The sequence below is a fragment of the Buteo buteo genome, chromosome 4 (genome assembly GCF_964188355.1).
Source record: "Buteo buteo chromosome 4, bButBut1.hap1.1, whole genome shotgun sequence".
Taxonomy (NCBI): domain Eukaryota; kingdom Metazoa; phylum Chordata; class Aves; order Accipitriformes; family Accipitridae; genus Buteo; species Buteo buteo.
Window position 1 is genome coordinate 64,082,803 of NC_134174.1, and position 144,179 is coordinate 64,226,981.

At 38.5% G+C, this 144,179-nt stretch overlaps 1 protein-coding gene across 7 annotated transcripts; it reads left to right on the forward strand.

Annotated features, from left to right (window-relative positions):
• Positions 1-28,644: 28,644 nt before the first annotated feature.
• Positions 28,645-78,814, forward strand: WDR11 (WD repeat domain 11). 7 transcript variants are annotated; one of them, XM_075026519.1, is made up of 29 exons: positions 28,653-29,009; positions 30,033-30,144; positions 37,485-37,638; positions 41,260-41,433; positions 42,589-42,775; positions 44,698-44,863; positions 45,570-45,684; positions 46,645-46,840; positions 48,751-48,854; positions 50,069-50,245; positions 52,103-52,187; positions 57,427-57,533; positions 59,719-59,794; positions 61,274-61,382; positions 61,709-61,833; positions 62,193-62,340; positions 63,177-63,283; positions 63,731-63,845; positions 65,604-65,775; positions 67,367-67,475; positions 68,232-68,294; positions 69,528-69,593; positions 70,330-70,501; positions 70,770-70,865; positions 72,312-72,477; positions 73,410-73,507; positions 74,519-74,664; positions 75,516-75,595; positions 76,612-78,814. In XM_075026519.1, the coding sequence occupies exons 1-29, from the start codon at positions 28,924-28,926 to the stop codon at positions 76,767-76,769; spliced, it is 3,669 nt and encodes a 1,222-aa protein (XP_074882620.1). In that variant the 5' UTR covers positions 28,653-28,923; the 3' UTR covers positions 76,770-78,814. The 7 variants fall into 7 exon arrangements, 6 of the variants coding, with proteins under 6 accessions (XP_074882625.1, XP_074882620.1, XP_074882621.1 ...); XM_075026520.1 differs by having other exon boundaries at positions 48,754-48,854; positions 50,066-50,245; XM_075026521.1 differs by having other exon boundaries at positions 48,754-48,854.
• Positions 78,815-144,179: the final 65,365 nt, after the last annotated feature.

Consider the following 144,179-nt stretch of genomic DNA (forward strand, 5'->3'; position numbering starts at 1 on the left):
ATAATAACAATAATAGGGATTAAAGGAAACAGTAGTAAAGGTCGTGTGTCTCTGAAATTACAAGGTAATACATCAGCCGGCAGAGCAAGACAATGTTTTAAGGTTGAAAGAATACATTGTTTTAAACAAATTGCCCTGGAGGAAATGACAAAAATATATCATTTATGAATAACTGGTGGTATTTATTATAAATGTTGTATGTAAGAGAGCTCTAACAAGTTAAAATGTTATAACAATCACAGTGTTTGGATCCGGCTCGAGACTGATGGAGTAAGGATGCTTGTAGCCAGCGTTCTGTTGTGGGGGTCCTGATTTCTGGATGCAAATGCTTATTTATATTTTTTTTCCTGTTTACTATATAAGGATTTCTCAGCTCTTAGGTATATTTACAAGCTGATCTAAAGCGCTCTAGAGTCAAGGGAAGTGTTCAGTAGGCATCAGATGAGAGTTGCCTGAGATGGGTCCTCAGGTGGTATGTTTTGGGGGTGAAAGTCTAATACTTTTGGGTGTTTGATTCTTAGTGGGGCTTACTCTGCAAGCCAGATTTGGGAAATCAGCCTCATGTAAAACACCAACTGCCTAACTCTCAACTGAGACTTAAAAGTCCAACGCTGTGTGCTTACATTGCTTGAGGAGGGCAGCCACAAGGGTAGATCTGCTGTCCCTACAGCCAGCAAGTCTGACTCAAGACACGGCCGATGGCTGTTCTCACGTACGGTATGGGCTCCCAAGTGCTCAAACATCGGGAATTTAATAGGCTTTTAGATACTGGGCACAACTCTACCTACTGCTACTTTGCCGGTGTTGTCAAAGCCGTGTAAAAAAATCAGCTCTGCAGTCGGGAAGCAGATGAACTGCAGAGCACCCTGTGCTTTATGAGCCCTTTAAGCCCACTCATGAGTATAGTGTCACTGACGTCCACAACCCAGCACACGTGAAAGCACTTTTGTGAAAAGGTATAGCTGCAAGGACAAGGTCAATTGTCTCAGGCATCATGCTAATAGATGTTATATTAGACTGAGGAGGGGTAGAAACATATGTGTTTTCTCTCTGGGGGAGAAGAAATATGTTGGTCAGTGTTTACCTCTGCAGTGAATATATATTCAATATTTCTGTGTAAGCAGAATTCCACCAAAGATATTATTGGCATGAGCTATGTTAATCAGAAAATGCATTGAATGTTGACCTGCCTGACAAATTATAACGATTTCTAATATGGCTGGAAGCAAGAAATTTCATTAAGTATTAACAGTTAATGATTTGAATAATTGGCCTGAGAAAGGAAAAAAGATCAGTGTTGATACACAGAGAATTGAGCTGCTGTTAGCTCTGTAAAAATGACAGCAAACAAAGCAAGTCTTTGAGAAAAAGTCTGACCTAGGAGGGCTGTGGGGAAGGTTCTTAGGAAACAGAAAATGTCCCTGTCTGCTTGTAACATGAAAATATTTTGGAACATTCTGTACCTTTTACTTTTAAATTTCAAATTTTGTCCAAACAGACAGGTCTGGGAGTAATGTCAGGAAATCCCAACACTGTCATGGATGTGCCTTTCCTTTTCTTTAACTAGCTGTGGCTGTAATTCATATCAGGGAAGTTGTAAAATTTGAACTAAAACTACGTGAAAAAATAAATGAGTAGAAGTGAAGGTGGTATAATCCTCCCAGGTTACCACAGACTGCCAGTAGTTAGTATGACTCCTACCATAAAAATAGTTCTGCCCCAGTATCATGGCTTTATCCCTGTGGGTTTTGTCCTACTGTAAAATTAAAGTTCTGCAGATCCATCCAGCTCACACATAGGTTTGTCCATTGCATGACCTGCGCTCACTTGATCTTCATTCTCCTGCAGAATTTCCCAAAGATGTCTCGTGCCGCAGCGTGGTCCTTGTGCCAAAAAGGCCACCGTGCTGCAGGCTACCCTTGGCCTCCAGGCTCTAAAGAGAAACTGGGGCTGAGCATGGAAGTATCTAGTCCAGAGCAAGGTGCTGTGCCAGGGAATAGCTTCGGGGTCAGTGAGCTTCCAGAGAGACTTCTGCTTGTTCATGGAGCATCACATCTGGTTATGAACTAGGAAATGCCACTGGTGAGAAAGCCCAGATCGCCAGCTGGGATTGTACCTACCACTTCATCAAAACCTACCACAGACCACCTCTTACCTCCACCAAGTTCAATGTTACATGGATAAAGTAAAGCAGACCTTTTGTGGGCTTGAGCTGTGCTGGCTAACCAATGCTTAATTTCCAACCCTTCATTATTACACACATGCACAGACACCGATAAAATAAATCAGCAGCACTCTGGAGCTCTCACCACAGAGAACCCAGGAGTGGAAGCAGAATTACTTGCTCATTTTATGTAGTCCTTCTACATGACAGCTGAGGTGTATCAGAGAAAAAATGGGATGGGTTTCATTAGTAGTAGCTGTTTTGTACTTAACTTATGGCTAGCAAATTCTTCCTTCCCAAACTCACAGTCCAGTGCCTTTTATTAGTGATACCTCTGTGTAGTTACTTGTTAATACAAGAGATATTCTGGAGAACTGAGATCCGTAACAATCTCTGAGTAATTTCCTGCGTGAATGGCTTTGTGTAATTTATTATAGTCTCATGGATATTGCTAAGAACTGGTCAGGATGTTCACAAGTTTTACTTCTCCATATTAAACACTTGCATACTGAGCAGTAGAGCATTGATTTTGCTATAACATCTCATTTTAGTATGTTCATCATATTACAAAATGTAATACTATGCTTATCAGTATCCCTTAACCTATATTTTTCACTTCTTTGTCTAGTTTATCGTTCTTTTAAATGTTTTTATATTACTGTTTCACAGTCCATGCATATTCAGAAATATACAACTGAAGAACAATTATATTGTTTTAAACTGCTACGCATAAAAAGTTGATTAAAGAAATCTTGTTTATTACAGTCCAAAAAGTCTTATCAATTACTAAATCTTTCCAAATCTCTCTGCTTTACAATGAAATGAACAGAATTCAAGTTATGCTTTCATAACTCTATTAAATTGGAGGCTATAATTCTTGTGAAAAAAGTTCTTAACCAAGGCAATTTATTGTGGAGTCTAAGATGTAACCAACTTCTCTACGAGTAGCTAGAAATACAGGTTTTCAGACTGTACAAAAAGGCAGCCAGTTTGGAAACATTCAAAAAGACTGGGGAGTGAAGGACACACGTCAAGAGGTGCCCAGGCGGTTGTGTAGCACCAGGCTCAGGTCCTCCGCGCTGTTCTGCAGTGGGTTTCTCTGTGCCTGACCTCCCTTCTGCACGCAGGAAGGAAAAAGCACATCCAGCCTGGTGTTTCTCCAAAAGGTGAGAGGACAGACTAACAAAGTATACAGATAGGCATGTGGATTTTCCACTAGAATAGTGAACAAAGCTCACTAGCTTCCTCTTTTCCAAAAGCTGTCTCGATTTTCCTTCGTGTTATTCGCCGTCCTTTCCAGACGATACCGGAGGAAAGCTTCCACCTTCTTCCCACACCTCCCTGCTCCCTAATGTCCCCAGTTCCCTCCCTTCTCCGAGACCAGCTTGCTTGCCTGGTTTCGAGCTGTGCCTTTGCTCAGCTGCCTCTTGGGACACCTTCCTTGCCTCTGTGGGGCTCCAAGAAGATCTCTGTTCTCCCCAGCTGCTGGATTTCGTGCCATTTGTCCTGGCACCTATTTAGACTGGAATTCCCTTTCCCTCTGCCACAAGCAACGGGAAAGACAACTGACCAAGAGTATATCAGCTGGTTTGGGTGTTTAAGCTTTTCGTGGACAGAAAGATGTTAAAGGGACCTGAAGATGCAGGAAAGTCATCCTCTGCAATACAGGCTTTTTAAGTAAGTTCAGGCCAGATCATCACAAATGTCGTTAGCAATTTGGAGAGCTTGGCTATAGCCCCTGCCCCGAGTCCTTACAGTCATAAATGTACAGATCCATGTTCTGGCTTTTTCTGGGCTGGAAAAGGAAAAGCAATAGTGCCTCAGTACACCTCACCAACATGTCAGTCTTCTGCCTTCTACCAGCCCTCCAACTCTTCTTCTGTACCTGCTGCGGCTCCGAGGGGTTCTGCTCCTTCTCCAAGTCTTTCTGCAACTCCTCTGCGTGTCTTTTACTTGTGGTACTTCATTTGCTCCACACTTCTGCTCTTGACTTTCTTCTGTCTCCTGATCAATAACAAGGAGCGTATAAATTTCTATTAACTGGATCACTCTTCAACAGCATTCATATTTCCAAGGTCTGAGACATCCCAGGGTAGACTTTGAATCGTATGACAAAGCGTGGCTAACTTTAAAAACCCCTTGTCCAGCAAAATTCTTAGCACCTTTTATTTACTACACAGATTTTAATCTTTAAGATGCATTTCTGCTGAGAGAGGTTTAAGGACTCAGCTTCCTGCCATAGCTGGATACCATTAAAAAGGGGCTATTTTGAAAAAACATCCAAGCAGCAAAGGCTCGTATTTAGTGTGGCTCGTAGCAGAGAAACCCCCATGTTTAGAGTAACGTGTGATTTCAGCTACTTAGGTTATTTTCTGTTGTCCTGTTCTGCAGTGTATTTTTGTTTGGTTGAGATGTATCTTATTTTAAACTCCAGCGTGGTCGAGAGCTAACAATGTACATCTTTATTCCATTCTGTCCTTTGCAGTTTCAGCTTTAATTCTGAAAATTTGGCCTATAAAGCTTCAAGACAGATAAAGAAAAGAGTCCCCCAGATCAAAGAGGTGGTAGCAGATGAAAGGAAAGTAGAGAATGCCTTTAGGGATTAACAAGGAGTCTTGAGGAAAAAGGCACCAAAGATCCAGTCAGTCACCACCAAACTGGAGAAAAATTTTCTCTGTGAAAACAGTAGAATTATATGAGAAAGGATGATTGCTATTATTTAGGCAAAAGCTGAATTTCTCATGGTGGTGTGTGAGAGAGAGAAGGCACAGGAAGAAAAATGGGGTTTGCCATCATCCTAGAGACAAAAACAGAAATAGCAACATTCAGTGACCCTATGTTAGAGGATTCATTATTTATAACTCTCTTGAGACAAAATGTAAAATAGTTCCTGGTCTTCATTCACCCCTGTGATTTGAACCAAAGGGAATGAGCTTCCTTTTCCCATATGTTCAGGCAGTGCTAAGAAAAGTTAATGTTTCTGTAAGAAATCTAGTAGAGTTGCATGATCATATGTTTCACTTAAGTATGGGAAATAACAAATCATGCTGCAAATACATAAGAATAAGCAAATGTTGACCTCCAATAAATCATCTTTCCAAACAGTATGCTTAGATAATGAGCCTATGAAAATCCTAATATGGAGCCTAATTGCTTAATGGAAATTGTTCCTACTGAATTTCGTTAGCTTTTGTACAGGCTATGGAAGAGAAATAAATATCTGTTACCAAATGCTAGGTCATTATTGCATCTTTCTCTGACATATAATTAGAGAAACTACCCACAGCACTCAATGGCAATAACGTGTTCTGCTTTGCTGGAAATGTAGAGTCTAACAACTTTGCCATGTGGCAGCTGAGAGCATCCTTTGGCTCACTGAACATACTGAGCCAATAAAAGCTGAATAAGAGCTAAAATTGGCTTATATTGCTTGAATGACTTTGACTATCTCAAACCATTTATATTTATGTTTGTTCTTTCCTTGAGCAATCCCAGAATTTTCATGTCTGAATTACTCAGATACTTTTTTAAATAGAAGTTAGTTAGTGCAGTTAAGGACTCTCTTCAAATAGTGAATTCATTCAAAGTACTTAGCCTATCTGAAAAAAATGCAGCTACTATTTGTAAGTGTTCTTAATTATTTGTTATGTTCAGTGTCCTGTGACCCTTGTGAAGGGTACAGGAACAATTCACTGTTTCATATGCCTTGAATCACGGAAAATGTTATGCTTGTTTTATTCTAGCTAGCTTTAACCATTAACTCTGTTATCTACAGCTCGCAGTTAGGACATCCAAGGGAAGGAGCTTTCCCTAAGTCTGTAAATGCAGTATTTTGTAGGAAACTGCCCTGAAACAAGCCGAGCCTGCAGCAGATCAGACTTGGGGATGTGAAAAGATTGCACCTGGGCCAGACTGTTCTGCTCCGTGGGTAGTTAGTGGGATGAGAACGCGATGGGAGGAGGCTGTAGTGACACTGGCTGGCAGCATTTTGTCTTGTTCGATAAGGGAGAGAGAGGTGGAGGACTGTTGGATTAGGAAGATCAGAAAAGTTTAAAGGAAGCTTTGGCAGAGAGCATGAAGAGGTTGGTAGTTGGGAGCCTTGCAGACTTGGGCTTAGCAGCAGTGGGGCACAGACAGTCTCTGGGAAGGCTGAGGAAAGCTATTAGGATTACGGTAGTATGAATTTCTCATGGTTCTGGAGCGCACTAGGATTTTTCCATCCCCATCCACGGTCCCAGGATGCTGTAGAAGCTTTGCGTCACCCCGGTGCGTGTCTCTACACGCTCAGGAGATTGCTGACACTCAGCATCTCGCAGGGTCCGGTTCTACCGCAGCTTGTAAAGTCCATGTATAACTGGTGTGGGAAGGCCCCTTCGAGCCTCAGGCTTTTGAAAAATGAATGAGGTTTACTACCATAAATGTCATCACAACCAGTTATTTATCAAAGCACAGTACATTGCAGACTAGAAAGGCAACATGCTTTGGTATTTGCTTCTACTGGACATTCTGGGAGAAGAAAATAGCCTAGCAAAAATCAAACAGTTTTAGAAATTATTTGAAGGAAATAACAAAGTGATCCAAAGTATACTCTTCTTGGGTTATTAAATTACAGTAAAAACATTAGTCCTGCACAGATCATTATTTTATCATTAGCTTAATGTCATCAGATAAGACTTTCAAGAAACATTCATGCAGCTATCATACATGGTTTGTTAGGCTACACACACCCAGGGATAACAGATGCAATTAAAATGCTGCCAAAGTCATCATCATTGCAACAAAGCTTTGTAAGCGCCTATCAGTGCTCCAACAGCATGGGGGGTTGGTGGTGGAAAATAGTTTTAATTTTACCCATACAACTGTTTGTTTCCTACTAACCCGAATTTTGCCCATTGCGTGAAGGTAGGAAGTTTTCTGTCATAAATGATTTGCTGTTCTTGCAATACCACCCCCTCCTCCTTCCATATATCAGGAAGGTGTATGTTTAACATATGTCACTGATAAGAAGGAAATGAGAGTTAGAAAAGGAATAAGCATCTAAATGATGATAGCCCTCTAGCAAAATTATCATGCTAATTTTAACTTTTTTTTTTTCACTTTGTAACCTCTTGGGACTACAATTTGTTTCAACAGCAGCTGTATCAGATTTCAAAATATACTACCCACTTCTGCAGAATAAAGATTTAGCATCTTTCTACCAATACTATACGTTTTTAGCAAAGAATTAAGGCATAGTTTAATCTTATTACACTTTATTACAGGGAGGTTAAAACTCATAGTGGAAAAGATACGAATTAATTAAGCAGAACTGTCTGTATTCGCTCCTTGGGACTGCTTCAGTAGATATAAAAGAGCTCCTTTCATTATTTAAAGAAAGGGTAATCCCAATGAACTGGTTAACATTTACTCTACTTGTTAATAGCACAGAATGACATTGGTGCAGCGTAGCTGGAAAATACTGAATGTTAGCTGCTGCTTCTCCATGTCTGCTACCATTTCAGGCACCATGAAGTCCCCTGAGGCAGACTGTATAAAGAAGTTTTAGCTGTAATAAATTCCCCTGGCCACCCCCGCCTCCCTGCCCACCCCACGAATTTCTGCCTAGCCAGCAGAATAAAAAAATGCTTAAGCATAAAAAAAAAAAAAAGTTGCAACTCGGTTTGAATCTGAATTGTTTCAGAAATCTAAATCTGCTGTTTGGTTTTCAAAACGGACTTCTCTTGAATATTCAAATTGAGATGAAATTACAATGGATACAAATTCAAGATATGTGTACATGACCCGTGGGTTTTAGCCAATATTTTGAATTATATTTTCACCTGTTCATCTTTTTCCTGATGTCCCTTCTGCAAAGAAGTTCACAGTTTTGCATTCATGTTTATGGATGTTGTCCTAGAAATAGGTCATTCCACCTTTCAAGAGCATTTGCAAAAGTTTTCAGAGAACAAGTTTCCTGGAGACCATTTAGGACCTGCTGGACATCAGGGAATGACATTAGAGGTTTTAAATTCATACTCTTTATATGTAAATTATTCTGATTCACCAGTTTAAAATGGAATCCTTGATGACTGTTTAGCAAAAAACTAGCACTGTACAGTCTGAGTATGTGTTGTCTTCAGCTTGTTGAGATTAAACAGAAGACTTCTCCCATCTCTACCAGTGCTTCCAGCACAAAGCTGAGACAGGACAGAGCAGAGAAGCTCACAAGGTCACTGATGAGATTATCAATGCAGTAACTTTCAAAAGGAATAGATTGATTTTTCAAATCTTCAACCACGCAATTTAATAAAGAAGCCTGTGCTGCTTGGGGATGTACAACTGGTCTTTTGCTGAAAGGTTATGAAGCATTTCTAGAGAACTCGGAGATTTATTTGCACTTTGTTGCTCATCCCTTATAAAACAAAATGCTGGGGTTTTGGAGTCGTCAGTTTAGGGAGCTGTTCCTTGAACTGTGCCATCTATTTGCAGGAGAGAAAACAGAGAGAGATGGGGGCTTCATATGCCCACCCCTATGCAGAGCGTGCGTTACTGTTCACAGATAATTTATCAGCATCATCTCTTCCTACTGTGTTCCCTGTTTGCACAGACCTCGAGTGAGGGAAACCGTAGGCTGTTGCTGTTACCTGTTCCATCGCCTTTTCAGAATATCCTGCCCTCAGTGCAGGAGTGGGGGCCTGGAGAGTGAGGCCACTGATGGCTTTGATCATCAGAAAAGGCAGAAGACAAGCTGCAGAGGTAGCCAGCCTAGAGTGGTTGTCCTTCATCCTACCTACTGGCTGGGAATCTGCGGTCTGGCAGTGATAAAGAGAGGAAATCTTAGCCAGCTCACTGGAATTTCCCTCTGTGTCTTGCAAATAATGTCCTGAGACTTTTGGCAGCTCATCTCAGAAAGAAGAGGAGAAGATTTTTCTCGAAATCCTTGTTGTAATTAAAAAACATTTTTTCCTAATGTTCCTCCTAATTTAAATTGTTGGATTTTATGTCTTTAATGACATGCGTGCCACATGGCCAGGACTACAGAATTGTGCTCTCCAGATTGGCAGATGCTTCTCATAATTAACCTATTTTTCAGCCAAAGAAGGAAGCCAACATTTTTCAGACTTGTATATTGAAGACCTATAAAGGCACACCGTGTCAGGACAGTCTGTTTTCCAAAGGCACTAAGCAAAATCAGTGTCTTTTAATGCGAGGGAAAATCACGTCATTTGAACTCAGGAATTGGGTGTGGATTTGAGCACTTAACTAGGCAAACCAGCCTGGACAGCCACTGTTTCAGTTGGTAGCAAAGGGCAGAGGAAAAGATAACGCAGGAACAAAATCCCCTGGGCGCACGCTGCAGGAGCGCAGCAGTCAGTGGGAATGTGGTCATCCTCACTTGCAAGGTTTGCTCATGCTGCAATCAGCGTCAGGGTTAAGAGTCCTGAGCTGTACAAAATTATGAAAGTCTTACAGGAGACCTTTGTTGAAACAAAAAGCAGCAGTTCTGAATAAAGTTTCTTTCTCCAAATTTTAAGTTCAGCAAATTACAGGGACTAGGAACTAATATGCTGTTATAAAGTTTATGTTTGATTTATGTTTGAAAATCACAACAACAAAAAAGCATTGTGCACCAGCTGAATTTCTATTAGCATATTAAAACAAACTCAATGAGCTATAGCAATGTATTTTGATTTAGGTCAACTTAGTTTCTTAACCAAAATTCTGTATTCTACCGACAATGTCTCCAAGTGGATTTTTATTGGGGAATTGCAACTGGGGAGCAACTACTCCTCAGGAATAGTAATAAATGCAAATGCAGCACAAAACATGTCCAAGAATCTTGAAATGAGTTAGTTTTCTGAGATGACTAAAATCTGCAGTAGGAAACTTGGTTTTATTTATTGTTTTGGAGGAGTTTCAGATCTTCATCTGTAAGAGAAGGAGCTTGCATGATTTTGGTGCTGGCTATTGGCAGTTCTTAGCACTTTCTGTAATTCATTCCTCAATGTCATACAATTTCAGCAGTCTGAGGAGAGAATTGGGTTCTTGGAAGGAGACTGGGATGTTTCAACTGAATTTGCCAGACAGACACGTTGAGCTGTTTTTCAGCTCTGTGGTGAAAGTTAAAATATTTTGCACAACGTAAGTGAAGGTAATGGCAGTGTTTGCACTGGTGAGCATACTTGTATATCTTAAGAGAGCCAGTAAGGAAAGACATTTTAATGAATTAATCTGTAACTTAGAGTAAGCATCAGGATTTAAGCAAGGCTTATCGAAAAATATGATCCAGTTGATGTCTATCCTCATTACAGGTGTTTAAGAAATGACAAATACAAACATGAGTACCAAGACTGCTATTTCACAGGGGATTCTTTTAGGCAAATAAGGAAGTTTGGGTACACTTGGAAAGCAAAAGGAAAATTGCCATTCTGTTCCAGTCAAGGGGTGAATGGTACAAGTTTCTGCTGTATCTCACAACAGTGGGAAATTCAGGTTTTCCCTAAAGGGTTGGCTGTAGTCCTCATTAGCACCACGAGCTCTGCCTGCAGAGGAGAAGAGGATGCAGGTAGAGAGGATGTTTCACTGAGCAAAAGCTCTTGAAAGGGATTTGCTTTCTAGGCAAAAAAAAAAAAAAAAAAGTGTTTTTAAAGATATCCTGAGCTTCCTAAGCTTGTATTTCTTACAGCTCTCCAGTAATGGTCCATAACTGAGAAGGCTATAAACACTCCTGTGTTTACAGGACAAAGTGGAATATAAAGCATAAAGACTGTCTCAACCCCAAAAGTTCTATTTGCCTGGCAGAGTGAGGCATTTGCAGCTACTTTCTGAAGTGAAAGTGCGATGGGTGACTTCTGAGGAAATGTGTTGTAATGAATATTGGGGTCAAGTTTGGGGCAGCACCCCTCACTCTCCTTCCCACTCCGAGGGAATGATTTAACGTGATTTAGCAAGTGTCTTCATTTGTGTGAGGCATCAGTCAAGTTCATGAGGGGCTGTGGTTAAGACACATTGGCTTTCACTTTTTGCACATGCTGGAATCTTAAACTTAGCATCCCTCAAATCTGAGCAATTTCTGTCTGCCCAAAACGCCACTGTCGTTTCTCTTTTCCACTTTCACAATAATCAGCTAATTTACACTTCATATATGACTCAGCACTGCTGCATTCATTTCAGTAGAGAAGCATCATTTTACACTATGTAAGTATCAGTTCATCAAATTCCCTCTGGCTGAAAAGACTTTTTATATACATTATTATTACAACAGTAATATTAATAAAGAAATCACAGGGTACTGTTACAGTGAGCTGCAGGTTGTTTCCTCTGCCTGATCATTGTGGTGAGAAGGCATTCAGTTCTTCCTAGAATTTCATTTCTTGCACCCTTCAGGGTCTGTAGAATTAAGGCACTTTCTTTTACTGACAGTAAGTATAAGTATGTTCTGTATTTTCTTCATAATGGATGGTATTACAATAAGTAATATGTTTTTGCCACTCTCCTTAAAAACAGATTAGTTTTATTAGTCCAACCTGGCAGAGAACCAAACTACTCTGAAAGCCTATGGAATTCGCAATACATTACTATATATCCTGTCTATGGTCTGAAATATTGATTGCCCTTTGATTGCTTAATCCTATCAATTATAGCTTTGTCCCATTGATCAGTTTGGATGCATGTGTCATTCCCACAGTATCATTGATTAATTCCTTCTCACAAGCTGCTTATGGAAATACTATGCCAGTATTAGGCAACAGCAGGATATATATGAATGGGTCAACAAACGAACGCACATTTGCTGTGCTATGGACCAGAAGCCTGAGCTTCTCTGTCCTTGAAGACCATGGAGACACTTGACAACTGCCAGAGACCTACCATTAGGTCATTGATTACATTTCATTAGAAATGAGTAGGTCATGGTCTGGTTGTTATCTTCCATGCATCCCAGTAAAAATATGAAATCATGCTAAGCCAAAAAGAACATAAAGTCACGCTTCAGGCTGACTGCATCCTTCTTTTACAGCTAGACTAGAATTTTTTATTAAACATTGGATATATCTCAGCTATAAAGTTGATTGTCAGAAGTTTGAAATTACTGGCATAATTTCTGACTTTTGGGAAACTTATGATAATGATAGGTGTTAATCCAAATGTTATATTTTTCAGTTTAATGAAATGGAGAAAGTAGTGAAAACTAATCAAAGATACACTTTAATCCAGAGGGGAGCCTTTACCATTAGTGCTTTGGGCAATAATAGAATGAGATTTTCTAAAATAGTTGATGCCCTGAAGGCTATCCTGGCTACTTTTCCATCATTTCAAAGAAAACTCTCTTCAGAGGTGCTAAAAAGAGAGATGTTTAGTTTGCATTAAAAACAAATCTGGAGTCTCCATCATTCTGACTTGTGACTATCCAGTCTTTAGCCTTAGGGCTAAGAAGTCCTGTGGCTTGAGAGTGTGACAAAGCAGATCCCCTCGTCCATCATGGACCTTAAATGTGAGCTAGGAACAGGAGAAATTTGGGGAATCTGCTACTTGCCCTTTAAAAAGGCAACTATTTCAAACACTGAGTTAAAAGGGACACTACCAAAACCAGTTATCTATGGAACGCAGAAAATGAACTAAAAATGATGAATATGAAATTAACATTTTGCAGCATGTGCTGCAAAATACATAAGCAGAATATATATTTAAACTCAACAAAAAGAAGAGATTCCTAATATCCAAACTTTTTAACTCTAAGGTATTAAGATGGCTAGTCCACAAAACAGGACTTTTACCCAAAGGATTTACACTGATTACACAGAAAAATAGTCAGCTACTTGCCGACTGTATGGGTAAAAGATAGCAGGGGAACACAACAGACATATTCAACCTAGCTTTTTAGAAATGTTTGATTTATCACTACTAGATGTGACTGAAATATCATTCTCTAGTCCTTTTTCCATTCTTTTTCTTTCTATTTCTGCTTCGCTTCCAATTTCTGGTCTGTCTTTCCCTGTTCTTTGACTTTTGGAAAAGACCTAGTACATAAAAACATGAGAGCAATAAAGCATAACAAAACCCAAGTGCAGCTAATTTCTAAATATTGTTTTTCCTCAACCATGAACTTGTGGGGATACGTTTTTAATATACTCAGAGCCATTTCTTAATTAGAAGATGACACTGCCTTTGAGGACTCCAGGTGGTACAATCAAAATTCCAAAACTCTTCGTATACTTCTAGATAGCTTTGAAAACATATCCCTACAGTGACCAAATGGATCAAAATATGTAAAAATAGAAAAGCTGCAAGGGAGTTTAACTGTTTAATCAAAGAGATGGATAGGAATTGCAAATGTATGAGCAACTGCCTTTGGGAAAGGCTACAGTAAATATGGCAGAGCATTGCATGCAAATATGCTGACAAAATCCACTTTCCTGTAAAAGACAGGTCATCTTACTGGTGCAATCTGTTATCTTTATAAAGGCTATACAGTTGATTTTTATTTTTTTTTAATATTGTTCTTTCCCAAAATTAAATCTAAGTTTTAAATCTTAATTCATGCCATCTTAGTAATTAGTTCCAGCATCTGTGTCAGTCACTGCCACTGTAATTTTTGTTAATTAAACCCAGTCAAGGCAAAGGAAAATTAAAAATGTAAATGCCTCAAGTTTCATACCAGTTGCTGTTGTGGAAATTTGCAAGCTTTGTTTGAAAAGGCAAAAATTTTTCACTGAAACAATTAATTTGCTGCCGTCGTACTTCTTCAGCAGAATATCAAGGCTGAAGTTACTTAATATGGTAAATATTAACATGTAGGCTGCATTTCGGTAAGCCACGAGCAAATGAATGAAATGCTGCTTCCAGGCAGCATCCCTTTTGCCGAGAGGGCGATTGGCCAAATGTGCACGGCAAGAGCGTTCGCATCCCAGGCTGTGCACAGCATCGGCTCCCTTCCACGCGATGTGCAAACAACCAGAAGAGCTAGAACAGCTTGTTTGCTTTCACATGTCTTTGCAACTATTTCTTCTCATTGCACCTGCTTTCTTCGTTGCTGTTAAGAGAGAAAAGGATGGGTCAAAATTCATCCTTGCAGTAAATCCACTGATGTGAGCTCACATTGGAAAACTTCATTCTTTTCAAAGGCAAAATTATCACAAGCAGTGAGACGGGGTTTTGTGTCACATTAAGGCTTTGTAAAAGAGCCAGAATTCTCATACTTTATTAATGAGAATTTTCTTTTGACAGATGTGTTTTGTATCCCAGTAGCTGCAAGTGGTTTCAGTGCTACAAGTACTTTTATGGGAAACACTTGGGTTACTTACAGCTAAACAGTGATTTTCAAAGAAGAGCTGATATGAAATCCACAATGCATCAGTTAATGAGGAGGTTTTGCTACACAGCCTCCTGCTGTTTGCAAATCCTTTTATTTGAGGGAACACGGGTAGGGCATCAGACTGGGACATGAGAGGCTCACATTTTTCCTAGCTGTGCCACCAGTTTGTTGGATGACCTGGATGACCCTCTTCCATCTTCCTGGGAGACAGTTTTTCCTGCAGCAAAATAAGCATCATGAGACTTCTTTCTTTTAGAAGGTGTGTAGTGAGGAATGTTAAGTGCACTACAACACCTAAGTATTCTTATTGCAATTATAAGATAAACCTTTTCTTTTTAAAGCAGATGTCTGTTGTTGATCCCTTCCTGTGCCTGCCTTTGCCAGGCCACTAACACTGACGGACACCAGCAGCAAACACTTAACAGGACTAATTGCCACTTCATATCATGTGAGGAATCACAATTAATCAAAGGCAAACTTCTTGTTATCTAGGGTACCACTGAGTTTTGACCAGTAAAGGCTTCCTTTACCTAACTGAAAAACACAGTGTATGGGTAGCACAGTTCTCCTATTCCTGCTTCAGAGCTACTTACAAACAAACCCATCATTCCCCCCCCCCCCCCATATTTACTAGTATTTTGTGATCGATCTGCAAGCTGACAGTGTTGGCTGTTACTAAATCTTGTTGCACACTAAGGTGTCAGAAAGTGACTCACTGAACTGAATAGAACAGATATTGAAAAATTGCAAATCAGATTGTTTTCGACCTAATCAAAGATGCAAGAACTCATTTTGCCCAGTAGCCCTTCTGAGGACTGAGATCAACATGGAAATTGGGAAAAAAAAGGTTGCTGACTGTTAAGAATAATGCAGTTGTACTTTTCATTGAACTTTGTAATGAAATGAGGAATGCACTTAATTATACCGTCCCAATGGTAATATCTGAAATAATCAGCTTTCTGTTTGGTTCTCTTCTTATTCCTCCCTGCCACCATCCTTGTGTAATTTCTAATCTTGCTAAAATAATTGTTAAATTACTGTCCAACATTTAATGCATAAATAAGGATATGGAGAGGGCTAGAGCAGTGTAAATATTTGCAGTGCCAGCATAATTAGTCTCATATGTTGCAAAAATATTTCCCTGTGAGTCACATAACTAGTCCTTCCAAGTTTTAAAAACATGGAAAATAAAGCAAAAATTGAAGAAATGTAATATCATTTAGAGGGGAAAAAATGGCTAAGGTATTTTTGTGTTGGTTTTTTTTTTTTCTTTCTGTAAATGAGCAATTATCCCTCAGTAAATCGTAGCACAATGGATTAGACATGCTCGTTGATACCATGTAAAAATCAAGCCCTTGAGATTACTTGTGTTTAAATTGCTTTACAAAGGATGACAAAATATTATGGACTACAAGATTATGTTTCAAAACTGGCTTTCTTCCTTAAAATTGCACAAGAAATCATGACTGTTGGCCATGCAAATCACCTCCATCTATCCAATTTGTTGACTTTTACATGCCAATCAGCATTTCTACACCCTGGAAAGTCAGGGGACGTAAAATCTTCTGGAATTTAAGACTTCACGCTTAAAACAATTTTGACAAATACAAAATCTTATGGATCTATGTCTGCCTAATTTCTATAGCACACTTTGTGTGCTCAACAATATTGTGTGTATAGCATGCATGAAAGCTTCTTATATTCAGGTCAAATAAGAGGAGGATTAACTTGTGGTAGTGAGTTCTCTCTTTCTGGACAGTTCCTCCTCCTTTCTTGGAAAGGGAAGGCAACCTACCTTGGTGGCCTTCCCTCTTGCAGAAAGCAAGCAACTCTTGTTCTACTGAAGAGATAATGGAGCAACTGGTCTTTGCACCTGAGGTCTCTGAAGCAGAAACCTCAGCATCCACTCCTGGGTAAGTAAGGATTGAGAGGTTGATTGATTAGGGACAGGAGGATTGGGGCTCCCACTAGGCTGAAAATGGCCCTGCAAGGGCTATCACATATTACATTTGATATAATAAAAAAGGTTTATTATTAGAAATCCTTAAAAAGTCAGAATACTCATATTTATGAAGCAAAAGAAAATTAAATGTAAAATGTGCTTTTAATTGCATTTTAACGTGCTTGTCCAAATGCAACTCAGAAGTTTTGAGCGGTACGCATTGACATTTCAGGGATACATTCTACAAAAAGTTAGGAAGTTAGATATAGGAACTTGTGGTTTTATGTGAGAAATTATTTGTTAACAGGTTAAACAAAATCATGAATGCTTTGTAAATATCACCACTCTGACTTCAGATCTCCTTTGGTTTTAATATTGTATAACTCACGCTAAATATTTAATTTTTTTTCTGCTCTGAAGCTTGCACATTTGGGATGTGATTCAGATTGATCATTCTGTCTTCAAATCAGGGATATTTTATTTAAAATTCTGTGGAGAATAGGGAGCTGGACAACTGTTTTATCATGGAAAATTCATCTACAATAATTCACTATATGAAAAACACCTGTATTCCCCAGTATATGCAAAATGTAGCAAAGAGAGACAAAGAGAAGGAACATGAAAGTACAAGGATGAAGATAGAATGGAATTGATAAGCAGGGAAAAGGTGCTTTGGGCTTGCAGGGGAAGAGGAAATAAAATGAAGGAAGCCTTTCAAGAGTAGCTGAAGACTTAACCTGTGAAAATTACGTTTACCACAGTGTTTTCCCAGGTTTGGTAGCAGGTGAGCTCTTAGTCATGTTGATCAGCATTGCTTCATTGTCTTCTTGCAGTCCTTCAACTTTTGAATTTCCCTGCTGTCTCTCGTCTGATACTTCAGTAACTTCTTAGGAGCTTGGGTTGTGGAGCTTGGCACGTTGAGCACCAAGTGCAAAGTTCTAACCACGGACCACAACATCAGCCTTTTTTGGTAATGAAATGATGATCGAAGGGAAATGTTAGGCTATAGGGAACTAGCTCCCTATTGAAATAAGAATGATAGCTTCCTCAGCAAAGAGCAAGCATGAACGTTTCTCCAGACTAGGGAATCATATCCTCGTTCTGATACTGCAATAACCTTTTTACCTTGTAAAAAAAACCATACAACTGATCTTTGCTTAAAACAGGGTTGATGCCTTTTGTGTGGCCAGGAGTACATTCAGAGAGAAATGCAGACTTTGACTTTGAAGAGTCATCATGTGAACAAACATCATCCCAGGACTGGAGAGAACTGAGCACCTTCTCACAGCACGTAGGAGGCACTAGAATTCTGATAGGCATGGGAATTACTTTAATATATGAAATATTGCTTAGATTGTTGATAATGTGTGATAGAATGTGAGCAGGTTTCTCTTTCATTTGACTGCTCGGAAGATTGGTGCTTCTCAAATCCATTGAGCTTCCTTTCTTTCATGCTTTGTACACATTGTCAAAGAGCAGAAGGGACTGAGGTAGACTCTGCTTCTTAAAAGTATCTGAGAAATACTTCATGTGTTAAGCATTGCATCACAGGCAGCATGCAGAAATGTAATTCTCTCGATTGCTACCACAAGCAGCCACCTGTTTTTTACATCTGCTGTGCATTAAAATTTTGAAGATGGGAACTTTGGTGACATCAGATACTGTGCTTTTAGTAGAGACATATAAGCCTTGAAGCTCGCCGTTTTTTCCCAAAGTGAGTTCAAGAAATATTCTTGCAACATCCATCAAGACCACTAACAGTCTTAGAAAAGTCATTTCTCCTATACTGAAAGCCTTAAGTATACTGATGCCACATGGTCATCAATACAGGTACTTATCAAATGATATCCATTAAGAATTAAGGAATAGATGGTCCTTAAACTATGCAAATTTTGGCAGTAGTAATTTTTTCAATTAATTCCTCCTTAAGGGAAGATGAATATATGTCATGTCCCTAGTGAAAGAATACTCTTGCTTCCCATATCGGAGATATTGTGAAAATCCTATTATAAGAGATCTGGGGGGGTTTAGCATAATGAAGTACAGAAATATTTTATCTAAACTTGCCAGGTCTGGTAAAGTTTGCAGACAAATGCATTGCAAAGTGAGATGAAAACAGACATAAGTGAAATGTGTCTTTGTTGAATTACTCCATAGAGGAAGATAAACAGTTTTGCTACTGTCAGCATTTTCATAATTTAGGAAAACAAATTGGAAGCTGGATGGGTAGGTTCCAGTGGTAGGGACATCAGGAGTGGGGTGCTGCTTTGTGCCAGCCCAAGCGTGCAGCAGAAAGAGCATTTGCTCTAGGATGTAGATACAGAAATTATCGATACAAAAGTTCAGCTGTAATTTTAATGGAAAGAAGTACTTTTGTTATCACTCAGCACTGTTAGAATTGGAGATTTGGCTCAGAGTGAAATTTATTTTATTGCTTTATAGGAAAAAAAAATGGAATGTTTACATATAACAATATTTGGAAATAAAGGTTTCTTACTCTCACAATTTATGTCCCATTAAGAATGCTAGTCATCAAGTATATTATTGTAAATACGGCCTGAGAGAACTGGCTTCAAACTGGATATATTCCTTCCTTCCTGATCTCATGGGAGTCCTGCTTTGGAGAGAAGAAACAATGGAAAACTGAAATCTGGGGACAGTATTTGCAGTACTAGAATACAGCAACTCCTGCACGGCAGAATTTCAAGGCAATAATCTGAAAATGTTTGGCAAGAAAGAGATAGAAGTACATTTTCAGGAGTAACAAAATTCCACTTAATGCCATAGATTTTAAATTCTCCAGTCACATTCCACTCCGGAAAAATCTGACTTCTTGAATTACCTTATGCAGTGTTGCTTTTAAAGGTTATTTCCACATAAGTTTGTCTTGAAAAAGCAGTTGTCAGATGCTTTCAACTATTACTTGTGTGAAAAAATCACTACACGTTTGTGCGTTCCTGTATAAACCGCCCTGTAAATTTAAGTTTCCACACACATTTCTTACAGCTCTGCTCTATGACCCTACAATGAGTGAAGTTAAAAAAAAAAAAAAAAAAATCCTCAAGTAGTTTATCTTTTCTGAACTTTTTCAAGACTGATTGGGTCATTTCAGGCAAGCTTAATGAGGCGTGGAAGAACACTGTGTATCCTTGTAGAAGTCCTAGATTTCAGAGATTTCTTAGTCCTGCATTTCATCATAATTCCCACTTGAACAGAGATCATACTTCTGAGGCATGAGATGTCTAACTGATAAAACTCCTAAAAAGAATTTCATGCCAGCCCCTGAAGGCCTGGGGTTTTTTTGTTTGGGGGTTTGGGTTTTTGTGTGTGTGTGTGTGTGTGTGGTTTTGGTTTTGGTTGTGTTTGTTTGTTTGTTTTTTTAATCTGCCTTTGTTTTTCTTCTGTGCTGAAGAAAGAAAAGTCAGAAATGGAAAAGTAAATAAAATCAAGTATGGGAATATCGCCACAGTATGGAGGGCCCTAAAGTCAATTCATCACGTGGCTGAAGCCAGTCAAACCGTCTCTTGCATATATGAGAATGAACTAAACCAACGGCTGTAATTATTTCTCTGACATCCAGTGCATTTTGGGAGAACAATTTTACATTTTAATGAAACTTCTTTAAAGGAGAGGATGTGAACATTTTAGAAAATCACCAATAAAGCAAAGACACAACTCTCTCTCTCCACTACTTTCACTGAAGGGGAAAAATAGATGAATATTGCTGATGCCACAGAATATAAACCAACATATACAGCTCAAACAGGACTGTGAAGGAATACATTTTATTCATAGCCGGTGTGGCAGGGATCTGATCTCTACTGTAATGTCAGTATTTTTTTTAAATGGACTCTTCAGAGGATGATTTTCATTTATATGGATACATGGTATTTGTCTATTAATAGATAGAGTATTTCAGCCAAGTCATTTCCTACCATGCAGACATTTATAAGAACAGGACGCTTTATATGTCAAATGTGATGGGTCTTGTGAGGATTTTTGCCTCTACATTACCTTTATCAGTGATCATAAAACTTGCTTTTTCAGCACTATTTTAAAGTCAGATCAAATAATTACTGTACTTACAGGAAGCATTTACATAAGCTCTTTAAAATCTGAAATCTGAACAGTAACACACCACCATAGAAAAAGTCCTAAGATTCACTTGATTTCTTTCAGTAACTTAATGCCATGTGAGAAAGCAGTTTAAAGTGTGAAAAACAGCCATGGCAGCAGTCAGCTCTATTGAAGAAAAAGCCCTTGTGACCTGCCTGGCTCCACTGACCATGTTATTTTTCTTTTTCCCAGGGTTCCCAGACTCTAATCTAAACTAATTGCTATTGACTTCCACTTCTTTCCACTTCTCCCACCTGCGATGTTTCTGCAGAGCTGCCTTCTGCCTGCTCTGGCCAGTCCATCCCGCAGACGGACGCGTTCCCCTCGGATGAGGTGGAGGCTGTCCAAACTGCACAGCTTCCCATAGCCAGCGGCCCGCGCTTCTGGGCTGTTCACCACTCTGGTTCGCTTTCAGAGCCTTTTCCAGAGTCGTCTTTCATCCTTTAACCAAATCTCAAAGGCCGTTCTCTACTCCTTCCTCCAGGATTCACCAGTGTCCTTCCCCTGCACGCCCAGGAGCCACAACCTGTAAAGTAGCTTGTAAAGCATCATCAGTGAACAAACTTCAGGAGATGACTTTTTTAACATTTTTATTTAATATTTGGATTCCAGCAGTTGTGTAGAATTACGCTTACTGTCACAAATCCAGATATTTTTTTCTGTTGCCAATATACAGATTGCGTAGATCATAATTTTGTTCTGCCAGACTGTTGCATGATTTTCTGATTCTTACAGACTGGTTCCTAGGTGATCATTCTTTGCTTTATTTAAACTGGAAAAGTGACAAATCCCAAATCAAGGTGACCAGAAACTCTGGTGCACTTACACATTGTGTTCTAAAACCTGCATCTTTTCTTCCTGCCTGTGATTAATTTATAATTACTCCAGAGGAAAAAGAAATCATGGCACAGCTAGAGAGAAGTCACAGGTCATCACTGTGCCGAGTAAGAAGGAAAGCAAGCTTTGTGCATCATATTTCCAGAATTTTCCTGGAACATCTACTTTCTGCTTCTGTTTACCTGCAAGGCTTTGGTCCTCCACCTAATATATGTCAGTATATCAAAAAGATCAGAGCATTTTCCAGGATGCTTTTCAAAAAAGAGCGGTTCACCAAAGAATGCCAATCCCATATCAATACATTGTGTAACACTCTTAAAAGTTATTTTATTAGAAGAAAATGAGCAATTACAAAGCTGCTACTGAGACTGAATACATAAAGCCTTACCAGAAAGTACTACCTAAAGCCGCTGGTACCTCTCAGAGGAACTGGTGGGAATACATCCATAACCCATAAAAGCAGTGGTCATCCATAGTACCAACTGATAGCCAAGTACCTGCCATGAGGACTGGAGGCCCATCAAACGCGGTCAACAAAATCTTACTTTAATGTTGCTGACTGCTTGCTAATGCCATTTATGTTTAAACAGGGACTTTATCTTTCACAGGCCATCTTAGCCTTTTTTTTGATTCTTTATACTGTATTATCTTACCAAGCTTTGAGGATCCTCAGCTTCCCTTGAGCTTATAAGAGGCTCAGAGGCTCAAAGCTCCACAGGATCACTTAGTCATAAACGAGGCCAGACCACAGAATTCACATCCCATTTTGTTGAGGAGAGACACTGGTAAAGGAATCATCATGGTCCAAGTGGTTGATATGCTAGGCTGTTTGTTTCCTTGCCACATGCAGATTGCACTGCCACATATTGAATTAGACACAGTTATTTTGCTCCATATCGAGATTTTCCATGGATGTCTTCCATCTAAGCCCTTGAAGCAGGGCCATACTTTGACATCAACTGCCAAACTTCACCGGGCATTGGAATCAGACAAGTCCTAACATATAATTTTGAAAAAATGTGAAAGCCATTTAATGAAAATGTTATACATCATGAAATAAGAATAACTGAAGGTTTATGCTCTCATAAGAATAATTTGTGGGCTGTATCCAACCTAAATATTGGTGCGTAGAATATATTACATGGAACAATTAATAACACTTTACTGGATATACATGGTTACCGTGGTTTCTGGACATTTGAATTTCTGAATTTAGTTTTTTAAAAAAATGCACAACCCAAAACCTTAATACCATGGATTAAAATTTTTTCCACCCATTTAATGTGCTGAATACACAAGGACACTTTTATTTCTCAATATACACTTTATCAAATTCAATAAATTACTACGTTCACATTTTCATTAGCGGTAGTTATGGAGTTGCAGATGGCTCTTAAAATCAGTCTTTATTTCATTTTCCATGATTTTTTCATGAAGCATGTCTTCTTAGAGATTTCTTCTTCCTTAAACATTTATGTCATGGAACGTTGGGTTGTCAGGAACACTGATTGATTTATTAGTCTTGAGTATACTGTATTGTTTCACATAGATTTCAAATCCAAAACTCACATCACTGTTACTCTTATCCTATATCTTAGAGTAAAATGCACTGATGCTGACAAATTTCTTATTAGCTTAAAAAAAAGTAAAAATATTACTCTATGTACATACATAATAAAATAGTAAACAAATGCTTTCTCAGGTTGCTAGGACATTTCCAAAGCTCTGAAATACTCTGAGCTTCTCTCCTTTTGCCATTCACTGGCTCTTTTAGTGGCATGGATATCTATTGCACAGTGCCTGGCATGCCAGGCATAAAACTCCCATGCTTACCTAGAGCAGATATACGTGCACAAGAGCCAGTGTCTGAACTTTAGCAATAGTGACTACTAAAAAAGCTCAGGGTTATGTTAGGGGAAATTTTTATTTCCCTTCTTAGGAAAAAACGTGATTTTTCAAGTCCAAATCAATGAAATGGGCATTGGATGTGGATATCTGGGGTTAGTACTCTCATTCCCTCTTTTTGTCTGTGAGTGATTACACCCATATTTCAGATCTATATCTGTTTATCTGATGAATTTCTCAGGAGATTTTTCACATTGTCAGTGTACAGGATATTACAGGATTGATGGGTACACTGTTATTCCTTTGCCTTACTATTTTCACATAGAGCCTCTAGGCTGCAATTTAACTCAGAAGTTCCATGAGTTCTGAGCACAGGAGACGCTATACAAATGCAGAGTAACAGAGAAACCCTGTCTCAAGACCTCATAAACTGAACAGACAAGAGAAAAGCAGAAGGAAAAAAAAGTACTTCCTTATCTTGTACTGGGTGGGAAATGAGGCAGAGATGTAGCTTCTGATAAACTCACTCTCTCTGAGTAGTGTTTAATGCATGGGACTGCATCGGTCAGCATTAGTTAAGATGGCATGATTCAGAGATTGGCAAGTTTGTGGTAGAACTCGACTGAGCTCCCTGTCCTACTCATTAGCCCTCTCATTTTATTTATGACTTCTGACTTCTCTGATGCTGTGTTTCAAAGTATTTAACAAACTATTATGACAGTCAAGGTTGATGCAGCAGTAATTTACCTGTTCAAGATTATTCCAGTTAATTATTTCACGGCACCAATACTTGGAAGAGACATTGCCTGGGTAACAGAAGAATCGTCTCTTCTTTTTACAAAAGCTTTAAATCTTTTACGATTTGTTTCATCCCTCATTCAGAGGATTAAGCCACCCCAATATTGTGGTCCAGCATCATTACACTGTATGGTTCCAACTCCTAAATAGTTTTTGAGTTTCCCTTCACAAAAGTCTAACAAAGCCAGACAGAAGAGGAAAACACACATGTCCACATTTAAAAGAGATAGAGGACACACTTTGTTGCTCTTATGCACAGGGTCTCCAGCAACCACAGGCAGTGTGAGTCACATAGAACCACCAGCAATACAGCAGTAGGAAGCTCATCCTGTCCCCTGCTCAACATGCTCTTCTCATGTTGACCACATGCCTGGTCTCGTTCCAGGTCTCCTCAGACACACACTGAGCTGCACACTAAGAACAGACACCAGTGGGGTGAGATTTCTTTAGCCCAAAAGGGCTAAAAGAAGCCTTAACAGAGGCTGCCAGCATCACTCTTACCAGACACAAGAGGAGCATCACTGGTCAGAAGACTATTCTCTTAATAGCTGTCCCTAAATGACATTTCCTGAAATCATACCTGAAACCCAGACAGTAAATTTAACAAAAATTCTCTTCAACAATGGCAGACTGCAAATCTACCCCAGCTGTGAACTCAGTTATAGCAATGTATTTCAGGGCAGTGGGTGAATACTCATCAGCAGAATTATTCAACAGAAGGATACAAAAGGAAACATAAGGGCCAGAGCCTCTCAGTGATTGTGTTAGAGCAGTCATGGATACTTGGGGCTAGGATGAAATCAGAAAGCAATGGAACAAAACTGGCACCATAGAGATTAAGTTTAATTTGTGAATAAAATAACCATTTGTTCTACATTTAATCATCTTTTTGGACCCTTAGGAAAAGAGAAATGCTTAAGGCTAAGGAAAATATTTTTAGAGAAAACCAGCAGACCACTTGAGAAGTTTTTCCTTTGATGACACTTAGTCAAAAGTAAGTGAGACTGCAGGCAGTCATTAGAGCTCTCTTCATAGTTTGCTCCGTTACCTTTGAAAGTTTACATGTCCAGCAAGTTCAGTGCAACTGGATTAGACTACAGATGCTCACTTGGAGGAGAGGTTTTGGATATTTTTTGAGCTTTCGAGCTGAAAGCATTTGGTTTTGCATAAAGCTGATAGGGTTCTAGGTGCCAAATGTTTCAGTCTGAAATTCATATATTGATTTTATTTTTATGTTGATTTTAGCAGAACTCTGAAGTCCCAGAAATAGAATCTCTTCCATCAATACCCTTTGTTTAATCTTTTGCTGAAAATATAACATGACATAGAAAGATCCCTATTAGGATTATAAAGTTAGGCTGTGATTAAATGAATCTTGACTTCAGATACATTCCCTTTGCAAAAAAACCCCACTTGCTTGATGTTAAATAACAAAGTTATCCACACTAACACTCAAAACAAGGGAGGTCACATTGAATTCCACCTGCATTCAGGGATGCCTTGAGATGTTTCCATCCCCTTTCTTTAGTGCAGCTTTAGAAATACCTGAAGTGTTTCATTGCACAGCATGCTTTGCTGAATAAGGCTGTGACTGCTCACGCTTCTTTGTTGGATGGGAGTGCTTCACTGAAAGAGGACCTAATTCTCTGCTGATTCTGAACGCAGATGTCTCGGTTGCCTTTTTGAGAAAAGACAGTGTCATGTCAGGCCAAGTGATGGGGAACATGTCTTCTCAAGGAAACTACCTTCCTGTATGGCTTTCCTGAACACGGAGTCCGTGAAGTGATGTGGCTGTTCTGTATCTGCCTTTACACTGGGTGATCTCAAGCTGCAGGTGCAGAGGGGCAGCCTGTTTCAGATGAGCTGTCTGCCATTTGAGGAGGTTCCTGTTGCTGGGGCAGAGGACGTGGCACGGAGCTATGGGTGTGTAAGGTGTACACACAGCTGTGAGGCTGTACAAGGCAAAGGACAACTGTGCAAGTCTCCTGCTCTGTGCCTGAGTCCTGATAGAGAGAATGGCATCAGTTCTGTCCATAGTTTTCACTGTCAGCCCCCATTCAACGAGGGACACAACTAGGAGAGAACTTAAAGAAGCCTTAAATGCATCGTGTAGAAAAGATAACACTGAAGTGACAGCAACATAATTTGTAAGGCAAATATAAACCTGCCCCATAGCATATATGAACTGGTTACATATTCTGATTTCAAACTGGGTTTTGTATAATAGAATGCAACAGCGCACAGTCTCAGATCGTGGTGGTTCACTGGTGGATGCCGGGAGCTCCTGGAGCTCTAACTTAAGGCCATGGAAATTAAAGAAGTCCCAGAAGCTTTCACAGGATTATTCCAGCAGTAATTATTATATAAAAGAGAAACCTGAAAAAGGGAGACTGTGCACGTCTCTACTGTGGTCCCACTTTTTCTTGTTCAAACTCACAGAAAAATTATTTAAAATCATGAGCCAAAAGCTATGTAAAATCATAGTTCTCATTATTTATTTAATCATTAATTTATTAAAATGTTTTTTATGATCACTCACAACTTCATTCTCCATATGTACTTTGTGAGGACAGTTGGAGCTCGAGCTGCCTGGAATGAAGTCTCTCCCACTGGGTATCATATCTTGGACATTTGCTAGTCCCAGAGGTTTCAGTGGGTTTAACAGTATTACTGTCTATGCAGTTAAACAGCTTTAAGTTTGATATTTATTGTTCGTATAGCAGTCAAAAGTGTATCACTGTATTTACAGACGAATGAGAGGACTAAGTCCCTTGATGTATTTTGCATTCTTGCTTGGCAATGATTTAAATTAACAATAAGATGTAAAAGAGGGCATGCTGTTAACTACCTCAAAAAAAAGCATCTCTGGTTTTAGTTCACATCCATTTGCTGTGCATCAGTCTCTGTGTCGGTGAGCAGCTATGGATGGACCCCAGGAATCACACCTAGTTCATCCAGTACACACCTCTTCTTTGCCTCTGACACCTCACAACATTCCTACTCCTTTCAGGGTTTCCAATGATCCCTATCATTGTTCACAAGCCTCTTCCTCATCTTCTCTTTATCCCTCTGATTTGTCTGGCTGATGCACCCTGATTTTCACCCCACTACCTCATCTTGAAAACCACTCTTAGATTCTTAATTTTTCAACCAATTTGGTGATGCAGCCCTCAGTTCCTCTGTTGTTTCCCTTCTTCTGGTACCTTTGTCCTTACCTTCAACTCCCTTAAAGTATCTATTTCTTTTAACCCTTTCATCTATCCCTTGGTTTTCCAACGTCAAGAAAATGGATGGAAAACTGTCAAGAAGAGCTTCTGGTCCTGTTGTGCAAAAAAAGTTCCAAAGCACCCTTCTTACAAAACCCCAATCCAACAAACAAAGCAAACAACCAAAACCCTCCAAAAACATGAGCAGCAGCAGGTTGTCCAAGGACACAGAGTAAAACCACAGAATTAGCAAAAAATATTTTAAATTAATGAAGCTAGTGGCTGCTCAGGCTCCCACAAAATTGATCTCTGGAGGCGTAGATCATGTTGTCCTCAAACAATAGCAAAGAAAAAGGAACAAAAAAGCCCTCTCCTTCTCCAAACAGTGATTTTTTCAGTGTTAAGAGTAAAGAGAGAGATTTTGGGAGGAGAAGGTTTTGAGAAATAAGTTCTAATATTAAAGTGACCTGAAAATAGTATTGAGCAATGTACCGTGCTTCAAGAGCAGATTTCTTTAGAAGAGAGTTGGAAAAGATGTCAGCTGCAGGTCGTTTCTTGAGTTCCCACTTGCACAAATTCAATAGTGATTAGAAAGAAAAGAAAAGAAAAAAAAAGAGGAACAGCATTATTGCATCTTCTGTGACAAAGTGACACTGCGGCATTACAAAAACGTGGCTGGCATTACAAACTTGCCAACTTTGGCCATCTAGTGGCATCTTTTTCGCTACGAAAAATAACAAAATAAACAGTTACTACCCATCTCTATTTTTAAGATAAACAACCCCCCCCCCCAACAGCGCACGTATGTCAAGTAACGTGCCTGGAGCTACGCGATTCTGGCCGCCTTATCAACGCTGCGGCGTGGGAGAAAGTCATGGATGTTTCGACGTTCTGCAGCCCGGTGTGCCCCAGCGCAAACGCAGGGATGTGTCAGCCTGGGTGGCTTTGCCAAGCACGAGCGACAGCTCGGGGCCAGGTTGGCGGGTGGGTTGCCTTAGGTACGACTTGCTGCCTCGCGGTGCGAGGTAAGTGCTTTATGCTGGTTTGGAGGGACGCAGGAGCAACACAGTGGTCATCCCCGTTGTGTTTTGCTACTGAAGAGGCGACTTTGGAGCAGAGATGACCGCGGTGGAAGAAATTCTCTGGGTCTAGCGGCGGGTTCTGCAGCACCCATGCACCCGGGGATCTGACAGGGAGCCCTTTGCGCCGTGAGGCGTTTCGGGCGCCCCAGTCGCGGACTCCCAACAAGCCCAGGTTTCCCCAGAGCTCTTCGGCCAAGGCAGACGGGGCCCCTGCCATCCCCGCGGCCCCTTTTCCTTCCAGGCTGTGTGATTTAAAGCCCCCGAGGCAGAAAAAAAACCCCGTGGCCCCAGGCCCGGGGTGGGTGTTCAGGGTTTCCCCTGAGGCATCGCGGGCCGGGCTGGACACCACACACCCGAGGTGGAGGGAAGGGAGCAGCCTCCGCGCTGAGGAGCCCGGCCCGGCTCAGGGTTCACCGCCCCGGCCTCGCGTAGCTCCTCCGAGCGGCGGCGGGCGTGGCCGGCCCCGGAACTGCTTTTCCCGAGCCGCGGGGCCCCGGCGGAGCCCGGCGGTACGGACCGGCGGTACAGGCCGCGGAGCGGCGCTTCCTGCGCAGTGAGGCGCTGGGGAGGGCCGGGGCCGCGGCTGGGTGGGTTCAGCCGGTGCTCGGGTCGCGTCGCCCCCGGCTGTCTCCAGCCCGGCCATGCAGCGCTTCACGGTGAACATCAAGCTGCCGGCGCGGACGCTGACGGGAGCCCTCAGCCCGCCGAACAGGGGGGCGGCGGACTGGTGAGGGGCCGGGCCGCGGGGCCTGGGGGGCGGCGGACGGTTTGCTGGGCTCGGGGAGGGTTGAGGGGCGGCTGAGGCGGCCCCCGGGTCTCGTCCTCTGCCCTTCCCTCGGCACGGAGCTGCTGCTGTCCGGCTCTCGAGGAAGAACGGAGCCGTGGCCGTAGATGAGCGTGGGCCAGTCCCTTCTGGCGATGGCATTGGCGTCTCTGGGCAGGGGTCTTGCTGGTGCAGTGAGCTGCAGGGATCTGAGCAGCTTCTTCTGGTGTCTGTTCCCCTGACTTGATGTACAAAGCCAGTACATATGTTGGTTTTTTTGTATGCATTGCTCTGAACGATGAGTTCACCCAGCTGTGCTGTAAAGCACTACTCTAATACTGCTGAATCTTCGGGAGAGAACATAAATGAGCTGAACCGAGTTGTTTTTTTAAAACTGTGGCTTTTAGGTTTGTTGGCTCGCAAAGCACTGAACAGTGCAGTTCTCTGAAGTTTTTAGTTTGAAACTTTGTTTTTCCTCCTTTATCCCCACTTGCTTGGTGTTCACCACAGCTTTATAATCGTCATCAGTGGCCACATCAACCTCTCCTGAAGTTAGAAAAGCCTCAGCAGATTTTCAGTATTACTGTAATAATTATTCACATGCTCCTTTTTTGCCTTAAAAAAAAAAAGAAAGATGCAATTAATTATACAACTGCAAATATATTGCTTACCTGCATGCTTATATAAAATATTTGGGAACGCTCTTCATGAATTCCTATGTGAATTCTTAAATTTACAGAAGAGGAATTTTATAGATAGACACAAAGAGATGATTTGCAGTGGCTTAGGGTTCCAGCAGCAAGTGGTTCAGCAGACAGTGCAGCAGTGGCATTTTATAATGCTTTTGAGTTTTATATTAAATAGTTTTTACTGCTTGATGTTTGTGTTTAGTAGCATGCATTCAACTCACCAAAAAAAAGCCTCATTCTTGATATGAAATGCTTTTTGTTCTTTTTGCTTGTTTGATGATGATATATGCTTTTCTAGGGGCTGGCAAGGTTTGATTGCATATGGATGTCATTCTCTTGTGCTGATAGTTGATGCCAATACTGCTCAGACTTTACAGGTTTTGGAAAGACACAAAGCTAGTGTTGTCAAGGTGAGACATACATGTTTTTAAGGTATATTACTTGATTCTGGTATATATATTATTTTTCTAAAACGCTGTAAATAGTTGACATTATATTGTACATGATTTTCACATAAATTCTGTTGTAAAATACCCATATTTTACGTGACCTCTTTTACAGCTAAATCAAACCATATGTGCTGGAATTTGAGCTGAGGTTGATGTATACCTTTGTAGAATGTATGGAATATACAGAAGGGTTTGGTAGTGTTATAGAGCACAGACAGAAATGTTTCTAAGAAAGCTCTTAGCATGACAGAATTTCAAATGAACATTACAAAATATCGGATGAATCTCTTTGTTGATGCCCTTGCTGATCTTTCCTGTTGTGGGGGTAACCAGTATACCATTCGACTAGAAAGTTACTTTTAAGTTTTTACTTCTGTTCCTATCTATAGAAAAGGAACAACAGCAGACAAACCCAAATATTTATTTTAGCTATAAAAAATGGCTAAAATTTGACCTTAAGTGTAGGGTACCTGTACTTTCCTTTGAAGCTTCTTGACTTGAAATTGCGGAGCATTTGACATTGGGTCAAGTCTGGAACAGGATGTATTTCTTTGATACATCATTTCTTTGACTGTGGAGAATGACTGATTCAGTCAGGGTTTAGCGGAATGTTTGGCTGGCAGATGTAATGTTTGATAGTCCCTAGCCCAAATGCTATATTAGAAGGCACTCAGTAATTTATGAAGAAAACCGGATTTTTAAATAGGAAGATTTTGGCTTTTTTTGTAGTAAAAGGAGAAGTTTGAATGCGCCTTCTGGAAATTGCACGCTATTTTTTCCCCATGTGTAATTTCCTTTAAATAGGCCATCTTCATATAGATACACTAATACTATATCACAAATGGCCACTTTGGTATTTTAAAATTAAAGACAATTATTTTGTCTTTGGGTTTGATAATTTACTGACTTCTGTGACATCATGTTCTGATGATGTCTTTCTGCATACTGAAGAGCTTCAATTTTTTGGTGAATTGTTTTAGAATTTCAGTACATTCAGTAGTTACACAGGTGGTGGTGTTTATGTATCTTTATATAGTATAATATATTTCTGTGCAACAGAGTCCAATTAGGTGCGCTTTTTTATAATAATAAACAAACTGTTCAAATCCTGGGTGAAAATACTGGGTAGGGCAAAACTGTTACAGATCCATACAAGATCTTGGCCAGGAGCCATATAGATAATGATACTGTAGCATTTAAAAATGGTCGTAAGGTTTAGGAATTAGTTTTGCTTGATTAGAGAGAATTTTGAAACTGACTGGCAAAAAGGAAGGTAGAAGGGTTAGGTTTCAAAATACATACTTTATGTCATTTTTTGAGACTTGTGTGCTGTGACATGTTTAAAAATAATGCTAAAATGTCACAAAGGACCGAAAACTGATTTCTTCCAGCACATTTGTATACTTGCCCAAATCTTTCACTGAATTTTGAGGATTGTCAGAGTTGCCCAAACATTGCTGTCAAGCTTAGAGCTTGTGCTGCTGATATGAATAATCTCTCTGGGGACAAATGTGGGGCAATTTACCTGAGTCTCAATAAGGAGAGGTTATTTCTGTTATCTCAGAGCAAAGGTATGTACACAACAGCAACCACGGAGCAAGCGGCACTCCGTTAATCAATACCTTTGCTTTCCTTTTGGCAATTTGTTTGGGTAAGCTTATCCTTAGCCTCAGTTGTCTTCAGGCAACCCTTTAAAATGAACAAATCGATTCCAATGTCTATAATTGTGTAAAAAAAATAGAAAATGTAAGTGGTACAGAGGTAGCAGCTATAATGATGACTCTGCTTTAAAATTTCCACTTAGGTTAGATAATAAGTTGTAGCAAAGTTAGTTTTTGATCTATCTAGTGATAGCATTACAGTGTGCTTCAGTTACATTCGCTAGCTTTGAGAAGTAACATTATTTCAATAGGAAACCAAATGCTGAAATCCAAATAGTTTTTATGTAATTTATAAGATAATTTTTCAAAATCACTATCTGGTGGTTTATTAACAGAAATAGACTGTAAGAAAATGGCAAATTTATGAGGAGGAAAAATGAAGAGAAGTTCTGTTCTGCTTTAAGAAGTAGACATTTGTCCTGGTTTCAGCTGGGATAGAGTTAATTTTCTTTCTAGTAGCTGGTATAGTGTTATGTTTTGGATTTATTATGAGAAGAATGTTGATAACACCCTGATGTTTTCACTTGTTGCTAAGTAGTGTTTAGACTAAGGCAAGGATTTTTCAGCTTCTGATGCCCAGCCAGCAGGAAGGCTGGAGGGGCACAAGAAGTTGGGAGGGGACATAGCCAGGGCAGCTGACCCAAACTGGCCAAAGGGGTATTCTATACCATGTGACATCATGCCCAGTATATAAACTGGGGGGAGTTGGCCTGGGGGGAATCGGTGCTCAGGAACTAACTGGGTATAGGTCAGTGAGTGGTGAGCAATTGCATTGTGTATCACTTGTTTTGACTATTCCAGTTCTTTTGTTATTATTGTAATTTCATTATTATTATTATCATAATTTTTATTATTTTCTTCCTTTCTGTCCTGTTACACTCTCTTTATCTTGACCCATGAGTTCTACTGTTTTTTTTTCACAGATTCTCTCCCCCATCCCACTGGGTGGGGGGAGTGAGTGAGCAGCTGCATGGTACTTAGTTGCTGGCTGGGGTTAAAGCATGACAGTCCTTTTTGGCACCCAACGTGGGGCACAAAGGGTTGAGATAACAGATCTGACCAGAGCGTGTTAAAACAAATTTGTTACAAGCATTCATTATGTTAGTTTAATAGTCACTGGCTGGTCACAATGTTGATTTATTGGCTCTTAGAGTTGTGGCGCTCATTTTTAGAGTTATGTATCACCTCACTTGCTGTATATAGTCCCTGTGCTGCTGCTTATCATCTGTGGGAGGTGGATTAAGGTTTTTGCTTTGATGTACAGTGTAACACTGTTATGGTATGATATGGTATGATAAAATTATCGGTCGTGGGACTAATCCAGTATTTGTACTCAGCATTGTTGTCTAATGTATACTTCGGGAGCCATCTGTGGGAAACTATTAATAATTACACCCTTTTCCTTTTCTCCTCAGAGCGCCAATCTTTGGGTGAAACACCTTTCTTCCCCTTCCCCTTCTCCTCCAGGCTAATTACAATAGCGTCTGAGAATTTTGAAAATTTTGAGTATCCTTGGGATGTTGAAGCTGGCATGATCCTATTGCTAGGAACTAGCATGCTCCTGAATGTGGTTCAGGTCTTGTTTAGGATTAAACAACTATTTAAGAATATCACCCAGAGATCTTCCCCAAGGCAGGGTGTGTGGGATAGTATGGGCAAATACCTAGGGTGGTGGGCACCTCCGGCATTTTGGAACTTCACCCTTGTACAAGTGCAGAATCCTGAAAAACTAGTGGAACCTTTGGAAAAAGTATGATGTCACCCTGACAATTCTAGGGAGACACAAATCACTGCAATGTGCTGGGGCCTGGCCCATGCCTACGGAGCCTTGTTCAGCGCTGTTCAGTACCCTCAAGGGGAATAGAAGGTCTCTGGATCTGACAACAAAATGACAGACACTGCGGCCACTCCAGCCCCAGCGACAGGCACTACAGCTGAACCAGAGAACCAACCCCTACCAGTATCAGTTGCTCCCATATAGAAGAAGAAATATACAAAAAAATCAGTTCACTTAGTGAGGGATGAAGATGAACCAGAGTCATCATGAGAACAGGAGAAAGAGGAAGAACCAGAGGTAATCTCCTAATCCCTATCCCTGAGTGAGTTGTGGGATATGTGAAAACGTTTCAGCCATCGTCCAGGTGAGCAGATTATCACCTGGCTGCTCCAATGCTGGGACAATGGGGCTAGTAGCCTGGAATTAGAGGCTAGGGAAGCCAAGCAGCTGGGATCGCTTTCTAGGGAAAGTAGCATTGACAAGGCAATTGGAAAAGGGACACAAGCCCTCATCTAGCCTCTGGAGGTGACTCCTGGCAAGCGTGAAGTAAAGGTACCCCTTCAAGGAAGATGTTCCATGTCAACCAGGCAAGTGGACCACTATGGAAAGAGGTATCCGGTACCTGAGGGAATTAGCCATGCTAGACACGATTTATTATGACCTGGACAACGCACAATTACCCAGAGGTCCAGACGAAGTCCAATGCACATGACGCATGTGGTGGAAGTTTGTACAGAGCGCAACATCGTTGTATGCCAACCCATTGGCAGTACTGACCTGGAAAGATGAAGAGGCACCAACGGTGGATGAAATGGCTTGCCCACTCCGGCAGTATAAAGAAAACCTCTTTTCCTCCCTACGAGCCTGCATCTTGGCTGTGGAGAAGCTGTCCTGGGTTTTCTAGCAATTCAAAGAGGATATGTCCTACTCCTCACCTGTACGGACCAGTATCTCAGCTATTAGGAGTGAGTGCTCCTCTGCCCAGGAGAGAGAATATAGAAAGTACACACCATGAGGTGCCCTGTGGTTTTGTGTGACCACAGAGAGGACGTGAGGAAGTGGGATGGAAAACCTACCTCAGTCCTAGATGCACGGGTACGTGAGTTGTGAGGAAAAAAAAACCACAAAAGGGGATTCTTTCAGGAAAAATGCCACTCCAGTGTCCAAACAGAGTAGAAGGGCTGATCTTATTTCTGATCCTGACACAGCCAGGACAGCTGACCTAAACTGGCCAAAGGGATATTCCATACTGTGTGACATCATGCCCAGTATCTAAACTGGGGGGAGTTGGCCTGGGGGAAATCACTGCCTGGGAACTAACTGGGCATTGTTCAGCAAGTGGTGAGCATTGCATTGTGCATCACTTGTTTTGTATGTTCCAATTCTTTTATTATTATTACTGTCATTTTATTATTATTATTATCATTATTTTCTTCCTTTCTGTCCTGTTAAAACTGTCTTTATCTCAACCCATGAGTTTTACTTTTTTTTTTTCCAGTTCTCTCCCCCATCCCACTGGGTGGGGAGAGTGAGTGAGTGGCTGCTTGGTGCTTAGTTGCTGGCTGGGGTTAAACCACGACTACATTATGAGGCCATGATCATTGCAGATACCTTTATGTGCATTTGTAAGAAATTTTCTTCAATTCCTAACTGACTTTTTTTTTGTTTGTAAATGCTAAGAGCATAGATAAGCTGGAAGGGACCTGTAAGAAGTCTGCTGTGTAGAGGTTCACACCAGCAAACTCAGTCTACAGGGAATCTTCCCCAAAATCCATGCATCAGATTTGAAAAATTTCAAAACACACCACTATCTACATAAGAAAGCAAAGAGAAAAGCTATTGTTTCATAATCCTTCTACAGTCTGTTTAACTACTTTTCTTTAAATACTTCCTGGCCCTTGGCTGTCGTAACAGTGTCTGGAATAGGTAATGGTTTTAGTGAAAATGGATCCATGTTAGTTGTCCGTATGTCCAGATGGTGTTTGTGGGATACCGATAACTTTGTATGGAGTGGATTATATCTGATTATTTTTTTTTGTACCTTTACAAAGAGTACGTGAAAGAGTATTTTTACAAAAGAAAATGTAATTACAGGAGCAATTTTTTGATTGAGGAGTGAAATTTCATTTGTGCCTGTTCTGATATGCTAATAAACAGTGCTAATAAAGTTCTTTTAATCAGGTGAGATAGACTGTGAAAATTAAAAACTACTTCAACTCTGTTTCCTGTTTCTGACCAACTCTCCTATATTTTGAAGTCAGGGTGGAGAGGCAGGGACCAGTACAGTAAGAAAATAATTTCTTTTAGCAGAGAGATCAGGTCATGTGTGGGGACTTTGCTGGAGCAGTGCAACTACAGTGCGTAAAGAGGGCTTAGGGTCTTAGAAAGCCACATGAGCTCTGGTTGAGACTGACTGTGTTAAAGGTCTCCTTTTTGTTGTTCATAGCTTGGTGACAGGTCCTCCCTTGGGAAATGATGCTTTCCAGACTTGGAATTTGCTTCAAAGTAATACATATTTCACTGAAGAAGAAACAGCTTTGCAGTTTTCTGTAATTACTTTTTTTTAATAGCTACATAGCTACATGCAGGTATCCTCATGGGTAATTTTTTTTGAACAGCAGGGAAGCAGGAGTTGCAACACTGAAATTTGAAGGTAGAGGAGAGTCTCTCAAGAATTCTTTGTTATTCTGGTAGAAACACACTTTGGGTTTATAGCTAGAACTCTTTGAAGATTGCTTGGTGTACATGTTTAATGTTTGTTTAATTTATTCAGCTAGGCTTTTGAGATGCATCCTGGTCACACCTCTGAGAGGGGTAGCACAAAGGTGGCTACAGTCCTCTGAATGCTGTTATAAATCTAATTCATGTTGCAAAGTTAGTGGTGCTATTCTATTTCTGTTTTTTTTAATGTCTTGCTTTCAATATCTGCAAGAAGTGTTGTGTTTGGCCTCACCCTTTCTCTGTCAGGTACTCTGACAGAACACAGCTAGCTAGCTACAACATCATTTTTGTAGCAGGTAAATTCCCTTTAGCTTAGCATTGAGTTTTCTCTATTCTGTTAGTATCTTCAGTCTGTTTTAGGGGCAGAAGTTTGCCTTTAAAGCAGATAGCAAAACAAGTCCATATTGAATAGATAAGGAAGGAGTCAGTGTTATCTCTTTATAATTTCTGGAGAATTGTGGATAGAATGTTTCAAATTTCAAGACGTGTAGTTTTCATAAGTATCACCAACTTGCAAGCCTATGCAGCTTGAAATCCCAAACCAGAAAGTGGTATGTGGAAATCAGTGGTGGCAACATGCTGAAAAGGATGAAAAAGATTGCAAATGTCAGTAACAGCTCAACAAGAGGCAACGCATAGATGAAAGACTAACCTTCCGTCCTCCCCAACACCATAATATACTTGTATTTGACAGATTAGGAAAATGACATGTTTTAGGATGTATATAAAAGTTGGGTGGTAAATTTTTAACTTTTGTTTGTTTGGAAATCAGTGGGTATAGGTTTGCGGAAGCCCACAGAACCTTAAACATTGCCATTCAGATTCTTCTAAATATTTGAGTAAACTTTTTACATATATATATATATAGTATATATTTATGGATTATTGTAGTTACCTTCAGGATCAAGGACTGTTGATTCATGTAATTTGAAAATATCAACCATGCAGTCGCGCAGCACAATTGCAACATACCTTAAATTTGCACAGCGGATGGTAGCTTAAAGGTATGCCTACACAGATGCTATTAATGTTAACTATTACTATGCTTTTTTGTTATTTGTTTATCCACCTGAAAATATGAAGTATGGTGTCTTTGTTATGTATGTTTGCCTCCTTTGACCAATTATCATCTGTATCTTCAGGTTAAATGGGCTAAAGAAAATTACCATCACAATATTGGCTCTCCATATTCTTTACGTTTAGCTTCTGCTGATGTTACTGGAAAAATAATTGTATGGGATGTGGCAACAGGAACAGCTCGTTGTGAAATACAAGAACATGCAAAACCAATTCAAGGTAATGATAGTGCATGATGTTTGCATGGAAGTTACTTTATGGAGCATTGTGTACAAATCCATCACATAGGTTTTGTAAACTATGCTCAGTTCTGCCATTGAATTTTACTGTTGGGATTACTAGCCTTCTGTATGTTTGTTTACTCATTTTATGTGTAAATGTAAGATTTACTATCTTCCAGAGGGATGCTGTGAGATTTAATTCATTATGGTAATATTCTCCAAGATCTTCTGACAAAAAAGTTAGAATCTATTTTTATTAATGTTATTGATTGAAATAATAATATTTACAGTGTCAAGTGCATCTTCCTGCTTTTGAATTGGGGATGTAATGCAGTTTGCATTGCACCTAAATGTTAATGCCATCCGTAGTGGTGTAGTACTTTAACAGTTATGACATTGCTGTAAGTTAAGAGATTTGATTATGTACATATACTTTGATAATTATTTAGGTAGTTCATTATATAGCTAATTCTGATCAAATATACTAGCAAGATAACATACATTTGCAATATACCTAAAGGGAAGGTTTTTTTGAAAATCTGTGCAGTTGTCTGATTCACAGCAGCAGGGAGGCTTTTCTATGCGTAGCAATATTAAGATGTGAAAAGTGAAATAGAGAAAGAACAAAATACTGTGTAAATTTTAGTGTAGAAGACAGTTGTAAATAAGGTAGGTTTCACATAGAGTTGGTAGTATGAAGTCTTGAAACTGAGTATGACACATGAATTAGGTTTCAAGTGTAATTAAGTAGACATAAATGGTAAGAGTTAACACAGTCAAGAGAAAGAGGAAATTTTGAGATGGTATAAATAACTGGTGCTGGCTTTTATTTGAGAAAGTTAGTGGTGGTATTTGCTGCTTTTGATTCTGTTCTGTGAGTGGTAGCCCATGCAGCTGGGAAGGTCTTAAAAATACCCAGTAAACTCTACCTGAACAGTTCTGGGCAGCTGGATATTTGAAGACTCTTTATCCCATTACCAGAGAAAAAAAATCATGATCTCATTCAGGAATTTCACAAGTCTCTGGGGGAAGTAAAAAAACAAAAGCAAAACTCAACCAACCAACCAACCAAAATCCCACGAAAAAAACCCAAACAAACAAAGCAAGCCTGGAGAAAGGAGCTATGCATTTATGGTGATGTAAGCTATAGAAGTTTTATGTTTGCTTGTGCTAGGGGGAGAAATGTCTAGAAGCCTGGCACAGAGGTCAGTACTATCTTAATTGGCCTGATGAAGGAGAGAGAATGGAAAATGTAGCCACTGGCCAGGTATAACACAATTAAGAGATATTGGAAAGGAATAATTAAGGGTCTTTATCCTTGCTTCTTTTTGTGCTCATCTATTAGTAAGGTGTCATCCATCAAATGCTCCCTTTCATTAGTTAGCATCTTGTACTTTGTCAATGAAAAAGTTAAGCTAGTGGTTAGAACTCAGAAGAGGGAATCAAAAGATTTAGGCTTCATTGCTTGGTGCATCACACACTCAATATCGTTTTTACTATTGCTTTAATAGGTGTAGTTTGTAGTTGATAGTAGTATTCTCCTACTATTGTAAAACTTGGGGTTTTGCTTCTAATTACTTGTGGTAGGCACTCTTTTGTTTATTGGAACCACTCCTAAGAGAGCTGACCAGGAGCTGACTGGCTAGGCTGATGGAATCTGGTTAGCTTTGTGGCTGTGGTCCTGTGGCCGGTCTGCTTCCAGTACCTGAGTGGATGCTGCCAGTGGACTCCTTCCAGCATCAGACTGGTTCTTTCAGAATTAGCTGGGAGGGATGACTCCCCAAGTACAGCAGCATCTACATGCTCTGCTGCATGTTCTGGATTTTTGTTCATTGCTACTGCTGTCCACACTAGCGATATGTCTACAAATTATTTCTGAAGCAAAATTTAGAACACTTTCCACCCCTACCAAGAAACTACCATAATGGCTTTCTAAGAATAATTCATAGTTATTTGGACTGTTTTAAAAGCTTGTGATGATGCTTGTGGTATACGTGTTTTTTTTATTTTCAATTCTGTTATTTGAAAGCCCACTTATGAAATCCAGTTGTTTGGCTTTTGTTATTATTCTGTTTTTATAAATCCTGTGAAAGTAGATACAGTATTGTAAGTCTGATAGTAGGACACTGAAAATTTATTCTATTGACTGCAGTTAATTTTACTAGTTTTATTCCTTTTTGTGTGTTTGTTGTAAGTTGCATTATATTTACTCCTGACACCAAATCACTGAATGTTTGGTGGAGTTTTGACCATGCCATTTGAAGATTTCTGCAGGTTTTCAGTTGCAATGAAGGCTTTCCAATCTGCTGGGTGAGAAAAAAAGTTAATAAGCAACAGAATTAAAATTCTGTTCTGCCCTCAGTCCCTGATTTGATTCAGCAATAACCTCTAACAAAAGCAGCTTCTTTTCCTTTCCATCTGTTTGAGGCCTCTGGCTTTTTACAAGCCTGTAAAAAATGGTGCAAATAGAGAGATCGAGCACCAGAGTGATCTGCTGGTTCTCTGTGTTATCTGCAAGAGCTTTGTAGGGTAACAGCTGGAGCCTCACTATTTCAATGAGGAGGAAAGTGGTGCATCAGTGTAAGGCACTCTTCTTTATTTGATCCAAACTCTGCATTCAGCTGAGAAGGAGTTAACCTTTTGTTAACTTACAGTGTAACTGATTAGGACACACATGGCTGGATATTTTTTTTTTTTCCCCTGAAACCCAGTGAGGAGCACTTACTAGCTCTGAAAAAGCTGTATTGCAAAAACAGAAGAACGGCTGAGGAAGGAAGTTTTTTTTCAGCATCTTAATGTGTATGAATATGGTGTAGAGAAGCTGTGACTTAGTGAGGTCACGCAGTGAGTGGTAGGAGCTGGGCTGGTGGCACTTCATCCATTGCCTGCCTGACCCTTTCTGTTGTCTAAAACACTGACCCACGGAGCATATAGGTAGCTCTAATACAGCTTCTTTCAAGTAACTGAGGTGTCTCTCTGTTCTTATTGACAGAAAACGTAGTCTTTTATGTCCGTTTATCTTGAATGGTTAAATGATGCCCAGCCGTGATGATTGGCAACCATACCTCTTCAGACTGACCCTAGCATTTAAGCACTGTATTTGTATTCTTGATTGTGTGTTACAGTCAGTTTCATTTTACTCTTGAACTTGCGACTCACTGTTTAAAAAGTATTTGAAGTGGAGAAGACATTTGTTTCCAGGTCCAATACTGATATCATCTCAAATATTAATTTGGGGTGGTGTTATTTTTCATGATGTCAGCCCAAATATTAATTGGGATGGTGTGTAGTTCTTTTCATTTTGACTTTACAGTGGTTCTGTACAGTATGGTATGTTGTTTCAGATAGGAATTCACTGGCTGGAAAGATCTGAGTTCTTCAGATAGGATGTGGGTTGTGTGCATCTGTGTAGACGTGTGTAACTCAGTTTATTGCTGCTTGTTAAAAACATAAATTCAGGCCATAAAAGGAACTTATTTTTTAGAATTGTGAAATAGAAGCATCTTGTTACTAACAAGTCACTATTCATTTCTTTAAAGACGAGGTATTATAGAAGAATAGTTTTAAAATAGAACAAAATTTTTTTTGAAATGTCACTGTTACTTCTTTCTTTTGACAGATATGCAGTGGTTGTGGAATCAAGATGCTTCTAGAGATTTACTGCTTGCAGTTCACCCACCTAACTATATTGTGCTGTGGAATGCAGACACGGGCACCAAACTTTGGAAGAAAAGTTATGCTGAAAATATCCTGTCTTTTTCATTTGACCCCTTTGATCCATCACACTTAGCTTGTAAGTTTGTATGTATAAAATAGTGTGACCTGAATATGTGTGACCAGGAAAAAATGTTAAACTAAAATGTTAATATTGAGATTAAAAGTAATGGATTGGAGAGATTCAACATTTATTTGATTCAACATCACAAATGCCAAGAAGTCTCAAAAAAAAAAGACGAGGAGTCTTTGGCCAATATGGAATCTTCTAAAATAAGATGCCATTGTGTTTGGGGAGGGGAAAAGTAGGCACGAGTAGAGAAGTGAGAGATCTGAAAAGAAATGTCTGAGACTTTACAAAAGAAGGTGTAAAGTGTGTAGATAGGGGTAGGGAGCTGGAGGAAGCCAAGTATAGAGAGCCCTGTTAAACTGACATGAAAAGCTATAAAAGGATGGATGCTGAGGGAGAATCCAGTGAGATAAGTAGACTAAGAATAAACATTATTTTCAACAGAAAGGATTTTTTTTTAAAGGAATAAAGTGTGAGCATCAGTTTCAGAAGCAGTTCAGATGTCAAGGGGGATGTAGTGCAGATTTATTCACGTTTTAGCAGAAAGAAACTAAGAGAAATAAGAGAGTCACCATTTCATTCTTTAATTTATCTTCATCACTCCTGATCTGTAATGAGACAGTGCAGTTTCCAGGCTTTCTAGTTGTATTAATTTTTTTTCTGCCATACCATTCAACCTTCTATAAACAGGTAGTAAAATCTTAGCTACATCTTTACAGCTTAGCCGAATCTTTATGCTGCAACATAAATAGAGTTAATGATTCTCTGAGCCATGCTCTGCATGAGAACAAAAAATGGTGATATAGCCAATGTGAGCAACCCTGCCTTCTATTTGCATTGTGAAGCTTTAAGAAAAATAGTTGATGAGAGAGAATAACTGTTCTGAACAACCAAGAGGTTTCTGCCAGTAATCCCCATGGTATTTTTTTAGTATCAACTTAATTTTGAAAAATTGAGTTGTGTGGATATTAATTAATTGTAATAGGCCATCTGCTGCTCTTTCAGTAGAAGGTACTGGTTGTCTAGAATTATGAGTTTTCTATCTAATACAGTATTATTAAAGTTATTAGCATTTCTCCCCACCAAAATTTCATTACAATGCAATGCCACAATCAAATTGCAGATTGTATTTTGCTATAATAAAAATTGTTTTTCTTGGTACAGTGCTCACCAGTGAAGGAATAGTCTTCATCTCTGACTTCTCTCCTTCCAAAGCTCCTGCCAGCTCAGGAAAGAAAGTTTACATCTCTAGTCCCCATTCCAGTCCTTCTCACAACAAGTTGGCTGCTGCTACGGGGGCCAAAAAGGCCCTCGATAAAGTAAAAATCTTAATCAGTAATGAAAAACCAAGGTAGGTTGCAAATATTTCTTCTCAGATAATGTTTTGTATATCTATATATTTTATAGATATAATTATGTTGAAGTCTATAAGGTAATTAGTTTAAAAAAAGAAAATTCATTGGGGTGGGCAGATAGGTGGATAGCCTATATGAGGACATTATTTAAGAATGTAACATTGAGAGTCATTCATCCAGTTCTGTTCATAAAAACAGCCTGTTCATAAAAACAGCCATATCATCCCAGCATGTTTTATACAAGTTAATGATATAATGTTCTCCCTTCACTAACAGATTTTCATGCAGGTGTAAATTCAGAAGCATCTTAGGGGGAAAAAAAAAAAAGATGAAAATGGGCTAATGTAATTCATTTCAATTGTGGAATGAGAAGGGATATATAATAAGAGAATAAAAATTATGTAAGTACTGATATTTGAGAAGAATTGTAATTCTGTACATGCTACTACAGTAGGAGGTGTTTTTTAAGTTAATAGTGTATAAATAAAATTAGAATTTATACATTTCTATTTGTGTATTTTCTGACTTCAAAGTTGTTGCATTTTGAGACTTTTTTGTTAGAAATTCTCTAGGCCACTTTCTTGTGTGGTAAAATTATTTTTTTAATAAAAGTATTTCTCAAAGCTCTAGTGAATGTGAGAACAAACTAATCAGACTGTATTATCAGTTAGCAGTTGACACCAAAATTTAGTGCAGATATGAAATTTATACTCTGTTTTAATATGGTGTTTAAATTGAAAATTGCAGAGAAGACTTGTTGATACCTTCTCTGGTAATCATTTAAGAAATTGTGATTTTTATATGAAGTTAATGGGCATGATCTTGTAATTTTGTGTTCTATGATGCCTGATTTGTGCTGCATCGGACAGAACACCTATTTTGCAAATACTGAGAGAGTATGCTGCTGCAGCATTATGTATGGTCTGTAATAACAGCATATGAACAGATACTATTTTTCTACATTCTCCTGTTTGCATTTTAAGTTGTATATGAATATTACCAAAGGTATGATAGTCTTCTCTCACTCCTTTTCCATCCAGAACACCTGAAAAGACTAGAACGGGAAAAAGGGAAGAAAAATTGTAGCAGCAATGATATATGTGGTTTTATATGAGTTTAGGAAAACTTTGAGGAAGGAGGAGCAGGAGATTGTCGGTAGAGTGATTGCAGACAAAAGGGGACTCATATTCCTGAAGCAAGGAATGAGATGCAAGAAGCATGTAAGGGGGGGTTAGTATGTGGTAGAATGAGGAGATTAAAAACAAACACAACCCCTCAAAAGGGATGATACACTAGATGAGTTCAGAGGCTTTCAAACTGAGCACAGTATGATGATGTTTTTCTTCAATGTGACTTAAGTACAGTTCATTGGATTGCATGTACCTAATGAACCTCTTTACCTTGCAGCCAATCTTCTGTTAACATTCAACAAAATGATGAACTTTACTGTTCTTTGCTACTTTCTCTGAGTTTTGAAAACTGGTATTCTTGATAGGCTAGTTCAGTTCATTTCAAAATAAAGTAATATGCATAATAATATAAAAAATGAAGTAAGCAGTATGTTTAAGGGTAATTTCCCATGAATACCAGTAAATGTCATGACAGCTAGCACTGTTCATAATTGAATTGCTTTGTGTTTGAGATGTGCAAGAATTACACTTGTTCCATTTGAATCACTTGCTATTTTAAAAATTACTCTATAATCTTATTTAGATAAAAGTCAACAGAGTGTGTGTCTCTTGAAGGTCAGTGATGCTTTGCACTGCTGTAGCAATTAAATGGAAATCTACAGTTGCCTAGTTATCAAAATAGGAAATATTTGAAAAAAATGTGGCTGCAGGAGAATTTATACTGTTAATTTTATTTTGAAGTATTTGTTGACACAACTTGCTTGAAGTTTATATATGATGTTTTACAGTGCTGAATCTGTAACGCTCAATGACTGTCTTCAGTTATCATATTTGCCTTCCAAAAGAAACTACATGCTATTATTGTATCCCAGAGAAATTTTGATTCTTGACTTGGAAGTGAATCAGACAGTGGGTGTGATTGCAATTGAAAGAACAGGTGTGCCTTTCTTACAGGTAATGAAAATTTGATTAGTTTCTATTATTGTAATAGTTTATTAAGATCATATGTTAGTTTGTGACCCACTGATAGTTGTGTTTTGATTAGTTCTAGAGGATGAAAAGAAGTTAGGTCATTAGGTGGAAAAATGTCCTCTGAACCAAACATTGTTTAATTTAGTTTTCTGAACTCTGCAGTAAACCCACTTCATTTTGCCATGTTACAAAAGTTACCAATGTGGAAATAGTGCTGTGGAAAAAAAGGATATTTTGTTCTCTGGTTATTAAGCTGCTTATACACAAGTTAATACTAGTTCTCTGAGCATTAGCCTTTGCTTAATTAGACAGCTAAGTCTAGTCTGAGGTCTTATTGATGCATCTTTATTCTCTTAGAATCACAAATTCTGATAGCAAAAGAGAAACATTTTTTTTAAAAGTGATAGCTAAAAGGAATATATATTAGTATATCAACGTTTAAAAAAAACCCAAACAACAAAACCCAAACCAGCAAACAATTAAAAAAACCCTGTCAATTAATTTCTCTAATTAATTGACTTCCTTAGTTTAAAGTACAATAGCTAAAGAAATTCATTGAACTGTTGCATTAATGGTAACATTTTTAGTGACTTGCTTATACATCAGGAATTGTATGTTCATTTGCAAGTGTACTTTGCAAAAGATAAAATTTTGGTAACGCAATATAATGTACTATCTCTTTACCTAGGTAATTCCTTGTTTTCAACGTGATGGGTTATTTTGCCTACATGAAAATGGTTGTATAACTTTAAGAGTTCGCAGATCTAGCTGCAGTATAACTGGAACTCCAAATGAAGAGCCAGGTAAGTTTTGTCAAGAATGTCCAGAAATTAACTTTGAGGCATTTTAATTAATACTATAACAGCAATATTAACCATCACACCTCGTACAGAATGGTGAATTACAGTCCGTCTAGTGTTTTTTTTCTCTTATACATTACATTTAAATTTACACTTCATTTTCCCCAAATTGTTTTTGACTTCTCTGATATTTAGTGCAAAATAAGATGTATTAATATCCTGAAAATCCCTTTATCACTAAATAATACCTTAATTACCTTAAGTGGCTTAACAGTCACATATACAAGAATGTTTTAGATAAAAGATGATTAGTGTGTTCTTTTTATCTTTAGGAAAAAACATTTTTCAGGCAAACACAAGGTTTTGGAAGTCATTTGGCCAATTGGAACAATTGGGTTTAGAACTAAGACAGGGGCTTAAATTTAGATTAAAATCTAAATTATTAAACCTTTGTCCTGTTTATGAAATGTTACTGAGAATGGCCTTTTAAATATAATGGAGGAGACTGGAAAAAAGAAAGGAAAACAGTTCTGTAAATGTAAATAAGTGATTTTTTTTTGGTTAGAGTTTGTTTGGTTTGGTTTTGGCAGTTTGGTAATTTCTAGTGAGCTATATTACTTACTTCTAGGTTTACCAATAAACTAAATGAGTTTGGTATTGTGGAGAACAGATGCACTTTCTGCCCAGATATGAACCAGTCATTTTTTAGATTTTGCAAGGTTCATGTGGAATAAGATATTTTAAAGACAAAGTTCCATTTTGGAGAACTTTTCAGAGCTGTGTTGTCTACAGCAAGATCAACAGTATACAGTTTTTGATTGTTTTTTTCCTAATTGTTGCACAGGAAGCATGTGGATTTTGACCAAAGAGCTCAGTCATGCTGCAAATTTACCTCTGTTGATTGATCAGATCATATGTTTTCCACTCTAATTGTTTGCCCTTTGGGGGACGTTGATGTTACAGATCCAGACCCAGTTCAAGAGTTGATTTACGATTTAAGAAGTCAGTGTGATGCAATCAGGGTAACAAAAACGGTTCGACCCTTCAGTATGGTGTGTTGCCCAGTGAATGAGAATTCTGCAGCTCTCATAGTCAGTGATGGCAGGGTAATGATCTGGGAATTAAAATCCAGTATTTCTGGCAGAAATGTGCGTAACAGGTAATGGGATTTATTTTTCTTATCAAAGCTTCCATTTGTTACATTTACAAGTGGTGTGTAGTATTTAATTATATTCTAAAAGCAACAGTGATATACTTGTATGTGTGGTAGTGTGACATGTGCTATACATGTGTATGAATGAAAGGAAGAGGAACAAAATATATTGTCCAAATAGATTGGTTCCCTTGCTTTGGGGAAGCGAAGGAACTTATTTACTCTTTTTTCTTTAAAAAATAATTCCATACTAAGTGGTTGGAATAAAGAAGCAAAAGATAGAATGAATATTCACATTATTTGGGGGCAACATTTTCTTCTCATTTGGCTTTCTTCAGACTATGTAATTTTCCTCAGGAATGGATCCCTCACTTTCAGTCACATGAAAGGATTTCAGAATGAGTCTGGAAGGGACTAAATTTTTAGTAGGGGAAAGGTTTTCTCCTGGATTTGTCTGAATTTGACGCACAGGAATATGAGGCTACACAGCAGGTGGCGGGAATACAGTGATATAAATAATATTTTTATATACAAAGCCTTTAGAGTTTTAGAATTTGAGCAGTCTCTAAAAATACTTTATGAAGTGGTAGAGTTCTTTGAACATTCAATGTATTAAGGTCATGCTGCTGCAATAAACCTTTGAAAGTACTATTGAAAAAAATAAATAACTTAGTGCCGTAAAAAAAAATATATAGAATTCTTAGTACACTTTTAAATGTCAGTAGTACCAGATTTTCAACATAGATCCTTTTGTTGCTCATCAGTGATTTAATGTTTTTATTCCTGGTATTCTCAAAAATACTGTTAGATGGATTCTTTGTGATGCGTATCCAAGAGAGCTGTTTAGGATCCATATGTTGCTGGGTTTTACTTCTTGTATTCTTAGACTAATTTCTAAAACATTCATCTTTGTCATGATTATATAACGAGGAAAAATGTAATAAAAAAGAACCACTGAGCCTAGAGGATTCTGGATATGGTTGGATTGTACTGAAAAGTAAAGCATATTTCTAGCTGGCACAGAGTCTTTAATGGATTTTGAAAGAGTCTTCCTCCATTAACTCTTGATCCTGCTGGATTTGATGGTCTTTAATGAAAATTTGAAGACGAAAGTCTGTTAAAGTGCGATTTTAAAGAAAAAGGCTTTGTATGTACCTTAAACTGCTTTTTTGTGTCCAGCTAGGTGCAGTCAGTAGTCTTTGGTCTTTGCTCATGACATAGACCTGTCCTTAGACCAGCAAGGTACGATTGCCAAGGCTGCAAGGGCTGTTTGAGTCCCTTTTAGATGGAGATTGTACTGGAACCCAGTCACAGTCACTGGGGAAAAAATAACACAAAAACCTGATGCATAGATATCTCACAAGACTCTAAGCATGGGTAATACTGTAAATTTCTGCTGTAGCTGTATATGCAGAGGCAATCGTGATTGATATGTTTAGGTGAATGGCATTGCTTCAGTTATGGGTTTCGTCATCTGGAACCTGTATAAGAAGTTTGTATAGGTTAACAAGAACCGTTCTCAAAGTTTGGGACTCTGTTCTTAAATGTCGAAATATTTATGATTGTTGCTTAGCTGTATTCATTAACATAGCTCTACATATTAATACACAATATATTTAAAAAGCCTCCATTCAGTGCTTACTTCAGAACAAGGGATACATCTGTCTCTTTCTGTTAGTTACAAATAAGTCTGTAAGGAAGATGGAAGTTATCTTGAATTTTGTACATTTTTGTGTGCATTATCTCCTGGTAGAGTTGATCATCGAAGTTGATGGTGGGAATAATCTCAAAATAAGCTGCAAGTAGTAAGTGGTAGGAATACTGAAAGAACAACCTGGGGAAAAAAATAAAATCAAGGACCTAAGTCAGCAGGCAATCCAGTTTGTATTAGGAACTTGTTTTCATTTCTTTTACAGCAGTTCAAGTGCATCACCTTTGTATTCCCCAGTCTCATTCTGTGGAATTCCTGTAGGAGCATTCCAAAATAAACTTCCAGACCTCTCATTAGACAACATGATTGGTAAGTATTTTTTTCACTAATATTACTGCTACTCATTTCTAGGATTTTTGAATCATTGTACATCTTGGCTTACTTAAGAACTATATACGTTAGAATTATTTTCCGTACAATTTCAATAGTAAGAATTCCTGTTTGCTAAATAAATTATCAAATTAATCTTTTTGAGGATTTTATGTTGAGGACCAATGTTCAAAGCTCATTTCCTCCAAGTTAAAAGTAATTTAAAATGGAATTTGGCCAAAACTCCTTCATTTTTTTGAAAATAATCTTAAACGGATAAAGGCAATTTATGTGATGAATCCCATCTTTGTGAAATCTAGATGGCTACCAACACTTAAATATTGAGAAATGTTCCATGAAGATGGTTACCTTTACATTTTAAAACTCATTTTTATTGGAAAAGCAACTAGTGCTGCTCAGAGATACAAAGGTGCAGATTTGGAATTGCTTTTGGTAAAAGTTGTCTGTATTAGCTGGTGCAGGCAGATTACCACTGTGGCAGGTTCTTTTGCACTTCATCTCATATGTTTAAAGATGGCATTTAGGGCATGATTTTTCTCTTGTCAATGTCTACAGGAAATGCAGATATCATAGCTGTTTTTATTTTGTGCCTTACATCACTCAGATTGGTACAGCTGACTGCAGAAGGTATACAGCAGTGGAATTACATCTCTTTTGTGCCCATCTTTATTGTTGTATCTGAGCAAATTCACTGTATTTCTACCAGTAGATTGCACTCAGTTTTTACTGTTTGGAGTTAAACCTCCATAAGTCTTTGAATTGATCTAATAATTCTAAAATATTTGTAACTAACTTTAAAAAAAAAAACAAAAGGAGAGGAAAAAAAAAAAGCTACCCTGGAATTCTGGAAGAAGACTGAAATCTTTTTTCCTTTTTTGCTTTTTTCCCCTTTTTGGCTCCCCCCCCCCCCCCCCCCCTTACTTTTTGGCTTTTTTCCCCCCCTTTTTGGCTTTTTTTTTCCTTCTTAGTGTTAGGAAAGAAGGTTAGTATTGGAGAAATTAGTAGAAGTGTAATCTTCCAAAAAGTTTCATCATACAGAGTTCAACAGGAAGGAATGCATCTTTAAATAAACATTGCTGGTTTATATGTTAGGTTATTTGTAATTTTTATTTTATAAACTCCTGTGTCTGATAATTTTCCATAACATCTCTGATTAAAATTTACTACTAACAAGAGCTTTAATTTTTAAGCAGGGCAAGGCACAAATGCTGGAGAAGAACAGTTAAAGAGTTCTTTTCTGCAAGAAGTACACCTCAAATTTCTGCTGACTGGACTTCTTTCAGGACTTCCTTTGCCTCCGTTTGCTATCCGCATGTGCCCACCTCTTACAACAAAAAACATTAAACAGTATGAGCCAATCCTTGCTGTTGGTAAGTGCCTTGAATAGGTTATTAGTTGCTATGAAAAGAATGTATTCTATATTAAATAGAAATATATTTACTTATACAGGAAAAAAAAAATACCTGTCTTTTGATCCTGTGTATCTAATCACAGATAGTGACCCTTGTATTAGTTTACATCCATGATAGTGTTCACGTTCTTTTTTTTGTGCCTTGGGTTTAAGTAATGCTACCTGAAAAATTGCAATATATTAGCAAGTTTGTATTTATCTTTTCATTTATTGTGATATTGGTCTGTTGATACACGCAGCATTTTACATACTGCTCTCACTTCATTCTAAACATCTGTAAATACAGACTTCTGCAGCACTGCATTCCTAGAATAAGTAAATGAACTTAACAGAGACGGTATTTTTGTTCTGATGCAAGTACCTAAAAATACACTTAAAGCACATTATTCTTCCTGAATGAATCTATTCTGTCTTACTACAACTGTAGTTAAATTCATCTAGATATTAGAATAGTTGCCAGTGAGCACCTGATTTATTAACTCTGAGTTCTCCCTATTTAAATCTGATTTATCTGGCATGCCCTTTCAGACTACATCAGGGATTTCACAGTGTATCCATACAGACTACTGTCTTTCTCTGCAGTCAGTGCACTGGAACAGTAGACACAGAGATGCTGTAATTTAAAGATTGTAGTAGGTTGTAAAATTAGACCTCCAGATTTGGGTTGTTCAAACGTGCTCTTGATATATGTAAGATATCACTTGATTCTGGGCTGCCCAGTCAAGACTGTGCGTGTTGCAAGTCAGACTTGGGAGATTCTTGGTATTCTTAAGGTTGCCTGTGCTATAGTTTTGCCTTCTTAAGTTTTTATGCAGGGCAGGGAGGTATTGTGAAGTGAATGTTATGCAGGAGCTTACAAAGATGATCTCACTCCAGTAATGAAAACGCCATATTAACGTGTGTATGTATGTGTGCAGTTCTCGTAATACTTCTATTATTACTGAGCTAAAAGTACCATTAATAGTTGCACTCTAAAATGTAGGCAAGCTGTCATTACACGATGTGATGCTACTAAAATGTAACTTTTGATTTTATATAAGCAGTAGCTGTTAAAACAGGTGAAATATAAAGATTAGGAAACTAATAGGTAGGTATAAAGTGCATTTACAGCAAGGTCTGCAGCATTCTAGACTTAAGGTACCTGAATGGCTCTTTAGGTATCCATAGTTGTATTTAATAAAGTTGATAGGAGTATAAAGAAAAAAGAGAAGAACAAGTAAGTCTTCCCAGTGTCTAATAAAAATTGTAACTTTCAGTGTTTCAGAAGGTATTTGATCTAATTGAAGCTATACCTACTAAGGTAGTGATTTGTAATTTGAAAGAGGTCATTATTTCAGGGATGAGAAAGCAAATTACTTTAATGATTTGGTAAAATCTACCCATCATTCTCACCTGGGATTATTGGTGCATAACAGTTAATAAATACTGTTCCTTGAGGCATTTACTCATCTTGAGTAACCAAAACAAAAAGAAACATTCCTTTCTTCTGTAACTGGGTATGTTGTGAAAATGCAAGAATGAACAGATTTTCTACAGGCTCTAGAAGTAGGTTCAGGAAAACGTCTTGACCCAATGGATTTTACTGGCTGCAGAGAACCTTGGAGGTTTTAATATTTGGGGTTTAAGCACTAGAAATCAAAACACCTTTTCTAAAATTGTAAAATATAAGTTACAGGTGTTAAAAAAAGAAAAAAGGAGAAGACAAAAGAGAGAAATAGCTGTAAATCCTGCATTTTCACTAAAGTATGGAAGAGAAGAATGAAACGAGTCTCTCTATATATATTTTTATTTTATTTTATTAAATCCCTCTTTATAGGTACAAGTAATGGCTCTGTCCTGGTGTTTCATCTTACAAGTGGACTCTTACACAAGGAGTTAAGCATCCATTCCTGTGAAGTCAAGTAAGATTTTAATTTTAATTCCTACTATAATCCTTCTGGGAGACAAATACTAGAACATCTAGCTAACGTTGTACTAGCAGTGTGGGTGTCTTGTTTAATTGTTAATGATGTTCAGGAAAATTGCCTGTTGAGTGGTCTGCCCTAACAGTATCTTTGCTATGTATAAGCAGTAACACACTGACAACATTAGAGTGAAAATTACATTGAACAAAATATTTGAATTGTATCTGCACATGCTGATCTAGGATGCATGTCTACTACTTCAGTTTCTTTAGTGCATTGTAGTACAAAGAAGTCTTTCTAGGACAAGAAACTTTATTACAGGGTCTTGTTTATATAACTGTTGTGACTCACAGATTGTGTCCTTGAAATAACTCTGTTTTGTATGCAAAGGTTTATTTACTTTTCCCCCTTGGGGCTGAAGTTGCTATTGAAACAGTTCTAATCTTAACCAAAGTAAAAATAATTTTATTGTTAAAAGATTTTAAAGACTGAATACATGACTCAGTATTTATCCATCCAAAGTAAGGAACAGGGTAAGTTTTAAGATTATTGTACTGTGTGTTTGTGTGTACACAATGGCATAGCTTTTGGGGTAATTAATGCCAAAGATATTCAAGATGGTGCTTGCTGGATACATATTTCTAGACAGATTTAAGCATGGAAAATAAAATATTTATTTTTAGTAGTAATATTAGTAAAAATTTGTACTAGAGTTGTGGCATGAAGCATTCATCAGGGTAGGGTCTTCATTTTATTGTTCATTCTACAAAAAGAGAAGAAAAGTATAGGTCTCTGAGAATAGATAGCTCTAAGACTTCATTATGGAAACCTGTTTTGAATCTACCACCAAAATCACGTGAGTATGTTTACTTTTCTGGTGTGATTAGTAGGTGCTGTAAGAATAGAATTTCCCTTTCTGTTCTAAACCATTTGAGGTTTGTTGTTTCATACCATTAACTACTTACAAAATTATTTTCATTTTATGTTCTGTTATGCAGCACAAGAGGATACTGCTTTTTTCTCATTAAGGTGATTATAGAATTCAAAATTAAAACCACTGCTAACGTTCACAGATTAAAAAAAATAATAAAAATTAAGATGGGGAGACAGGAGGAAATATGTTTTTGAAAAAATACTTCTTTATCTTTTGTTTAGACTTCATGTATTATTGGAAGTATGGTTAGTTTGGGCTTTTCACTTTGCAAAGGTTTTGCAACTTTAGAAAAACTTTAAGAATACATTGTCTTTCTAGCAGCTGTTCTTGCACAAATGGTATTTTTAGAAAAAAATTCACGTGATTGTGAATTTTGTTTAGTCATAAGGTGTTATCTGGGTAACTCTTTTAAATATTTAATTGCCTCAGTCCCGCTCTTAATGGTCTGAGTGACTTTCTACATAATCTTTACAAGTTCAAGGGAATGCTTTAAGCAATGTAGAATAAGGCATAGGGATTTTTTTTTTTTTTTTTTATAATTAACATTCATGGACATTTTTTCTTTCAGTGGGAATTGAATTCTTACTTATACCTCTAAAATGCAGATAGAATGGATAATGCCTCTATTTCAATTTTAACTGAAAATACACCTTCAGGGAACACCATTACTTTAGTATGTAATTGAGAATACCCTGAAATTGTAACTCAAGGCCAGCATTTTTCAGTGCCCTGTAGTTTAAGAAAAGAGTGTAATAACACTAAGGTCTTTGGAATGGCAACTGTGCTTTACAACTGTGCTACAATAACAGCCACTGAGTTGTCTAGGTGCTAGCAATTGACTTTTTTTTGAGATTAAAGTGTTCTTTTTTAGAAGCTACCTATGTAGTCACATGCTGATTTTTTTTTTTAAATTATTTTTAAACTTTGCAGTTCTATATTGTGATTAGGAGTAGGGCGAATTGTTCTTCTGTCCTTCATTTAGGATAGTTCATACTTGTGAGTAGCCTTGAATATTCATTTTGTCAATGATTATGACTTAGCTATTTCACTACTTGTTTAGAATTATGTGAGTAAATACTTTACCTTTGAGTTTAATTTGTTTTTTACTAGGAGACTGAGGCAAGAAGCAGCAGAAATGCTTCAGAACCCACAAAGAGGAAAAGTCAATCAGGCTACTGCTAGGAGCATAAGTAAGGGGAAAAAACAGACGGGGACTCTAGCATGTATGCTGGCTGAAAGAAGCTATGAGCAAGTCAGTCTTTCTTCCTTCAGGATAGAGAGAAATGCAAATAATTGTTGTTACTAAGAGGAATTAGAAGAACCATGAAATAACTTAAGTCTGATACCTGTTCTGTCTTCTAAGTGGAGCAACCTAAGCTATTGTGCTAAGATAGGAGATGATAATACATCTTCAATGCAGAGGAGAATGTATTTGAGACACGTAAATAAAATGCCTGCGATATAGCTTCTAGTTCAGTGAAAGTGGTGCATCTGCAATGCTTCTCACTGCTACTTTTGCTTATTCTGATAGAAAACTATGACTACAGCAGTGCTTCTCATTCTTTTTTGGTGAAGCTTAGCAAGTTCAGGTTGCAACAGCTTCAATTTTTTAAATTAAAATCTCACTGACTGTAACAAGAATGTGTATGCATTACATCTGAGTTTTAGCAGTCGAAGTTAAGCAGACTCCCCTTTGGGAAACTGCTTTGCAAACGTTCATCACCTCATTAAAAAAATTTTCCTCACGTAGAGAAAGATGAATGAAAAATACCTACCACTTATGTCAACAGGTTGGTGTGCTAGATTTATTTCTGTGCATTAGTAAATATGCATTGCCTGACAAGCGTAAGCAGAGTTGCAATGAAATCCTGTGTATTCGGAATTGAATTCTGAAGTTGCTATTACAGGATGTACCGTTATCTCGGATGTACCATGTTCAGCACTTAATTGTAATTTCTTTTTCTTAACCTTGCTGTTCTTAAAAATGAAAAACTTGTTCCATTGCTGTTGTTCACTTTTGGACATGTAGGCCATACAAATAGTTTTGAATTACAAGGAAAGTTCTTTTTGAATAATAAAAATTGACACTGAAGAGTATTTTCTGATAATATGATTGAGATTTTAATACAGTATTCTTTAAGATATGGTTTGATTTCCAGTTTTACCTTTCTCCTTTTCTTATAATTCTTATAATTAATTCGAGTAGCAGCTGCCTTGTCATAAAGTCACAACAAGCCATTCCTGACTAGAAAAGTAATTTGTGTTTTTATCCACTTCAGTATACTGTGTAATTTGTTTGCATTGGAAACATTAATCAAAATGGCTGAATCTTACCCCTGAAGTAACTAAGACAAGTTGAATGTCTAGACTTCCTGAATTTCATATTTTGAAAGAGTGCATCCAGTCTGACAAATAGTTTACAGCTGAATGTAACCCTTAATTCTAGTAGACAAAGATGTCTTTTATTAGGAAATTTTGCAAATGGAGATATTTCGGTAGAGAAGGCATTACTTGTTTCCTTCACTAGAACTTGAACCACTGTCTTCAGATTCGCAATTTACATGTGTGACTATTGTTTCAGGTGCAAGTAGTTAGCTAAGTTAAGGTTTCCTTTTGATTATAAGTGTCTTGGGTTTCTGTAGATTTTTATTGGTATTGACAGATGGCCAGGCAGCAGCAAAGAAAAAGGACTTGTGTTAAATCTGAGCTGCTGAAAGAGGTATAGAAGGTGCCTCAGGTCTTTGAACAAGAATGGTGAATAACTACTGGCAATAACAATGCACTATGAGTATTCTGTGCTTTTTCCAAAAAACATAGTAGAATAATAGATAAAAATTAGAAGGGTGTCAGAATTCATATTTCTTCCATTTCTGAAAGCTCCCTGTGTTTATGACCCTTCAGAGACTTGCAGTGTCACACGTTATTGCAATTGTAGATTTCTAGTCAATCATTCCTGTAATGTTTCAATTAATAATTGAATACTTCTCATTTTGATCAAAATTATTGGTTGAACTTTCATAGGTCCTGATGGGAAAAGAACTGGGTCCTAAATTTTTAAATTTACTTGAGGACTTAGGAATAAAGCTTCCCATTTTTTTTAAACCTTGAACTAAAAAAATAAAGAGAAATATGGCTGTAACTTACATGTGGAAAATATTATGGGAGTGCTTTTTGCTTTTACTCATCTACATTGCATTTAGGAAACTTCTACTTAATACAATGTGAGTTGGATTTACTGACAGTAAATCATAAATACTCTTATTTATTTTCCTCATATTTCACACACATTCTTGCAAAACAGACCATGATTTTACAATTGATGTTAATGGAAGACTTAGTTATCCTGGAAATAGTTCTTAAGTAATCTGTGTTTGAAGGATTTGAGGAAAACCTAAATCCTTTTATCCATGTTAAAATGAACTTGGGCATATGTATGTATTAGAACAGTCTCAGTTTTCTTTTAGATTAGTTCCTTGATCTGTTTCAGAGGTAAAGCACTCGGCAATTTATGCTGGCACAAAATGTGTGTGAGAAACGGAGACAGAAGACTATCTTGTTTTGGAACAGTACCACCTAGTGCCACTTTCTATCCTTTCGTGGCCTGTGGTATATTTCAAGAATTTGCTTAGAATCCATATGTGCTGACAATATGTTGTATACAGTGTAACTTTACATCCTTGCAACACTTCAAGGTAATATGGTTTGTGGCTGCCTTGGCATGACCTAAAAGAACAAAACAAATTACCAGGTTTTCAGTTCTTTTGTGATAGCCTTCGAAATCTGTTCAGGGCCTCTCTTTTTTTATCATCTTTGTTTCTCTTCTCTCTGGGCTGAAAGAATCAAGTCTCCCCACCCTGCTATCCATATGAATATTTTTCTCTTTCTGTATGCTGGCAAATTTGAGTTACTTGATAGTTCTTCCCATCTGGTAAACCACTGATTTAGTGAGAGCAGTGCTTTTAGTCCACCCTAGTGCTGAGTATCTGTGAGGGATTTTTGCAAAAGTTACCAGTGTTTCTAACTGAAATTTTAGTTTTAACCAAACAAGAACTAGTGTAGTCTGAAAAGAAAACTCTGTAATTTAATTTGGTAACTTTATATTTATATCATAGTTGTAAATGTGTAGCTTCTTTTTATGCTTAAGTAACATGTTTCCATAAAGTGTAGAAAATTACTTCTGTGCTGTTTTCAAATTGAAGAATATGCATTAAAAAAAAAAACCATTGTGCTTCAGTCCAGGCTGTTTTCTAGCCATTCAAATATTTTGGCTAATATGCTCCATGTACTCTCTTCTGATGACAGGGGAATTGAGTGGATAAGCTTGACTGGGTTTATTTCCTTTGCCACATCAACACCTAACAATCTGGGGCTAGTAAGGAATGAGCTGCAGCTGGTGGACCTACCAACAGGTTAGTATTTCCTGAGAAATCCGTACGAGAGACTGACAGATTTGCTGGGGAATGACAAATGTAAGTTCTTACTACTTTCTTCTTTTTTTTTCCTTTCTGTTGTCATGACAAAATAAAATAATAAAGAGGAATTTTAACTGGTTCTGCTCTTCTGTCCTTGTGAAACCACGTAATGTGTTCCATCTGGTGTTCTAAAGACAGACGTGAAACAACACTTTTGAAAAGATGTCTGTGGCTTGGACTTGTTGTTAAAAGAATGAATATGAGTCAGCAGGAGGTTTAGAAGCATTCACACAGCTTGGATATTAGTGGTGTATTTTGTTCCAAAAATGCATATTTTCCAAATGGGTTTTGTCACAGTCTACACCCATTGTTTCATGTGCACCTGAAATAGTGTTGAACCATTTATTGTGGTTTGTATCAGCAACAGATAATTTTTCAAGGTAGGCCAGGCACGTGGCCAGAATTTGAGTGTGTGTATGAATGTAAAATGGGTATTTTAGTAATAAAATCTGATACTTCTATAAAGAATTGGAAGGGTTAAAAAATAAATGACTTTAAAATATATTGTTGATAGCAAAATTAACAGGTTATGTGTGGTTTTCAACTATTCTGGCCTTGTAGTGGATGACAAATATATTTGTGATTGAAGTCAATATTTGCACAATACTAGGAGGTATAATTTGGGAGATTAGACAGCCCAAAATAGGAAGCACTTCAATAATTTTAAATTATTTTTGAATGGGAAAACCTGGAACCATTTAATTTCTAATTGAAGAGCCTGAATCTTGTAACACATGGCTAATTCTGAATTGCTTTATATAGCATAAAGTGATTTTTTTTTTTTTAAGCTTATGGAAAAGACTCAATTTTTGTATTTCTAGGGTGCTGCACAAAGAGACTATTCTTTTAACATGTCAGTATTGTAATTTTTTTCCATATAATGTCTTTGTTCATATGTTTATAATCAAAACAAAAAAGATACGTACTGTGTAAAATTAATCTCATGTAAAATGTGATTTTGATTTTTCACTCAGCTTGTAAATCAGTGTTGAAACATTTATAAATATAAGTGATAAAAGGTTTGGTATTTCCACAGGCAACCAAGTTTCAAGTAAACGTGAATACCTGAGACCTTAGCATGTAATTTGCTTAAAAAATGTTACATTTCCTCTTTTAAAGCTTACAAGGCGTAACTACTTAACTGTTTGATTGTTAGTTCTTCCATCGCTAATTGGCCCAACTTTCTATTTTAGGCCTAGGAAAACTGTGCTGATTTCTATTTGTTTCATGAACACTTTGACAAAATTCTCATTTACATTTCTGAACAAAAATAAGGAAGAAAATTCCTAAGGTGTTTCATCACTAATGAAGAAAATAGAGCTGGAAGGTTTCCTGTAGCCTGGCCTCTGACATGAGAGCTCTAACTAGCATTGTTGATAACTAGATTTATTCACATAATTGGCATAAGATAAGTAATTTAGCTATGAGCAGCCATAAAAGTAGCTAAAGTTTGGAAACTTGAATTTTCCTTGAAAGCAAAGGAGAATGAAACTTGCATAGGAGATGCTGTGATATCCTGCTGTTTGTAGATCACTATTTTAGTGATATGTATAACGCCTTTAATTCTGCAACACTTTGTACAGGTGAAAGTTTTGTTGGGGATAAGATTTTAAGTTCTTAGGGTTTATTCTTTTAGCTGGAAAGAAAGAGAGAATGGTTCTGCTAAATGTAGAATGAGTTAGTACTTCACCATGGAAATACTTTCAGACTTAGTTTATGGCAGTGATAATTTCTCTTACAAAACTTGAAATGTACTCATGAATTTTCTCCTTGGGGAATTGAAAGTATATCTCACTGGCTTTGAGTGGAAAATAATAACTCTTTGAACTCTCTCTTTATTTATGTCATGTTGATGATGCATTGATTTCAGTAGTTATGCTCTGGAAGCGGGTCAAATATTGTGTTAGACAGTAGGTTTTACATTATATTTAGTCCTCTGAAACGCAATAAAACTTCAGCAATGACAAGACTAATGTAAGATACAGCAGGTTACTTGGAGATGTTCAAGTTTAGTTTGTAAACTATTTCTGCTCACAAACAGAATAGTTTATAAACTATTTCTATATTTATATTTAGTTTAGAAACTATTTCTGTTTTCCCCCATGTCATTATTGTGTTCCAGGCAGGAGCATTGCATTTCGTGGGGAGCGAGGCAATGACGAGCCAGCTATTGAAATGATAAAGGTGTCTCATTTGAAGTAAGTAGATTAGCCTTGTGAAGTTCATAAATCTTGCTGTACTGCATGAAGATCCTCGTGACTTAATAGAAATTCCAGGAAAAAAACACTCCAGAGAGTATAGAAAGATGTGCAACAGCATCAAGAGAAAAATACTTTACAATATTAGTTCAAAGTGCAAAAGCTGTGAATGTTTCTGTGGTTGACTTTGTCACTTCAGGATCCAATCACGTTGGAAGATCATTTGTTAATATTTTAGTTATTTTAAGAATTGTGTTCACTGAATGGACGTTTTGATAATATTAGGGAGAATAAAAGTGCTGAACAATTTTTGTCAACTTTGATTATGTTATGAGTTAGTTCCCTTTTCTATAAGATAAGACTTTCTTAAAACTAGAATGGCATGAGAGGTGGGATGATTTTTCATGTATTTATTAATTTTTCTAAGTATGTATTTCACACCTTTATAATAATTGTCTACTGGAGAACCACATGTGAGGTATAGTTGTTTGAGAAGTCAACTGATAAATGACCAAATTGTTTACCATCAAATCCTGCTTATTTTGAGATCAGGCTTGGACAGGAGGCCCTGGTCTTTATAGTATCAAAATAATAACAGTAGTATTCTGAGACATTACTTTACTTTCCTGTGTAAATGAAATTAGTGTTGAATTTAATAAGGCATTGTCTCTAAATTTTAAAAGTATTTTTCTTTACAGTGGATGAAAAAAATTAATGTTCTCTAGCTTGCATATGAATATTTTCAGAAGTATGTATGTGTTCCAGAGAATTTGGAAGAGTTCAACCATATAATGGTCTTATTAATTCATTAAAAATTAAGAACAGCTGTGGCTGAGATGAAGAGACTAGAAAGTTAAGTGAGAACAAGAAAGGATAGTTCATTTGAGTAGAGACTAATGCAGTTGCAAAGAGTACATATAGCTGTATTTTCAAGTTAAATGTGGAAAGTGGTGGATTGAAGGTGTTTTACTCATCTAGCTCCGCAGATGAAAGGTCTGAAGACATGACTGACAAGTGGTTTAGTGTAAGAGGATTTTATGTTCATTTATCACTGGATTAGGGAAGTGCCATGCGTCTGGAGTAGAGAAAAAAAAATCTGTCCAACCTACAGTCTTGGTATGACTTTCTGATATCTTGTGCAGTCATTGACTCAGGCTGAATATGGCTAAATTAGAGGTGCTGCTGCTTTCTCTAAATTACTTTGCTTGTCTTCTTTACTACTTGAGCAGTACCACCTGACAGAAATTTCTAATTCTTTTAGCCTTGAAGGAGGACTCTTTTTCAGACACTCTTTTGCACCTCAGTAACTCAAGGAAATCACAAGCTTCAGAGTGGGATTTGAGCCAGATTAATTTACTCTGCTTCCTTTTAGTTTTTGAGGGTTTCCAGAGTGCTGATATGAACAACAAGTGTGAAGTAAAATGCTCAAATTAAAATGGAGTGATTACTTTTGCTGTAGTAAATTCTTATTTGTTTTAGGCAGTATCTAGCTGTAGTATTTAAAGACAAACCACTGGAGATCTGGGATGTCAGAACATGCACTCTGCTCAGAGAAATGTCTAAAAATTTCCCTACAGCAACTGCTTTGGTAAGGAATAAAATCTGTTACTTGCTGTTTATTAAATGTAATATGTTGAGATAGTATAAAAATCGATGAATAATTATGCAGCACAATGTTACTGTATCTGTAGCATACAGGTAAGTGCTTTCCCCCTTCCGTTTTCATTTGTCATCAAATAGAGGCAAGAAAAAAGGAGGTACTGGTGGAAGAATCTGGTCTGCTCCTTGGGTGATGGAGGGAGGTGTCATAGAAAGCAATCTTCATCGAAATAGTTATAATTAACAGAAGAATCCCCAGTAAATTCAGGGAGTAAACATTTGTCTTTTTGATTTTTCCTGGACAATTTTTCACAGGAGTGGTCACCTTCTCACAACTTAAAAAGCCTGAGGAAGAAGCAGTTAGCAGCCCGAGAGGCCATGGCACGGCAGACGGTTGCATCAGATACTGAAGTTAGCAGCGTAGAATCTTCTGTGATCAGGTATTTCTCATTCTAATACAATGCTGTTCTGCATCAGTTGTTTTTCCACCATGTGCTGTTGTTCTATAGAACAGAATATTTTGGAACTGATTCTTGAGTACATACCGGGCAAAGCAAAGTTATCGGCCTCCCTTTAGCTTTTGGTTGTGGAACTTTGGTTTACTGCTGAATGAAGGTGTACCTGTTTCACTCAGGTGTGTCTGTAGCAGTCCATTAGTTACCTGGTTCTTGAAGTAAAACTTATTTGCCCCTGATATATGTATTTTTGAGCTGCCTCTGTGAATTAGTTAGGGAGAATTTGCCTTGCAATTATAATTTCAAGAAAGAAGTATTTGTGTCTCATTGTGTTCTCTTTAAAGCTTGTTACAGGAAGCTGAAAGTAAATCAGAGCTGAGCCAGAACATTTCTGCCAGAGAGCACTTTGTGTTTACAGGTGCTGATGGGCAGGTTTATCATCTCACAGTAGAAGGAAACTCAGTAAAGGACAGTGCAAGAATTCCTCCTGATGTGAGTTCCAATTTTCTATATCATTGATGCTTTAATTTTTCTTTTAGCTATGATTGCCAGAAAAAATACCAGGGATACGCATTGTAGTGGAAAGTAGTCATTAATGTGGTAGTTTGAAATATGAAATAAAAACTCCAATTTCAAAAACTGCAGCAATTCTGTTTTCACAATCATAACAGTTTTTCTATTGAAAACACTGTTGAAATAAATGATTTTTTTTATAAGTTAGAAATCTTCATAGGCCCTGACTTGCTTTCTGAATAAATTACATGACATATTTTCAAGAATTTTTGTAAAGCATATACAAAAATCTTGAATAACAAAGAGGATGTTATTGAAACATGACTATTCTGTTAATGGATTTTTTCTTGCATCATAAGGAGGGCTTGAGTGGGCCAGAGTACTGTGAGTTTTAAGTATGGTTTTTTTCCCAGTTACTCTGAAGAACAGTCTTTCTTTTTTTAGTTGTTCTTGAAGGCTTTGATAAATTGAACTTACAATTATTTTTGTTTCCTGCTTTAGTATATGCTAGTACTGTGATTAATGAGGTCTGTCATGTTGGTGCTTCCTTGCAACAAGAGACAGAGAAGTGATTTCCATTGTTTTAAACCCAAAATATCTTACAAGGAAATGTCTTTTGAAGCATATTGAAGCAAATATGACTGACTTGATAAATGCTTGTATTTGATAGAATTGTGTCTGTTTTAACTGAGCAGAATTTGGTCTATCATGTCATATGATATTTTAAAAAAATGAAATATTAATGTTGAAATGTTTGTTCCTATGTTCAGCTCTATTAATCACAAGATATTGTTCTTCTGCTTAAATATTTCCAGGGAAGTATGGGTAGCATTACATGTATTGCCTGGAAAGGGGATATCCTGGTTCTTGGGGATGTTGATGGAAACTTAAACTTCTGGGATTTGAAAGCTAGAGTATCCAGGTATGAATGCAAATTAAGTTTGACAAACATGAGATAATGAGTGTTAGAATGTGGGGATTTTTTTCCCCCCTCATTTTTGTTCTTCACTGTAGGAGGTCATCTGTGGTGTTTGAGGGGAAAAATGCCTACTGTGTTAAAATTCTCTACATTCATCTTTTGTGTTTTCAGATGGAGTAACATTTTATCAAAGTTTTTAAACTTGTTTCTTACGTTAAATCTGCAGTGGCTTCTGATAATGTGTTAAGTATTGTAGCATTCATTTCAATCATTTAATCTTTTTAGTTTTCATAATTTGGGTAGCCATTTGTGTGTGTATATATACATAGATAGATTGTTCTCCTCAATCTGTACAATATCAGGTTCTGCAACATTCATGGAAAGGATTTAACTACCCACTATATTAGGTATAGGATGATTGATACTAATCTTGTGCTTTTCTTTTCTTAGGGGGATTCCTACACACCGAAGCTGGGTGAGAAAGATACGTTTTGCCCCAGGGAAAGGAAATCAAAAACTTCTTGCAATGTACAACGATGGAGCAGAAATTTGGGATTCAAAAGAGGTAAGTGTCTGGTTTTTTTGTTACGCACTTCTTTGCAAAATATACATGTTACTTCTGAAAATCATAACGAGTCGGGGATTAAGTTTTACGTAGTCATGATTTCTTGCTGACAGTTGTATGATAAAGTTGTATGGCTTTTCTCAGAAGATGTTTAGTTCCTATAAAGCATTTTTAAGCTGTTGTCAGTGAAAAGTACCTTTCAGTCATAGAGCTGACAATGTCTCTGAGATACTCTGTCATTCTCTTGTAATGTTTTTGAAGCAGACATTGAAAATTTAAGGGGGAGTTGTCAATCTATCTGTGGACAAGAGAATATTTTTACTACAGGTTTCTTAACTTCTGTGCGTAGTTAAGAGTATGTATTCTTCAGTGCATGGATTTAATTTGTTAGGAAATATCAGAAAGCTAGACACTTGTTAATTAACATTGTATAGCTTCTCATCTTACTCAGAAATTATGTAGTAATGTTCACAAATCTTCTGGGGTTTGCTTCATAGGTCTTTCAGGGGATTATAGTACCAGGGGGAAGGAAAGATAATTGTACTGTTTTAACTTAGCCCCCTGGAGTAAGTTCAGGGTATGAGGGTATGAAACAGGAATTTTAATTTTTTTCTGTTCACTTTGTAATGAGCACCAACTCCGAACTCAGACACTTACTTTGAGCAATGTGAAACTCTCTGTTGATGATAAGAGTTGGACAGCAGATATGACCAACAACTGTGAATTATGTTGGCAGAGCAGAATATTATCCCATGAGTCTCTCCTTGAAGTACGTTTGAATAGTTTTGATGCCATAGGGTATTCCTCCTGTAGCTGTTCCCACTCTTTTTCTGGGACAAGGGAGTTTCCTACAGGAAAGCATTTAAAATTAATTCACATTTTCAGCTGAAAATCTCCCAGAATATCTGTAGAAATATTTTATAGTCTCAGTCTTATTATCTGTCCATATAATCCTCTCTTTAGAATTTCAGCTCTGCCTACAACCAGTTATCTGATATTTTCACATTTTTCTCTAATTCTCTCACTGCTAAGAGTAATCATGCTCTGAGAGATGTTGTCCTTTACGCTGTTGTCCTTTATGTCTCTCTAACTCCATGCTTTGCTCTAGAACAAGTGAAAGGAATGTTGATTGCAGTGGAGCCTTTGTTAATATTTCCTTATATTAACAATTGTAATGTTCTGTGGTGCTACAGAAGGGTTACAAAATGTCTAACTACTGACCTGTGGTTAGAAGTGCAGTTTAGAACATTTTGTTTATCTCTGTTTTGTCTGTGGACAATAAATCATCCTAGTCCCGTAATGTTATGTTAATAGTATGTCTAAATGTATTTCTAGACATGGTCAGTATTTATCAAGAAGGTATATTAAGGTTTATGAAGAGCATGAGTTAATTAATGAGAACCTCACTTCTGCCTTGATGTATATGCTAGAAGAGGGACTAGAATTAAAGAGGGAGTGCAAATTTCCATGGAAATTTTATGTCAGAAAAGATAACAAAAAAGGCAGCTGTACAGCTGTGCTGAAAAGGATCTTTTCTCAGCTCTCAACTGGGAAAAAGTATTGTTTCAGGGCAACCATGTGCCCTACTCCAAGGTTTCCAAATTCCCTACTCTCCAGAAGAGACCATTGTTAAAATGATTTATGACTAACTACACCTTTTATTGCAAATTTTGTGGTGTGCCTTGTGGGCGTGTGACAGAGTCTTACACTGTGTGATGGAGAGCCTACTAAAAATGAAAAATAACTCAACTTTTCAAGGTACAAATGGTGAGCAGTTTAAGAAGTGGAAGAAACGTCAATTTCCGAATCCTGGATGTGGACTGGTGCACTTCAGACAAAGTGGTCTTGGCATCAGATGATGGGTGCATTAGAGTTTTAGACTTGTCCATGAAACCATCGTGTTTTAGAATGGATGAACAGGACTTAATAGGTATGTTGATTTCTTTTTTGCTATTGACTGCTAGATACTTCATTTTGAAAGTGGACCATAAAAATGTTCAGCATTTCTGTTAGAACAGAGAATTGTCACATGCAGAGGGTTAGGTGTCCCTATAGTGGTTTTCAGTTTTCATAGATGCAGATAAATTTTTTTAGGCTTAGGTCATATGCATGGGGGTTTTGTACAAGTTTAATCTCCTAAATAAACTATACTTTTTAATATCTTAATTGGAATATAAATTAACTACATAAGAGCTTTTTGTACAGATGTCTAGCAAGTTGACCTAAAAAAGCATCTGTACATCAATTAGGTATCAGTACTTACATCACTGATATTCGTTACATGATTTTGAAACATTTGTTAATGTGTGAAAATGACTTTTCTAATATTTCCAGATATCAAAGACAGTTTATAGACTGATTCATTGCTTTTCAAAGTAGATTTCCCACTGAACTCTAAAATAGCAATATCAGTGCTGTTTGACTTTTTTTGCCATATGTTTAAGAAGGGAATTTAAATATTTAACTATTTAAATAGTACTAAGCTATATTTTTCTAATTTTTTTATTACTGGTGTTCCAAATGACTCCTCTTGTTTTGGTCTTTTTGGTCAATCCTGCCTTTACTCATAGAATTTCCTTAAAACATGTAGATTCTGACTAAGACGTGTATTAAACAAAATTGTGATGTGGGGAACTGTGGTGTGGGAGTTGAGGAAACACATACTTTGTCACTATCAGCTATTTTTACTATCAAATGAATGTTGTGTAATATTAAGCTATAAAAAATTAATGTTCTAAAACCAAGCACACTGAAATTAGGATATGCCAGGGTTAAGGTTGTCTGTGATTTAGCTGTCCTTCTGCCTCTACACTGTGATAATCTTTTAATTACAAAATCACATTTACAAGATTCCTATATCATTCACTGCATATGAAGTACAGGGAATTGCTGAATATTTAATAACGTATCTGGTTGGTGCTTGCTTTACTTCTAAGTCACTGGGTAGCTTTTGCTGCATATCATCCAAACCTCGTACTGAATACAGAATTACTGACTTCTAAATTTGTATGACAGCAGTTACTACTATAATTTCCATCTAATTTCTTTGCTAATATAGACATGTATTAAACTTCACAACATCCTTTTTGGATGATGGGTATTAATCCTGGTATTACACTGTAGAAACTACGATTGCAAAGTAAAACTAAAACATGCATTATGGTACATTTTGGTATAGCTGTACTTATTTTCCAGCATGTCCTTGTAGTAGCAATAATCATCATATACAGCTCTACTTAATGCCAGTATAAGGTATTCCAGAAGTCTGTGGCTAAATTCAGTATGGAGTGTCCTGAAATTCCCACTTGAGCATGGTTGACAACCCTGTACCTTCTATGAAATGTTTTTGCTTGAGTGTAAAGATAAGCTTTTGCGTCTAGTAAAATGCTGTGTATATGAAAAGACTGTGATTTATGATATTCTTCTGGTGCTTGCAAACAAGGTGGTACATTTTATGGTTACTGAACACAGTGATATTGCACATTAGCCACTCAACAATGAATGTTTTTCTTTTGTTTCAGAGCCTGCATGGTGTCCCTATCTGCTTGTTCCAAGGGCTTCGTTAGCTTTGAAAGCATTCTTGTTGCATCAGCCATGGAATGAGAAATATTCTTTAGATATTATAAACATGTAAGAAGAAATACATATCTCTATATAAAATATTACTCCTTTTTAAAATCCTACATCTTTTGTTAGTCTTTCTGTGCAACTGTTAGACATATAAGTTTCCTCGGTCTTTGGGACAGTCAAAAAGATAATAGCTTCACTATTTATTACTAAAAGTAATAAATAGAAAAGTCTTTAAGGTCAAGTGTTTTATTTCTTTTGACTTTCAGTAGCACTTGGCTATTGAAAACTGCTGTCTTTAAGGTACTGGCAATATTTTAATGTCATTTACAGGTTATATTACTTCAGAGAACAACTGTGTGTTCTCTTTCTTCAAGAAGTTAATGTAATTATAGTCAGAGTTGGTTCGTGAAGTATAATTGAAAGTGATAGTCTAACTGATAGTCTAATAGGCCTGTCTTTACTTTTAGTGCACCATGCTTCACATCATAGTAGGAGCACCTTTTTCTATCCTTTATTGTGTTCGTGTGCTGTTGGTGGTCACATAATAATGGGCTAGGCATTGTCATTTTCATTAATTTCAAGGTTAATGAATAAAAGAAAAGTGGGAAAAGAAAGATTGGTGGCACCAACTCTGAGGTTGAGAGAAAACAAAAACAATCTTTTGTTACTATTTTGGAACTAGTAACTAGATGAAGAATCTTGCATGAATGGCTTGCCATAAGAATGTTAAAGATTGTTAGATAGTTTCCATATATGTTCTTGTGTTGGTAATACAGGAAACCTTTTCTTTTTTTTTTTTTTTTTTTTTTAATCCAGTGATTATCTGGAGAATGAAAATATTAAAAACCTTCTTCAAGAGCAGTTGAATTCATTGTCCAAGTAAGACTTTTCCTATTAATATTCGAGTAAGTTAATGAATTCAGAGAAGGCAGTAAATCTGAAATTTGTGGCAATTCACAACTTAATGAAGAAAGAATGCTTTTTGCTTCTCTAAAGACAAGCTTGAGTAATGACAACTTTTATTTTAAACACAGTTAACTTTTATTTTTATGTAATTACTGAGGGTGGTGCTTTATTCATTTTATTGAAGATTTTAAATTTTTATTTCTATTTTTTTCTAATTAAAAACCATAATACAGTCTCAAAAATATTTTTTTTAAATAAGCAAATTATCTCAAAGTAGTTTGGTAAATGTTGACTCAACAGTCAAAGTGTACTGTTCTGAATATGTAAAGTGTGATGGAAGTCAGTATTGAATTTTTAACATGGACTTCTCATAGTAGTGGCTGACAACTAGAGATTTAAAGATACCGATTAGGGTTAGTATATAATTTGTAATTGACTGGTGAGCATTCGTAATATTTTAGGCAACACTTCTCAGTGATGTGTGGTTCTTTGATGTTGGTCCAGACTGCATTGGACACTGTTACTTAAATGCTCCAAGGTTTGTTAAGATCTTTAAGCTTTGAGGAAGACAAGACGAACAATTCTAAAAACATTTTATTGAAGATATATTTCCAGTGTAATGTTCACGCACATTGCTCTGCTTACGCAGAAAACAGATTTTGACATTCCATTTAATCTATGAAAATTATATTTGAAGCTAGAAGTTTTTCCATTTTCCTTTTGTGCTTTTGTTCAGTAGGATGGAAAAGATAACAGTGTATTTTTATCCAGTTAAAACATCTGTAGAAAACCTAAATTCATGCATGTGGATCTCCTATGCTATGGCACTACATAGTTGCAAAATTATTTGTAATAAAATTAATCTTGTAATTTGTAGAATCACTGCAGACTAATTTATAGCTTTGTATACACCCTTGTGGTTGTTCCCTTTATTACAAGAATAAGGTGTTCCTGATGGACTCACTGTTTGTATTTAAACTGGTAGGGTGACTTGCTTCTTGAGATCAATTATGTTTCGAACTATGTATACTTCCTGTGGTAATTGTTTTGATGGAAGCATTTTTTCATTTCAGAAAAGAAATTATGTATTTTGGGGTTTGATTTTCTCAATTTGTAGGTGAAATATCCTATTTGCATTCAAAACCAACCAAACAAAAAAACTTGCACAGCATTTTACAGATTATTTATGGTCTTCTCTTTTTGCAGTGACATAAAGAAACTTTTTCTTGATCCGGATTTTACTTTCTTGCAAAGATGTCTCCTAGTTGCCAGGTAGTAGAGATTCAGATAACTATATCAAATATTTCCCAATAAAATCTTGATCCTATTAAGTATTCAGCTAATTCTCCTTTAACTCTGTGCAATTCCTAAACTACTTTGTTACCCATGTATTAGTGTTTTCAGGACTGAGATGGGACATGTTACCTTACTGAAACAGTTTTATTTGCTTGGTGGATGCAGAGAACTTCCTTCAGTCTTGGTGGTATTTTCATAAATGCAGTTCTGCTAACTACATTACATTTAGTTGTACAATGTCCAAAAATGTAATTCAGAACTTCACAACACACAATAAATTATATGCAAACAGGGAAAGGCCTGTTTTTTATTTCAAATGTATTTGTTCTGTGGTGTTGTTCTGCCTAAACTGTAGCTAATTTTAGTCTGTCTATATTCAGAGGTGTTTTTCAAACTTAGTAACTTTCTTGTAGTTGAAAGAGGGTATTAGTGATTAAGTGTAAAGTAATAATAAAATATCAATTTCCACATATTTATATGCTGAACATTCACTGAATTTAATTACTATTGTAACAGTCGTCTTATTTATCTAGCTTGCTGAATGTCATTCCTTAATCTTCTCTTGTAGTTTGTCCCATTGATAATGCAAAGTACTTGTGGTGCCCACAAGAATGCATGGTCTTCATAAAAAGAGATTTTAAATGTGTAATATTTCTATGTGGCATTTGAAAAAATACGAACATATTTCACATCCTGATTTGTATCTTCTCAGACTGTATGGAGATGAATCTGAGCTGCATTTCTGGACTATTGCTGCCCACTATTTGCACAGCTTATCCCAGGAAAAGCCTGCAAAACCAACAGACGCAGCTATCCTTCAAGAACAGTTGGTTAATCCCTTGGATATATGCTATGACATACTGTGTGAAAATTACTACTTCCAGGTATTTCAAGGAGTCCAAAAATATATTTAATAAGAATGTCATCAGCACAATAAACACTCAGCATTGTAACCTTCGTATTATCTTACAGCTTTTCACTATACATATTTCACTTTTATTAGTAACATACCACTCTGGATTAAATCGCTCCCTATTATTTAAAAATAGGGGGTGTTCCAAAAACTCTCAAAGTACTTCCATATCTTTTAAATGCTTGTTTTTATTTCTTATGGTAGTCTTACATTTAAAATGTCTTTCCTTCTTTGTGCAGAAATTCCAACTTGAAAGGGTAAATCTCCAGGAAGTGAAGAGATCAACGTATGATCATACCAGGAAATGTGCTGATCAACTTCTTCTTTTGGGCCAGGTTTGTGGGTAATATTTGAATTTTTTATTCTTCTTCCCTGTCCATTTTATGTACTTATGCTATTCAAGTAAAGTTTTGTCTAACTCGTATGTGGTGTTTCATACTTTTATTCACCTTGTGCATAGACCTTGTGCTGTCTTAATATGTTATTACACTGCAGACTCTGTGTAATGAAATGGTATATGGTAATGTTTGGTGTTACCTCCGTAAGACTATTTCATTTTCATGGGAACCCTGTAAAAATCTTTCTTTCCATCTTGTGACTAGAAAAGCAAAAATTACATTTTGAGTTTCCCAGAAATAACTAAAACTTAACATCTTTGGGATGACTCAGTCTGCACTCAGTACTCTCATTTTAGGTAACTGAGGATGTACCTAAGCTTCTGGCAGACCTGTACTGAGCAGTGAGACACAGACACACACAGAGCTGCTCACTGAGACCCTGATAAGAATATTGTTGCATTTGTACAGTATATATCATGAGCTGTTCCCTACTAATGCAGTTGTGCTGCATCTATTTCCATAAATAGCTTCGGTGTTACTAGCTCGAACGTAAATGATTTCTATGCCACTGTACATTTGAGCAAGTCAACAAATGTTACCAGTAAAAGATGCTAGAAATATTTAGTCTGTAGATAGTCTGTTTAAAATGCCAGTTTACAGAAGTTAAAAAATGCCAGTTTATTGAATCACTGTATTTTAATCTGTATTTAATGTGTTTTTTCATTATTTCTGTAATTATCTAAGCCATCAGTTGACTGACCTCACCAAATTGACCTCTCTAAAAGTCAGGCACCTCATTTTAATAAGAGGCAGAGATGACATGCCTGCAGTGATTCATTTGATTTGGAGACAGGTGTCTGCAGCCAGTGTAATGAGCCCCACTGGTTAGGTGCTCAGCTGTAGCTAAACATTTTAAATGCATGAATTCTACCTTTGTTTTAAAATATCAAGTATTGAATCAGTCCTTGAGATCCTGGCCAGTTTCTGCATCTTTACAATTTTATTTCTTCTCTGCTTATTTTAAATGCTTCTCTTCCTTTTGTAACTCTGCAAAATATTATGTAAAAAAGGAAATAAATATTCTGAATTAATTTTTTCTTTGGTGTCTTCCAGAGATGTTAGCCTGTGATTAAATATTATATTCATGATGGGTGTTTAAATGCTATCCTTACTCAGGATGCTTTATTGAAATAGGATCTTCATTATTACTATGCTGGTAGATATTTTTGTAGTCTGTTTTAGAATTATTAACATATTTGGAATAACAATATAATATTTAGAAGAAGAAGAAGAAGAATCTAGAGAATGTATTTTGAATAATAATATTTAGTTAATATTTAGAATTATTGTTATTTGTTCCATGTCTTTAAAAGGGTAAAAATAGAAAGACTTGTTTAAAAGTGAATATGTTGTGGTCAAAGTTGTATTATTTTCTCTTGCCAGACTGACAGAGCAGTACAACTACTGTTAGAAACAAGTTCAGAGAATGCACATTATTACTGTGATTCACTCAAAGCTTGCTTGGTCACAACTGTCACCTCATCAGGTCCCTCTCAAAGTACCATTAAACTGGTAGCAACCAACATGATAGCCAATGGAAAGCTTGCAGGTAAAATGTGACTTTAATTTTATGTTTGCTTATAAACGAGTAATTCTGATCTTATTAAGGCTGCTGATGGAGGTGGGAGAGCAGAAAGTTGTAACATCTTATATGTTGCATATGTTATAGTATGCACTATCCTAGAGTACTTACCACAAAAATGAGCAGTAACTCAAGTTATAAAGTTCAACCTGTATTGAATAATTTTCATTGGAAAAATGTATTTCTGGAATACTTCTCTTAGCAACTGTTAGCACTAAAAGAGGTTGAGCACATAAAGCTACTTATTTTCCACTTCCTAATTAAAGAATTAATTAAAAAATACTTTCTTATTGCTGAAATTGAAATACGGACTTAGTTTCCTTTCCAGTTCAGAACGTGCTTCAAAAAGTGTGTTTACTTACATGTACAGGTAAACTTTGCTTCCATATGCAGGTTAGTTTTGCTTAATGCAAGAGATGTTCACAACATGATGATTGACTGAAATATTCAAAGACATGCAGAGAAAATACAAATGTCTGTACTTGCCTGGAAAAATACTTTCTACTCTGTGGACAATTAACACTTCACTCTTAATAATTACACTATGGGCAACATTAAATTAAAATAAAAGATGATTTATGAAATATGTTTATTTGACTTACAAAGATCATTATCTCTTTATGATGAGAAGTCCAGTGAACTCCTTGTCATTTGTATTTAGGACAAAGATAAATGACAGCTTTGTGATGTCCTAAGCTGTAGCACAGGAAAAAGATATGATAACTGACAACCAGGCTATATGGAGAGCCAAGTGGTAGAAATTAGGGTTTTTCAACATCTTCCTATGCCAAGAAGGATATAAGAAGGGTCCTTTTCCTGGGGATGAATGATCTGCTCACACTTATATAGCAACTCTTTTTTCCCTTAACTTATTATATAGTGTGCTTGTTATTTTCCAGAAGGTGTACAGTTACTGTGTCTGATCGATAAGGCTGCTGATGCTTGTCGCTACTTGCAAACTTATGGTGAATGGAATCGTGCAGCATGGCTTGCAAAGGTATGTAATTTCTCGATTTTCAGTTTGCTAACATAAATGACCTACTTATTATATGTAGGTATGAAGGCTTATATGGGTGCTAAAGTTCTCCAAAGTTAAAAAACTGAAACATCAATTTGAAATATCATCACCAGTTCTTATCATCTGTTCAGCTATAACAAGCCAGTCCATTCAATTAGTGTTGACAGATTCTTCTTCAGCCTTTTGACTACGGGGGTCTGCCCTTGTCATCCAAATGACAGGATTTGAGCTTAAAAATTGTTGGAATACTCAGTTTGCTAATTTTTGAGCAGTGATTTGTGAAGTTGCATATAGCTGCAGCAGTACAGAATTCGTAAACAACTACAAAAAGCGACTCCTGGAAGTGGATAAGTAATTAGGCAGTGACTTTGTGCTGAGCTCCATGTAGCATGTGTACTGATTTTAAAGTTAGCACCAACCACGTAAATTTGCATCAACTTCTGTTTTGGTATGCACATGTCTTTACAGTAAAAGTACTTAGACGCAGCATTAATTCTCCAAATTATAGTGGACAGGAAGCAGTAAGGATGATCTTTCAGTGTCTCTAAGTAAAATTTCTGTTACGTTTCCTGCAGAAAGTATGGAAGAATTAATATTCAGATTTTCTAAATGAGTGAATCCCACTCTTAAGAAAAATAAAGTTGTTTTGTCCTTAACTCTTCAGTAAAGGATAAAGATTTCTAACTTGATACTTGACGTTTTAGAAAAGCCTTGTGGTAAAAATAACGTTAATCATGTAAATATGAAGTGGCCATATGAGTCCGTACTCCACTCCATACTGAGTGGAGTATTTTTATACCTGTATATTTCTAATTTTCCTTTATATTGTATGAATCCAAGGGATAAGTGTATTTTTTTTATAAAAACTTGTAAATTCAGATGCTTTTACTTCTGCCCAAAGTGTTTCACTGAAAAAAAATGAAACAGGAGCAGAATGCTCTCTTTAGTTAGCAGCTGAGAATTCATAACTGGCTTTCCCATCTCTTAAAGGTTCGTTTGAACTCAGAGGAGTGTGCTGATGTGTTAAAGCGTTGGGTAGACCACCTTTGCTCTCCACAAGTCAACCAGAAGTCCAAAGCCATTCTTGTCCTCTTGTCACTTGGATGCTTTACAAAAGTTGCGGAGATGTTGCATAGGTAAAGATGAAACACCACAATCTGTATTTTGTCTTGTCCAAGATTTGTTATTTAAGCATTTGTGATTCAGAAGTCAAGGGAGAGGGAGGGGGTCTGCAGTTTGATTTCTGACATTTGTTTCTATTTTAGCGTGTTTTTCTTTAATTAACTTTAGCCTCAGTAGCACATCATTTCTGTCTGCTTGAACTGATCTTTTTGTTGCTGTTTCAGTAAATATACTGGCATTTAATTTACTGCAGACTTTAAGATTGCTAGCACCCATTGACCAAGCAGGAACAAGTTATAGTAGCTATGATTATTTCTGAGTAAGTTGGGCTTTGATCTTTCAAAAATTTTGCATCGAATGTTAGTTACTTGCGTGTAAGGAGGAAGAGGGGGTGCAAGAAGCTTGGGGAGAGGGCAGCGCCAGACTGACCGGTGCGAGGGGAGCACGAGGCAGGACGTGGGAACAGTATGACCTGTCGCTACGTACTGCCTGGGACCAGGGTAGCAGCATTCACTGCCGTGACGAAAGCACCCAGCACTGTTGTGATGTAGTGAACGCTCAAGGACTGGGAAGCGTGAAGGTGCAGAGAGTGAGGTAGAGCAACACTGGAAACGGAGAGCAGTGTGTGTTGTGGGAGTGTGGGTACATGCCGTAGTGACAGCTAAATGGTGATGCTGTTTGACCTTGGTGATGATCGGAAGCCTTGTTCAGCCCTCAGTGCAGAAGAGATTTGCCACTCCAGACCTAGGTGCAAAGTTTTAGAAAGCCTGTGTGCAAGTGTTTTGATGCGATGTCCTGGAATACCTTTCTTTTTTGTGTCCTAACAAATTATTCTCTTTTTTTTTTTTTTTTTTCCATTTAACAGTATGAGGTACTTTGATAGAGCGGCTTTATTTGTCGAAGCTTGTCTGAAGTATGGGGCATTTGAAGTTAATGACGATACAAATATCCTTTTTCTGAAATCCTGTTTTTGCATCTGTGTACTCATACACAGTGAGTATGCGTGAGCCAATGTTAGATGAACTAGCCTGCATGGGAATAGAAGTTCCTATTTTTATTTTTCAGGTTGTGTAGGTTGAAGGTAGTGTGAGGAAACAAGTGAAAAGGAGTCATTTGCATAAATCCATAACACTACCTCCTCCTGGTGCTCTGAGGCCTGTGGCACTGGAATACAAAGTAAAAGTGAAAAAAATAATCATAGCAGAGAAAAGAATGGATGATAAAATGTTCTTTGCAGAACTTGGAAGTTATTACTGCAGCCTGTATAGTGAAATCAGTGGTTCAGTTATCTTTTAAACACTGTATCTCAGGAAAAAAATCCCTTCATTGAACCCCTCTATACACCAACATACTGTTTTAGTGATTGAAGTCTTTTATGAAGGAGTCAGTTCTGAGACAGTGAAAACAAAGAAAATGAAAGGTCGAGATCAGATCAGCTGATTGCTTAATACAGTCTGCACATTTAACCTCATGTTCTGGAAACTCTGAACAGTTACTCTAATTTATTATTTATTGCATATAATACAAATGCATATGTAAATAATGCCTGATTGTGTTTTATGGAGTCATCACTGATGTCAACGTGATGAAGCCACTAATAAGTCATGTAGGTAACTCCAGATATAATTAGTGACCAAATCTTGTAGTATGACCTTACAATTTCTTAAGTTCTTTTGTAAGTTATGACATAGTATTATGGTAGGTACTTATGCATGTCTGAAATTTATCTGTTCTAGTTTATAGCACTCTGCATATTACCTGATAAATGCTAATATGCATTCAAAAGTAGAATTTAAAGCACCTTTTTTGTCTTTATTTGTGCTGGAAAATATTGAATTAGCACAATTGGCAGCAATGTTCAGCATTTTCAGCTTGGGAGAGCTAAGGAGTGAGAAGAAAAAAAAAATTCCAAGTTTTTTCATTTTGCTCTTAATTTGTGTTTTCCTTAATGCTTCCTTTACATAAGTTGATCCATGCTGTATACGCAGATTATGCCAGAAGCTTGAAGCTCCTGGGCTTTAAACAGGGAGCTATTCTTTTTGCCTCAAAAGCAGGAGAAACTGGTAAAGAGTTACTGACTGAGCTCAAACAGCCTAAAGAGGAAGTGACACAAGAGTAAGAATTTTATGATTATGAGGAGATTTGGGTTGTCTATCAGACTGAGATTCCACTGTGTGAAAATAACATTTTTCTTTTGAATCGCTGTAATAGCTGGTATGTGTGATTTGAGCAAATATTGTTAAATGTGTGTGGAGGCAAGATTAAGAACTGGTTTATGTTTATTTTTGTTAAAATTGTCTTCACTTTCACGAGAGGGGAAAGAAGCCTATGACAATATTACACAAGAATATTTCCAACTTTTTCAACTATAGAAGAAACCAAATTTAAAAATGTGCTGAAAGAGTTCTATACCTGTGTAAAAGTCTACTCCATTTACTTTTAAAAATGAAATCTTTATAGTTCTTCACTACTGTTGTATTTATATGTATAAATGTTTCAATCTGTACTATAAAAATATAAATATATTTAAAGAATAAATAGAGATCACAAAACACACAGTTCTTTCCTGGAACACTGTGTTTTCTCAATCCAATTTCTCTGTTTAAAATTAGTGTTATTTTAAATCAGTTCACTGGATTGTCATTTTCATAACTGTCTGGAATGGAATATTTAACAGGTTTACTTACGAAAGTCTCCTAACATTCCAAAAAATCCATGAAACATCCTTTTTTTCAATTAAGGTATTGTTATATTCCATGTTATTCTTAAGCGTGCACTCCCTGCACACCTTAGGGACTAAATTCTGCCTTGTGTTGACTGGTTCATGGGATCAAAGGATGAGAGAAGATCCTACCTCAAAATCAGCAAGGTAGGCTCCTGCAAGAATATTCAGGAGACTGCTAACGCTATCTCCACAGTTATTGTTTTGTTTGTTATTTGAATGTGTGATTAACAATAGGTAAAAAAAAACCCAACTATTGTGCAAAGCCAAAATGCTGGCTTTTTAATTAGATACTTTCTATGCTAACACATCTTATGGTCTAGATACTTAAGGATGCCACCAGTCACATCTTTTCTCATTTTTGTGCCAGTATTTCAGTACGTAAGTACTTGTTTTCATTATTGTTTCTTATGTCAGATATATCTTTTCTATTCATTACTGACTGAGCAATTTTACAGCCAAGGAGTGGATGCTGATGTTAAATTGCCGTTGCAAATTGATGACTGTGGCATGTGAAGATCAGTCTTGGCTAAAAAAAAAATAAAAATATTCTTTTTACAAAGTTGTTGGAGCTACTGAAGTTTAGTATGCAGTAGTGAAAACAATCATATCATGTAAAAGGTCTCTCATTTGAATCTAATTCATGGCTTGTCTACATTCTCCTTATGTTCGAGTATTTGTGGATACGTATTCTGCACTCCTTCCTAGAGGAGCACCAGCTTTGGGACATCTCTAACTCCATAAAACTTAGTTCAAATCTAAAATAGCATTTCTGATAAAATTTGAAAGGTTAGGCTTTTCAATAATGATGTTTTTTATACAAATTGAAAATGTGAGTTTCATCGTCCTAAACAGAAAAAGTGTTTTAACTGCAATGTATCTTAATTCTTCTTGCCACATCTTACATACAACACAAAATACTTTCTGTTCAGTGTATTATGAACAGTGCTTATATAGTTACTTTAGCTTGGGAATACAAGCATACAATGAAATTTGCCTTAAGTATTAACTGGTGAGCAGCAGAGTTGAGCAAAATTAACTTGTCATTAACAATGGCCTAAATTCTGGGTCACGTTGACTACTACAACACTCCTCGATTCCTACTCTTGTGTTTGGTAGCAGTACTCATGGGCAAGGTTACTACGGAGTTAATGTAAGCACATGCAAACTTGTTGTTAGAATTGTTTGTCAATGGGTCTCTGGAAAAAAAATCTGCTTTAATGTACACTTGGATTTATAAATCTAATGTTTTTAAAAGAAACACATTGCAAAGGCCTTTTAATACTGGATGTTTCTATAAACTTTAAGTGTGAAAGTTGCAGAATACTGTGTGGCATTCCCAAGTGAAACCTTTATGATGAAAATAGAGTGTAAAAGTGATTGAAAAGTTTATTTAGATAATAATGCTGTCACACTACAATAATAAAAACAAAGTTTCAAAATCTCTGTGTCCTTATTTAATACAAAAACATCATCTGTTGCACTGGGATTGAATGCTGATTGTGTAATTGTTGTCATTTTGCCTTCTGGGCCAGCACAATGCTCAGGGCTGGTATTAGTAGAGGAAGTGATTGTCCTTTGTACATATTAGTCACCTTTTCTGTATTAGTACTAATGAAACGTTGGGTTTGAATAGTATTAAGTCTCAAGCTTTACTAGCAAACATAAAATTTGTGCAGGTTAAATTAGAGCAGGACATTGTCTGTGCTTTCTGATTTTTTTAAAAGCACAGAAATAAGTGATGAAAGAAAAAAGCTTCCTTTCTGTCTTCATGCTACCCTGCCCTGCAGACAGTAATACAAGACTTTTCCTTGCTTCTCAGCTGATGCCAGCGAGATTGCACATCTTGGTTTTGTCTAGGAGGCAGGTACGCTTACATCAATGTATGTAATCAACTTCTCAAAAATTGGAAATGCATTCAGCAATGCTGGGATCCACGTCAGTGCAGTCTTGTTTTTCTCCTTCCTAGTTCACATAACTTTCCTCTTGCCTCTTAGGATTCTTTTGTCACTTTGGCTTAGAAGTTGTTTAAAAAAATACAGATAACTGTCTGATGTATAATTGGCTTGTACAGTATGAAATGTGTGAAGCTTCTCACTTGTATGTTTGAAGGACAAGCCCGAGAGTTTGGAACATATAAAGAAAGTGAATGGAGTGAATTTTTAAAAGTTTCCAATAAATATGATTTTAACTCCTTTAGAGCCCTTTGAGAATTCCTTCCTCAAACCACTGAATAGTCCCAGTAGCAGCTGAAGTTTATAGTCTGTATTTTCCAGGTTTTGCATTTTGAAGCTTTTGTCAGCAGTGAAGTCTGTAACGCAGCCATAATTCTGGAACCTGTGTTTGACCATTCCTGGCAATGAAGAAACTGTAAAGGAATTGAGTTTGCAAGCCAATGTATTAAAGATTCTTTATTCATTTGTCTTTCAACATGGGTCTTACATTAATTAAGCATGATGTTTGATTATCAGAGCAGATTATTTGGTAGCTATTTTAAGCTTCATTTGCAGAAGGCCAGGGCCTTTGTCCATAAATAAGGAGGTTTTTTTGACATTTGGGTTGTCTAGATGGAGAACATCTTACAGCATCGCAAGGATGATTACCCTGTCATAATATTACACGAGTCATTTTGGTCTTGTATGACCAACACAAACACATGCAAATTATTTGAGTCTACAAGGATGCATAAGTTGTCTTCGTTACAGTGAAACATTCTGAAATTTGTACATCTGTGTGAAGCTCATTCAGTCCTGCAGACATTTTCTTTCTAGATCTGTGTGCTCACATTCAACTAGTGGTTTTCCAACCTGAGAGAAATTTATGGTAAATATTATCATGGGACTCTTGTGATAGTACTTCATTTTAGAAACAGGGTTGTTTTTTCAGTTCCTGATGTGATTCTTGAAGTCCAAATTATTTCAGTTTTATGGTAATGGATTTACTTGTTCTAGCTGTAAATAAAAAATCCAGAAAATAGTCTAGCAGCATAGTTTCAGTATAGGCAAGCCCTAATTAGAGTTTTAATTGGAGCATGGTGTGCCTCACAATAAAACCAGTCTCTGTAAATTAATCATATTGATTAACAGTGTCTAAAATTGCCTAACTTGGATCAGCTTCTGAAGTACTTCTCCAAAAATTTAGTTATACATTGTGTTTGTGTATATGTGTGTGTATATATATATACACACACACACACTCTCACACATATATTTGATTCAGGGGGAATAATCTATGGAAAATGGCAAAATGAATTATTTTATTGCAGTGTTAAAATCATTAGTACTGTATTGCAAATTATTTATAATTTACTTTCATTAAAATGCAAACAGTCTGCCAATTTGCAGCCAGATAGAGGCATATATTATACATCAAGGAAACCTGGTCCAGAATGTTGATGTGTTCAGTGTCCGAGTAAATAATCTAAGGGGAGATGTTTTGCAGCAGTTGACCCTAGAGACAGAAAACAAGGACGATCACAGATTCTTTAATGAGAAATGGGTTTCATTTGGGTGTTCACTAGCTGCCCAAAATTGTATTCTAAAAGCTCAATTAAATATTTAATTGATGGCGAGCAATAGAATACAACAGCTTGGAAAAGGGTAAGGGCTTTTTTTTTTTTTACTAATTATTTTATTTATTACTTTCTCAGCAGAATTCAGCACAACTTTGATGGTTGAGACTTCATTAATGAGTTGAGGGTAAAAATTTTGTATCCATAGATCTAAGTAGTGGCATAAAATTCTTTAATGAGGCTGATGCTGACCCATTAGTATTTTTGAATTGGGACTTCTTGATAGTAAGTTGTTCAGTTTCTACTTAAACACTGCAGATACAAGCCACAGCTCTGATAGTTTCTAAGTGTCTCACCTGGTTCTGCTGGAAGGCAGCAATGTTAAGCAGAATTAAGAAGGAAAGAGCTAAGATTAGGAAGTGCTGGCATGTAATTTAGTTTGCTTAACATGGCATGTCTTACTGTTTCATGATTCCACTGTATGAGGACTAGTGAAACCTGGCACCTAAAATTTCTGTATTAAGTCAGAAAAATCAGAGAATGGAAAATCGAATAGGCTCGAATTGGCTGTGCAAAGGCCTTATTCTGCACAATTTTTCACAGGTTGAGCTGTATTTGTAAGTGAGAGAATATCAGCAATTTACTGCACAGAGACAATCCTGTGGGAAGAACAATCTCTGCCTCCTTGTTCAGTAAGGCAGGTGCGGAAAGAGCAAAGCTCAGCATAAATTTCCAAGAAGAATGAGAAAAACTAACAGAAATTGGGAAGGGAGCAGAACTTGCCAATTCTTAAATTGAACTAGAGAGGAGAAGTCTTTGAAAGTCCTTTTTCTTAGTGTCATGCAGAGTGTTTAAAAGGCTTCTATTAAAATGTAGGAATGGGAGAATGGCAAAACAAAATCGGGATGGATGCTGATGATGTATTTGCAGATACTCAAGGCATAAACATTTTGCTTAAAGGTGTCAGCTTTAGTACAGGGTTATTCATAAAGAGATTCAGCAGAACTGTGTTCTTGCCTCTTCAAAGGCTCCAGTGCTAAAAAATTCAATAGCAAAGTCGGTTGTATCTTCATTTCCCAAGATAATTCAGATTCTTTTCCAACTTCCTACCTACTTGCACGAGTTGCTGGTATGTCGTATGTTGCTTTGTGTAGGTGGAATCTCATAGAAATTGTAAGTTACCCCACAGGCAAAATGTATTTTGTCCACACCTGTTGATTCAAAGGGAGAAGGAGGACCTTGATAAAATCTGAAATTGAATTTTTTTTTTGAAGCAGACCGGTAGATTTGGACACACTGAAGTTATTTTGTGTGGAACCTGTGTACAAACTTTCTTTGTGGATCCAAAACCTGGCTTCCCTAAAGGATGGGCAGATGCTGGCAGTACATACAATTAAACTTTGCTGTCCACGTGCAAAGTACTGTCCTTCCCTATTGTATTTTTCTTCTTTGATCAAAAGACAAGGTCTGCCTTTTTAAAATTGCCAGACTTCTGACAAGTATTTATTACGTGTAGTGAATTAAGAGATCCTATGAAAGTCCATGCTGACAACTTAAATGGAAGACACTAATTTACTTCCTGCAAATTTTAACAGTAACAGACAACGAAGAGAGACTGAAGTTGCAGGGATGCGGTCTGTTCTAAAGAATCAACTACCAGAAGGCTCCCAACCTCCTGTCATAGAGAACACTGACCTTTTCAGAGCTCTCTCTTATTTTGCTGTCTTCTCAGTCCATCCGAACAAATCAAGTTGTAATGCGTTGGGTACGGAATGACCGGACAACTAAACTGTGAACGGCTGAAAAGGGTAACATTAACACCTTGGTGTAGGTCATAGGTAGACCATAGGAGGGATTACAGCTGGTACCTCATCTCTGATTCCATATGCTCTGGCAGAATAATAATAGAAAATATGCAAATATATCTGAATTAGAGCACCTAGATTTTTTAATTTTTTTAAAAAAATTCTAGAATTTCTTTGTGTTTGACTTGCTGTTAACTTGTTTGTTTGTTTTAACATTTAAATGGCTTTCTAGCTTGGACATAACAATTGTGGAAGGAAAGGAAAAATGTGAATACTCAGAGAAGTATTCATAATCTTGCATATTGCAATTTCAAATTGCATATTGCATATTCAAAATGCAATTACAGAGGGTAAGTGGTGCCCCCCTATGCCTGCTGGAGGAAGGGCAGTTTAAATTTGATTTCAGGCTTGAAAATCTTCCGTAAGCAATTACGTGATACTAGGTTTATTTCCATGATATTCAGTGAAATTGTTGGTCCCCTTTTGCAGGGGAAGTTTCCCCTTCCACCTTCCTATTTTGGGATCGTAATCACCCGCGTTATGGAAGGGCTCCTGAGCGGGGCAGCAGATGCTACAGGTAAAGCGAGGGTGGGCTGTTAGACCCCAAACTCAGCCGGTGGTAAAGGCAAGGACATTTAAATGCTTCTTCAGAGTGACACTATTGGCCCAACCGAATGGTTTTCTCTCAGGGAACCAGATCCGTAAGTTGAAAATACTTTTTTTTCCCATGTCATTGTCACCACTATTTCATTTAGCAAATACTGCCTGTAGTTCAGTGCAGTTCCCACTGACAAACTCCAGCGAGTGCTTTCCAGAGGGTTATTGAGTGGGAGTATTATATATTGTTCAAACTAGATGCCAACAGGTGCTTTAAAAAAAAAAAAAAAAAAAAAAAAAAAGCTGTGTTTTGTCATTACTTTTCACCCTAGTGTAGCAGGAGATAATAGAGTTGTATTAGACTTGCCTGGCTCCTATTTCACGTGCTGTAACTAATAAAAAGCTATAGGCGACAAATGTCAGTTGCAAAAAGAAGGTTGCCTTTGTGCTTTTTTTTGGTGAGTGGTCATTTTTTTCACACACTTGTTTCATAGTTATGACCCTAGTGAGTCAATCTTTCATTGCGGTGAGGCCCGTTTTTTTTAATCCAATCATAGGCTCATGAATAATAGTTTATTTTTGACCCTTTGAAAATATTTCTTCCACCATTGTTTGTGAATGAAATTTTACAGTAGCCTGTAACAAGCAGTCACAGATCTTGACTCAGAAAAATGTGCACAGCGATTGTCTTCACAGATCACAGTTCCTTGGTAGTATAATACCCAATATTCATAATCCCCTCTAAACTGCTAGCTGTTTCACAGCGATGCTCTGCCACCACTGATGATTGCAGGATCTAGAGGCTCACTGATATAAAGGCAAAGGTTACTGCATTTCTGCGTACCTGTCTTTTCTGAGTATGTTTTTCAGTTCCTGTCTTCAAGGTTGTTCCAGTACGCTGGGCTCTTAAGACTTGCAGGTTCTGTTCTTCATTCTGGTGTGGCATCTCAAATTGTGGTCTGTACGGAAGGTGTGAGATGTCTCTCTGGCAGGTAGATTGGTTCTCTTGGAGAATCTGTGAAACGTGGTCCCTGTGTTATCTGGGAGTCAGAACAAGTTTTCAAACAGATTTTTCACTGCAAAGTGCAGTACATGCAGGTTTGGAGGCATAATACTTAAATACAAATAAAATATTAACTCTCTTCAGCACATTTCCAAATGCTCAGGCTATTCTGCTACTGAGACAGGTTTTGTTTTTTTAATGTGCCAGAGAACAGTGATTGTCAAGTATCCGTGTTCTCTTTCTCGAATTTTCTCCATCTGCCACTTATTTAGGTACATTTCTCTCTACCTTTTTGCTTCCTGCCTCTAGTAATGTTTTATATAAGCAGTAAATTAGTCTGGTGTTTTATGTTACTTGCAGAACTAGTATCTAGTCTTTATATCTGAGCTGTGTCAGAAAGTTTTGGTGATGGTTTCCATATAATGCATCTTCCTCAGGCTCTGTGTCTCTTGTCTGGATTTACTGTGTAATTCTTTTCTCTTGCTTCAGCCCTAGCATTATCTTGTATTTTGGAAAACCAGCAAGATTGCTGCTGCAGCTGTCACGTTCCAAGACCACAGCTTTGATCACATCACTCTGCTCTTGTACTCCTTATTCACTGTGTCAAAAAGTTGGTCTTATCTTCCAACCTCAGTTCTCAGGACTCCACCTCTGAACACTTGTTTTGATTTTTGTGGGTTTTTATATCATTTTCTTATGTTTGGGAGAAAGGTGGGGTTTTTCTTTTTTTTTTTTTTTCTTTTTTTCTTTTCCCCCTGTTTTTACAAAGAAGTTGTTTTTCAGATGAAGAGCAAAGTATGAAGTTATGGGCAGATGAATGGCAGCAAAATGACCCTGGAAATAGGCTATTCTGTCCTAGTTCTACCTCTGTGCTACCCTCCCATTTTTGCTTTCTTTGCTACTACTAAGCCATGATACACCAGCACAAAAATGGCAGCAGTAAATATAACAAAGCAACCACCTCCTAAGCCAAGTTGGAGCTATGGCATGGTGCTATGACAATAAAAGCTCCAGTCTATGCTGGGGAAATGAAGAGGAAGAGGAGGAGGAGATGCAAACCTGGAGCACCACTGGCATCTTTGTCTTTCTCCCCACCTCAGCTTGCTCTGTTTCTGCTGAGGAAGCTGCTCTGCCATTATCACAGTATTTAATTTTGTACATACAAGAGAGGGTGGTTCAGGACTCATCACCTGCAGCCATAAAATACAAGACTTACTTAAAGTACGTTGACTTACTCCATCAGTCAAGTTCCACACCGTCCATTGCACTGTAGATTTGCAAGTTTTATTGAAAACTCATAATCTGGGCTAAAAGAAACTCTTTTCATCTTTTTTTTTTTTTTTTTTTTTGTCAAAACAGATTTTATGCAATCTTCTTGATCGATTTTCTTCTCTGGCTCCTAGATGAATTTCTTCCTTGTGTACTACTTGATGGTTTGGTAACCAGCCACCTTTCTGTCACAGAAGAAAATGGCCCTGGGAACAAGAGGACACGTATTAAAGCAACCCACCTAATGTTTGGAGAACGATTGGGGATCTTGAGGGGTGGAAAATATGCTTTATTAAATAGTAAGTTATTTGTCCACTTTAACAGAATTCCATTTGCCTGAGAAAATACTTGCAAAGAAGCTGTTTCAAATTAATTTCTGGGTGATAAGGGCATCCTGGGCACTGGTACACAGCTATGAATACAGCAGCTTTATACTCCCTTTTGCACAGGACTTCCACTCCTTGTCCTGCCAGAGGACGTATCTTTTGAAACCAGAGAATTATGCATGTCAAGAGTCACGTGAACGTAAGTTCATATTTTAAGAATAATTTGATCTTTCCTCATAATCAGAAGCACCCTTAGAACTTCTGAATTATTTTTGGCCTTTGCCGACTGAAAACAAAATCAGAAAGTCTTTTCTTGACCTCTCAGAATGACAAGGCAGGGTTTTTCTAATTAAAGAGGTCAGTGGCTTTTGACACTTCTCTTGCTGCGTATCTGTTGCTCTGCTCCCTAGTTTGGGGCCAAAGAGGGCTGAGCTGTGCTGTTAGCACATGCTTTTTGGCTGGAGAGAGGAGACTTGGCAGAACTGCGCTGGTTGGAAGGGTTTCAACCTAAAGCCAAAGCCACGTGCTGAAGAAAAGTTTCCCTGAGCATCCGCATCTCTGCTGAGCCAAGAACACCCCATCATTACTCTGCAGTTTCTCCTGAACAATTTGAGATAAGCCAGTTGTCTTGAATATGAAGAGCATTAATTAGGTTTTTTCCCGTGGATGATAGGAGAATTCCCCCAAATGCCTTTTCTGTTCTGTTCTTAATTCTTTGAATAATCTGGCATATCTTTACAGTACTTTGGCTATATCTAATGTCTTTTTCGGGAGTGAAGGAGCATGCACTGTCCATCCTCTTGGCTACGAGCTACGTAGTCGCACAAGCCCAGAGCTAAGTCCATCCCTGCTCAGCTGGATCAGAAAATGATGTGCTCTCGTGCCCGTGTTCACTTCTCTCGTGCCCACGCTCCTCTCCTCACGTTCTCGCTCACGTCGCGCTGGTGCTTGTGTGGCAGAGTCGCGAGAGAGGTCTGGAGGCTGAACTGGCTGGAAAGTAATGGGGTTGGTTTGTTTTAAGGTCTTTGTGGCTTTTTTAGATGAACATTTTGCTGGGTGAGTTCCCTGGTCTGGTTCACCGTATGCTTACAAAGGCACAGAGGTGAATGCAGATGTGAGGGTTTGGGGTTAGGGTAGGTTGGCTTCAGGTTGCCTGTGCAGACATGAAACCGCGCTCTCGATTGAAACCTCTGGGGAGAGAGAAATACGTGAGGGGGTTGTTTTTTATTTTGAATTACAAAATCTGATTTGCAACATCTATATCTGAAGACACCAACACAATCACTTGCGTTGGAGGTAGCGTACATCAGATGCTCATTGTATGTACCAACCATTTCCAGTAGCTGGAAATCATTAAAAGGGGGAAAAAAAAAAAAAACACAAAGGAAAAAAACAGGTATGAAGTTGCCATTTTCTGAGTCTCATTTACCTTACCATCTTTTTATTTCAGTCATTTCTTGCATCTGAAATTTTAAGTAGTATCTACAGTAATTGAAGTATTGTATCATGATTTCTGGTTGCTTCCATATAATCCCTCCCTAGTTGAACACAGAATGACTGATTAATTTGGAGTACTTGTTTGCTTGGTTTTTAATTCTTGACTCCCCAAAAATTTTATTTCCACAATCCGGGAGGACTGTTTTGCAAACTATCAACATAGGTTTTTTTGCTTTTTGAATGTTACACAACTAAATAGGAGTTGCTGCATGCAATACTGTACAAACCAGCTCATTCTTCCTACATTTGGGAAAAGAAGGCAGGCATAGCCATTTTTCCCAAATGAACAAAATGGAGTATTTTCTTTTTCCCTTCCCTCTAGAAAAATAGTTCTTAAATACTTATCAAGCCAAAGAGACTTCTTTCTGACTGTTTCTTCCAGTTCTGTTCTGTGGTTTACCTCAGCATCTGCTTTCTTTTTCCATTCTGCAAAGTTAAGCCTGGTTTTGATTAAAAGCAAGCTGAAAGGCAGATTAATGCATTGCAAGAAAAAGCAGCCTTGCTAATATGAAAAGAGAGCAGGAAGGTAATTTGTCAGTGATCGCCTGGTCCTGGTTGTGATGTTCTCTGGTAGCAGCTTTTTCTCCCAGTAGGACTAAGCCAATGTGTAGGAGGTTTTATTATTATTTTATACCACAACCATCTCATCAAAAAGCCAAGACACGTTCTTTGAACTGAACTGAAATCATCTGTTTATCCTTTCTGACTGCTTTGCAGGCAAATTCCTCGGCCACAAAATTATTTGCAAAGTCCAGTTTTTCTCTTTCCCATCCCACCACATTTTCATTTTTGATGAACTTTTAAAATGTTTGTGTTTCTGTGAAATTCCAGTACTTTGTGATAAGATCTTACGTGACTTCAGCTTTCAAAGCCAAGAGGTAGTGTGAAATCAGTCTTAAAAATTATTGTCCCAAGCAGATCTCATAGGCAATCTAGTTCTTAGTATTCCTCAGCTTTTATTCAAAGAAATGCTGAATGAGTTAAATAATAAAAGAAAAGGTAGACAGGATGGGGGGGGGGGGGGGAAGCCCAAACAAAAAAACAGTAGGTAGAGTGAAAGTCAGTGAAGGATGAAATGCTGAGATTGAGGATAGAAATAAAGGAGATTGGACTCTGCAGGACAGAATAGAGATGTATGCAGATTCAGTATGCAGAATAAGATGGACTTTTCTTCTATACACTGGAGAAGCTACAAAACTCCTCTTCTACCACCTGAAGGTAGTGTGAAGGCTGGGCTGCTTCAGTTCGGAGCCGTTGCCTGACGCTGTGGCTACATGAGAAAGTCAAAGCAGAAAAAAGAGCTGCTCTGCTTCTCCTGGGAGCAACAGACCATTTACCTCCTTATATACAGATAAGGGATAAGCTTACCACTTTTAAATTTTCTGTTCTCTTGGTGGCTATCTCCCTAGCAGAGCCTTCAAATATACATCAATATCTCGATATATCTTTTCCCTTCTCCTCCTTCTCCTTTTATTCATTATTATTATTATTATTTTGTCCCTTACTCCATTCAGTAAGCTGTCATGACCACTTTTCAGCTTCAGTTTTCCCTAATCCTAAAACTCCTGCCCCATCCCCCTCGGGCTTTAAACGTCACCATTAACAGCCCTAATAACGTGTTAGTTAATTAAAATCCTCGAAGGAGAGTTTCCAGCTCCTGCAGGAGAGGGCAGCAGAGATCAGCAAATGCAGGAGCTGGGGGGACAGTCACTTGCACAGCGAAATAACGTGAACCAAAGGGTTGGGGTTTTTCTTTCCTTATATTCAGTCCTTACAGAGTGGCAGCTCCAAGGCACCAGCCAAGCAGGAGCAATCTCAGTTATGGATTTCAGTGTCATTTATAAATAGCTACAGGCTCTTTGGAAAGAAGGACATCGAGAGCGTTCAGTTTTCTTATAAGGCAGCAAGGAATAGGAGCTAGGGTTGTTATTAAACACGAGGCTACAAGTCACTCGAAATTTTTTTTTTATTTTGGCAAGTAAATGCTTGAAAATGCATTAATAAGTATGATTTAAAACATTACTTTGCATCTAATACAGGCAGGGTAGAGTTTGCTTTAAAACTTGGTGGCTGGTTGCGGTCAAGTCTAGTTCAGTTTATTTCTGTGTTGAAGGATTGCCTCTTAGTTATTCATTATTTAAAATAAAGGGAGGATTTCCTTTCTAGAAAATACTGAGAGCAGATCTGTTGCTTGCAGAAATTATAGCAAGTGTATCCTATCTTCAGGTGACAACTGTTTCTGCATTTACCTGGGGAATCAGAGGATGCTTGTGCCAATAATCCACAGTAAATTGCTGGCAGCATTCCTGCGTACCAGCAGAGATCACAGTAGCTTATTTTTTGTGTGTACATGTAGGAAGAAGAAAGGAGCAGAGCAAATTTATGACAGGAAAAGTTCTCTCTGATGGTTTCAAAAGAAATATACCTCAGCACTTGCTGGCATGGGTATTTTTGGTGAGCAGTGAATTGTTGTCTGTGAATTTTAGTATGATTTTAGCATATTTAAGTAAACTAAAAAGTACTGGGAGCACAACCAACCGGAGGCACCGGTGTGTTTTGAACAACAGATATGCTGAAATAATGTTTTATTATTGTTATTAAAGCTTATTAACTCTTGCATCACACGCTGAACGCTCCTATCGGCATCCCCTTTGAAGGGAAACCCAACTGAACTATTTCTCTTTCAATGCGTAGACTTGCCACCGTGCTTAAAGGCCTGTGAGATGATTCTGAGCCCAGAGCAGTTTTAGTTCAGCAGGAAGCAATCCCTGCATTTTCAGCCAGAAAACCAACCGAGAAACGGGTTTATTTGTTTTGGTAGAAGCATCTAATATTTGCAACTAGTGACAAGAATCCATAGTGGTGCTGATTCTTGAGGCTCAGCTCCGCAAAGCACATGGTTTTGCTCTGACTCCGTGCCTATCCCCGTGGATCTTTAGGTGGATGACAGGTATGGGGAGGTTTGCTCTTCTGCCTAAAGCAAAGCATCTCACTTGCTAGATATAGTTCTTCAGCTAACACGGTCAAAAGCGGTAGGAAAACAAGGGCAGCGATGAATCTGATATCGAAAGTACTCTCAGCTTTATCCTGACAGCCTCTCCGAGGAGTTTGTGCCATCCTCTGACCTCTCCAGAACCCCTTCGTTTCCTTGCCTTTTCTGTATTGCAGGCTCACGAGTTACATGGGTCGGGGACCAAGGAAGGTGTATTTGTACCTTGCATGTCACTCACGCCATTTCTCAGAAAAGAGGATAAGTAACCAGGAAGAAAATGCACCAAAACCCCTGAAGACACATACTATGCAACGTCTTTACAGAAGACAGGTTTGTGATGAACATGAAGGTAAGTATTGGCTAATACTTTGTGTACAGATGATTTATTTGATGAAGCAACAAATTCTACTTTAACGCACGGACCTGCTCATGCTCACGCCCTGAATCTAGGGTTCTGGGAAATGATTATACACAAGGAGCTCATGGTCCTTATCGAATTGGCCTCCTCCCAGCTTTTCATTTACTCTGCGGTCCTGTTTGGTGTCTGCCCGAGGGACCGGGGAACAAGAGCATCGCTCCGTCGGCGGGAGGGCTGGTTTCCGCGGCTGTCGGCCGGAGCTGGTCCCACCGCGGCGTGGGGATGGAGGAAAGGTCTCCCCTCGCCCCACGGGTTCGGGAGCTGCTTTTTCTTGGCTCCTGGAAGCCGTGCTCGCTTTGGACTTGTTCGCCATGAGGAGGGAGTAAGGTGCTCTGAGTAATGAGGGTTACTGAGTCTTTCACCTGCAGGTCTAGTTTGGAGGCAGCTCAGACCGACAGCGGTTGCAGCCCAGAGAGTGATAAATCGCTTACATAAATAAAGATGATGTAAATACTGGCGATGTTGGGGAAACTCCCTCCCAAAAGCAGTTCTGGGTTCTCTGATGCAGTCTGCGCTTAGCTCTTCTGTTTTAAGAGGTCCAAGAAATGAATTTCCCTCTCCCAGCAGCAAAGTTGGGCCACTGCTGGCAGGGCGACGTCGGTTCCCCTGGTCTGTGCTTATAGGTCTGGCTTTGTCTGGGGTTTTGTCATTTATCCTTGTATGAATCAGGAATACCTGTTCTGAAGGAGTCCATTTCACTTTCTTTTTAAAATATATATTTCTCATGGCTTCTCGCTCTGCTGGTGAGAACTTCTAAAGACGCCTTTCAGTAGATTTATTCACAGGTAAGTATAAATATCACGATTCATCCTTGACTGCTGGAAAGGCTCATGAAGACAAGCAGCCTGATTAAAAGTTTACTAAGGCTTCCACAAAACCAAATCAAGCTTGAAAATTGTACCTAATGCTTGATGCACGGGCACTTGAACACTGCTTGTCTAATATACGCACGCACTGAATGGGACTGCAACTTGTGTCTCTGCAGAACAGCCCCGACAGAGGAAATCTTGGGGAGCAGTGGATAACAGAAACAGGACTGCCTGCAGATAGGGAATCAGGAATCAGGGCTGTTCCCCAGCATCAGCAGTAGTAAGAAATGAAAGCTAGGGAATGGTTTTGCCTCCTGATTTTGCCTGCTCAGCCTCTGTGTCTCTAAGCCTGTGGCAGAGGAACCTGAAGCAATTTTCTCTAGGGCTTAAAGTAACTTTTGTCTTTGTTCTCCAGCCCTCATCAGGATGGATATTCAGAGCAGTGCTGGCAGTTGAACATCTTGTCTCTTTAGCTAGGCTTCTGAAAGGGTCTGTGCGTGTAAGATGTATGCAATTTTTTGTTATAATGTGCAGTGCAACTATGTGGTGCTTTGCATTAAATTCATGGGAATCACTACCAAACTCTGGACCCGCCCATATGCATTGGCATAATATTCAGAATACTGAGAGCCAGCAAGGTGAAAAAAAAAAACTAAAACCAACTGCTAACATTTTCTATATTGTATGTATTTTTGGCCTTATTAGAGAAAGAATGTTTTTCACAGTAACTCAATGTAACTTTTAGAGGGCTACCTCTCTGTATATCAAGTATATATCTGTCTTCCAAAGTATAAGATCAGACTTGATGAGAAAAAGGGGAAAAAAGCCCAAATTGTTTTGTTTTGAAATTTCAGCAATTACATTTGTTTGTAGAGATGTTTGACTAGCTATGAAACTGTTAAAAACATTTAAATATATATCAACAATATCATCCATGATGACTATATCCCTTCGCCATACAGAATTTTCAGCAAAAACTTACATCAAAGGCATCTTTATCTGAATGTATATAGGAGTAAGTAATTGGTAGGATGGACTGAAGCGTTTTCCTGGGACAGCTGTTGGCACAACCCACGGTACCGACGGACACGGCTCTTTGGGGGCTTGTACCAATATTGCTATTGAGGAAAAGAGAGCCTTGGAGATCTTTGCAATTATTTCTTTCTCAGTCTAAAGCTTCTTAGCCAGCACATAGAGAGTGAGAAAGTGATTTAAGATATCGGCCAACCTTGTTTATATTAAAAAGCACGTGTCATTTCCCCACTAATACAAACCAAACCCAACGTTTATGAAGCACGGCTATGGCAGGGACTGAACATTGCTTTGCTCCAAGAGTTGCTATCATCCTTGAGTAAGTGCCAAAATAAGCATGACTGGAGCAAAGGACAGTGACAGTTTTAAGGTTGCACATCTCAGAAACTGTTGTAGCTGGAAAGAATGGAGGAATCCCAATAGCAGAAAACCTTCCTTTTTTTTTTTTAGATTATGGCACTTCATGCGCCATGAGTAAGAAATTGTGTAATTTCAGTTTTAATCGCCTGTGTTGTGGACGGTTGACTCAACTCTTTTTCAAGATCCAGTTGTTGCTATTCATGTTTTTTACCCACTGGTTTCTTATTTATAAGAGGAACTGGTTTTCTGCTAGCAAATATTCCCTATCCTTTTCCTGTTTCAGAGTCTTCTAGATAACATGTTTTCACAGAGGAATGACTTAGGCTGAAAGGCTCAATTCCCTCCAAAATCTTTCCTTCTTTTCACCTCTCTGTAGGGTTTCATCCTTGCCAACTTTTTTCTCAAGTTCCATGCTGCTTACGTATGGAACTTTTGAAGATGGTTTTCTTGTCAGTGTCTCTGTGGCAGAGGATTTTATGGCAGTAATTATCTCAGAATGTGCTTTGTTGTGATTAAAGATTCCAATTAATGTCCTTTTGGGTTTGTGGTTTTTTTTAAAAAATGGTCTATGTGCAAATCATGGGCTTCTGTTTAATTTTGTCTTCCAAACTTTTAATTATTTAAAATTTTGCTCTGTTTTCTTTGACTAATAGTGTTACAGGTTCTCTGTGGGAGTCCAGTTCAGAATTCAGTAATAAAACTGAGTGAAGAGTTAATTGCTTGGGCTCAATCCCGTACTATTGTCTGTCCTATGACTCAATAGCTAAAATCCTTAAAATAAGATAGCTGATGGGAACAGTTGCATTCACATGAGGTGAATAATCTCCAAGAGAGCTTTTCAAATTCACTGTGATGCATCTTCAGGATGTAACTGAGCAGAGCTTTTCTGAAGCCAATTGTATACCAGCTGAGGATCTGCCCAGAGATCCTTCATTAATTCATTCATGCTAAGTTATTCAAAGAGAATCAAATGACAGTGCACGTTTTTTTTTTAAAAAAAGGGTCTAGCAAAGCAAATTCATATTTGCTTTGAAAGTTTGTAGAAAAGGGTTGGATTCTTTTCCACAACTTTGGCAGGTTCTGATTCAGCTCTGGCAGTAATTATTCAGAGCAAAGATGGATTCTCTATAAGAGAGAGAGAGAAATTACACATAATTCCCAGGGAGTCTTGACAGTCTACGCAATTAAACAGATTTCTGACATCTCTGGACAGTGGGAAAGGATAAAAATGAAGTTCATATTTGATATACATGAATTCTTAGGGTAGAAAAGCCAGCTTGTCTTCCAAGATGCCACGTGAGTCTGCAGCTGCCCCATGGTTGCTGGTTAGGCAGGAGGTCATCTCTGAGATGCCCTCTCCAGATTTAGAGTCTCATTTAAAATTACAGCTTCTGCTAAAAAGCCATGTGCTGTATTTCCCGATCGAATTAGTCGAGTTTCAGCTTCTAGCCATTCATCACGGCGTCAAGCCGAGGGCGTTCCTGCGTGTCAAAGCCGGAGAGCTGCTGGATGCCGGCCAGGTCCGACCCCCTGAGCAAGGCTGATGGCTTCGGACGTAGCGTTGCGCTTTCAGCGTCCCCCAGCACCCGACTCGGATCCGACCCACTTTTTGCCGGCGTATCGTGCGGGCACAGCGGGATGTATACGTGCCCCAAGGTTTTTCACTGCTCCCTCCCCCTGGTTACAGAGTTTAATCACTGTCCACTGCTGCTCTTTACAAAGTACAAAGGGCTGTTTTCTAAGACAATGCGCGCAGTGGAATTCAGCGTTTCTGGTGCCTTTGTGTAACGGAGTTGCTCTCTTTCTTTCGAAGACCCCTGCCGAAATGCTGCATGCGAGTTTTGCCAAATGGCTTGCTGATCTCCTTCCCGCTTAGAAGCGCTTTCACGAGGCATCATTTTACCGCTGTCTGTCTGAGAGCCGAACGCAGATTTTATTGCGATCAGATTGCAGTTTCTGAAAATCATTTCTGAACTTCCCAGCGGTAGCGATTCCTTCGGTAAAGACTTTCATCAAGCAGTCTTTTGTAGTATCAGGCAAGTTACCTACCCAAAGCAGAAAAATCCAGACATGGATACGCTAAAAATGTTTCCCATGCTGCTAACTGATAGAAAGCGATGGCTCTAATGTGTCCTTAGTTGCACATACTGGTGATATTTCTAGACATAAATAGCAGCTTGATCTGTTATTTTTTTAATGGATATCAGTGGTTATAAAGAAACCTAAATTTGCATCTGTAAGGTTGCTCTCCATTTCTGCATGATGTTCAGAAGCAGGCAACGTTCACTGCTCCCTTCTACGAGGCAGCAAATTACTTGTGTGTTCAACACTGCTGGTCACAGAATAAAACAAACTTTCCAGTGGCAGTTGCTACTGATATCTGTAAGGAATATGGTTCACTTTTTAAATATTGTTTACAGACCATTTAATAGACAGTCTAAAGCGCATTTAGCATGATGTTGCAAGGATTCACTTTTTCCCATGCTATCAGGTGAAATCCAGAGCATGAATTCAAATTGAGTGGAAACATTGTAGAATCATTAGTGTTTCTTGATGGATTTGTTTGGTTGGTTGGTTTGGGTTTTTTTAAGCAGAAGCTGTCATGTCTTCTTGCTGGTAAATCAGTGCTTTTTATTAGCTATCATATTTTCACATTATGTACCCAGCAGATTCTTTTTACTGTGACTACCTTCCAAATTAAACTTAAAGATTCCAGGAAAATTGTAACAAATGTTTTAAGTCAGTCAGACTTGAAGCTAATGAAAGAGGCTGGAGGAACGCTCCTGGTGCAGAGCTTTCTGTCTACAGCATAACACAATTTCTTCTGAAAGGCTGGACTAACTTATCTAGGTTACTTATAACAGGATAGGCAGTTAAGTAAGGTACAGTTGAGCAAATATCAATAAACAATTTACCATAGGAAGGTTTCTCCTTAGGACTGTTGACTGCACAATTTCAAAAGCAATGTCCCAGCCTTTCCTGGCAGGAGCTGGAGGAGGCAGGAGGTTTGGATTCTACACCTTGCTCTGCCCCTGAGCTGCCATGTGGGCAAGTCACTTGGGTTTTTTTCCTGTGCTTACCCCTTTGTAAAGTGAGGGTGATTTCTGTCTTCCTATAGCAAATTCTCTGAAATCTGTAGGTTAAAAAATGCTATGTAACAGAGTAGAAGTTTACAGGATCCTAGTGGCAGATTCCGCACTGAAAAGACAAAATAGGTGGAAAACCATATTATGGGCTTTATTGCATAATTGGTTGTTACTGTTGCAAAATCATGAGATGAGAAAATATTGCAGTGGTCACGTTTATTGAACCTTCACTGAATCCTGCAGTGGGCATCTCTTGCGAACGTGACGTGTTTGCCACCACTGATTCACACACAGCTTGCAACGCAGAAACCTAAATGCTACCTAAAATATCCCAAGGTGAAGAAGTTAAGGTTTCATAACAAACTAGTAACATAAGAAAGCAATGTCAATGGCCTCCAAGTATACGAGCTGTTTCTGAGCCGTTAGTGGCAGAGAAACGTTCTTGTGACTGAAACGCCCAAAGCTGCTGGGATTAGCTTTCCAAAGCAGGACAGATCTTCTGAGAAGACTGGTCAGGCTCTTCCAAACAGACATAAAGTAGGTTGGCTTCCTGAAAAACAGGACAATTTCACTAAAAATAAGCAACAGGGATCATCTTAGGGCAAGGCAAATTAAGTAGTTGGAAGGACTTGTACCCATAAATCTGTGCTTGTCCTGACTCTTCCAGTGTTGCCTGGCTCAACCTTGATGAAAAAACTATACACAATTCACCAAAATTGACCGTGCAGTAAAAGCAGCAAGACAATTTTCCAGTAAAAACTTTCAGGTAGGTGGGTCAGTGGGGCCTGGTGAGTGTTTTGGTGCATATGATTTTGAATCGTGGTGAATACTGTCAGAATTTGCTGTTCAGGGATTAACTACCCCTCTCAAGCCTTTGAGGCTTTTGTTTAAATGTAGGCAGTTAAACTGTGTTCGTCATCACTAATTCAGGTGTACATGAATGCACAACAGGTTAGTGATGCTTATTTTAATATCAATGAAAAACAAAGACTGCATTTAGTAAAACATCTTATCCTAAGCCAGGTCTGGTTTCCTCTGTTAACTTCCATTTTTTTCTGCTGTATGTGAAATTTTATTCGTACAAAAAACTGCAAGTGGAATATATTACAATTGTCATGGGTGATCCTTATAGATTTGAGTTTATTGGGGATTGTTGCTTATACTTTTGCTCTGGTAGCATTTTGAGTCAAATTTAAAATCCTCTAAACCAAACCAAACCATGAACTACTTAAGTTGGTGACTGCTTTAGATTCCCTTTGATCTCTCTGCAGACCCAGGCCTAATTTAAAGAATCTGTTCATATATTTTGGTTTTTCATTCTAAAAAGGTAACAAATCAGAATCTCAATTAAAAAAAAAAAAAAAAAGGGAAAATAAAGAAGCCATGCTGCTATTTTTTTCCCTTATAAATTCATTCATATATACAGCAGTATCACAAAATTAACAGGCACAAAGAGATTAATTAGTCCTTATTGAGGTACTTTGTAATCTCATTTCTGGTCATCTGAAGTCAATGAAACTTTGCTGTATGCCAGCATTGGAAAGAAGTCGTAAGAGCTGCTCTTCACTAAGCCTTCACTCCAGAATTTTACCTTGTCACATGAGGAAACAGAAATGATCTCTCCTGCCAGGGATGTCCATAATGTACTGCGAGGTTTCCCCTTTATTATGGTACCTGCAATATTGAGGAGCGATGTTTGCCATCCACGGGTGTTTGATTTAGTGTTGTTTTATACTTCATCTTCTAAGTTTACGTAGGACAGAAGTTGCATGACCTTCAGACAACTTCTGGCCCACAGCACACTGAGAGTTTTGTAGAGGTCTACTTGATCAAAAAGTAACTCTTCCATTTCAGTTGGCTGAAGTCCCACATACTTCTTTACCTTCTTCTAAAAAAAATTTGTTGCCTCTTACATTATGCCTTGGAAAGTAGTCATAACTTCTGATCACCCCATAAGCCTGCATTTCTGTTGACAGATGTTTGTTTGATCCTGTGGCCCAGATAAAGCAGTCATCTGTCCTGTAACCAAACTTCACCTGGAGCTGGCCAGAAGGTGAAAGCTGAATAAAAGGTTGCATTTTCACCAGAAAATGCAATTTATTTGGACTGAAATGTTCATAGCAATGCATCTGATTCCAAAACCAGCTCTTACGGCTAAGATTGTCATGGCTTGGATGGAACTTGGTCAGGTGAGGACATCAGAGTCAACTCAGCAGCCCAGAGGTCACACGTACCTGTGAGCACCTGACCACCAAGTGAGTAGCTGGCCACCACGTTATTAAATCTCCCGAAGTATCTGCTTTCCCATTGTATGGGGGGTCAAAAATCCACAGATAACCTTTTGGGTTTACAAACTATTGCAGAATGAATTCCTGTTGTCTTGTCACCCCTAATTCAAAATCCCCCTGACCTCTCTCTCCCCCCTCCCGTTTCCTCCACCAGCCTCTCTGTAGCTGGGATGGAGACTCGGGCTTAAACCCTGTTACGTCTTTGCTGAGTCAGTATCTCACAAAAGACCTTTGCAATGTCTGCTTGTGAACATGCAATAAGGTAACCAGATCAACAGATTTTGAGCCAGCATTGGGACATGATGTTGAAGTAGGGAGCACATGGCGTTAGCCGATACTATTCTCACTGTCTCCAGAGAAGTTTTCTCTGAAGTGGTTTATTCATACTCCAAATTGGATGAAGCCAAAAAGGGAGTGCTAGCTTTAAGGCATACACGGTGTATTCTTAATAAAAGAAAGCTTTCAAGAGAGGAATGTGTGAGCTAATGTAATCCTAGAGCAAGAGTAACTCATGCTTCAACAAGTTATATGCATTTTTGTGTCTGTGGTTGATAACTTGCCCCTACTTGTCAATGCTATTATCTCCTGCAAAATGAATGTTCAGCTCTTAGTGGTCAAGAGATTCAATGCTTAAATGAACAACCCCTAAGCTGTCAGCGAATAGGTTTCCTCACATGTACGGATTAGTGAAGTAGCATGTAAACATGGCTATTTAGCACAAGGTCAGTTGGGGTATAAGCTCCACTTGGATGGTATGCACACAAGAAAAAAAAAATCAGACTGAAAACAAGATACGTTTCAAATAACAATGAGAGCCAAAGCCATCAGAGCACGTGATAATATCCTTGTCATTTAACATCTTGAAGTACAAATTGCTAAGGGAGATTTTGGAATCTCTACCAGAGAAGGTTTATTTTTAAGGAATCCAAGGCACACATATGCTTGGAAAAGCCCAGGTTGGTTGTCCAAGGGCAGAAGACTGCCTGGCTTCTCATGGTCTCTTACACTCTAGTCTTCTGTCTGCAGAAAATATTTTCACTCTCTGTATGAATTATGTTCTCTAGTTTAGCTTAAAAGACATTGCCTTTTGAGTTTCAGTTGGCATCCAGCTATTCCAATGTGTTCAGCCATAAACTCCTCCACACAGACTATACATCTGAATGGTTAAAAGCTTTTGTTAAGAGGGAAAAAGTATGCTCCTGAGCTATTGAAAAGTTCAAGAGGTGAAAAACATTTCCTGCTTCTGTAAATGACATGTTTGAAAATAAAGCATTTTGTTACAATGGTCATTTGGAAGCTGCAGCTGGCAGCTCTCACTTTGGGGGAAAAATGGTTGTGGCTTTGACAGTTGCAAAGTAACAGTCTATGGATGAGATGATAGCTAACAGTATTCATAAAGATGTAATTCTGTCTTAAACTGAGCTTTCCTTAGATGTCAGCAGGCTTTCTGAGGAAAATGTTAAGGCACAAATGACAATATTCCTAGAGAAAGCTTAATTTGGGGGGCAGAGGGAGGACGAGGGAGGGAGGGAGGATGAATTCTTAGCACTCCAGGGTAATTCAGGCTGGAAGGGACCTCAGGAGAGCTCTAGTCCAACCTTCTGCTCTGGCAGGGTCAGCTCTGGGATCACACCGGGTTGTGCAGGGCTTCCTGCAGTCTGGCCTTGGGAACCTCCGAGGACGGAGACCTCACAGCCTCCTGGGGCAACCTGCTCCACCGGCCGTACGAGGGAAAGCTTTTCTGCCAGCACGTTGAGCCGCTTGACTCTAGATATTTGAAAAAGTGACCGCTAGTGGCCTTTGAGACACTTTCTGAGAAAAGACAGGAACGTACACCGATGGTCTTTGGAGGCAGAGTCTGTCCCTAGACCACTCTTCTTTGGGAGAGTGTTTATGCAATCTGTCCCGATGGAGCTATTCCCACTAACACAAGATAATTCTGGGAGGTAAAGCGAGCAGGAGTCTGTTGGTTGGACCCTTGTTGGAATTCTTGCCGGTGTTTTGCTTTGCAGTATTTCACGTAGGGGTCTTACCTGGCAGGGATGTTCTGCTACTGCCCGCTAGGTGAGGTCCAGCAGGTAGGGGAGGAGAAAAAAGTAGCTCGTTCGTAGTGCCAGATGGAGCCTTTGCAGTCGAGTCCCTGCCTAGACTCAAGGAGCTTTCCTAGGGGTTTCAGGTGCCTTCACAGAACAGCCGATCAGGGTTTCAGAGGCTTTAAGTCCACGTTTTCCACGTGCTGCCAGCTGTGAGTTTTCAGGCTGGGTCGTGGAGCTCAGCCTGGTCCGCACGGGGCACAGCAGAGGAGCGGGTTGCTATTTGTTTCACCTCCCGTGCTCAAAAATGAGAGAAACTGCACTCGAGTTTCAACTTTAAACGCTGCAAATAGCTGAAGAGCAGCAAAAACCCGCTCCGGGGTAGCAGTCTGTAGAGGTTAAGTGTTTGGCACGCAGTTACGTGATGTTTCAGTACGGCTCCTCACGCGCTCCAGTTCAAGCATCTGTTTAACTATTTGGCTGACCAAAGCCAAGAACTCTGAATATCGTATAATCACATCTCATGTTGATACCTGTTAAAGTATGTACGTATAATCAATAGTAGATGTCTGAAAGTAATTTGAGCTCTGTTGATAAGTCCCCAGGGTTTTCTTTTTTCTTGCTTTATTTATTTATTCTTCTCTCAGAATTTAGCTTAATAGATTGTATACAAATAGCAATGTTTATTTGTTGTTGGGAATGTAGGAGGTAGGAATTTTGAGTTTATTTACTTGTAGATACTGACCTCTTTTGTGGCTTTAGAAGTAGCCTGTATGTATCCAAACTATGATTTGCTTTTTAACACCTACTAGTCATAAGGCTTTATGACTATTGATTCATAAATTTTTTGAGGAGAAGGTATTTTTAATATAAAGTGTCATGATGTGGTGGTATATTTTGATGCTCTTCTCTATGCATAGTAGATACTGATTTTTATTATTATTTACACAAAAATTAAATTAATTGCTTTGTTTTCTGACACTTGAAGAAAGACTATTGAAAAATCTAAATATTTACCAAGGTAATAGCTGTGTGTTTATGACTGATTTTTATCTGTAAAGGTTGACCAGCTTGGAATGGAGATTGATGTTTTAAAACCTATTTTTCATATCAAATGTTATTGTAAATGGAAAATTTTAATTTTAAAGCATTTAAGGGAATAACAGCAGGCCCTAAAAATGTGTACTCAAGTGAGCGGTCTTTACCTTCGCAACCCTGTTACTATGGATGAAACTACTCATATGACTGACGGTTGCAAGACTGGATCCAGAGTAAATACTTGATTTAGTGGGATAATATTCTGAGTGTTTTGAAATGTTATTCAAGCATATTTATAATTTACTGGAAATGTTTGCTGTTCCCAACTTATTTTTCCTTCTCTGTTGGTAGTATTTGATGTGTACTCACTCTAGCTTGTAATAGCCCGGTGTATAACAGATATTTTTGACTCATTTGGAACACTTTCAGGTTAAGTAACCGTATGTTTGAACTTACTCTTTTTTTAAAAAAATCAAAACAAACCCCAAACTTTTTCAATTTCTTTCATCATAAAGAAAAGGGTAAGATCTCAAGAAAAAAATGTAAAATAAAACTATTGAAGATTAGTCTGAGCCATGGATTCTGATATGTTTACATATGTATTTCCAAGAAGCCATTTTGAAGACCCTCATGGCAAAATCTAGGGGAAAATTTACATACTTAAAATGGCATCTCACTGGAATTGAGAGACCTATACCAAGAAAATGATTCGGATAGTTCGGTTTTGCCTCTTGTGTTTTGCCTAGGTTTTGAAAATTAAGTGCCCAGCACCTGGCCAGTCTGCCTTCACGGAGCTCTTCATCCTCCCTGCGCTTGCTATAGCTGTGGGCAGTGTCACTAGTGCTCACCTTTTCCATGGCTGACTCATGACTACTGCATCAGCTGAGAGGTAAACCAAATGGTCTTTCTTGCCTCCACAGTTCCTAGTTCTGCCAAAATTGCGCGAATCACTCCAGGCTCTTGACTATTCTGTGCTGAGGTGTCATCCATCTCTCTTGCTGAAGCTGAATTATTGTGCAGCCAGGAACACAAGCCTCATACAGCTAAAAGAAAAAGGAGGAGGCAGTCAGGCTTGTGCCCAAGGAGAATTTGGGGATACCTGTTTGGTCCCCATCACTGTTGTTTCTGTCAGATGAAGTCAACTCTCACAGGACTCTTCCAAAAGACACAACCATTGTTGGTTGTGATTTTGACAATAAAGATGCCATATGGAGATCTCTGTTCTATGCAATCCATCATTAACTAAGGACCTCATTTCTGCAAATACATCTCCTAAATGTTGTGCTTGCTGTCAGTAGTCCTACTGAAAGGTCTTACTAGTAAGTATAGCATATATATATTTATATTTTCTAATCGCATATTAGCACGACCTACTTGCTGCATGGTTTCCTAAAAAAATGTTTAAGAAACTCATTCCCTAGAAATCCGTTTTAGGATGCTTCTCTTAATTATTTAGTTCTTTCATAATATTTAAATTTCTATCTATCTAAAGGACATCAGTTCTTGAGAGAGCTGCTTAACAACCAGCACTGCCTCGCTATGTCCATGCACGGATGCAAACACGTGTGCCCAGCCAGCATTTTGTACGTATGCCTGTGATTAATGTACTTGGGATTTTTCTGCTCTCAACTGGACTGAACCTGAGCTGACCTATATTTCAAGCAGACTTCTCAAAATAAAGAGGAGCCTGGTGTGGGGGAGAAGGCACAGAGTCAGGCCCTTTACCTTCATCTAACTTACAGAAGCCTCCAGAGATTTATTTTATTTTGACTGTGATGGTGAAAACAAATTCAGTGCTCATGCAGGTTGAGATCTTATCAGACAAACCTTAGTACAAAGCACATTTTACATTCAAGCTATGAACCCTTGAAAACAGAGGCTTATAAGGACATTGCTGACAATGTTTAGCCTTGCAGTGGAGTCGATGCCAGCATGCTTGGTTAAAATGATCTTGTTTTTAAGGTAAAGATTTGGATCTGTTTTTACACAGTAATATCTTGAAAATAGAGGGAAAACATTACTTAGGATGAGTCATAAAAGTGCTTTAAAAACGCTATTAAGATTTAAGGCATAATGTAAATCCTATAAATCTACTCTGCATTCTTTCACTAGGAATGACTGACTTTTATGAAAACTAGGGATTGTAAATCAAGAACCTAAATAAGGGGGTTTTTTTGACAGGTAAATATAGATTATACATTAGCTGAGCCCTGACTTGACTGCCTCGTGGTTCCACGGGGGGCACACAAAGTAGGTGTTTATTCTCCTGAGCAACAGTTTTGCCTTGTAAAAGCTGGTAAGCAAAAATACAGTTTCTCATTCCTCTGGGGAGAAACTTTTTTTCTAGCGATTCGGGAAGGGGATTTGCTTGCTCTCTCGCTCAGTCCTGCTTTTCTGCCTCCCTGTTCATTTGTTTCTTGTTTAGGGTTTTGTGTGTGTGTTTTGAGGCGATGGCATTACTTCTGAAAGCACTCCTGAAACTCTCTAAACACAAATGTTAACTGGAAGGATAAATCCCCACACACGTGCAAGCAAGCACACTCAGGCACACACGTACACCCGCTTTTCAGAGGACGCAGGGAGAGTTTGCTCTCGTTCTGAAGTTGTTTTAAGAAGCAGCTCCCGCTCCAAACCATCTTTCAAAACCCATTATACGTCCTTAGGAGCTGCCAGCAGCCTTCCATCGTGTTATCACAAATATATTTGACCGTTTGCATCTTTGGCCTCGGCTTAATTTGTTTTCGCCTCGTACCCGTGTCTCCACGCCGTAACTCATACGGTGCAATCTTGCCCGGCGAATACTCCCCTGCCCCTCCAGCTGCTTATCTGAACAGGGAGCAGACCTGGCACTCTCACAGCAGCCAGCTTACTTAACCTTATCTGCTTTACGCTTCTATATTTAAACAAGGAGGGCTCTTTGTCGCTTAACTAATATAAAACATAACTTGACTAGATGCCTGACTTCTAAAGAAAGGGTATCTCTCACTTTTATGTGGCATTTCAAAGAAGAAGGCATTTAATAACGCTGGAAGACAAAGAAGGGAGTCTGTCTTAATGTACAACTAGCCGTCTAATGATTAACTTCTCTTAATACTTAATTGGTTTATGGTAGAAAAAAAACCCCAGTGCCATGGCACGGTTCAGCGTTGTGTTAAGGAGCCTGCTGCGCTGTCTAAAGTGATACAAAAACTGTATACAGGTGGTGTACAGGAGTATACGACACACGTCAAAAAAAAAAAACATGCAAGCAATACCCCAAAGCATTTAAAACAGGAGGATGAGGAGGGCAGCAGCGAGCCTCCACCCTGCAGAAGAGAGCAGTGGGTGCGGACCACGAGGTCCTTGTCCACCTGAGAAGTTTGCACCAGGCTGTGCCACCCTCCCGTCCCTCTGTCTCAAGGCCAGCGTCCCGCTTGTCCCAACCCCGCCGCAGACCTGCAGGAGAGCTCCTGCTCGGCCCAGTACGGACAGTCGGGCAGCTGCCAGAAGTTTGTAAAAGGAAAAAGACTACCTTTACCCCTGTCCCGGTGGCATGAGGCGCTACCTGTGTGGGGAACTTCTAACCTGAGAATACAATGGGCATTTAATACTTTTTTTGACATGACTCTCTAAGCCAGCCTTATTGCAGATACTTCCTTGCATATATGTTGATTTGTACAGGGTAAAAATCTCTTTCCTTTCCACACCTACTTCCTGGAGAACCGAAAAGTTTGTTTATCTTCTCTCTAACTATTACAGAAGTTGCAGATGAACTCACCTTTGGCCATCTAAGGTTGGTTTGGGTAATTCCTGTCTCATAAGAGGAAAAAAATCCTGTCCAAGGTTTTTACATAGTAAAAAAACATTTTGCAATTGTAATCTTAAAGTACATCAGATGAAACTAGGGAAAAACCCTAGGAAATTGTCACAGTGGTTGTGCCTTTTTCATTTATGGTGATTTTAGCCTTTTCTTCTCCCATTGCCTCTATTCACATAAAATTGAAATAGAAAGCACTTTTTCATTTCTTTTGTTAAAAATTCTTTCCTTCTTTTTGTGTATGTGTGCGTGTGTGCGTTTTACAACTTGGTTGCTATGCCGTAACAGCCCGTACAGTGTAATAGCATGGAATACAGTGTCCGTTACATTACTATCCCACAGGACTAGAGCACTGCATTTGTCTGTATTTGTGAGAAGAACCTGCTGAATCTGTTCCATCCTCAGCTTAAAAGAGAGAGGGAGAGGCAAAGTCTTCATCCTCACTCCTCCTCCTCCAGAGGACAAATGCTTTCATATTGTCCAGTTTCTTTTTATCAGAGCATACTGCAAATGAGGAGGAACAGGGTGTTTTAATTTGCCAATGCATTTGCAGCTAGTTGAAAGACTCTGTGCTGATTTCTCACGAGGATGGTCATTATATGTAGTTTCAACTGAAATTATTTGAAAGCGAGGTACTTGTGACAAAAAGTATTTTTTGTCAACTGTAAGCAACTCCACACAGTAACTTAGTGCCTGCAGTTTATAATAGCACTAATACTCAGCATACGCCTTACGATGTAGTCATGATCCTGGAAATTCAGTATGCGCTCTCTTTTCAGAACAAAACAAAAACCTCAAGCCAAGTGCCCCTGGGCAGAGATCACTTAGTGGTGATTTGAATGGGCGTTTCTCTGGGTAGAGGGTGTTGTGCACCTTCTGAGGTCTGTTCACATCTCAAGTGCGTTGCATGGGTCACCCCAAAGGGCAGTTTGGACGTACTTGCCATGATTTTCCTGGGAGGGAGTTGAGCAGCGCGCAGTCCCTGCTGCCATCTGAAATTGCAGCTCGACTCTGGCCTGCTTACATTTTGGCCTAAACCTCTTAAGAGGTGTGTGAACTTTTGTGAACCCAGCTCGGGCTCAGGCCATGGGGCTCTGATTATTAAACACTTTTTCAATGTCTGTAACAGCTTTCACCCAAAGACCTTAGGACACTTGAATGCACTCATGATTAACTGCCCGGTCTGCACTCTGTCCCAGTAGAAAACACCTGGGAAAGCCATGTCAGCTCTGAATATACTTTCCCAACATGAGGACATGGTGGAGAGGGACCTGGACCGAAATCTCGTTTAAAATCCCTCAGAGGGCTTTCAGCAGTTCTGCTTTCCAGCTCTACATTTTGAGTGGCCCTTTTCTAAAGCATGATTTAAACCATGCTATAGAACAACCACTTCCAAATTCTGGAAAAATGCAGATGCCATAGACATATATACAATATACAACCAAATCTGTTTGATGATTATACAGTGAGATGAAGGACAGTCCCAGGTTTAGAGTACTGGTGTATGATTTGAAGACCTGGTTTCCAGCATTTTCTTTTCCCATTACAGGATTTTTGAGGGGGAGAAGAAAACAGTTCTGCCTCTCTGCTTCATTCATATTTTTATTGCTTCATTAAACTGCTATTGCACTTGAAACAAAGAAACTTTCCTACTGCAGCATATTATGCAGAAAAATGCACTGAAGAGTGAGCTCTGCCCCAGTGTTAGAGCAGCGGTGGCCGGGTAGGTGTCATGGATAACCCATATTCAATCACTTCCATGGACTTACATGGCCATGTCTCAGCAGAGAGCCAGCGGTGGGTACAGTGTCTGCGTTCGCTCCCTCGCCTCGCTCTAGGGAACTCCTGCAACACTGAGAAGTCCTTGCCAACCTTTTGAACACCAAAGCCATATCAGTCTTTCCTCCGTACAGGTGGTGTTTAGAGGGAGTTTGCTTTGGTTTTCTTTTTCCTTTTTTGTCTTTTTCAAAGTTGCGTCTGTCCTACAGCCCAAACTGCAGGTGAGTTTGCTGTCTATGTATCTGGATTTGGTGTCTTTGAGTATATCTGAAGGCAACTGTCAACAGCGATTCTTAAAAGTCTTCTACCTCCTTGCAGTCTTTCAGACACAGCTAAGCATGAAACCACAGAGTGCACAGCCAAAGACTTCTGCCAGCTTTCTTACATGGCTGGGATTTTTATAGCGATATCACACTTAGGTGTGACTGACAATTCATAAAACCCCAGAAGTTAGAGGTGGAAAAGACTGTTAGGTCACCAGCTCCATTTTCCTGCCAGGGTGGGATATGCCGCAGGTGTTTCTGCTCGAAGACTTACAGAAGTGCTGTGCCAGTGGTGGTTGTCATTAATTACTCTATTTGTGAGCCTAAGACCAAATCCTGGTGGTTCTGAGCCACCACCTTATAGCAGTGGGAGTCCCAATAGCTCAGTTCATCCCAGACTTGGGACATCATGGTCTGAAACATGATCTCCCGTGATCTTTTGTCCAGAAGAGTAGAGGACAATAAAACACACAGATGAACTGGGTTATTCATGCAGGGCATAGTTTCTATAGCTGGTGAGAGCTAGACAGCTAGCTGGACCCACTCAGTATGATACCTTAGCCTGGCCTTGCCTGTTTTTAAGTCAGGGAGGAATTTCCTTTTGCTACAGGGTAGTTCATTCACAGTTAAGTATGCTCCTTCCCTCCTTGATAGTTTAGTACTGTGCAAATCACTGGGGTCTTTTATTATGATATTTTCTGCAAAGGATGTTTCAAGCTATTCATTACTAGCTAGATATTACAACATTTTGTTTGAACTTGTAGATGTAGATACTTCCCCCTCCCACCCCCCCAAGTAAGAATGAAATTCTTTCACTATTTTACAAGACTCTTAATGTATCAAACATAAAGAAAATAGAATTAAAGCAAATAGTAATTCAGTTTTTACCACAATATGAAATCCTGTTTGCTCTCTGATTGCACATCAAATGTTGACATTAACTAGCAGATATGCCACTTCCATGCCAGGGTTTCATTCTTGGAACATGAGATCAGGCTGATTCTGTGAAAATAAATATTTAAGAAAACATGCTCGGTAAAGTGCTCAGCTCATAAAGGCCCAGTGCTAAGAAATCTGGGCAGCCGCTGCCACCCCCACTGAGGCTTGCTCAGCTCGCAGCTCTCACTTTCCGAGATTTGCATTACAGTTGTATTTTTTGCAGGTAGCCAACAAGATCCCATTTCTGTTCAGAGTTACAGGACTTCAGTTTCCAGTTTCCCCCCAACACTGTATTTTCGAATGAGCTCTTTTCTCGATACTGCAAGTATCAGTTCTTTTACTATTTTTCAGCTGCTTCCGTTTCACGATAACCTGGCACTTCCTTGGCTTGTTTTGTTCCAAAGCAGGAGGCTTGTTTTTTTAGCGTTGTTTCCTTCTCTTTTTGAGCTTCCTCAGGTTCCAGAAATGACCCTAGAGTTAGGTCCAGCGTGCTGCGTGCCCGCTCTTCCTTCGCAGCGGTACAGAAGTTAAACGTGGCACGCGCTGTCCTTGCCTGATCTGCAGAAGATGTTAGGACGTAAGAAACCAATGCGTTCGTAGGACGCTGACAGTGTTTCCCCTGAGCTGACGCTCTTGGCTATTGAGCAAAGCCTGGTTCCAGGGGAGGAAAGCAGTAACCAAATGCAGCCTTTGGCTCTAGGTGCGGACAGTAACAGCCAAGTTAATTCAGCCTTTGGTTATCACCCTTGAATACGTCTAGTCTGATGGAGCGGACCCACTTTCTACTGCCTCCTTCTCTTCTCTCCAACCCCTTCCCAAAGGGGCAGAAAAAGCCACAAAGTTACAGAGAGCTGAGAAGGTTAGGGGAGCCTGAGGAGTTACTGAGGACTTCTGCCCCACAGCCATGTAGTAAACACCATATAAAGAGTTTTAAATCTTATATTTCTATCATAGCAAGAAGACCTGGACAGGCAGAAGCTCTGTAACACCAGTGTGCTATACGTGTGTGTATCCACCCCGTCCTTTCTTTGAAGATTTCCCAGACGTAGGTCTACCCTTCAAGGAGCTTCCCATCGGTAGTCCCTCTTCGCTTTCAGTGACGCTCCGTGACTGTCCTGTGAGCCAGCTCCTTTCAGGATCACAGTATGAGGAAAGACTAGACAAAAACAGGTAAGTGAGTAACTATCTAGTATGAAGAAAAAGGAGAAGGAAATCCTCTTCCCTGAGGTTACTTTTAAAGCTGAATAGGGAGTTCTGGGTTGAAAGGTTAGGGAGAGAAATTTTATTTTTGTTTCAGGTGGAGCTCTTGTTGGAGGGAAGTGTTGAAATGAGAGAGCTTTGGGGTTAACAAAGTTTCTATGCTCAAGTAAGTGGTAGCTGAGAATTTGCTTTAAATAATTTCAGTAGCACTAGTGAGCAGGGAAATTAATTTCCTTTCAAAATGATGTGGCGGAAAGGCAAAGCCTTGGGTTACAGCTCAGACAAAGGAAAAGGTAAATGCTTTGCATTAAATTCCTTGTGCATTTCATACTTTTACAGACAGCTTTGAAATTTATAGTGTAGATGCACTGGTTTGAAGTACAAGCTCACCTTGCCTGACCTCCCCCATAACACAGGCCTTTGAATCTGACCCTGTAATTTCTGCATCAGGCACCTCTCTCTCTGTTTGAGCTATAACATGTCTCTTAGATATCCATCTAGTCTTGACTGGAAGACTGCAAATAAAGGAAATCCATCACATCCTTAGGTAGCTGTGTTTAAATCACTAAGACAAGCCTTTACATCTAAGGCTTTCCCAGAAGACAAGACAGGAACAAGAATTCGCTGAAGAGGCCAGCACTTGTGGGAGGGTAAGAGGCTGCAGATCCAGCCATTATTTTCCCAAAGCTCAGAAATGGGGGAAATGCAAAGTGTTGCTCTACTTCCAATGCAACATACGTGTAACATTGTTCTGCAGAGGACTTGATCTGAAATGCATTCTTCACAAAGTTAAAAAGGGCTTTGAATGACCAGCGGACTTTGGTTTGTGAATTATTTGGGTTTGAATGCTACAGTGAGAACAAATTAAAAACTCTTTGGGAAAAGGGAGGTGATGCTACCTGTGAAAACAATCATATTTGGTTTTGTACTGTCTGATAACAGATCATCTTCTTCTGCCCAACTGTTTGAAAAATTGTTTTGAAAATATTTCACTTACTTATGTTTTTCACATTTGGGGAGCCAAATTTGGTGTCTATACCAAAGACTTAGGAGAAATTTAAGCCCAATTAAAAAAAGAAAAAAGTTCTCTGAGGTGACATTACATGGAATATTTTTATTTCATGCTGATGACCTCCAAATAATGTTACTCTCTAGTAATGATAAACATCAACCCAGATTTCAGTTTTGTTGTTCTTTCTACCAGTATTTGTCAAAAACTATATTCAGTTTCTCCAATCTGAGCATAAAATTTCAGCTGGACTGATTTCAACAGCATTAACCAATATACTTTCTCTATTATTTAAGTGATATAGTTTTTACCAAAGTTTGAACAAAGGTGCAAAATTATGAACCATCCAATGGCTCTATAGTTTTTTTATATAGAACTTTTGATATGTTTTAACTTATTAAGGAAGTTTCTTGTCTTTCTGCAGGTTTTTTCCCCCTCTTATTTACTAAATCTTTCTTGTAAGCCTCTAATGTTCTTATATTTTTGCTTCATTCCTTTTCTGTCTCCCGCTTTCCTTAATACAGAACCCCTGTTCCTGGAGCTGCCTTGTGCGGGGTGGACCTCAGCTGGTGTACATCAGAGCTCCTTTGGTAGAGGACTTCTCTCTATTTTCATTGCATTTCACTGGAAGGGTTTCTGAAAGGTACATGCTCATTCTGTAGAACAAGTCCTGGGTGACTCCCTCAGAAATAACAACAGGATTTCCTCTGAGGTGACACGTGTGTAAAAATGCCCTTTTCAATGATACCACCACCTTCGGAAGCCTGATTTCACTTTGTAGTCAAACGGCATTAACTTATATATTTCCCATTCAATTTTTTCATGTCTTTTATTTGTTGTTCCATCGGTGAGTTCTGTGGAGTTTAAAGCAGAAAATTAAATTATCTGGCTTTACAGGGGAGTCAATTCTATCTTCTCTTACTAGATTTAATTTTACCTGGGTTAGCCTTCCCACTGATAGGTCTTCAGTTTCTTTGTCTTCTGCTCTTTTTCCAGCTACAGACATCTAAAGGAGATTTTGTAGTATTTAAGGTGACTGAGGTAACACCTAGGTTATATTGTTCCATGTGTTTCTCTGTTCATCTAGACCGCTTCAGCATTATGTTTGCTTTCATGCTATAGAAAGAGCCATTCCACATGTTTAGTGCATCTTAGGACAGAATGACCAGTATTGTTCATAAATGACGGCACAGGCATGTGAAAGCTACTCTGGTTAATTTAACCACAGCAGTACAATGAATCTGAAAAATTCGAAGGATAGTTTCTTAGATTCAGGAAAATGTCCTTCAACGTTAAAGAGATTCCACCTGCCTCTCCTCAGAAAACTACCCAAAGAAGCGCTCTAGTGGGTTGGTTTTTTTCCTCGTAGAAGTCTCTTAAGAAGGGGAGCGAGTGGGTCATCATCAGGTCAAGAGCCTTTGGTGATGAACGCTACCTTTCATTTGCTTGACTAGGTAACCACATGGCCCTGCATAACGCTTGGTACAGCCTTGTGTCACCGGCTGTTAGAAATGAGGGAACGTTTATGGATGGAGGCATCAAGTGCCTGGTTCTGTAGCTCAAAATTTTATGCAGTGTATTATTTCTCCCTGCCCATCCAAATTTTCGTTAATGATACAGGACAACTTTGTTAAGGAACTAGAACATGCTGGATTTGTTTAAGGGCAATTATTTCAAATGCAGCTGAGCTGTACTTTGTGGGTAAAAGTACATTTTAAAAAGCTTCTAAATAAGGGGCTAGGACAGTGTATCTTATCATTAAAACACTATGCCTGAGGTAAAAAAAAAAAACAACAGAAGAAAGATGAAAACTGCTTGGGTACCTGTGGCCAAGGTATCTAGGGGGAAAAGATGAATAAGAGAGATTGGAAAGTAGACTGTCATTCGTTAAACTGTCACCGTACATCAATTGTTCTGGACTTTCTTAAATGGAATTATATAGGATGTTATCTGTGGATACACAAAATACTAAAATCCGTAAGAAAGTTTACCTTTCAGGTACGTAATGTAATTAAGTAACTATATTTAGTTAGTAGCCTAGTTTCAGGAATATGGACTAGACCCACTAGTCTGTGGTAGCTGCCTACATCAATTTAGCACAACTGGAAGAATTTTGCCTGCTTAAGAGTTGCTCATATGCAACTCTTCTGAAACTTCTATTATTACCACTACAATACTGGAAATCATAAAAGACTTACGGAATTTAGGACTCCTATGCATAACATACCAGTACATAAAAGTCATTATTCTTAGGTCTCACTGCTGCTTAGAATTAACCGAACTGGAAGCAAATGAAATATAATTTTTTGCACAGAGTAGCAGGAATGTGCTCTACAGAGTATTTGGCTACAAAGAAGCACATCTCAAGGAATCTATTGTACCAAAAATATAAAGAGTTTCCTTTTATAGCAGGCAACAAGAAAAAAAAAAGTGTAGATTACTGTCCTATGGAAACTTTAGAGAATTGCTCTTCAGGGTCAGGAGCATGCTGGTAGACTTCTACAGTTAACAGCACCGTTTTCTGTGCAAAATATTTCTGTGAAAAACTTTTTAAACTTCATAGTAGAGACAGGATTTATTGCACTAGCCACTAACTGTTTAAAAGTTAGGATCCTATACCAAACTAACTGTCTAGTTTAGGCAAAGGAAAGAGGAAGGCACCAGGTAGCAACTCTTCCCACCTATTCGTAGATGGCTGTCTGAAGAGGGGGTGGGTACTCAAGTCCTCATTAATCTCTCTTCATGCATGAGAAGCAGAGGACCTACCATGTTGTTAGGCAGAACATTGGAAATATGAAGTAAAATGTTTATTTTCCAAAAGCAATTAGGTGCTAGTGAGGTCCTGCCTGGTTTGGGCACTGCTTCTAAAGGAACTGGCTAGAATTTGGCAAGTGCTGGCCTATCCAGTGAATGACGATATTAAAAAATAAAAGCATTGAATTTGGAAGGCAGCATCCAAACAAATCCCAGTGGTTTATAAACCGTATCTTGAAAAAAAAAAAATAAATCCAACATTATGCTGCTCCCATAATAAAATTAACAGAGTAAAGTAGGTTAGTACTGTCCAATATAACCCTCTGACTTCCAGGTCCCTTCCGGACCACTTTGCAAGTCTTATTTAGTTATTAGCTCATGTTAAGAATTCAGAAGCAAATTGTGTACGGCCTCCATCTACGTTAGGCTAGATGTGTTTTGGGCCTGTTTTCCTATGCCCTACTTGATCGCTTGTTTTATTTTGATTGCTTCACAGGATACCAGTAATTACTATGGAAGCGAAATGAAATTAAATCAAAGTTTTTCCAAAAGGTTGTAGGAAGTATGGACTCATAGCCTAGGAAACCTTACCAAATTCAAGTCAGCTATACGGCCTGTTACCACAGAAGTGGTTTAGGAAATTTTCTTTCATTTGTCTTAATTTTATGTATCACGAGGTGCTTAATAAGATGCCATGTGTAATGCTGAGGTGACCCGCTCCTACTTTACAAGTGCAATTACCTAAAGACAAGCCGGGTTTTGTGCAGTTTTCTGCTGGGATGTTGAGGAGCCGGCAGGTGGTAAAGCAGTCGGTGCCAACGATTACAGCACTGCCCTTCTGGAAAGCGAAATCGAGGTGAAAAATGTTACCACATCTCTGGGTCACCTTTCCCCTCCGAGCCTCCCACTCAGGAGGGAAGCCTTGCTTGTTCAAAGGCTCGCATTGTACCCGTGGCCTTTCTAAATAACATAAAACGCGCTCTGCTTCAGTGTGGGTGGGCAGTTAAAGCTAAGGTAAACAACCCGCGTTGCCAAGCGGTATTTTGTTAAGCAGTAGGCAAGATGCATTTCAACAGATGCGTTTCAAAAGGAATAACCGCAAAGATATGGGAAACACCTGCAAGCTTTTGTTGTACGGGACTCTCTACAGCGGGACCCAACGGGAGTGCAAAGCCCACCTGTAACTTCTCTGCAAAGCTGTTGCAACAACATCTGCAAGGCGGGGAAAAAAATTGCACCTATTGATGGGGTAAGTTTTGTTTGTGAAAATGAGTACGGGAGCACAGAATAGTCACTGTAAACGTGAATGCAAATTGCCTCCCCGTTATTAGTGAGGGAAGGTGGGGTAGAGATGTGTGACACAGCACTGGTGGTTTACCTAGTGTGTTTTAGGATCTCAGCCTCGAGATTTACTTACAAACATCCCCACAGGTACACCTGTGATTCACAGAAGTCCAGCTAACAGCACATTTTTGTCAAACACACCTTGTCTTGGCTAGTTCCATTTGATGTCTTGAAAATAGCATCACCTTGAGCGGGGAGGAGACAAACCTGTTCTATAGGAACAAGTAACTTTATATAACAAGTTTATAATCATTCATAGGTTGAGGCCAGAAGGGAATATTTGACTGCCTAGGTAGTACAGGGCAGACTGCATTATCCCAAAAAAGGATACAATTTAGAAAGACATCCACTTTTCTTTATAAAATTGAAGCGATGGGGAAACCGTGCATGAGAAGTTCTCACAGTGATTGATGGCTATCGAGTAAAAGTGGTCACTTTTTTTCCAGTTTGAATTTATGTAGCTTCAGCTTCCAGTCTTAGTATGGCTTTGTCTGATATGTTTAAAAAAAATCCTCTAATATCAGGGGTTTTTTTATCCCTATCACTCTAGATTAGGGTCCAGCTAGTGGCAGGTCACCTTTGGAAGTTTAAATAGATCTAGCTTCTAAAATTATTCTAAATATTCTAGAGGGTCATATTATTCTTTCAGCTGTCTTTTGGCCTGTCTCCAGTGTTTCAGTGACAGAAGTAGTACATACAGTTCTTCCAGATTAGGTCTTTTAATTTCTTATTCCCTCTAGATTACTTTATAAACTCGCCCCTTGGTTTTAACATGGTTGACACCTTCCCAGCTGATGAGCTGCCGTGAGGAGCAGTGCGCGTGGCGAGGCAGGACAGCTTCTGCTGCAGCCCCAGCCTCAAGGAGAAATTAAAAAACCAGCCCCTTCTCCCTGGGCCCCTGGGTGTCCTGATCCTCATGAACGCAGCCAAAAGTACAGCAAATTAGAAGAAATGGAATCACAGTGAAGGAGCCCTGTGCCCACAAAGCTGGTCCAGTGCTTTGAGAAAGTTTGCCTTAACTCATCTACATCTGTAACAACTTAGGAAAATACCACGGTTACGTACAATACTAGTTAATGTCATTGCATCCCTATAAAACCCATCACAGCAGTGGTCTGAAGTCGTGGCAGTAATACAGCTTGGAGCTGTAGACGTCTTGGACCACAACAGTGTGTTTGTTTTGTCAAAAACCTTTTCCTGGACTCTAGCTGCAGGCTCTAGCATGTATTTGCGTCATATTTTACCAGCGTGCATGGCCTCTCTCTCCCTCTGATCCAAGCAAACTGGAGTTCATGTAGCCATGATTGGTATGGGAGTAATTCTAAGGGAAAAAATTGCAGAGAGTGGGGTAGGGGTGGAACTGGGTTATATTTGCCTACAAAAACACCATGTAGTCATGCCTCCCAATGATAAAAGATTACAGGAGATACAAAAATATATCACTGCCCTGCGTTGGCTGAAGCTAATCTGCATCTTTATAGGCTTAAACGAACACCCGGTGGAAAGACTTTTGTTGGATGAGACCCAGCTTGGGGCTCTTGTCACAAACTTACTGTAGAGATTTTGCCATCACAGAATCATAGAATTGTTCAGGTTGGAAAAAACTTTTAAGATCATCAAGTCCAACTGTTAACTTAGCACTGCCAAGTCCACCACTAAACCATGTCCCTAAGAACCACATCTACACATCTTTTAAATACCACCAGGGATGGTGACTCAACCACTTCCCTGGGCAGCCTGTTCCAAGGCTTGATAACCCTTTTGGTGAAGAAATTTTTCCTAATATCCAATCTAAACCTCCCCTGGCGCGATCAAGAGACACTGATCTGTTTCCTGCGTCTACTTAGCCTCAGACCTATTTACTTTGGTCTTTAAATAACCTATTGCTACTCTTTAGGAGGTTTTCTCAGTCCTGTAGAAGTGGAAGGTAACTGGGGTTCTGGCTCACATGCTGTGAGTAAGATTTTTCAACATTCTCATTATAAGATCTTTTCAGAGAGTATGACCCAGAAAATATCAGGCTTTACCTTTGTTGAGCTCTCAGTGACAGGCAGTAGCAAACCAATCCTTTCAGTGCTAAACTGGATAGGTTTGATCGAGAAATAATTGCAAGGTAATAAATAGGGAATCCCAGGGTGCCAGTTTTACAAGTTTGCTTTTCAGAGAAGCACAGTGTAACACACATCATTGAGCTTCTACTGTTTTACATCTGTTTTCTCAGCAAAAGAAAGATCTCCCTTTATTGGAATAATATAAAAAATACACAATTAAAAAACCTAAAGAGACCATCTGAGGCTGAGGGGACATTTACAAACCCCAGGATTCTGATAGGTTTACCAAAATGAAGATTAAAAGTCTAACCATTTGAAGTTTTCTTCCATGGGTTGCTTTCATAGTGAAAAGTCAACTTAGGAAGATGTTCTATACGGCTCTATATTGATATTTTGTTGTAAGAAAGAAAAGAGAAGACAGGATATATGTCTGTCTGCCATTCTAGGAAGTGGGTTCAAGTCATATACTGTGATTTGTTCAAATATTTTCACTGTCCTACACGAGTCAGAGAATTTTTCTTCTCCAAGTTTGCTCTCTCAAGTAGCCTTCTCACTTCTGTTATATTGCAGAAAGGTGTGCAGTGCTACGCACCCGTGTCCTGTAAAGCACTACTGAATTTGCAGTCCAGAGACTAATCTCTCACATGGCAGAGGTGAATTAAATGTTCCAGCAGTAATGGGACGTTACTCTCGTCTTGCTGTCGCTCCTGGGATGATGTGACTATAGGCAATGTTACAGTCAGTGCTATACACCACGACAAAAGCAATCAGAAAAGAATACTAATTCTATCAGCAAGATGAAAAGGAAATAAGAGGATTAAACAATTTCTTTGTCTCTTTACATTCAGCAGATGGTTCTCAAATTGTAGTCAGTGACACGATAAAGTTCCACTCTGTCAGGGAGAAGAAAGAGTTACGGGGGACAGTGCTCTGGGGAAAAGTTGCTTTGCTTAAGAAGCACTAATGTTGTATTAACACATTCCGGAAAGTTTAATGGCTGCTCTCCTGCTTTAAGTGCAGGGGACTTACTTTGCTTTAGAAGACTGTAGAAAATGGCAGATTTGTGCTCATTACGCTGCTGATAAGCTGAGAAGCTACTTAAAGTGTTTTCTAAATTCTTTTTGCCTGACAGGTAACCGATTGCTCTTTTTGGATTAATGGACCATTAATACAGGCTGTCCCTGCAGGCTCAGGTTCTGTTCCTTTCCTATTGGCAAGCTGTAGCATGATACAAGTATGCGAGTGCCAAAAGCGTCTTTTTCATCTTTCTTGGTGTCACACAGTAAAGTACTGGAATGCCAGCAAACAAAAGACGTCCCGTTGCTGTCAAAAGCCTGTCATGCTGGTAGTAAAATTTGGAACTATAAAAGAAAAGGTCATTTCTATCTCTTTGCACAGAAACTGATGGTTTTCTTATGTTTATCAAATGCACTAAAGGATCCTGATCCATAACTGGAGCTGAAATACCAAAAAATACTGAAGATGACAGGGGCACTGACGTAAAATAGCCAACTAACTTGACACTGGATTTTGAATCCTGTTTGGTGAAGGTCTAGTTTTCTAATAACCTGTGTCTGGGGCTCATTGAAAGTCACGCATGGAGACCACTTGCCTTTTTCCCTACCAGCAATACTTCTCTTCTTTCAAGGATGACAGGCCAATAGCATCCCAGGGTGTGCTGAGCTAATGCCAGCAGTATTTCTCCTTTGTGGATCAAATAGCAGGAATTGGAATGAACCTTCCTCAAATTCTCTTTCAGGATCTCCTCCAGGCAAAACTTTGAGGTTTGCATAACTCTGAAAAGTAATCTGACTTTGGCAATGAAAAAGAAGCCTCTTATTTGTGCCAAGCACAAATATATTTCTTCTTAGTAACATTTTTCATTGCTAATATGTCATTTCTATCTTCTTTTTTTTCCTTTTTTTTTTTTTTTTTTTTTTTTTACCTCTTGCTGTGATTTTCCCCTCTTTTAAGGACATTTTTACATATACAGTTTCAGGCATGCTGAGACAAGAGTAAGATATTTGCAGTAGTTTATCAGAATGCATGAATTTGATGTGGTCAAACAAAACATTTCAGTTAGTGGTCTGAATATGTTGTTGAAAACTGAAGGATGATACGACTAAATGGAAAAATCAATTCTCCTTTGTTTCTTGAAGTACTCCCAGAAGCCTCAATAAGGACAATCCAAAAAAGAAAAAAGAATGTCATTTTGCAATTAATAGATAGAAATGTGTTTTTAATACAATGTAATACATTGCCAGAATAAAAGTAAAGCAGCTATCATCATCTTCATTTTTGATCAAGGCAAAGTTTTTCTGTGATGCTTTTCATTTTCTCATGTGAAATATTTTTAGTCTGGAGCCAACTACAGCCACAGAGATGTCAGGACGTGGTACCTTTTGCCATTAGAACTTGTGCTAGCAGTTACAACAAAGCTAAGTTCAGGACCTGCAAGATCCTTTGGGCAGTTTCAGGAGGCAGCTTGTGTCTCAAAGGTGGATATTTATTTACTAAAAAAAAAGAGCGATTAAAAAAAAGATGCTTGTATGTCTTCTCAGTGATACAGCTGTGGCTGCTTCTTGCAACAGTTCTTGTGGTGGGTTCTTTTGAAATTCCTGAATGTAGCAAGCTCTATAACGATAATCTCAAATTCCTGGTGGTTTTCTAATGTTCTGGTTTGTTTCGAAATATCACAGATATGCCCTGCCTTTAAACGATCATGGTCCCCTCATTCATGCTTTAATCTTTTTGGAAGAGGAAAGAGAAAACAGTCTAGCTGTACATTATGTATTTAAATCAAGAAATGTCAGAGGGGCCATACAAAGAGGGGAGCTGCTAAGACAGGTTGGAAAAAGGTCAGGCTGGATCACATCGATCACTAGTTACAGCTTTAACCACACAGAGGAAAATCACTAAGGCACAACATCAGCAATGCTCAGCTTTCATCGCACCTTTGTCAGCTCTGTGGGTGATGGAGTACAGGTTGCAAGTCCTTGATGTTAAAGATGGTAATGCCCCATGGAGTTGAAGTTAATAATAAAGAGTGGAACAAGGGAACGCAATGTTGAACAAAACAGGGACAGGTTGAAGTGATTTATTGGGAGGGCTGAATTTCTCATTACTATGTAATTGAGAAAAAGTTTTTAAAATACCAGAAGTTTTTAGGCTTTCTATGGCTAGAGATGAGCGCTTTGCACTAAGATGAGTAGGCAGAGGATGTCCTTGTCTTACATTCCATAATTATTCTGTAGTGAAAAGCACCTATTCTATTCTGTGTGCTCTCTTCAAGCATTTATGCTCTAATCCTTCTCATAAATTAAGAGACAGTAATCACCTACTGCTTTTCAAAGTTTCCTGTTCCTGTTTGATGTCATTGTGCTTAATTCATCCTTTACACCAGGATTAAGCCTGGCTTGCTTTTTTTGGTGCTGCCCCTATTTAACCTTCTTAATTTATGTGACGTGCTGATATTTGTTGAGAACTCTAAAATAGACATAAATAGTAAAATGGAGATATCACTGAAACAAAGAGAACCTCTGTTAATAGGAACTGGAAAGTAATCGTCTTTCTGTCTTCTCTAAGGAGATCACATTCATGAAGAGAAACTGTGTAAAGAGGAAAGTGTTTACTTTGTGGTAGATTGTTTTCTAAAAAGAAAATGGAACCCAGGAACAGATTTTTGGTACCTTTTTTTGGTATTACATCACAAATACAATGCATAAAACTCCATACAAAGAGATGACATGATCTAGAACATCTCTGGACTACTAGATTTCTTTTTTTTTTTTTTTTTTGTAATTAAAAAGAGTATGTTTTCAGAAGCAAAAGCTGCATCATTTCTTGACCACACAAGACAAAATCATCTATCAGTTTTAACACTCCAACCCATAACAACATTAACTGAATCAAAGATATCACTTAAAAATAGCTTCTCTATATTTTCCTGCAACCAGACAAACTTTAGGATAGGCAGCTGTAGCCACTTTTGAGAAGATGATGGCAGAAGGGACATTGACAACCCATTCTAAGGTCAATCTTCTCAACTCTCATTGCTGATCAGACTCAAATGCTCATTTGGATAGCAGGTAGTGTAATCCAAGTTTGTGACAGGCCCAGCAGGACTTTTCTGGAACCTAATTTAGGTATAATGTTACAGAATGGTGGCAATGGAAGAAAATGATGTAACAACAGGCTTGATCTTGACCATGAAATGGATTTCTGCTGGTGTGCAGGAACTTCCAGCTTAGTCTTCTGATTTAAGTGATCCTCTGTACCATACAGAAGTTGTTGTTGGTTGTAGCAGTGGCTGTTTGTCTTGTGATCCCTGTGCAGTCCCAGTTATATAGGAACATGCCTGCACTCCTGAAATTAATTTATTTTTTGTTTACTCAGTGCCCATGAATATACCTTTGGTCATTTAATAAGACCAAAGGAGCCATTTTGTCACCTACCTAGCATCACCATAGCTGAGTTTACAGTCAGTCTGGTGGAGAAAACGTGGGTAAGATTTATCATTTGCCATTTCTCAGCTGGGCTTCCTCATTTGAATGGCAAAAAAATGCAGGCTAAACAAGGTCATTTTATGGAAGTTATAAAACTCTATCCCAGTAAAGCAGGCCAATTGTTCCATCTCTTCAAGACCATGCTTGCCAACTAAATTTATTGTAAATGTTCAGATTAAGGAGATGATATTTAGATTAGCAGTATACGAGGTTTTTTGTTTGGAAGGATTGTTCATTGTTGTGCCTTCACATAGTAAATGAGAAAGGATATATCTATTAAGCTTATCAGCAGTATTTTTGGGAGAGATGGAACGTGAAATGGTGGAATAGTATGCCTATACAGAGGATCCTCGAAGGAAGTAAATTAAACTGCTAAAAGTGTGTGGTTTGCTGCAATGATTACACTGATTTTAGGTTGTTATTCAGCTGAACTTTGCTGGTTAGGCATGGGTTTCCTTTCTGTCTTCCTAACCAACCCAATTATGCCAGCAAACCTTTAGGTTTTACACAGGATCCAGGTGACATATTTCAGTTGAATAATCTCAAATTTTTTTGTGTGTCTCAGTCTCACAAATGTCCTTTTCTACACCAATTTACCAAAGCTGGTTATGTAAGTTCATTAGACCTTCAGCTGGTTTTATATAATTTTGTAAAACAATAGCAGCATAACATACAAGGGGAACCTTATTCCTCCCAGTAACACTTTGTGCCTTTCAAATACTCAGTGTTTCTCAAATAACCTTCTAACACTCTGCATTTGTCAAATAGCCATTCTTATTTGTGATAATTAGTTCTGGAAAACACCGAGAATTACAGACTTCTAGGTTCAAGTTCTGTGCAGCAGAAATGGAATTCTTAGAGACCAGCGAAGAGGGAGAATCATGGGGTCTTCAGAAAATAATTAGATGGTTGGTTGATGATGATTTACTGAGATGATTTAATTTTGTCAAATAGAGGAGAAATAAGTTTCAAGGATTAATTAGGAAAAGAGATGCCCACCATTTATCTCAGTGGATCCAGTTGAGTTGGCCAGTGTTTTCAGCTTCCTGTATTCCTCTAGTCCAAATTTTGCATGTATTTTGTGTGCCTGATTACACACGAAAGCAGATGCTGAAGTTTCTTTGGATGCTTAGTTACCTTGAATTTTCCTAGGAAAGAGTTTAAAACTTTCCTATGTCCTAGGTCACATTTAAATAATCCAGGACTGTGATTCAGCTGTTTCAGGTCCATTGCACACCCCAAGTGGAAAAGCCTCACACAGCCTTCTGTCAAAAACATATGGAGATAATACTGTGGGAAGTGGAATGATTAGCAGTAATCAGCCCGTTTCAGCTCCTCTGAGAGCGGTACCAGATTCCTCCCCCGCTGGAGCTGCTCAGATCACGATAGAGGAGCCCCTGACTTTCAAAGTGCTGAGCATCTGCCATCCCATTGACTCACTTGGAAATGTAAATCCTCAGCTGTCCTGAAATCCACCAAGTTTTGCATTTATTTGGATGTTAAATTCCTCATGCATGGGTTATGTGCCTGGCTTTGTTCTCCAAAGAGGCCACTCTTTTGGAAATCAAAGGCTCAGGTCTGTACTCCCATAGCATAAGCCATCCTGCCCATTAACCCAGCTTCATTTGTTTGGAAGAGTCTTCCCTTTCCTATTATTCCAGTAGATTTTCTCTTCTCATTATCAGCTTTCTCACATTCAATAACCAGAGCACAGTAGGACCTTCATTCCTCTCCTAACACTAAAAATGAGGTGTCATTCCCAAACCTTTCCCACTTCTTTCATGTTTTCTCAAAGCCGTATCTCCATCTGTAAACTTCCCTTGGCACTTGAATTTGCCCAAAGCTTGGGACCTTTTACCTGGGCACTGCGTTGCTGTCTCTTACACGAGGAACCAGTCCCTCTGCTTCGGAGTGGGAATTCATCCTAGGGATGGAAAAACACATCAGTGCCAGAAGAGCAGGCCTCTTCTGCTGGTTGGCTCCAGAAACCCCTGCTAAGCTGGTGTCCCCAGGCCTGGTCAACTTGGTATAACGATATTTCTAGGCAGACCACAGCCTCATGTCCACTCCTGCCCTGTTTTATCACGGGCACCATTGCCTGGCTCATCCCTGGTGCGATCCCCCCAGGGCTGCTGAAAGAGGGCAAAGCCGTGCCGGGTTCACCGTGACCTTCACCGTGAGCATCTCGGCCACAGCCAACGGCTCTGATTGATTGATTGATTGATTGCTTCCTCTGGGCGTTTTGTGCCTAACGCTTGGTTACAGCGACTCCTCAATAAAGGTTTGTTATCTGAGGCTAACATGACCCCAGTTAATAATCGTACTGTAACTGGAACTTGCCTTTGACATCACCTCCCGACTAATTGGATTGTGTCTAGTTGTTCTCTCTCTCGCTATTTTTTTCTGTCTCTTCTGATCAGCCTGAAAGGTAACTCCCCATCAGTATTAAACTGGAACCAAATTGACCTGTCACAGAAATGGAGGCGTGAGTTCATTTTTTACGCTAGAGACCTTCCTGACCAAGTTAAGCGAATGAGGTGAAAGTTTGTGCTTTGGTGCACGGTGGAGCTCAGCGACTTCTTGTGTCACCCAGGATTTTGGAAGTCAGTTTTGCGGTTGCTTTGCTTTCATCGTAATTATTTCCATCAGGACAATATGGGTTTTAGAGGCTTCCAAATCTGAATGTTAACATTATATTCTCTCACCATATGTAAATGAACATATGAATTGTGGAATATTAAAATTATGTTCTTGGGGTAGTTTAGAGCATATAACACACCCTTCATAATGCTATTTATAAACATGGAGAGAGAAGTGAATGTCTCAGTTAAAACAGCCAGCTGACTATGTGGCTTACAACATATAAAGCACTTCCCTCATAATGTTTGCATTTGTGGGAATATTTCTTTTTCCTACACTTTGTCATGCACTGATTTTAAATGACTGATCTCTTGCACGATAGCCTATGTGGCTGTGATACAGCTGGCAGGCAACCTAAGGCATTCTTTAATTTTTAAATAAATAAGTTAAAATAACAGGGATTGAAACTGTGGCTATATTAAACTTGATATAAATAACCTGACTTACATAAAGAAGACAGCTATAACTTTATAACTTGAATTCACCTACAGATTCTGTGTCACTTCATCCATTATTCTAAAAACATTTCGAGGGAAAACATACTAGCTGACTACCAATGATTTTTCTTGGAGGGACAGGAGGGACTTTTTTCCTTGAAGTCACCCGTTAATTTTTTAAAACTATAAAGAGCAACAGGTCATCATGTTACTCTATATACACACAGACTACCCAAATAATACAGAGATCAATTTTGATGCTGAGTTTATTTTTATCACTACAAGAATCATGTGATATTTCCACTAAATGCCTGCATGAATTCACAGCTGGTGTAAATCAGCAAATTTCCATTGACTCTGTTCTTAATGCAGTGTAACTTTAGGAAGTGCCTGGCATCGTTATCAAAAGGGTAAACAAGACAGACACAACCAACTCCCTGTAACTTCAGCGGGGCAGCATCATACACACTATGCAGAAATTTTGTATGAATTTATCTTAAATGACTCAAAATGTGTTTTTTTTTCCTTACTCCAGAAATGGTATAGCCATGTCATATATGCCAGAGAAGAAAAAAAGAAGATTTATAATTTAAGTAATATATATTACTTAACACAAGTGCTATTCCAAACATGCTGCATAAATCCATGTTCCTCATCCTAGCAGCTGAAGCAATCCCAGTCCTCTTGAGAGAAATGGAAGTCTTGGCTAACCCTACCGTGTCCTGCGCCTCCCACTCCCACCCTTGGAGTGGGGTGAAAGGATTTAGGAGAGATTTACTGTGGCAACAAGCCTAAGCCCATCTATTTCATTCCAGAGCTATTTTCCCTTTTTGCAGAAGGAAAGCACACAGCCTTTCTTTGTGCACCACTTTGTGGTGTAAAACTTCTCTAGAGTAAAGAAAGCACTGTATAAATGCAAGACTTTTGTACCCATGTCATTGACTGCTTATGCTGATGGTCCATCTGCTTCATCTGCTACTGTTCATGTTGTGATCTTAAAGGCTTTCCATCATGTGATATATTTGGGTGCTGTTAGATTTATATCGGCGTTTGTTTCAGGTTGAAGTTTTTCGTATTGTTTAAGGGAGTAGGATGCCAAATTCCCACCACGCTGATGCGAAAGTAACTTTCCCATTCAAAAAGGATTCTTGTGTCAGCTGAAGGATTTCACTCACACTAGCTAAAAACCTCCCAGTACAGAGGCTGTTAACGTATTTACAGGCGATGGTCGCTGATCAGATGCCGCTCTCACAGAGGAACAAGATAAACATAAGTGATAAAATTCCTTTCATTAAAATCAATATGTGAGGAATGGCTTGAATTTTTGCAACTTTTGAGAAGGAATGATAGATTCCTTTGAGTCCCATAGTGCCCTTCCCAGCACCAGCTGCCCTGCTATATGTAAGAAGCTATACAATAAAGGTCCATGGGCTCTATCTTGTAAATCATGCTGATTTCTGTCTCCTAAAACAAGCTTAATACTTGGCTGAAAAATCACCTCTGTTTGTTAATAATATTCTTTGTAAGAAACCAACGGGGCTTATATGTATGCTCTCTTGTCTGAGTGGAAAACTATAAAGATGGTCTGACTGATTTTCTTTCCGTAAACGTGATTTATTTCCTCTCTCCTCCATGTTTTCATGCAGGTTTTGGAATCCCTAAAGACTCCCTATCTAACTGCAGCAGGCAAATACAATTTCTTTCCTTAATCCCTGAAGCTCAGCAACTATGTTGTTTCAAGCACCTGGAAGGTAAGAACAGGTGTTGTCATTTTTCTTCAGCACAATTTAATTTTTTCAGAGTTATTAATACGTAGAATGGTAGATTTCCATCCTTGTGTTCTGGTTTGTTTCAGAGCTTCCAAAAGGTCCCAAATTATGTAAAGTTCCAGGAGGGACTCTTATCTCTTCCACAAAGGCAGTGCTGGAGACATAAAAAAGCAACTCCAGAAACTGTAAGATTGGACTTGTAGCCAGATGGGATGCCAGATGGCTATTTTTTTTTAAAGTTGTCATGGGTAAAAGAGAGGAAAGGAAGAGAACTAAAGCTCAGCTTCAGTTGTATCTTCAACCTGCTGCGTATGAGGCTTTGAAAAGCATGATTTACTGATCTCATTGTAAGAACCTGCATCAACTTTTGCTCCTGTATAGCAGAACTAATATATGCATAAATGATGCAGCTACTTTCGTCATCTAAGAAGAATAATTTCTAGATTAGGACCTGTAGATGACTTCATTATACAGTCACCAGCTTCATGAAGTAGAACCTGCTTTGAATAACCTTGATCATTCCATGGAGACATCTCACAGAGTGATCATTAAAACTCCTGGTCTCTTGCCAGTTGCCATAAAAGTTCTTTGTCACACAGTAGGACTACGGTGCTGTGTAACTAAGCAGACGAGGGTTTGTTTTCTACATTATTTTCCCTGTTTTGCTGCCTTTCGCAAGCACGTTGCTGTTGACTGCACACCTACAATCTTTAGTAGAACTTGATATGCTAAATCTGTTTCATGTTCATCTAATCTATGCCATGATGATTAGTATTTGCAAGAACAGTACATGCCAGAAGTGAGTTAATGTTTGCATAAAAGATATAAGTTAATCAGAACTAGGCAAGCTCAAGGCTACCAAACTGACTTGGCTTATTGCCAGCCTGTTAATGTAAAATGCAGACCACGTTAATTGTTAAATATGATGATGGTTCTTTCCAATTCTCATCAAACTAAACCCAACTTCAGAGTAAAGGAATTAATTCAACTTTGTCTTAAATGGCGATACTCCTATTTTAATGGGTGGGTATTCCCAAACTTCCTCTCTTCCTTCTTATCATTTGTATATACTCTTGCATTCTTCTTCAGACAGTAAATGCTCTATGAAGCATCAAACACATTGGCTACCGCTCCTGCTTTGCTCTAGGCCGGTTGTATGATCTTAGCATGTTTCCCTACACTGGCACAGAGATACCCCTTTTCTGCAATACTTTTGAGAAGTCATTCTCTAATTCTTGCTGTTCTTTGGGAATTGAAATTTAAAGGATCACAAAGTTCGTTGCACTGAACACGGCAGCCTAAATAGGTATAAATTCTGTGGACTTCACGATAACATCGGACCCAGTTGAATGTTTGGATGCTTTGCAACTGGTTACATCCAAGTTTAGGACATGTTCTTTGGTGCAAATTCATTAATATAATGGTAGGAACTTAGTTATAGGTACCTAGAGCTATTTCCTTTTTGGAATGCAGATGTTAACGGTGATTGCAAAAAACTAAGTCATGTCTTTAATTTGTTGTAAAAATAAAATGTTCCTCCCTACCTTTTAATAACATGATACCTTGTGCTCTTTCCAAAGTTCTATAAACAGTCTTAAAAAGAAAACCCTGAATCCGTGAAATGTGGCGGGTTCATTTAACATCTGGAAGTACTCTCATGGCTGTCTTCACTTGCTTTCAAGACAGTGAAAAACTAGGCTGTATGATTTCTTGATGTTCATACAAGGAGTACCTAGTAGCATCATTTCTAGTAAATAAAAGATTAAATTTTCTACACTGGAGATTGATGTTTTAAAGTTGGGTTTGGGCATTTCCTGAGGGCCTGTTACTAATGCATGATGTTAGAAGCTATTTGTTTTTACTTTGTAACTAGAGAAGGCAATCTAATGCTCATTAGGTAATTTTTACTGGACCATCTCTGCTGTATTTATACTGAATAGTACACTTATTACATGCTTAGTTCCATTTATTTCATCTGTTAAAATTAGATATTTCCACTGTATTCAAAAAGCATCCATGTTCTTGGCTAGCAGGCTCAGAATTTGAAGTTAACCATTAGAAACTGTTTCTAAAGCAACTTTTTATCCAGTTTACTATTCCCATCTCTTCTGTTCAGGAGCAAGTGTTCACAATGCCTGTGGTACCAGTCCCCCTCATGGAAAAGCAAGAGAAAGAACAGAGTGACAACTGTGATTTTAAATGAAGTTAAAAAAAAAAAAGGTAAGAAAGTAAACATTCAAACATTTCATTTTATATAATAAAACACGAAGATTTTAAAAGGTCCATGTTTAAAGCTCCCTTTGCATGTTCCCTTTAGTAGTGTTGGGGTTCTTTTGCTGGCTTTGGCCATTTTTGGATCTTCCCTAATTGACTTTAAAAAAAAAAAAAAAAAGGAGAGAGAGAAAAAAAAAGAAAGGAAGCAGTTCTGGGCATTTTTAACAGTTTAATTCCCTCTTTTAACATTTGCTGGGTACTCCCTGGATCTGCAGTCTACTGCTTCAGAGTGCTGTAGTGAAATACCAGTTATACTTAAGAAACAGGACATTAGTGTGGTCACAGCTATGTGACTGGAAGAAATGGCTGGAAAAAGCAAAGCACTTTCAATTAAATATGTGAAGAAAACAAATATTTGTTCAGACACCTTCATATAGAAAATGTCCAGAGGTTTACACAGAAGGCACTGAAAGAGACTGCTTGTGTCCTTTTTGTCAACTTCAGGTTTTAAATGTCTTTTTTGCATGTTTTCAGCTAAACCAATAAACACAGAATAAAAGTGAAGACATTCTTTCTCCACAGGTATTTCAGGGGAAAAAATCTCCTCTGCATTTTAATAGATGTGCCGCATTCACACGGCGTGCAGCCTACAATGTGGGCACTGCGGCAGCGACCGGCAACTTCTAGGAGCTCCTTTTCCCATACATCATTCACATAGATATCAACTCCTCACAGATAAAGGGTTGAGAAAAAGCTCTAGCTTTTTGCTGGATCCCGCTAGGATAAATTCAAGAGTACGCTGTTTAATAATTACGCACTCTTGGAAAAAGTACTAAGATTAAATCAGTGGATTGGAGGATATTGAAGCATAGGAAAAAATACCGTGGGCATAAAGCAAACTTCCAGATGGACTTGACCTTCCCAGCTGTGTGCAGAACCTCCTGCTGAGGCAGGCGGCTGGACACGTTAGAAAGGCAGCGATGACCCTCCGTTGATTTCACAAGAGCCATCGGATCTAGCTGATGTTGTGTTATAGTTTAACTAGTGACCTGAAGATGGCAGTCTCCATGTTGCATGACCGATATCTAAAAATCACGGAGACTTCCTTTTATCTGTGAAGTGTTACAGCTTTCTGTACTGGGCTTGTTTTCTCCTGAAGAAACTGCAAGAAGCAGATGCAGCGGTGGTGTGTGATAATTCTATAGTCAGCTGGAGACCTTGCCATGCTGTCAAATACAACAGACTTCACCAGGGTTATGAGGAATTTCTTCCAGTAATTCCTCCCAAAATGGAATTAATGGCTCAGGATCTCATGACCTACGCTGTGAACTTAACTCGTATCATTACTGAAAGGAGTTTGTTTGTAGAGATTTTCTTTGTATTTACTATTTCAAACAAAGGAAATCCTTTGTCATTTTCTTTCATTGCAACATTTTCTTGGAAGATTTATTTGTATATTTTTACTTTCTTTTTGTTTGTATGTTCTCTATGAGGCACGGAACAAATTTCAAAACAATGTATGAACCAGGCTTTTCCTTCTCAATGTGACATACTAGTCTTCAAAGGACTCTCCTGTATGTGCACTTGGGACTGAACTGCTAAGTTAGAATTCTTTAGAAGCAGCTGCAGATCTAGGGCTTATGATTTTTGGGGTGTCCCATTTGATACAAATGGCTTGGGTTATCAGATGATACAGTGACTGTTCATGTCCTTAGCATTTTCTTTGCTAAAACCTTCTGAAGACAACTATTTCATATTGAAAAATCTTAATAAATGCATCACTTGGAAATACTGACTCACCAGTATAGTTTTGTCCTTTCCAGCTGCAATATGCTATACTGTCTCAAAAGTGAGTAATTTATTAGTTATTTTGACATGGTCTCATGGCAATTCTGTATTTTTATATTCCAGTGAGGGCTTACAGTGTAAAACTAACAGAAGCTTTCCCAAACATTCAGAAAAAAGCCTGGCAAGGAAGTTCCTAGTGATTGCTCTAGTCATTCTTGAATACGATGGTAAAAATACAGCATTTCATAGCGGTGCATGGGATATGCATGTGATAAGGAAGTTTTCCCCGAGGCTCCCAGCTCACCGTGTGTGTCATACAGTGGTATGGGAGGGATTTGGATTCTTTATCACAGGCAGCCACTGCAGGGTTTTGTAAAGCAGTTCAACTTTGACTATGGATGTAAATGTTCTCCCCAAATTCTTTTTTAAATTAACATTTTGGACAGAAATTAGATGAGCTAATTCTTATAACATATGCCATACCAAGTAGAATGTAACGTATTAAAACTTTGGAAGCCCATTAAGATCCATGACATTTAACCCAGTTTAATTTTTTGAAACGGGATTCCTCTTTTATGAAATAACAGTCAATTCAGCTTTTCCAGCATTATGCCTCTGTGTAATGGAATCATCCATCAGTGTGACTGATGATCGTCCAGGGCTTAATGAAGGAGGTTCTAGCAGTTATACATCCTGATTTGTGAGCAAACAGGCATACTTCAGGAGAGCCCTGCTCCAGCTTTGTACCACATCAGGAATCCCTACACGTAGAGATATAATTTAACAACCCAGAGACTTTGGTGCACAATCTGAGCTGTCACTCGTCAGATAGCCCCTTTCTCGTGTGAGCATTACCTTAGCACTTGCTGCACACTTCTCAGCTGCATAGTATGGATGTGCCTCCTAATTCCTGGAAATAATATCAACCAGAGACAAGAGCTTAAAGAAAATTATTTTCTAGGTTTCAGAGACTGCATTCGGTCTCAGTTCGCGGCAGAAGTAGCAGCAGAATGGCAAGATTTTAATTCAGTCTAGAAAAATGGTTGTTCTTAATCAATGGCCTAGTGTTGTATTTAGGACCTATGTCATTCTGACGGTGTAACAGGGATTTCTGTTCCATTTTATTCCACACTGACCCGCTAATTAAAGGTGTTCAGCTAACAAAGGAAACTAGAAATTATCGGTGAAAAAAGGAGGTGGCTATCTCTTAATTTTTTAATTTTTTTTTTTAACTCTTAGGTGATAAAATGGAAAGGTACTGTAAACTGGAAATGTGATGAAGAAAAAGGATCCTGGAAGGACACAGCCCTACAGTGAAAAGAGGAATTTGGGTAGAAGGAACTTGACTGTGCTACTGTTTTGCTATATCTTTATATCCCTTACGTTGATGTAAGTAGAATGCAATTAGTTGTGGAGCCTTCCCACAGCTGGTGTCCCTGAAGGGCTTCACTGGAGCTGTTAAACAGGATAACCCAATAGGTAGAAATGTGGGAGAAGGTTCTTTCACGTAATAGTGGCATCTTGGCTTTGGTTTTTTGTTTTGTTTTTTTTTTTTTTCTCTCCCCAGTCCTGAAGTCCTACAACATCGGGGTGAGATCTCTGAGGAAAGGGTACTGACGGGAGGAGGGTGATCGCGAAGGAGATGACTGCACGTGTGTGCCAGAGAAATGGAAGAGAGTGCTGGAGTCCACGAGTGTTCAGGAAGATGAAAGCACAATAGCCTGCCATGGTGGACCACAGACAGCATCCTGGTTTGTGACTTCGGTTCCAGGTATAATGCGACCTCCTGTTTTCCCTGATATTGCTACTTACCAAGTGAATAAGGCTGAGCAGCTTTTTAAGGTGTGTGTAACAGCACGGTAGTGTCAGACAGAAGTGAAACCAGGCTCAGCTCACCATCAGATCTAGCCTGATAAACAGAGACTCAGTTCCTGTGTGCTCGCTGGGCTGTGAGCAAGTTTAAATTCACTCATCTATAGCTTTGAATTTATCAAGTAGAACCCTCCAGATTAACAGATGTGTTCATTATAAGTGTATCCTATTTAACTGAACTATTAGCAATTAATTATTTATAAGGAATTATTTATTCAGGAATTCCAATATGCCCTATTCTACTGAATTTTTCCTTGCATTGGAAATAGGGCCAGCTTACCCCAGGAGTGCACTAGCTAATCCTGACCGGTTCAGACAGTGACCTTCCAGAGGGCCTAACCAAGACCCACTTTAGCTGCTAAGGCACCATCACAAAATCCCTTGCCATTTCCCACCTGCTGTAAATGACACTAAAGATAAAGCTGAGACAACAGTTTATTAGAAAACGTAATTACAGGTCCATTTTTCTTCATTAAATTAATGTTAAACATAATCCATTACAGAGGTTCCATTCAAGGAACAGATGGTAAATACAAGGTAATACAGATACAGATTAAACAATATTGGCAACAGCTCATACATTTATACAAACCTAGTAGGTGCTAAGTGTTCTTTACAACTATGCTTAAATCATGGAAAACAAAATCCTTTCATACATTTGTTTTTAAATTTGCTCAGATGCAAAGTACTTCGTTGAAGCTACAAGGTAAAGGGCTCCCAAGATCTCCATCTATGAAATGTCAAAATCCAGTCTATTAAATGAAGATTTTATTGTAATTTCTGTTTTTACTGAGTTACAATATCAAACAAATAGATTGCTTGAGCAGGCAAGCCAAGTGGTTAGATCACAAGAATTAAAGCTGAGGTGCCTGGGCTTTTCCAGTGGGAGGAACTGCTGTCTTAAGAACAGTACAGCAAGATTTTATTTGCCTGAGAAAAAAACGCAAAGAATTCAGCTTCCACATGATAAAGTGTGAACTGCTGTGTGAAGCAACGTATTCCCCACACTGCAGCTAAACATCTAAATGCAGCCTGCATCAAAATCCTTTCTTCATGCTGCTGCTATCTATCTGCTGAATAGCCATTTAGTTCCTTATGGCACCCATAGCCTCCATCAATGTAAGATCAACCAAAACTCTTTTGCCTGCATGACTGTTACTTTCCCATGGGGCTGGTAAGGATCCAGTCCCTGGGATTTGGGCAAACAGTTTAGGACCACCCTGTGAGAGAATTTCTAGAAAAAGGGCAAGAGAAAAGTCCCGTGTCCGCACTTTGTTTGACTTGACAAGAAAGTGACAGAAATACTCTTCTTAAAAACTTGATTTTTCCTTTATGTTGAAACAATATCCAAGGGAATTGCCACACTTATTTACTCTAAAAAACCCCTGGACTCAGCCAACCTATGCTCTGCAAGACTCTACCTCTATGCTTGCCACTGGCTGTGGCCAAGTGGGGGAGACAGTGGGAAACAAGCTGCGTGGGACTGGACCACGACATCCACAAAATCATCTGCTGGAGAGTTGGATCTTTCCAAGTACTTCCCCTCATCTTTGCTCTCACTCTCATCTCCCTGTCTTTCTCTGTGTGTGTTCTGAGGTATGCAAATTTTTATAAGTATATTTATACTTAAGCAAACAAAACTTTTTGCTTTGAAAATTTTAAGTATTCAAATATCTGGGGAAGAAAAGCCAGTGAGTGGATGTTATGCGCTGAAACAAAATAAAGCAAGACAAAGAAACTCTAGATTTATTACAAAACTAAAAACCCAGTGCCTGTGAAACAATTTGCTTTAAGTATGGTAATAATTCCTTGAGGCAGATTATATGAGCCCCTTACACATGAGTTACACTTCAGCAGTGAAATGCAACTCAGTCTAGCAAGTAGATACAGCTCCAATGTTTAGAGTGAGTAGGCTCTGGCTAGAAAATGTGCCTTCCTGAGTCACTGCAGAATCTAGCAGTATTACTCTGCAACTTTTCAAACACACAAGATCATGGAGTTTTCAGTTATATATTTTTTTAAGTTAATGATGAGATGCCACTTCTTAGAGGAATATATAGATATTATTTTCTGAAATACCTACAAACTTGCTGTCCGTTGATTCAGGGAATTCACTGGGGTAAAATTTAAACCATAAGCAAAAATATTTGGAGTTTAGCTAGGTTGGCTTTCTGATCCCCTTTGCCCAGCAGGACCACAGGTGTACAAGGTTGGAGGTACTCACAGTGCTGGAAAGAGAAGGAGGGTAGGACTGCGGAGTAGCCTCCATGGGAGCACACCTCAATGTAGTGCCTGATTGCTGGGTCACACTGAATCACTGTTGAGTTTCTGTGAAGTCAGAGTCCAACGTTAAGTATTTTCCTATCCCCCACCCTGTTTTTCTTCTCCCCTATTCCTTCTCCAGTTTGTTAAAGCCCAGCTTGAATTTTCTTATAATCTATTTTTCTTAAGTGGGGTTTTTTTATATATATAACATTGCACTGTTACAAATAATAAATTCTTTCCCTTCCTTAACAGCCTCTAGCACATATAATTTTGGCTAGCAGCTTGAATAAACACGTCCCTTCCCATCAAGGCTGCATAAACATATTGGGTGCTGCCTGATCCAAGACACCTTGACTCTTTCTTAGGCATTTGTACAGTCTACTGCAAGATGCCTTGGAAACTTTGGAGTTTTCAGCATAACTGAAAATGCTAACCCCAGATATTTAATGTATACATGCTTTTTCTTTCACAATCTCTCTCTCTCATGTTCCACTTGGAAAGCAGTCTCATCACCATTTATTTCATGTAAGCCCCATTTCAGAATGAAATAGGACTATCATTCTCCTCGTTTATTTTTTCCTGTCTCATCTTTGGTTTCTGTGCTCTTGGAAGGCTGTTTGTCCTGTTTTCCCACTTAGCATGGATTCAGTAATTTATTTATTTTTTTCCAATTGTCTCCAAGGCTACAATGCTAAAAGGCTCCAGAGGAGTTGGGTACTTGACTGGAAAGACACCAGCAATGTGGAGGCCCTACTCCTCCTTGTTAGGTAGCGGAAATATGTTTTGCTGAGGTTTTCAAAGGAAGCTACAGGGCTGTAGGCACCCGCTTCCTATGAGCTGTCTCTAATCCCTTCAACTCCTCTGAAAACTCGAACGTATGTTTTCATCTCAAGTAGGTTTTGCCGTAAGTACTTCATGACTGATTGTAAAGGTCTAAAAAGACAGCTCGTGCTAGAGCTTTGCTCATCAGACGTGATGCTGCTCACTAGTCCCTGCTATGCTCATGAGCTGTGGGAATGGGGACTGTAGCTCTGGGAAATATAGTCTCAAATGGAAGAACTATTGTTATTTAAATTACACTAGAATTAACCAAGTAAATGGGTCAGATCTTTTATCCATTCTAGACTCTTTGTGCCATAGGTGCAGTTTACAAATGTTATAGTAATTTAGATGATGATTCTTTCTGGATTTTGAAGCTGTTTTGAAATTTTCTCATTGCTAAGTTTAAGTCAAAATTTTGAGGATGAAAAATAGGTTTTTGAGAACCTTATTCCGAGACAAAAGTGTTCAGTTCAGGGTAGAGATTTTGCTAGTGGTAAAAGGGACCAGACTAACCAATACCACTCCTGGCTTGGTCGTGAGGGTGAGTGACCCAGATTTTGTTGCATAAGTAATTATTTATAGAGAGTAGAACAGATCCAAAAGCAGTATCAATCCAAATAACCTAATGGTTGACTATCAAAATAGTAGCCAAAGGACTTAAACACATGCTATTTACAAGAGTAAAACTAAAAATGGGGCAGTCGTCACATCCATTTCCTAATTTCAACCATTAAACCATCTGGGTTTAATTCCAGAAGCTCTTCTGTTCCTGCAGAAGCGCGTTACCCCGATGACTGTGTCTTTATGGAAACCCTACACTGAGCGCAGCAGGGATGGGACCCAGACGCATCTCATACTTCACGTGCTAATAGCTCAGCTGAAATCAGCTAAATGAGGAGACCATTTAAAATGTCTTATCAATGTATTGCCTTTGAAATGTAAAGACCAAAACCAGAATTTAGGGTAGAATCGCTTAAGAATTTAGCCAACAGCTTATTTGCATTATTATTAATGGTAGCTTAAAAAGGTCAGTCACACCCAAAACGGGCTTTGCGCTGTACACACATGTTGAAAGTCAAAAAGTCCCTACCCAAATAGCAAACAGTTGGATTTATTTCCTTGTCTCTTTACTTTTTACAACAGTGAACATTTCAAATGGAGACACTGAAGATTTGATTCCAGTCTCCAGTGCTACCTACAATATTGAGATGTACTTTCCAGTATAATTCCACCTTCATGAAATACAAGGAAGCATTTTAGATTTACAGTCACCTGAAAAACTACTGATGACACACTGACACAAATAACTCATTTTACTATCTGTCCTAATAACTCTTCTCAATTTTTTCTGTCAATAGTTTTCTTTTTGGTTGCACCATTATTTGAACTTGTATGTTGCAGTGATAATTAATATGGGTTTCATATAGCTTGCGCATGAAAATTTATGGCTACTTGGAAACTCTTCCTTTTGTCCTGATTTTAATTAAACTATTCCAGTTTGTACATTTCAGTCAATTTTATTAAAATAAAATCTCATATTGGAGATAAGCTGGATATTTCTTATCAGTAAAGGAGAATCTGATGGTATTCCAAGAATAGAAGAAGTCTTTAAATTCTAGGCATCTCAGATGATCATATCACCTTGGTCAGATCCACTCAAAGATTTAGACACCCAAATGGGATTTTGGCAGAATTTAGGTGCCTAATACCAAGAATAGGATGCTCCACCACTTGCATGGACCTCCAGGTATCCAGAACTATTGAAACATTGCTTTAAGTTCTTCAGAACAAAATGTTCTAGTGTTCACTAATTTGGGGGTATGTCAGGTTTGTGACCAGCTGCCCTAAGGACATATCAGTTTGAGTTACAGAAGTTAAAAAAAGAAAGAAATCTACTGCTTCACCCGAAGGTGGCAAGACCTGTGGCTCTCCACTTCATAGCCCCAGAGCTGTTGCCAACTGTTGAAAGCACCTTAGCTGCCTCCCACCTCTGAGGCTCACTTTGTTCCAAGGCTTTGGCTAGATAAAGTTTATGTTATTATTTGCAAGATTGAAACATTGATTATATCCTGTATTAGAAAGAATTGTAATGAGGCTACAAACCCCTTCTAGCTAAGAACAACTATGTAGAACCAGCTAGCATACTTCTCCAAGAAACTTTTTACTTTGAACTACACTGGGATCTTTTAAATATGAACGGTGCAAACTGTTTGTTCCATGGTATTTTTATTTTTTTTTAATCCACAGCTTCTATCTGAGCGTTGTGCTCATTTTTTTTGCATTCAGGCTTTCCTGTTTATGGAGTGCCGGCGGAAAGCAGGAGCCGCATCCCGAGCAGCCTTACCTGAATCAGTCGCGTGCCGTTGCCCACGTGAGGAACGAGCGGTGCTGGGCAAAAGCTGCGCCCTCCGACGTGTCTTCCATCCCGGTGAGGTTTTTTGACTCAGAAAGCACGTGCACGGTGGTTCTGTGGCAGGTCCACATGTTGATGCAGAGGCAAATTACCTTACCCCGTCATCTCCCCAAATTAAAAACTGAGACTGGCAGTACATCAAGTACCAGCATTTGTTCCAGATTTAAGCAAATGCATAATGGCAGGTGTACAATGGAATTTAGGTCAGGCAGGCAAGAGAGATCAACAGCGCAGAGTCACAGGCTCTAATTCTAACTAATCAAGAGACCGGTCAGGGCTTTAGTCCTGGCAATTGAAGTGGCAAACTGAGAATAATTGCATGTTTGGAAAAACATCCCCTTGGGCGTTCAGAGTCAGCCCAGATCACTAGAAATGATTGTGATAAAAACCAAAATGAAATAACCAGGTCGGTTGGTAGCAGCCAGAACATCTATTGTAATAATCATAATCCAGGCTCTACAGAGAGATTTTGGGGGAAGACTAGAGGTTTCGTGAAGAACTAGTGTGTGGGGAAGTGCAGCTACTTAGCTATATTTGGGAAACTAGAAATTTTGAAAGAATCCTACATAAGAAAAAACAATCATCTGACACATTCGATTTAGCAGAGCACTCAGAGATAAATTTCTTAATTTCCATGACTGATGTCAAATATTTAAAAATACTTGCTTGGAAAATTGCTGTTTATTTCAGGCAGGTGTTCAGTGATGCCTTAGCAGGAACATGATGTCTGCAGAAATCTAAAGCACATAAATTCAAGGAAATACCCGTGGGGTTAAGAAGTAGGATGTAATGTAAATTATTCATAGCTGGAAATTAGTAATTAGTCATAAAGTGACAGAGAAGACAGGAAGCCTAGACAAAGTGTTCATTAAGAGGTTCTAGGCCCTTTTTTCAGGCAGGCTGCAAAGTGATAACTAGAGTCATCAACCAAAGAAAAGCCCACAACACACCCAATTAAGAAGAGGTTATCTTGCAGGAGCAGATTGTAAGTCAGGGAGTCTTACAGCTGTGTGAATAAAGCTGTGTTCTCCATGGACCCAGATGGAAGTTAATTGTAGAGATGAAGACATTGCCCATAGGTGAGCTGCCAAACTACTGTTCAATGAACAGGGAGTCATCTGCTCCTTGAAAGATGTCCCGCAGCTAATGGATGTCATCGACGTCCATGGGATCACTCATTTAGGGTCATGTGAAGCATGCAGATACATAGCAGTGGGGTGCCGCTGTTTAATACTGCACTATTATTCACTTTGAGCACTTTGGGGCAGGGGCCATAGTGACCTAATGACTTACACAGTGAGTACTCATTACTTATGGGGCGCATATGCTCTCTGGGGACTGCAGATACCTGCTCCTGGAAAGGAAGTGGAATGGAAGTATTCAATTAAGTATGGGAACTGGAAATGTACGAAGATACAATAAAAGTAATTTGCTGTAATAAATGTAATAAACAGAGCTGCAGAAGAAATCCAATTATTTTAAAAATTAATCTTGATCTTTTAACACGCTTAGAGGAGTTTTGTTATTTAGCTAACTTGCCACTATTTTTTTGGGAATAGCTTCAGTAAATTTTTTGTGTCTTGAAATAAAAAAAAATAGAAAAATGCAACAAAACTAGAATTCTTTACTAAAATAAATAAATAAATTTAAATAAATACATTTATCACCCAAAGAGTTTGTAACTTTTGAGGCTAAACTTTGCAAAAAAGGTAACTGAAAAAATGGATTTTAAAAATCTGCAAATTTTTCATTTTAACCTGAAAATGCACTCTTATTAAAAAGGATGATTAATAACATGTATATAATATGTAAATTCATTTAAGCTGTTAAATTATTGCAGCAACTTAGTTTCATAGGTTCAATCTATGCAACAGATTTAGGGCAATATGATAGACAACTATTTCCTAGGGGATGGAGACCTCCATTTGAATTTTCCCACAAAGGATCCTAAAGGGTAAGAGAACTGTATTTTAGAGGTTCGGTTTTTTTCAGTAGAAAAGAAGCTGTACCCACTCTGACCTTACCCTGTGTGCATAATATTATGATGGGTTTGACCCACAGCTGTTATTGCTCATGGTGGGAGAAGCAGGAAAACTGAATGAGGGTTGGCAGTATGGTTCTTAGAGCTGGAGTAAATTTAATAACCCTGTGTATTTGTCACCTGCAAATTCTCTGAGGGCTTATTCCATTTGTGGGGGGTTTTTTAGGGGATTATACATGTGGCAAGACTCAAAGCCCAAAAGCATTTGAGTGATGTTGGTCTGCATTTATGTGTCTGAGAGACGGTGTTAACCAGTGATGAGCTCTGCTTCCTTAAGCTTTAGTCTTTACCTACCCCTAGAAAAGCACAAGGCAAAGCACTGCAGATGAGGGCTGAGAGAAGTTTTATGCCATGGGACTTAATTAGGGGCTTGTGTTGTGATTTGTGTTTATTTTGTAGAAAGACAAGCTATGAGGATCCTTCTTAGCATGCTATGTATAGACTGTCTACATGTTATACAGAAGAAAACAAAATGTATACAAGGTCGAGGGCAACTACAGTTTACTAGGAAACTGTGTTAAATTAGGGCACATATCTAGGTCAAGAAAGGGTTTCAACGGAGTGGAAAAAGAGAGAAAGAAGATTTAGGAGACACAAATAATTATCAAGTGAATTTGGGGCATATGGACACTCTCAGGATAGTCAGTCAAATAGTTATTTGAACTAAAAAGTTGGCCAGTTTTTGCTATATGAGCAGCATAGCAGCGAGGATCATTTTTACAGGCCAGAGGGAGGAAATGAGAAGATTACATATAAATCAACAGAATTGGAAAAATGTAATAATATAGAATTCTGACAAATACTGTTTTAAAATACATTCACTTATTTAAAAGCCCTTACCAAAGCTGCATATAAACTCATAAGCTACCAAGAGTTTGAATAAGAGGCTCTGGGGTTTTACTCATAAAAATGTGCTGACATGATTGGGTCAAATTTTTTTTTCCATTAAGTTTAATGGTAGAATCAGAGTGTACATCCATGCATGGCTTCAGAAGAAAAATGTCCAATTTGTGAAGTCTGGTACCAGCCAGTGAATGAGATTAAGAACATGAGAACTTAACATAGGGAAAAGCTCCTGTTTGTCTCCCATAAAAATGAGTGATCATACTGTCAGCAGTAAATGTGATGCTATTCCAGTGGCTGCTAGAACTATTGCATTGCATTTACTGTGGCAATGCAAAGTTGTTGACAAAGATACACAAATTTCCTTCTTCCTGACTTTGTTTTCTTTACTGTGTTTATTTGTTAAACAGAAATGTCACTTGCAGATAGCAAAAAAGAACTGGAATAAGAGTAAAAGAATTCACTGTTGTCAGGCACCTCAACTTACCCATGTTCTACTTTTTTTTAGTGTAAATGGAGCTGATCACAAAATGCTAATTGGATTTTAGTTACCTAAAATCTTGTGTGTCTAGAAACAAAGATCTAGAGTGCTGGTTCTGACCCAGTCATACCCTTGATCTCTTGAATACATGTAGGCATGTCTAAACAACAAGTGCAGACAATCATGTTTGCTCCAGCCTCAGACCTACCTGACCAGACATAAGCCTGCTTTAGACCAAAACCTGGGTAGCCACATTAGAGCCCTCACATTTCCTTGGGTTTGTATTAGTGCATCTACGTTGTTTCCAAAGAAGACGTGGTTTATGGCTGGCTAGGCCAGAAGATAGGCCAAACCATGACCGTCTGCATCATTTTGTGGACACTCACTTCTGACGGAATTTATTGATGGGAGCTATTATTCGTGGTGCCACCAGTTTTTCAGCCTTTGGTTTCTTCATAGTCTTGTGCTAATTTAGAGTTGGTTTTAATTCTTTTCAAAGAATAAGGAACACAATAGCAAGTTCTACCACAAGTGTATAAGGCTATGCACGCTGCTCTAAAGACAGGCACTTATTTAGCTACTGTAATGCTAGCAATTAAAATAAACTTTCAGCCCAGCTTTAAACATGGGAGTATAATTATGATAGTCAAAGTCCTCGGTAAGATGATAAAAATACCATTTAGTTGTGTAAATAATGGTCACGTGAAGTGTAAATGAGCACTTGGGCAGTTCGATTCCCCGTTTATCTACAGAATGGCATGTGGTCAAAAGGGGACAGAACCATTATCTGCTCCGGCAATTCATACTTTGTTTAATCCATTTGTTCCTGAACGCAGTTATGTTGGTAGTACTCCTTACAATCTCTTATCATAATTATAGTAAAAAGTAGATGTTATTCTCTGAGCATGATCCCTCTGTTGGGTCCAATATCCAGAAAGCCATTAAAACACTTGCATCGTAAAAAATAATTTTCCAGAGTTTATATTTTCTCAATCCTGTAAACACCATACGTACCAAAATGTACCACTCCTCTGATGGCTGAGACATTCATGTAATGGCCATTTAAAGTCCAATACCCATAGTCTAATCATTATAACATGAAGGAGCTAGAAAGCTTGATAAAAACTTGCTTCAGGATTTTTATGAATTGATCATATCCATGTAAGATAATCATATATCCCCAATTTCCCAGCATAGAATAATTCATATGGGAAAATTGCTAGATGATCCACTATTCTGGCCACCTGTGACATTTCTTCTTTATGTACCTGGAAATGATTTGAAGAATAACAAAGTGGCAATCATTCTCAGCTCCCACATGGGAAACCATCAAATCAACTAGGACTCCTCCAGAAGAGAGGCAGCCAACAAGGGTAATGACAAGGTCTATAAAATCATGAATGATGATATTGTAGATGCTAAAGGTTTACACTGGTTTAAGAGGAAATTGGACAAGTTCATGGAATAGAAATCCACTGAGGGGTATTAAATCATGGAAACCACATCTGAAGCTGAAAGCGGTCAGAAGCTGGGAGAGCTCGAGTGGGGAAATCATCTGTGCTTGTTCTGTTCTTGCTTTTTGCCTATGGATGCTGTCAGAGAGAGTGGACCGAGGTAGTCAGACCTTTGGTGTGATCATTGTCCTTACTTTATTACTTAGCAAAGCCTGTGGAAACAGCCATCTGTTGAAGTCTACATGACTGAAAGTGAAATAAAGACCCCTCTTGTGTATTTGATCTATCATACCTGAATGGGTACATGAACAAATAAGTAAATAGGCAAAGCTTTTATTTTTACTGCCCAAAGTTGCAATTTTATTGGAACTGTCTATCAAGAGCCAAAAGACATAGAATATATTTCAGTGAGCTAGTCTGCTTAAATGAAAATAGGGCTGTTTTGCATATTTTGCCATCTGAAGAGTTTCATATGTCTCCTTCTTTGGCCCTTGAAGAGGTTCAACCATTTGCCTATTCAGAACTAGGGCAATGGAAAAAGCTGTTTTTGTGGTAATCCAATTGTCTCCTTGCCAGTTCTAAATATCCTCGGACAAGTCATTGGAGATGCTTGAATGTTGAGACGATAAACCAGTAGAAACCCTCACTGTAGAAACACTGCACAGTGATTCCAAACCCAAAGCGTACACTGATGCATGGGATGAAACGCAGGTTTGCTCCTGCGCTCGCCGTGATCGGTGATATCGCCACCTTCAGAGGTGCACGTTGCTGTGTCTGTACAAATGCCTTGACAAGGGTGAGGTGAGGGCATACCCTTAGGACAGGCACCACAGGCATGAGGAGGAGAGCTGATCTTAACCTCTGAGTTTACCCTATACCCACACAAACCCAGCTAATAAGGAATTACATTGGAGGAATGGCTTTCACTACAAAGACAATGGCAGATAAGACAAGATGAAAGTTAATCCTTCATTAGGGAGGGAAGATAATGAATTAAAACACTAGATAACACCAAGAACATGTTGGCTCCAGGAAAATCCAATGGGTGGGCCAGCTGCTTACCAATGACAAAATGAAGTACAAATATTTAAAAACAGTATCATCTGGAAATTACAGGGATAGACACAAAACAGCAACTAAAAAGAGACAATTTGTACCAAGATAGTGACAGAGGTGGAAAAGCCTTTGTTTTATTGACTGTTCTCATCAGAGCTATAAAATGCAAATGTTGTGCTCACACGTGTCTGCCATCTGCAGGGCCTGGCAGCCTGCAGGCTGGCTGTATGGGCAATCAAATTTTCACATTACGAATGATAAAAAAGCAATACAGTGGCAGCGGTGGCTCATGACGATGTGCTCTACCATGCAGGTGGTGTTTACAGATAAGCTCCTCTTTTTGGAAAGAACACTTGAGGTCAAAATAATCCAGGGAGTTGTTTGAGCAGAGGCAAACAATATCAAAATAAATATGAGCTCATCGTAACCCTTACTGCTTAGGCCGTTGTGTTTATGGCTGACTTCCCAAACAGAGCAGTTTCCCTTTGTAGTCATGCAATGCACCTGCCGCTTTTACAGCACAAACTCACACCTCTGTTTTCACATTGGCGATCTATCTGCATGCCCTTGTTGTGGTTATGCATTGTATAGTCAAAGAAAGAAGCACCCAGATCTGCCCCTTAATATTATTTCCATGAATTGCATCATGGACAAGTAGATTGAAAAAGGCACCTTATACAAGCAAAAATCAAGTCCATTTAAAAGAAATTAAAAAAAAAATAAAGCACCATGTCTTTGACAAAGAGTAGCATACATTGAACAGTTCATAGCTGTTACTACCAGAAAGATAAAAAATAAGTTTCATATTTGACCTTGGCTTTCAGACATAGATACGTTCAAAGATGTGCTATTCACTAAGATTTAAAATTGGCATTCACCGCAAAGATGAATTAGGACGCACCAAGTTTGGTGAGATCAACTCTGCAATGTTATAAATCAATTTATTTACATGAACAAGCTATAGAGTTGAAACAAATCATACCAGCTAAAGAGCTGCCTAAGTGAAAG

Excerpts from the sequence above, each read along its gene's own strand:
- WDR11 (XM_075026518.1), top strand. The coding sequence starts at position 28,924 with ATGCAGCGCTTCACGGTGAACATCAAGCTGCCGGCGCGGACGCTGACG. Across the intron at positions 65,776-67,366 it reads GGATGAACAGGACTTAATAG|AGCCTGCATGGTGTCCCTAT; the intron begins GTATGTTGATTT and ends CTTTTGTTTCAG. Across the intron at positions 70,502-70,769 it reads GTGAAAATTACTACTTCCAG|AAATTCCAACTTGAAAGGGT; the intron begins GTATTTCAAGGA and ends TTCTTTGTGCAG.